This window comes from Ptychodera flava, chromosome 18, assembly GCF_041260155.1.
Source record: "Ptychodera flava strain L36383 chromosome 18, AS_Pfla_20210202, whole genome shotgun sequence".
In the NCBI taxonomy this organism is placed as follows: Eukaryota; Metazoa; Hemichordata; class Enteropneusta; family Ptychoderidae; genus Ptychodera; species Ptychodera flava.
Window position 1 is genome coordinate 29,539,669 of NC_091945.1, and position 113,930 is coordinate 29,653,598.

General features: G+C 37.5%; 6 protein-coding genes and 1 long non-coding RNA gene across 10 annotated transcripts; 1 reads left to right on the top strand and 6 right to left on the bottom strand.

The window, feature by feature from the left end:
* Nucleotides 1-8,340: 8,340 nt before the first annotated feature.
* LOC139117330 (short transient receptor potential channel 2-like) lies at nucleotides 8,341-23,003 on the bottom strand. The gene is made up of 14 exons (XM_070680346.1): nucleotides 22,866-23,003; nucleotides 22,325-22,406; nucleotides 20,682-20,738; nucleotides 20,267-20,420; nucleotides 19,884-20,025; nucleotides 17,450-17,670; nucleotides 16,595-16,831; nucleotides 15,259-16,019; nucleotides 13,909-14,158; nucleotides 12,788-12,982; nucleotides 12,463-12,522; nucleotides 11,374-11,421; nucleotides 10,913-10,948; nucleotides 8,341-10,042 (listed from the first exon to the last, which is right to left on the bottom strand). Exons 3-14 carry the CDS (start codon nucleotides 20,690-20,692, stop codon nucleotides 9,959-9,961), a joined length of 2,199 nt encoding a protein of 732 aa, XP_070536447.1. The 5' UTR covers nucleotides 20,693-20,738; nucleotides 22,325-22,406; nucleotides 22,866-23,003; the 3' UTR covers nucleotides 8,341-9,958.
* A 6,905-nt stretch (nucleotides 23,004-29,908) lies between these two features.
* On the bottom strand, nucleotides 29,909-36,269 carry LOC139117331 (uncharacterized). Of its 2 annotated transcripts, none has more exons than XR_011548498.1 (3): nucleotides 36,176-36,269; nucleotides 34,497-34,606; nucleotides 29,909-31,102 (listed from the first exon to the last, which is right to left on the bottom strand). It is a non-coding gene; the product is annotated as an uncharacterized lncRNA (long non-coding RNA). The 2 variants fall into 2 exon arrangements; XR_011548499.1 differs by having other exon boundaries at nucleotides 34,497-34,602; nucleotides 36,176-36,265.
* Nucleotides 36,270-41,067: 4,798 nt separating this feature from the next.
* On the bottom strand, nucleotides 41,068-46,615 carry LOC139117332 (carbohydrate sulfotransferase 11-like). Of its 3 annotated transcripts, none has more exons than XM_070680347.1 (5): nucleotides 46,399-46,615; nucleotides 44,868-45,088; nucleotides 44,298-44,415; nucleotides 43,686-43,858; nucleotides 41,068-42,313 (listed from the first exon to the last, which is right to left on the bottom strand). In XM_070680347.1, exons 2-5 carry the CDS (start codon nucleotides 44,937-44,939, stop codon nucleotides 41,498-41,500), a joined length of 1,179 nt encoding a protein of 392 aa, XP_070536448.1. In that variant the 5' UTR covers nucleotides 44,940-45,088; nucleotides 46,399-46,615; the 3' UTR covers nucleotides 41,068-41,497. The 3 variants fall into 3 exon arrangements, with proteins under 3 accessions (XP_070536448.1, XP_070536450.1, XP_070536449.1); XM_070680349.1 differs by lacking the exon at nucleotides 44,868-45,088 and adding an exon at nucleotides 46,238-46,300 and having other exon boundaries at nucleotides 46,399-46,614; XM_070680348.1 differs by lacking the exon at nucleotides 44,868-45,088 and having other exon boundaries at nucleotides 46,399-46,613.
* Nucleotides 46,616-50,478: 3,863 nt separating this feature from the next.
* On the top strand, nucleotides 50,479-63,853 carry LOC139117333 (protein SSUH2 homolog). The gene is made up of 10 exons (XM_070680350.1): nucleotides 50,479-50,671; nucleotides 51,338-51,647; nucleotides 52,975-53,110; nucleotides 53,647-53,832; nucleotides 54,452-54,514; nucleotides 54,713-54,831; nucleotides 60,254-60,346; nucleotides 60,795-60,897; nucleotides 61,424-61,528; nucleotides 62,454-63,853. Exons 1-10 carry the CDS (start codon nucleotides 50,506-50,508, stop codon nucleotides 62,598-62,600), a joined length of 1,428 nt encoding a protein of 475 aa, XP_070536451.1. The 5' UTR covers nucleotides 50,479-50,505; the 3' UTR covers nucleotides 62,601-63,853.
* A 2,333-nt stretch (nucleotides 63,854-66,186) lies between these two features.
* Nucleotides 66,187-72,950, bottom strand: LOC139117335 (calmodulin-like). The gene is made up of 5 exons (XM_070680351.1): nucleotides 72,756-72,950; nucleotides 70,748-70,784; nucleotides 68,861-69,004; nucleotides 67,244-67,483; nucleotides 66,187-66,513 (listed from the first exon to the last, which is right to left on the bottom strand). Exons 1-5 carry the CDS (start codon nucleotides 72,756-72,758, stop codon nucleotides 66,479-66,481), a joined length of 459 nt encoding a protein of 152 aa, XP_070536452.1. The 5' UTR covers nucleotides 72,759-72,950; the 3' UTR covers nucleotides 66,187-66,478.
* Nucleotides 72,951-78,533: 5,583 nt separating this feature from the next.
* Nucleotides 78,534-89,484, bottom strand: LOC139117336 (protein SSUH2 homolog). The gene is made up of 11 exons (XM_070680352.1): nucleotides 89,407-89,484; nucleotides 87,961-88,341; nucleotides 87,130-87,370; nucleotides 86,423-86,552; nucleotides 85,984-86,169; nucleotides 85,177-85,239; nucleotides 83,712-83,830; nucleotides 83,378-83,470; nucleotides 82,879-82,981; nucleotides 79,321-79,425; nucleotides 78,534-78,765 (listed from the first exon to the last, which is right to left on the bottom strand). Exons 1-11 carry the CDS (start codon nucleotides 89,429-89,431, stop codon nucleotides 78,619-78,621), a joined length of 1,593 nt encoding a protein of 530 aa, XP_070536453.1. The 5' UTR covers nucleotides 89,432-89,484; the 3' UTR covers nucleotides 78,534-78,618.
* A 2,029-nt stretch (nucleotides 89,485-91,513) lies between these two features.
* Nucleotides 91,514-101,222, bottom strand: LOC139117337 (protein SSUH2 homolog). The gene is made up of 11 exons (XM_070680353.1): nucleotides 101,159-101,222; nucleotides 98,235-98,594; nucleotides 97,488-97,728; nucleotides 97,044-97,173; nucleotides 96,397-96,582; nucleotides 95,815-95,877; nucleotides 95,153-95,271; nucleotides 94,436-94,528; nucleotides 93,983-94,085; nucleotides 93,327-93,431; nucleotides 91,514-92,874 (listed from the first exon to the last, which is right to left on the bottom strand). The coding sequence occupies exons 1-11, from the start codon at nucleotides 101,181-101,183 to the stop codon at nucleotides 92,728-92,730; spliced, it is 1,572 nt and encodes a 523-aa protein (XP_070536454.1). The 5' UTR covers nucleotides 101,184-101,222; the 3' UTR covers nucleotides 91,514-92,727.
* Nucleotides 101,223-113,930: the final 12,708 nt, after the last annotated feature.

Genomic DNA, 113,930 nt, shown 5'->3' on the forward strand with positions numbered 1-113,930 from the left:
GTTTATACAAGTGTGTTCTTGTTCTACTAACTATGGCATGTTGAGCTGTCTAGCATTCAACTTGCCAACAGAATATTTGTATCTGTACTGTGCATTGTATATTTAAGCAGTAAATCACACCCTGCGACGGTAGGCCTATACCACGAGATTTTGACCAGTTCACGACATATATGCACGAGTGATAGTGAGTGCATATATGAAGTGAACTGGTCAAAACCGAGTGGTATACCGTCGCTGGGTGTGATTTATTGCTATTATATCATAACAGTACATTTAAATTCTGGCGTGGAACGTCAAAAATGGATTTTTGCTCAGGCTGAGAGCTCGCGCGTATGCCTGCCGTGGTATATCGCCAATATACCATGGTTATTTTCGCGTCTCGACCAATCATATCGCTGTATTTGCGCCATCAATATACTGGTATGATATAATTATATATACAGGCTTTGTCGACAAACTGAATATTGTATATTTCAGCATACTATAGGGAGACAGCAAGAAACTGTACTTGATATATTGCATAGAAATATTAAACAAATTACCAATAGTTGTAACTCCTGCCCTGTTACTAGGCCCACTGGTTTGGTTTTTTACGAAAAATCATACATATTAAGATTTTTTCGAGATAAAAGGCATGAAATGTGACACAATGGTTCTAGATTTTGCTTAATTATTACTACCATTAGAACAATTTGATGACATTAAAATGTTATTCACTTTTCATTGCATTACCTGTCAACCTTGGAATTTGAAAAAGTAGTGGTAAAAGGGAACTAAACAATTTTCATGTCCCCAATAGGCATTCAAAGCTTTCAAGTCTCCCCCCCACTACCCAAACATTTTTGAATCCCTCCTGAATTCCTCTGTCACCCTCACCGTTTTTGCGCAAGCAGCCTTATCATTTTTCAGTGTCAAGGGTCCAATAAAAGTCAACAAAAAAAACTCAATTGTAACTGATAATATCAGCTAGCATGTCTACACGTTTGCTGCAAAAACAATCCGCAGGAAACAGAAGTCAGTTGACGCCGCACAAATATCTGGTTACAATTTTAATTCTTTGAAACAAAAACGGGGAATAAAGGTTTATAATTATGAAAAACGACAAGCAAAATGAATATTGAACTTGGACCTGAATCCTGAAATTGCAGTAGTTACTGTGAAAAAGGAATCACATGAAAAACTACGAACAGTAAACATTGCATTTCTATTTTTACTGAAAACACTGATCGACTTGAGTGACCGGGATGTCGATCTTGTTGTGTCTAATTTGGTTTATATTATAAGTAAGTTTGCATCTCATAATTTATGACTATGAATACTTTTGATAAAAATTAAATATTTCTGTCATTATTGTATACTTAAACGAGTACCCTACTGCACCCGAATCTTCAATGATGATCACTTTCCATGCCAAATTCGTGCAATTGTATTACAGACCTTGTTATTAATAAATTTATGATTCTGAATATTATTGATAAATAATTGATATTACTCAGCTGTCATTAATGTTTACTTACAAAAGTACCCTACAGCACTCGAATCCTTAATGATCATAAGGATTTATGCCAAATGCACGCTGTTGTAGCACAAATCCTCAGAAATATGGTCAATATAGTTACACTGCAGCAACATTGCTCAGTAACTTAATGCGCGGTCACAGTACTGCCGATAGGCGGACTCTCTGAACAGTAAACACAGGTGCAGTGGAAATGATTAGTCTAAAATACGATGTTCTTTTCGTAACTATTAAAAATAATAAATCGTTATTATGAAACATTGATATCAACAAAGGCGAATTAGTACTTCATCCAGGTTGAGCTTCCTTTCTGCGGAACAACCCTCGTTAAAATCGCTGTATGTGTATGAGTTGTGTATGACATATGCGGCCAGCCGGCAGACCGGGGCATCAAATATACTAGGGGTATAAAAAAGGGAAGGTGGCCAGCTTACACAGCCAGTTCTCTCTACGTGGCTTTGAAAACTTTCTTTTTTACTCGCTCCTACCATTTAAGGGGGCGCTGCACCCATCACAGCATACCTTGCTCAAAAATCACTTTTTTGCAAATATTCATTCAATTTCAATTAATTTATTAACACAAGATTAAAATATTGGTTCGGTTAACCTTTCAGCCTGTCAAGCAGTCGTAAGTTGCATGATAAAGAAGGGTTAATTTATGCAAATGTATGCAAATCACCCGATTTCCTTGCTTCTTTCTTCTCCCAATTTCAAGATTTTCAAAGCATTTAACTCTTCTCTGGTCGGGTCAAATTGTCTGAAATTTTCACATGTTCTTTAAAGACTATATAACAAAACGACTATTTTGTAAAAGACACTTTTTAATTTAAATTCTTATAAAGTAATCATAAATTTATTAATAACAAAATCTGTACTACAACTAGGTAAATTTGGCATGGAAAGTGATCATCATTCGAGAGTCGAGTGCAGAAGGGTAATTCTGTAAGTGTACAATAATGACAGAAGTATTTAATTTTTGTTAACAGTATTCATAAATCATAAATTTATTAATTTCCTTACACTCTTGCTATGTCTGACAGCCCCTTATGTCCGTTTGCTACAGTAATAACAACGGACTGAACAACGTTGAGAATCGTGAAGTTGAACACAAAATCGAAAATCACAAGGAAAACATATGTCATTGCGTATATTATCTGTGGGGCTTACTTTGAAAAGGATGTCTACCTCTATGACAATCGCTCACACAACCCGTTCGACAATATATTGTCCCACGCTACTCGTACTGTGCTATGATGGACGGAAATTTCATCAGCGGCCTTAGTAATGGTTCCGTGTGGACAAATACTCCTTTCTTTATCCGATCGTTTCAAGTTTTTGTATTCGATAGTCGTTGCTTAGATTAGGTCAACAGTGAAACCAACGACCCTTTCGCGAACGTTTCATTTTTTAGCAACTGACAGATCAACACGGACGGCGGCACTGTTAAAGTCCCTCAGTTTTTGTTTTGCAAATTAAATTTAAACATTGTTTCCAACCAGATTTGCGTGTAGCGTGTAGCTTCAACTAACTTGTTTCCTGTTAAAGTCCCTCAGTTTTTTTGTTTTGCAAATAAATTTAAACATTGTATCCAACCAGATTTGCGTGTAGCGTGTAGCTTCAACTAACTTGTTTCAGTTACAAAAGAGTTCTTGTGTTGACTTTTATTGGACCCCTTGACAGCGAAAACTGATAAGTGGGGGCAATCTGAATTACGTTCTTATCAATCGACTGGCGGTCCAATGCCAATAATGGATATGAAATGTAAAATCTATCAATTCATCCACCAATCAAAAAATCCATCTACCCATCCATCCATCCATCCTCCCATACGTTCATGCATACAGACATAGGAACATGGACACATATTTACATATTATAATAGAATACTTAAATTACAAACACACACACACACACACACACATATATATATATATATATATATATATATATATATATATATATATATATATATATATATATATATATATATATATATATATGTATACATACATACACAGCTTACAAGTAAAATGTGTTTTTCGTGTTGCCATTCTTAGGCATTTTCAGAGCGACTGTTTAGCATGTTTGGCTTCTCTGCATTATGAATAGCTGCAGGAAAAATTATAACACGACACATGTTCAAATTGTATCTTTATTCTCCAGTACACGCTGACAGCAAAATAAACACAACTGGTCCCCACAGGCGTGAAAAAGAGACCTAAAAAGGCTATTTTCAAACATCTTTTAAACCAGGGGTATAGTCATTTAAAAAGTGTCCGGTCACGTGACAACATGTTTAATGTTGTCGGCGGCTTTGAAATAATGGTGGTTGGTTAGAGTGCAATGGGCGCCCGGGGTGAGCAACGAATCTCTAAAATAGGAAAATGTTCCATTCCTAACAGCACAGGGTCCTAACCAGGCGTTACAATTTTTATGATTGGGTAAATAGGCGTTTACTATACGCGCATTAGGTTTCTCAGCGAACGTGATCAGACACAATGGATACGAGTATGGCCTTCATGATTTTACGAGATCCATTATATTACTGCACTATGACAGGGTTGCACTCTTACCGAGCTATTTGCAATGGCACTGAAAATAGCCTCAAAGGACCGACATAAAATATAAGACAATCAAACATTTCAAGGCACGAACGTCTCTTTACAGGATTTCTCATGAGTGCGTCACATTGCCAATCAACAAATTTATCTACGTTCACTCAATCTTTTCACTTCCTTGATAAACGAAAAGGAAGCAGGTTTTTAATTATATATTTACACAAATGATTAACTCAGGTAAAGCTATTAGAAAATTAGATTTTCATTCCGAACGTAATCACATATAGGAGACCAGCTTTGCATTCATAATTTTACGACAATACTTTTATTACAGCACGGTGATAGTGTTGCACTTTTCCTAAAAGGAATGGCGCTAAAAATAATTTTAACGGCTCCGACGTGATTTGCAAGACAATCGCCCCACAGTATCTAATTTCTCATTATTTCTAATGGGAGTGTTCCATTGCCAATTGTGTAGATATCTACTCAGTCTCCGTATTTTCACAAGAAAAGTGTCGATTGTTGTTACCCTGATGACGTATTATGGTCGGTTTTATCACAGACCGTTTTATCTAACATGGTGCAATAGAATAGGTGCTATACGTGACGAGCAACTTCTCTACAGTCATAAGCATTTTAAGAATGGAGCAATATGGTTTCGTCTGTGTCTGGTTCATCCCACTCAAACGGAGGTTGCAGTAAATCCCTTCTTTTAGAACCTTTCAAATTTATTTTACTGGAAAAAGATCCAAGTACACTATATAACGATGTATGTAAGTGGAGGCCCAAGAGTGGCACTTAATCATGATAGGGCAAATTCCACAAAAATGGGTACGGGGGTAAATAATTTTAAATTCAAATAGACCCATGTTTAACATACCATTTGCCAACACACCATGGAGCAAAAACACCAACGAAATACAATAGTAGCGTTCTAAGCGCGAAAAATAACTTGCTACTCATATGTATTTTACCGTGGTATCACAAAAGCTGTCAAAACTGTCACAGTGATCAAACGGCCTTTATGTTGTACACATGCAAGAGTTGCGACTAGAAGTGCCAATGTTAAATATAAATAGCAATATATGAATAAATCGAGGAACATGAAGAGTAACGTAAGGCGACTGTCAGTATTTTTATGTCGATGTTGAGCACATTAAAAAATCTGCTGACACTAATTCTACACTCTTATTGGAGAGGAAGTGTTCTTTCTTAAAGGTTCCGAGACAAGAAATGGACCTTTTAAAACTAACAACTATCTAGTGTTTAATAAGCTCAGAATCCCCGTAAATTATATATTTTCGAAAAGCCTAGATATAGGGAAACATTTTGGTTACAATAGTGTCACCATTAACTATCGCGTAACAGGTAATTTACATAACCTTTAAAAAATCGGTTTCCCTATATTTTGTTTCAATGCTTTGAGATATGTGGCTGAAATTTTTGTGAGTGCAAATTGTTCTAAAGGTCTTCCAAAGGGTAATTCAAATTTTTTTAAACCTTCTTTGACAATTTTGATGCCAGAATAACTTCCAGAGCGGTGAAAAACGATGGTGACACTGTGGATACCAAAATGTTCCCTATATGTAGGCTTTCAGAAAATGTAAACATATTATACGGGGTTCTGAGCTTATTAACCATTAGAGAATTGTTAGACTAAAAAGGTCAATTTCTCGTCTTGGTACTTTAATTAACACAATTGGAACTTATTTGGGATAATTAGATCTTCATATTTTTCAAATTCCTCAAAGGTGTTAGGTATCCTATAGCAGAATATTGCAATAATACAAATTACCCATAAACACAAGTGTGAGCTTACATTTGCTGATTAAACCGACACTACTTCACTATCCAATTATCCCACATTGCTCCCAATCGACGTGTTCATTGTATTTTCCTTTATTGTTACTTGACATTTATAATATACGGTAGATTTTCGATTGCATTTCAACTCACAACGTACCGCACCTAGTCACCTAGCGAAGGCATCGAAGTCAAAACCGCTAGGCATAACCCCATCCTTAAAAAGAGTGGTTCAATAACCGAGCTAAGTTGATACAATTTTTCTGACTGCGAACCCTCCACATGCTGTAGAGTTCATGAAGCGCTCACACTCATACACTCACTATCACACATCGCAAAAAAACTTTATCAGAGCAATAAATACATCGCTTTACACGGCGAAAGAGCTTTGGGGACAATTCTGTCCACTAGCAGAGCTATCAACCAAGGGTAGAAAATACAGTAGATTTCCAATCGGATTTGAAGTCACAACGTACGGCACCAAGTCACATTTACATTAACAAAGTGCATGTGTAATTCAAATCGATTAAACTCATGAACTCATTCCAGTACTTAAGGTGAGGGTCATTTTCCATCACTGTAGAGGAAGAAACCTTAATATATGAACTGTGTGTAGTTTAAATGTTATGTTCAAAAGATAAGACAAAAATGCAATTGTAAGGCGAAAGATACCCTTTTTATTTGATTTCACTGATCCTTCCACGAAACCCGAGTTTTCCGTCGCACAGAGTTGCTCGAGCAGAAGTACGTCAAAGTCAAAAGTAAAATTTCATAAAATCAGTTTTAAGGTTGCACTTAATCAACAAACTTTTATCCAAAGCAATATTTTTTATCAAAGATGACATGAAAACTCCATCATACTATATATTTTCAAAATACAGAGAATATAAAGTTTAGTATTGCAGCACTGGTTTACTCCAAATAAGGGGTAGAAAACTTTATGAAATTTAATATTTCACATGAAACAAGAGTATATGTAAACAAAAAACGACAAATTTGTTTTGCATATGTATTATCATCCTTAAATAGTTGGTTTTGAAAGATTTACAATTAAAAAGTGATTCAAATCATGATAAGCAATTTGAAATTACTGTATTTCCAAATGTAAAAGCTTTATTGGCAAAAGATGTCGTTTATTATATAGCACTTAAAAGCATAGTGTATATTTTTCACAAAATGTGATGAAACCAGTGTAAAGTTAAATGTTTTAAATTGTTAAAAATGAAAAAAAAGAGGCCGCAACATCAGTGAATAACAGACGTACGCCAAATAAATGAAGGTGGAGTGTCTCTCTAAAGGGCAGATAATGTTAGGCCGAAAAACTCACTCGTAAGTCTCTATCACACCCGGCATGGAGGAAACATGCCACACAATATTTAGACGATTGTAACCACTGTGTACGCTATTGTGTAGAAAATTATGCATATATATATATATATATATATATATATATATATATATATATATATATATATATATATATATATATATATATATATATATATATATATATATATATATATATATATATATATATATATATATATGCAGTCGGGTATAAGCATTTGAATACTTATCTCTACATTGGAGACAAAATTATACCAAAAGCACTCAGAATTTGCCAAGTGGATATAATTGCATAATCTGCAAGTACTGCTTTGTGCTCTACAAGCCTAGATTGAGTCTGCGCTCTAGCTTTCTAAAGTACGATAGATATTCACGAATATTAGAAAGTACATGAATTATCTAACTCAAGTGACGCGAAGGAAAGTTTAATCTTGCATGAATTGGTCAGTCTTACGTACCGAAGTTTTCGTTTTGACTTAACAGCTATAAGTGGATTCGTTTCCTTCATTGAGTAAGGAGAGGCTCCAGTTCCAGTGGTTTTCAGAGACCGGCTCGTCAAACGAAGAGTAGAAGCAATCTGTGACAGATCGTGGCGAATCTGTTGACTAATATGAGATCCCAATGAAGAGTTTTGAAAGTAGGTTACTTGCTGACTTCCATGCTATGCTGAAATGTGTTAAATCTGAAAATACTCCTTTTATATATTGTGTTTTTACTATTGATGTACGATTTATTAAAATTAGTCCATCTGGATAGCAGCCAAACAATGCTTTCCATTTAATGATAACCCAGACGTAATCCGTGATATTATTCAGCCTTTTTATTAGTCCGACCTAAATTGAAAATAGAAAATACTGCAACATACCGGTATTTTCTATTTCAAGTCTGCACATGCACAGTGGTATCTAATGCTGCGAAAGCCCGCACAGTAATATTTACCTTGGAACGACAATGTATCAACCGTCATCATTTCATGGATGGACCAAAATTTAGCTGCAAATTTGCTTTGACAGAGAGACCACAGGCGGTATTTCCACATTTGAATACTGAAATGCAACTGTTTCAAACCAAATAAATCCCCGAAAGAACTGTATGCAGCACATCGACACAATATATCGAACCATGCCAAATTTGTAGCATAAATTTAATTGCATTTCGATTATCAACACAGGGTATTGCAAACAATGTCTATAGATCTTGATCAATTAATGTCAATTATTTAACGTTCTTGTACAAGATTTTTCTATGTCGTGTGTGTATAGTAGTTCAAAGAAAACAGTCCATATATGTTACAGTGGTTTGCTTTGAACCATTGGCAGTGGCAATACACGAACTAAACACACTGTCTAAATTGAGGAGCTGCCAACACTGTCAGTTGTAATTACCATCGGTGTAGTAATATCAGTCAATAACCAAGAAATCAGCCCTGCGGAAATTGAAGCATTGTTTTGAAGGAGGTCTTGAGTAGTCAAAACAAAACCACACATCCTGCCTCAGAATGTATCATTTGCAAGGGTTGTTCGTGTGAACCCGGTGGTGTTGTTCTGACTACGCCTTACCTCCTTTAATACAATGTTTCAGCTTTAGACAGTGTGTCTAGTTATCTGTAACTGTCCTGCCAACTCGCCTTCATTAATTTGTTCTACTAATCTCAAAAGCGGAGGCTTATCACCCTGATCAAACCACTCGTTAGCTGCTGCTAACATTGGCAGGGTAAGGTTGAAAATGGAAATAACTTTAATAATTTAATGGAAAGATTAAGGCAAGACGCAAATGAAATCAGAACAAAATGAAAATCATAACGACAATGAATTTTTTCTTGCAAGTGGACCGAAAATCGAAAAATTAAAATTAAAATCAATTGAAAAGTAGATCAACTTAACTCCGAAACTCAAAAGTCAGAGGCAGTAAAATTTAAAGTTATAATTACAAAAAGCATATTTTTATAAAAGATACATTCAACACAGAAATGAAAATTTCAGTCAAAATCGCAATTGGTATAAACGTTTATATCATTTTGAAACTAATAAAGCTACAACGGAAATCCACTTTAAAAAGTGTTAATTCTAGGATGTTGAATAACAATTACGAATAATTTTACGAGCTTACTTGGTTGCTGGAGCTTGGAGGCTACTTCTATAGAGAACACAGAACCAGCGTGAAGCTCGAATGGGTCTAACTACATAGCAAGAGTTACAGTCTAATTGGAAGGTGCACAGTGAATTTTTGAAATTTGCACCTATACTTTGTTTAAATGCTATTTGGACTCGGAATAATCACAAATTTCGATTTTAATAAAAAAAACATTATTATTTCTATATATGCAAACTTTACTACACGGTAGTTCATGTTGTGTGTGTGTGTGTCTGTCTGTCTGTGTCTGTGTCTGTGTCTGTGTGTCTGTTTGTTTGTCTGTCTGTCTGTTTGTGCCTGTTTGTCTTTCGGTCTGTGTTTATGAGTGTGTCTAGGTTTGTGTCTGTGTCTGTTTCTGTGTGTGTTTTAGAGAAACTACGTATTTCACTATTATCGATTCCTACTGTCAAACGTTATATTGGTACACTGCGAAGTTAAATATCTGCTATGTTGGACAAAACACTTTGTGGTTTCTGTCAACTACGAACAACAACCATGAGTATAAAACTATATAATCTAATTTTATCCTTTGAATCATTGAAATGTGTGAAATTTCTGAGCTAAATAAAGCACGGGAAGATTATGCTCCTCCTCGAGCAACTTATTCTTGCTGCAAACCGCTCGTCTCTTCCCGGGGTGGCTCGGCATATTTCTCAAGGTATCTGACGAGAAGCAGTTCCAGCAACTGAAAAATATCAGAACAAAATGTTATTGTTATTAAAGTCAGAAAGATAGCTGAAAGAAGTACTTTGGTTTTCGAAATTGCCCTTGGAAGGTTTTGAATTTTCAGTTTTCTCAGGTACAATCAGTTTGTATGTGTTTCCTCTTTCTTAACAGAGAAAACATATGTTACGGCAATATTTAGTATTTGTTTCTCATAATGTCGCAGGCTTCGCAATACGTTATACTTTTATTATTGTGAAAAGAGTCCTTGGATCACAAACATGATAAATAACGAGACTACGTGTCAAGCATTGGTAAGCAAGGGTAAGGGTACGGTACCAGATAAACATCAAAATTGGTATTCAAGGGGCAGAGCCATCTATAGAGATCCCCTGAGACAGCATCACTATATTCACTACAAAAATATTCCATGCCTAGTTATCCAAGTGAGATAGGACAATGTGCTCCATATTACATGTATCCTGTGACATGAGCATCACAGGCAACATTTCTGAAGCAGCTTTCTTTTATTTTCTGGCTTTTAATGCTAGTGAACCGTATCATAGTCAAGTGATCGTCATGTAGAGTTAACACTTTATATTATTGGCCGAGTTTCGAATGACTCTATTGCAGGACAGGGTTAAAGAAGTACTAATGGACGAGAGAACATAAAATACTTTGAACGTGGAAATTATGATTTATTATCCCATCAATAGGAAGTTTACGGAAAACCTTTTAAAAATCATGGAAAAATAATCAACATTGCTTTTACTACATCACCGTGAGCGGTTTTCCAAGTACTGCCAAAGCTATGGCAGTCTTTGCTAAAAATCTAAAGTAACCCGTCATTGAGGTAGAGATTCAGATTGAAAGACATATCTTTTTCACTCACCTCAGGGAAGGGGAATGGGCAGAGTATTCCTTCCTCCTAGGTGAGAAAGAGGCCAACAATAAGAAAACAGGTCAATACAAGTGTGAAACAATTTTATCAGTTGAGTCGTTCTTCTAATGGTAGTTATATCAATTTATTCTTTACCCGGATTCTCTGCCATATATTATTACCAGATTCCGGTAAACTGAATAAGATCGCTTACAGCTAAGAGAATACAGTTATAACAGCAAAACATCTATATACTGAGACGGTATATACCTTGAAAAAAGTAGAACTGCTTGCAACCATACACTCCATCTGACACAGATATCTACTATCCACCTGCATTAGTTAGTTTTTTTTATATTATAGCACAATCTGTAAAACCACGTGGCATCAACATATATTGAGGATTTAATTCGGGGACTAGAGTTTGGAGCACGCCCATACAAATGAATATTCAAACAAAATAGTATACAAACCTGTAAGCCAGACAATTCCTCCGATCCATGTATCATTACTTCTGCTGCCTACACAGAGGACGAAACTTCATGATTATTTCATGGCAAAATCGCCTTGTACAGGCAAAATCAATCACGAAAATTGTGGCGTTTGAATGTGTTCTCTATGTGATCAAAGATGAATGCGCTCGTACCCTAGAAAGTAGCATCTGTGGAGCATGTTGATAGACAGCATGATTCGGTGATCAAATGGGTCGTTGTAACCTATGTCCTTAAACTTGTTAGTGCAGTCCCTCATAAACAACGCGACTCACTGATGAAGATGCTAATTTATTTGAATGCCGACTGATAAAAAGGAACTGGAGAAAATACTAAAATTTAGAGGGCAAGAAGCTTACACCAGTGTCATAGGTAAATTTAAGGAACGTGTAATTTAAACCAAGTCTACAATAGTTGCCAATGACCAGGCATACGATTAAAGATTGTAGCGTTGATCACTTGTTTCTGGTTTATGAACGACATGGGGCAGCAACTACGGTTTAACTTGGATGCGACTGTTTTTATTGCACACCAGATATTAAGTGCAACATTTGGTTCACGAAACGGATACACATAGTCTCGTCAATAATGATGAACAACTCATGGATAATAAAAGATAGCATTTGTCACATCATCACGTACTTCTAAAATTGTGCATGTACATCGGCAAAAGATATAACAATCACCCTCATTTACGCAACACTGTCACCAGTACATCTGGTTCATTCTGGTCTCAACAGTACGGATTTGGTCGACAACTGTATGACCCTTATATTTGTCCAAATACATATTGTAGGATTCTTTATTTCAAAAACTTCTAATGGAGCGCAAGGCAGTAACAAAACCTGTTGATGGTAACGCACATGTTGAATGGATGACTGTCCTTCAGATATCGTGCCGGCCTATTAGCAATTTTATCTTTCTGTGTTATGAGAAACGACGCCCTGAGCATCGGTTTTAAAGACTTTGAGAAATTATCCGTCTTCTACATCACACTACCTTAAACCCTAATAATAAAAATCATATACAAAGTAAAAAAAAAGATGTTTTCATGAGTAAAATGACACATACTTCATTTTCATTCCCTGCATCAGCCACAGTTTCAGATGTTTTAACATCCCTCATTTCTGTCTGTTTGAACACAAAATCACATAACATATTAAAATATATATCAAGAACCAAATGATTAAGTGTCCTGATAATGTCCATCAATTACATCGTAAACTTATGTTGTTAAAGGATCATGATTTTTTATTGAAAGTGGCAAATCACGATGTGCATTACTTCAAAGGTTCTGCAAAAGGAATCAAAACGACCATGGACGGAATTCCCATGGACAAAACATACTGGCATTCAAAGTAGCAAATCTGTACGTGAAGATTTATTAATGGCATACCTCGTGTGTTTCGTTTTTCTTGCAGCCATCTACGCAACACTTTATCAAGACAAACACGAAGGGAATGCAGCAGCAACAACAGCCATACAACAAAAATATTATGAACGACAAAATATTGGCATTTGATCCTCGGTCCCCGATGTACTCCATCCGTATTCTAGATCTTTGAAATTTCCACTCCAAGTCTATCTCACCCTGTCAATAAATAGTGACATTAACTGTGATAGCGCTATGCTGATGAACATTGTTCGTCCATTTATCACTCTTGCAATATTCGCAAGTTGTGCATTCACGTCTGGCAGTTTCTTTCTCTGTTCATTTTTAGTTTTCTAAATGGTTTTTGTCTTGTGTTTTCGTCGATATGTCTATCGATGCGATGTTTCGAGTTATGGTTCTACTGTGACGAAATTGAGACAAAATTTGACATTTACGGATACTGATTCTTACTGGATCGCCATAGTGTTCAAAACAGATTAAGATATGCTTGTCCATTTGGAATATCTTTTCGCTCTGTGTATATTAAAGGGAATTACACTTAGTCTCAAAATATCATTTAACGACTGCATGGTTACATAACTATTAACAATTTATATGCTACAATGGAGAAGCAAATATAGGAAAACAAGTTAAATGTACAATAATTCGGAAGGGAGACATATTTATGGTACCAAAGACGACAAATGGAAGATCAAGCAAATCAGTGTATTGATTGAATAGGGACATCTGGGGAGTAAGGGGGCCGTGTGAACCATGTATTGACCGGTTTCCATAATTATCGGTCCGATGAAGCCCTTCGCCGTCAAGCTAGCCGCTTAACGCTAAATGTAAAATATCCATGTGTACACTGCTATTTTGACTTCCATTAAAATATGTTTGATGCTGCTGGTCTATAAGTGTAAAATTGTTTGAGAATGCCCTGCATGCAAGTAATTGTCGTTAAGCGTTAACTATGAAGAGGCATGTCATAAAAATATTATTGCCTAAATACACGGGGTTATGTGCCCTCGCAGCAGGAGAACATTCGTCATCCTGGAATCGGGTAAATTGTCACATGCTCTTAGGCATATAAACATATGTATTCGGGCAATAATTTATAATGATATGTAAGGCTATCTACTCACGTATAGCTGCGAGTATCGGTCAGACATCATGGCGATACAAAGGTTCAGCAACATAATCAGTACAATTATACCGAACAGAATGTAAAGTATGTAACCAACAGCTATGAAATAAGACGCCAATGTCCTTGGTGAACTCAAGGCGGCTGTTCCATTGGACATCATTGACACGGTTCGTTCCTCGATCGTCAGTGATTCCGTCGCGTCTCCTCCGAATATGGTGAAAACCAGCGACGACAGAGACGATGGAAAGCTTTAAAAAATAGGAATTAAACATTGAGTGGGGTAACATCCGAATCCGGATAAAATACAGAATTAACTAATGTTTTCAACCCATCAATGCATCTACCTGTAGGCCTATTCCTTGCATTATCTGCAGATTCTTAAAGGGCCATTATTTGTAACTTTTGACCATTTTTACCTCGGAAAATTCCATGTTGGAGGCTCATATTTTTTGTAAAATGTTGTTCTACGAAGAAACAAACATGATTAGTGATGTTATAGCAACATAAAACTACTAATTTTTGTTCAAATGTGTTGCCCTACCGAGCTAGTTTGTTGACGTCTGGCATGCTCAGCGTGCTGGGGAGAATGCAGATATGGTGACGCCGCGATCACGCGAGATGTACAAGTTCACGTTTATTTCGGGATCAAAACAACATTGCGTCGTGGATTGCCAGACATCTGGCTACGCAACGTACTCTGACAATGGACTACAACGTAAGTTACCGGGCATAAGTAATGAATATTTATTTTGAAATTGCTGTAAATGGCTCGCGCAGGTGCAGAAGAATGCCTACGTTGCAATCTGCGTGTCAACAGAGTTTGTATTTCTGAGCGGACAAAAATTGAAATTTTCGTTGTAAATCACATGTAATTTAGTTTTAGGGCACGTAATGTTTCCGAATAATAGGTGATTCTCTGTTATTTGACAGGCTATTCGACATGAGCCAGTGATCATTTCAATGAAAACTAACGGAAAAATCGCCAGAAGATACAGCTAATGGAATTTTAATTATCCTGAGTGGGACAAGGTTTTTAAGAAGGATGAAAAATATCCATCTCAATGTTCAGACGTTTTTCCATAAATCATGACATCTCGCGTTCGTTTCATAATGTAGCACCATGTAGAAATGCGTTCAGTGCGCAGTGATAATATGTTTGGCCGTGCTGTGGTTTGTTTTACAACTGTCAATCATGAGTGCGTTTCTTGAAAGTAAAGGTGCGCCATTATTACAGCGACTGTAGTTGAATGTAGGGCATAAGCGTCGAGAGTTTGACAAATCTTGCAGCTAATCTCACTGCTGGAAGATATTTTGTTAGATAACAAGGATTGCACGTACCCTTACGTACCTAGCAAATTTAGACTGATTTTCTCCGACATCGACGTAGAAGTAGTACATAGCCAAGGCGTATGATACGACAACATAGGCAAACACTACGAGAAAGCGGAAAATGTCTTGCCACATCTCAGTAAAGATCAACAATATTGGACCAACGAAGTATGAAAGGTAAAAGGGTTCCATGAAGCGCAACAGGGCACAGACAAAAGTCAGGGACGTGAATTTACTCAGATAGATATGAATGTAGGGGTCTTCATATATGTCGCCAACAACGTCGGGGTTACCAATGATCACACCAAGGAAAAAGGATACTAAAATAGTCAAGTCAAGGATATTCCAGTGATTTTTTAAATAACGAGATGGACCCTGGAACATAAATTGTCCAAAATCTGCAATGCATAGGGTTGCAAACCATATCATGCACAAGACGAGTAAAGGCATGTAGTTCATGTCTGACTCAATGATGGCCTTGGACCCTTCGACTTTGTAGGAAACAAAGACTTGGTACCAGAAGATAAAGAATAGAAAAAACGCGTAGTGGAAATAATGACTTAAGAATGCCGATTTTGGACTGTAGAAGAGACGATGTAGTCGTGTGGTTCTGCAGGAACAAATGTGAACAGGCAGAAACTGGTGAAAAATGCCGTAAACGAAGAAAGCGAAGATGGCGTACAGCACTCGCCATAAAATGCCTTTGTTTCTTGACCACTTAGGTTGACCCCGTAACCATTCTTCTTTCAGGAAACGTTGAACTTGATCCTGAGAAATGAACTGAAAAAGAAAGAAAATGTACATGCAATTAGAAAGCTCCATCTTGCTGGAAGCATGACGTTGATTATCTTCGCTAGATTTAGCGATTTTTGTGACTCAACATCTGACTAAATTCATCTTAATATTATTGCAATAAACGCAACGGTCATTCCTTGCGCAGTTGTACATGGTGCTTTACAACTTGTGATTCTGTACTTGCATTAGCTCGGCTAAATCAACAAGTGTTAGGCTGTGGGTCTGTGTAATGTGGTAAATGGACACTGGCACGTTTGCAGACGCCTTACGCTTGGTAGTGTAATTACAATTTTAGTTCCTTATGCTCTCCTGAGATGTTTTGAATATACTTCATTTTTGGTGGATCTTGATTTGTTCCTGAACTGATGAAACCTTGCAATATAACCACGTTACACATGTCAGTTCTTCCTTCACAGTAGATCAGGCAGTTTAACAGACTGAGAGACACATGCTCACTTGAGAATGTGCTGCAGCATAAAAAGGGTTCGGAGAAACAAAGCGGAAAATTGTCCGTGCTCTGCAGAGATCACATCTTGAAGATTTCAACAAAGATAGCATACCCTCTTTTGCTTTGTATCAATTGCCTTCTCCATGGTAATTAAGTGTTGAGGATCCCTATCACAAGTGCACGACATAACCCTCCTACATGTTTCGAAATTGATGCAGTTGCAACATTTGTCGTGACAACCACCTTCGAGGAACCATCGTACTTCATCGGGTGTACGGCAGCTATTTAATATTTCAACCGGAAAATCCTCCAATCGCTGTATGTAACCATTAAACGTTTCGTACAGGTCCTGTGGCGGATTCAAAATGTAACGAATTATTTAAATCGGATTCATTCTTGTAACCTATGGTACAAATTTGCCAGCAGCACGATATTATAAGGAAATTCACTCATCAAAGGTTTCAAAAAATTGATTATCATTTCCAAGTACAGCAGGGATTCAGACGTTGCAAGGAAGGATAATCTTTGAAATTAATGATGAAAAATATAAAATTTATCAGTTAATGGAAAAATGTTTTAATGAGTCAATGAATGAGTGAATATATATATATATATATATATATATATATATATATATATATATATATATATATATATATATATATATATATATATGTGTGTGTGTGTGTGTGTGTGTGTGTGTGTGTGTGTGTGTAGGTGTGTGTAGGTGTGTGTGTGTGTGTGTGTGTGTGTTATTCATTTATTTATTAATCCGGTGACTAGCAATTTAACTATTCATTTATTTATTTATTAATCAGGTTACTATAACAATTTAACTATTTTGTAAATTTCCATTTCCTAAACAAATAACTACCTAATTAATTCATTACCTGTTGGATTAGTTATTAATTATTAATTTTACTAAATCATTAATAAGTTGCCCTTTGCAAGACACAAGATAACTTACCTTCAACACGGTCAACTTTTCTTGACGAACGAATTCTTTCATGCTCTTTACCAATTCGAAAGCTTCATGAACACAGTCCTTCACATCCCCAGATCTACAGCATCTACTTGACAAATCTTCATTTTCCCTAAGTTGTAAGTAGTGCATGATAAGATACGCCGGGCTTGATATTGCACCATATGCATATATCTTCTCTTTGATGGCGATATTTTTGCCCGAACCTAAAAGAGAAGACAATGAGCCATGCTGTGACGCTGAACTTTCAAGTGAAGACGAAGGAACGTGTGTGCATACTAAATTTTCACCATGATAAATAAGAAGATGGTCACTTGAATTCTCCGTAAACCAGATATGAACTGAAGGTGATCACGTGTTTCATTATATTGCAGTTGTGTGTAAATTTGAACTTTTGCCACACGTTTTCAACGTCATTGAAAGTGTTATGATCAACATAATGAACAATATTCACTACAGATTAATTCTAAAGGTCATTAAGTATTCAAATATGTAATTAGCTGAAATAAAAATAATTAATTTCTTTGACTGCTGTCAGTGTGTCACCACTTTATATAGCAAGTGTAATTCTCTTTTGTCAAGTCCTTCAAGCTATATATGCATAACTGTGAAAGCTCATTAGATATGCAAATTATAAATAAGCTGACATGAAAATGCGAAATGACGTTCAATATTGTTATAACCTGGTATAATCAAGTCAATTAGGACTTTGCTGGAGTAAAAATGTTAATTATATTATATCATGCTACCATACGCCATTCTGATTGGACGAGAGCTCATTCAAGCGATGCTAAAATACTGTTTTAGCACTGATAGCGGTGGTAAAACGGGCCCCTAAACCAGCATTTTCAAAAATTGCCCAGTCGGTGTATTTGAACGTACCGATCTAAACCATAGATTCTTGAGATAAACCCAAACAGTCCGCTTTATATCAAGGACCGAAGACCGAATTTTCATAGACAGATAAAGTGTGGGTCTGTAATTCACCTCTTGGTGAAAATAAGTTGAGATTGATGATGAAAGACATCTCTGAAGCAGCACATTTGGGTGTGATGAACGTACACAAATTATTGCATTAGGGCGACAGCGCATGTACCGTGCATTTTACGTGAGTCGAGACGTGATATATCCTACCTCTCTTTAAAATGAAGCTGGTATTGTTCATTCACTAATAAATTGACACTTCCCCACAGTAACGGTATGTCAGATATTCTTTACCAAAGTTTGGGCTGTATCAGACCTGGGTGTCCTAACGATGTAGACCAAGAAGTTCAAAATAACAATGGGATGACTCCTAGCGACTGCGACGAAATTTGACATCAAATGCAACGAGCAGTGTTAGCGTCCAGCTCTCGCTGCATCTGGGAACATGTCCAACACAATCTGCACAACTGTTATGATTACAGTTGCAGTCATCGCACGTCAGGATTATTTCAAAACTGCTTGTTTTCTGGTACAATTAACGCCCAAATTATCTATCAAAAATAGATCCCGTAACTTCACTGTTCCACTTCTGAATGCCCGACAGTCGATACGCGTATGCGGTACAGAAATGAGACAAATCTATTTTTAGTGTTCCAAAAAAGCCAGGCCTATTGTTCTTATGTAAATTTACGAAAAAATTGTTACCTTTTCTTTTGAACTCTTGACCCGTTTTCTGTGTCTGCAGCAGTATTTTGACAAGTATAGTGTTCGTGTTCATGCGAATAAAATGCAATGTTGATGAACGTAATGCGTATTTATCTTTGGATACTGTGTGCGTACGTAATGCGAACTTATAAAAATGCTCGGTCTCGGGCGCAGAATTTCCGACGTTCAATCTAAGTGGTGAAAATACCCAAGTAGGACAACAAAGACACGCAAGTTGATATAATATAATAGCAATAACCCCTTCTGCAGTTGCCATTTGCAAACTAAATCTATGTACCAGATTTGATTCTTATCTGATGAGACGTTTTTGCGATATCGAGCCTACAGGCAGGCAGACAGACAGACAGATAGACACACAGACACACAGACATCGCTGCCAAAATAGCTCAACTGGGTGAACACATGAGCTAATAAGCTTAAAAAGCAAGCAGAATGTAAAAGAGTAAAAACATTTTACGGGTTTAATGGTATGCATATGACATGTACACTCGGTGTGTAGGGACTGAATGATCAGTTGCCGTGCATTCGTGGATGATAGGCTACCTATAGATAATGTAAAAATCCGCGCAATATGTGACAAAAGGTTTCTGTTCAACCTCAAAGAGGGCGCCGTCATCGAATATTGCGTCGTACCACAAACAGCACCAGCAACCCATCACAGCAGAAGGCGACTCATATGGTGAGCAGAAGTAATACGTTTTATCGTAATTATTAGTTCTTGTATTCTCAGTCTCTGCTTTTGGGCACAAGAAATAAAGGAACAACTTACCTAGAACTCTTTCTACAGCTAGTTCTTTTGCACCCTTTAGAAAGAGTAGTTTAACCATGTAAAAATCATTTCGCTCGGCGGCAATCTGCAGTGCTGTCGTCTGCACACCTCGTCGTCTCCCTTCGTAATTGACATCGACTGACTGAAATAGGAGAACAGCTTTACATCACATATTTTGGCAGCTTCATCTTGTTCAAAACTAATTTTCTGGTGTAATATTACTATTTTGAACGTCCAATTTAAAGCCCTTATATCAGCAGGAGAGGGGCAAAACATTACATCACAAAAGTTCAGTTTGCGCGTGCGCATTCAAAACTTTTAAAGTACTTAAACATAACATTGCATTCTCTTCAAGGTTGATATTGTCATTGAACTATCTATACCTTTGATTCTAGCAACCTTTTGACTTCTGCATAGTTGCCGCATTCCACAGCAGTGAGGAAATTTTCCGCCACTATGTTAACATCTGTCTGGGCTCTATTTTGCTCTCCCAAGTAGTGTCGGACACTCTCGCTCAGGTTCACCAAAGAAGAGACCCTGAAATCAAAATATCGGAGAACTTAATGTACACGCAAGATGTACTTACCTTTCACTTTCGCTATTTTTGTTTGGAAAGGTGAAATACGCATGCAAAACATGTAATTTAGGTCGTATACCTCGATCATAATCATCGTGAACAAAATCATATTTATGCAAATGACTCTAAGATAATGTCGCTACCAAACATTGAAAACTTCTAGATAGCTTGCCTTTACAGTGCTTTAATATATGTTGAGGTACAAATTGAAATAGACTTACGTCAATGACATGTTCTTTTTCCGGGTCACATAAAATCTAAAAGATCAACCTCCGCTACTGAAAGAAAAACAATAGACATAAACGATATAGTGTTGAGTCGTCTGGAGACTTATATCGTATCACTTCAAAGTAACTTCAACGAGCATTTTCAGATCAAGCAGTAAATGAAGGCAATGTGACGGTGTCAGGAAGAATTCTTGTATACTCCCAGTCCCTTGTAAAGTGACAAACACAGCCGTACGTATAAACATTTGTGAGGATATATATATATATATATATATATATATATATATATATATATATATATATATATATATATATATATATATATATATATATATATATATATATATATATATATATATATATATATATATATATATATATATATATATATATATATATATATATAATCAAAAGTTGGCGTATATTCATAGGTTTACTTTTCATTAGGTACGAAATACTTGTACGTCACGCATGCGACAACACTAACCGACAGAAAGATTCGCAACTTAGACTCGGGTCAGCCGCCCGAGGTATTGGCAAGAAAATCAGACAACGTTTAACGCCGGATATTAAAGAGGAAATTGCCCCCAATTGAGATCTTGTGCAACGATTTAAATACACTATTCAATACGCAGCGGGTGATATTAAATAGGCTTATAGGCTGATTAGAAAATTATGTCGAATACTGAATTTCCATTCATTGTTAATTCCCGGAAACCACACTAGTTATTACGACGGAGAGTTCGGACTTTCACTTTCAGACAGTGAAGATCACTTGTTTACTGTTAACATCCATAGCGTGTAATATCCAGGGCTCTCTTCACGCCCTTTCTCTTTTCAGATTTAACAGATATGGTATATGTATCGGCAAGATACATATCACATCGTTTGCTCCCGGTGTATGAGGTGAACATCCATGTCATGAAAACTTGTTTGAAAAATTAAACTGTACTAAAAGTATTGCAGGGAAAACACAAACACTAAGTAAAAGTTGTCTTTGTCTTTTCAAGGAGTGTATAAGAACTGAAAATTTGCAAACCGAAAACTGTGACTATTGCAACCAACACCACAACACACGATGTCTTACATGGTCAAGGTCAAGGACGCAATGTTAAGAAGTTGACAAAATGTGATACGGGTATAATATAAAACTTGCTACGGTCTTTTGCGCTCTCCCTAAATAGAGGAATTTACATTCGCCTAAATTATGTAAAATAAGAACTGTACCTTACAAATTCATGCACATTGGTTATGGGCAAAGAGTCTAATTTGTACATGGGTTACGTAAATCAATTGTACATAAGAAACGTGACAATACACCAGTCAAGCATTGGTGCACGCGTAAACATAAACATGCTCACACATACATACATACATACATACATACATACATACATACATACATACATACATACATACATACATACATTCGTAAATAGGGAGATTATACTAGTACATACAATTGTTACTGCATACTCGTAAAATTGAAAATGTGCTATAAAAACGTCACTAATTATTTCATCACATTCTGCGCCCCGCACGCTGCCCATAATGCTTCAAGGCTAATATGCATCTTCTCGTTTATAATTTGAAATCCTTTATTTGTATCATGCCTAGGCATGCGCTATATCACTTACTTCTCTCCTATATCTCGTCTTCCTTCAGGAGTTTGCTGACCTAATAAATTGAATGTATCCTGTACGCAAGTAAATTCAAAATCTGACGAAAAGAAAAAAAGACGATGGTCAGCTGGATCTTCGGTTTCAACATGGAGATATGGTTTCACTAAATAAGGAGCTCGAGAGGATTGCAACGCTGTTTTTCGACGAAGACTAAAGCTATTCAATCCGATATTTTTATTTCCAGATACCGATGAGCCGTGACGCTGTAATTTCTATATTCAAAAAACGACAACACGTGGACAATGGTGAGTATTATTACCGCTTCTCTCAAAAGACTCGCGTTTGACCTTTCACGGACGCTCGTCGTATTTACAGGACATTTGGCGATTTGGTACTAAGGTTCAGCACATCTACAGTAACTTGATTTGCATTGATCAGCTAAGATAGCACAAATGAAGTAAAAGCTGCGTTACATATTCCCATTACTGAAAATGGTCGTTGGGCGTTCTCCGTGAGGTGCATTGATGGCCTTACTGCTTTAAAACTGACAACAAACCTGAGATTTCGACCTGATTCGGCTATACCGGGATAGCTGTCTCTTGTTTCTCAGTGCCTTTGCTTGATCAGTGACAGTTGAGTTGCTCCGTCCACTGTGTGTGTATGGCTCTGTGATGGGAACGTTTTACGTCATCGTTTAAGTGAAACTAAAAATGTACGTGGAATCCAATGAAGTACTCAACAACGCCACAATAAGCCTGACCCGAATACACTGCAGTGACTATTTGCATATGAATACCATGGACATACCATTTAGGTTCAATCGATTGCGGAAGTTCACCGGTGAGATCCACCTCCGAAACTTCAAACTCAATACAATCCACTCTTGTGGAAATAATATGATATCACTCATTAAGGTTGACGCCAGTCATGCGGATTAAGTCAGGGAAACGCGGGTTTGTCAATCTACAATAGCATATTTGAAAGTAAAATTAAGGGGAAAGGTCAGTCTGGGTCATCCCATCCAGTTAGATAGCATGTAGTATCTTTACTGTAATTATATCATACCAGTATATTGTTTGCGCAAATACAGCGATCTGATTGGTCGAGACGCGAAAAGAACCATGGTATATTGGCAATATATTACGGCTGGCACGCGCGCGTGCTCTCAGCTTGAACAAAATTCGGATTTTGACGTTCCACGCCAGAATTTCAATATACTGTTATGATATAATAGCAATAAATCACACCCAACGACTGTATACCACGAGAATTTGACCAGTTCACTTCATCTATGCACTCGCTATGTCGTGAACTGGTCAAAATCTCGTGGTATACCGTAGCTTGGTGTGCTTTATTGCTTAAACATGGCCTAGCCGCATTAGAAGTGAACACGGCTGGTTGTATGAAGATCTTTTGTAGTAAGGCTCATTATCAGTGCATGAAAATTTTAGATCAGACATAACCGACCGATACTTCATCGTTTTATGAGGTTGGAGAGGCACCATCCCAATATAGCAAAGTCACATTGGGTCATCTTTAAGTGTGGCAATCACCGGTATTGGACATACAGGTAAACGTTGAGTCGTAACAGGTTGGTTTCCACCATTTATCTTTTCAAATTCAGGATTCCGTTTACTTAAGTTTACTTTCAGAGGGTCAAAGAGACAATACACCTGTATCTTTCCTTCCTGTATCTTTCTTTCACTTAGAAATAAAATCGTCGATTTTCACTGAAACCAGCGTAAACTATAATATTTCCAAATGATTACATGCAAATGGTAAACCAGCTGACGTCGACCATTGGTTTAGATTTCTACACGTCAAAATCTGTCTCTGAAAGTGTGTTTTCGTGACAAGTTGTGCAAGCAGTTTCTCGACAAAATCGCTGGGATCGACATTCTGCACAAATGGCGCCAAATAAGCCTATCACCAATAATCCATTAAATTATACAGGAGGTAATATTGATTGCATAACTTTCCCGCATTGTTTGTCTCATTGCCTGAAATACCGTCAAGGACAGCGTGCTCACATTTGGTTTGAATTGGTCCATTCAAGAAATATTTAAACCTGAAAAACAAGAATGACAAAAGTAAATAAGGTCTGCAACTTAGGTACTGGAGGTCATCTTTAGGAACATACATATCAACTTCTATAGCAATAGGACAAGCAGATCCTATATACATAAGCAAATGTCAACAAAAATATTAAACGGATGAAAAACAAGACCCTGTTCCAAAATAGAGTTTATTTCTAAAACTTCGACGTTTCGATTCCACACAGGGAATCTTCATCAGGAATCTAAGAAACAACAAAATTTCAGTAAATATGGGACTCGTAAAAAAGAAAATGAGCAGCACTGGCGTAAAACCATTTAAAAACTATTCAAAATGAGTTGTTGGTTTATATAAGGAAATATAGCTAAAAATCAATCTGTACAGACGAGAAGAAAAAAGTTTTGAACTTACAAACAGAAGACGAGTGAACACTCAGTCTAAAAGTAGCGATGTTGACCGGCCGGATCGTACAAAGCCAATGACGCGAAATACAATGAAAGGGAGGGCTCCCTAGAACAAACAACTTACAGACATGAGGAAAGGACTCCCTAGCTGTAGGTGAAGCGGATGTGAAAACCTATAGGAACTGTACTATTTTTACCAGTCCTTTTTATTAATGCCGTTGGGTGACAGAGTACCAAGCTTATGAATGAAATGAAGTTCAAGCTGTTTTCTTATTTTATCTGCTTTTGAATACACTTTGCAAAGACTAGAGAAACGAAAATTATTGATGTTGTGCCCGGGTTCATGAAAGTGGTGGGCTACTAGAGTATGTTTATGAGTTCTGATACTGTATAAATGTTCATTAATTCTAGTACGGAGTTCACGTTTCGTTTCGCCTATGTATAATTTGTTACACTTATCACAGATAATGACGTAGATGATATTGCGTGTATTACATGTTACATGTCCGACAAGAGGTTGAGATTTTCCAGTGAGTTGGTTGGTTATGGAATTTTGTTTTGTTTTCAGCATGTGGGGACATGTTCTATACACTTGTTGCAGGGTGTACAATCACCTGGTTCTGTGTCGTTTTGTGTAGATATTTTAGCTGGGCTTTTACCAGCATTTTCTTTATGTTTGGTGGTTGTCGGAATGCTACAACAGGTGGTTTGTCAAATGTAACTTTTGCCTCTAGATGTGATTAAAGGATAGGCCAATGTTTGTTGATTAAGGAGGAGATACTAGGTAGTGACGGGTGGTACGTCAGCACAAATGGAATCCTCGCAGAGTGTGTCTATTTTTTGTGTACGTAATGAGTTTTTCCCGGGAATGATTTCTTGCATTGTTGATTGCAGTGACGATTGATGCTTGCTTGCAGTATCTATCTGTAAGATGTCTATGTAGGTTCTCAACGTCTTTATTGTATAGATCAGTGGATGAGCATATACGTCTATAGCGAAGGGCTTGACCTTGGGGAATTGATTTAAATATGTGACGAGGGTGACACGATGACGGCAAGAGGTAAGAGTGTTTGTCCGTTGGCTTGCTGTAAACCGTAGTGTGTATTTTATTTTCCCTCATCATCACCTTACTGTTCAAGAAGGAGATTTCGGTGTCGCTGTATTCAGTGGTGAATTTGAGTGATGGATCATGGATTGAATTACAATATTCGTGAAATTGAAGGAGTTCTTGTAGAGTTTTTAACCATATGAAACGTATATCGTCGATGAATCGTCTCCATTGCATGAGTTTAGTGGGATAATTAGCGAGTATTTGTTTTTCAAGTTTACCCATCGTTATGTTCGCATAGGATGGAGCGACTTTACTTCCCATTGCTGTGCCTTGTACTTGTAAAAATATTTGCCATCAAACTGAAAGTAATTTCTGGTGAGGATAAATTCTAACATTTCTGTGATAAGTTGTTGGTTGGACGGTGATACATTGTTGTCAGCAAGTGCTTCGCGTACGGCTTGAATTCCATAATCATGGGGAATGTTGATGTACAAGGATATTACATCCATTGTGACAAGGATGGAATTATCTGGCGCAATGATGTCCTGGCTGTCTTTTAGATGGTGGGTAGTGTCTTTCGAGTATGACGGCAAAGATTGGACAATAGGTTGAAGAACGTGGTCCACATATACTACTAGTGGTGATGCCAGGGTTTGGCATTGCGGAATTATCGGAAGGTCTGTACGGATTGATTTTTAGCTATATTTCCTTTTATAAACCAACAACTCAGTTTTTCGAATAGTTTTAAATGGTTTTACGCCAGTGCTGCTCATTTTCTTTTTTACTAGTCCCATATTTACTGTAATTTTGTTGTTTTTAGATTCCTGATGAAGATTCCCTGTGTGGAAACGAAACGTCGAAGTTTTAGAAATAAACTCTATTTTGGAACAGAGTCTTGTTTTTTCATCCGCTCAATACTACTCTTAAGACCAAGTTTCATTGCCACCTAGTACCTGTTACTGTAGTTGGACTGACACCAGTTCTAAAGACAAACTCAAAAAATTAGCCATTGAAGGCTTCACAAAAAGAAAAGGTTTGAAGAGTGGGGAAAAAATAAAGAGTGGAAAAAAATGTACCAGGTATCTGGTAAAAGTAATGCTACCTCATCGATCTTCTAGACCCTAACCCCTTCTGAAATGTTCCACCCCTTTGTTGCTCGTATTTACATAAGTCCAGATGGCAGGAAATGTATTTACAACTTTGGGATTTTTTAATTAATGCTATGAGTGCTATCATTCGAATGTAAACAGCACTTAAATTAGTTACAGATAGTGCCTTCCTTGGTGGGGGTGATTACGACATCTGGAATTATCCTGGATCCAAATTTCTCACCAGTTCTTGTGTGTCTTACATCGAAATGTTGCAAAAATTGATCCGCAATGAAAAAAATACTTCAGCTTTGTTTTCTGGATCACATTTTGCTACAAATCGATACCAAATATGACAAAATTATGTTCACAGCCTTCGAAACTGTCTCACAACATATCCTGGGTTGGTGTAGGTTATTTAAGGTCACAAACTGAGAAAATTACCTAAAATATAAAAATTTGGGGGTTTCCCAACACTTTGAGCAAACAATTTATCTAATTACATCCATCAGGAATTTTGTACCAAATTACAAAGCTATCAGGCAAGTAATTTTGAGAACAAGTTTCCTTGACCAAAAATGACAAAAGTGTCTTAAAAATACAAATTTGTATATTTCAGGACAACTTCCACATATCTAACTATTGTCTTCCCTGGACATCTGTACACAAAATATAAAAGATGTCTGTCCAGGGGCTTTAAAAGAAAAATAATTTTTACGATTTATTGACCAAAATGACAAAAATTGCCCCAAAACAGTCATTTTTCCAATTTTGTCGCAATTTCAACAAATTAGAAGGGTAACCCCCTTGCAAACATCCAACCCAAATTTAAGGGAAACTGGGCTGGCGGTTTCAGAGAAGAAGAATTATTTAACATCAGGAAAATAACCAAAAACTTCAGCAAAACTACAAAATTCAAGATATCTTCACAATATACATAACACTGTATAAGGTCTAGGCTAAGGTACTTGCATACTAATTTTCAAAGCAATCAAACTAGCGGTTCTTGAGTTATTGATTTTTGACCATTTTTACATTTTTTTAAGCTCATTTGCATAATTTGGGCACTGCAAACTTCATTGGAACAAAATCTCGTCTACAGCCCAGGATGCATCCACAGACCAAATACCGCGCTAAAAAAAGCAGCGGTTTGTGAGTTTTTGAAGTTGACGGACATACTAAACAAACATACATACATACATACATACATACATACATACATACATACATACATACATACATACATACATACATACATACATACATACATACATACATACATACATACATACATACATACATACATACATACATACATACATACATACATACATACATACATACATACATACATACATACATACATACATACATACATACAATACATACATACATACATACATACATACATACATACATACATACATACATACATACATACATACATACATACATACATACATACATACATACATACATACATACATACATACATACATACATACATACATACATACATACATACATACATACATACATACATACATACATACATACATACATACATACATACATACATACACACATACATACATACATACATACATACAGACACATACACACATACACACACACATACATACATACATACATACATACATACATACATACATACATACATACATACATACATACATACATACATACATACATACATACATACATACATACATACATACATACATACATACATACATACATACATACATACATACATACATACATACGCCACCGACTTCAGCTTATATGATAACCTCACATTGGTATAACCAAATGTGAGCTAATAAAACCACCTCAAATTATTTTTACTTACTGTCTGTAGGTGACCCAGGCTGGTTTAATAATGCCATGTCGTGGCATATTTATCGTCTTTGTGATGAAATGAAAACTCGCATACAATACTGCCTTTACGCTAGCCTTGTCCTCTTCTCATACGCCATCATGTTATTGCAATATATATATATATATATATATATATATATATATATATATATATATATATATTATATATATATATATATATATATATATATATTGCCATCATGTTATTGCAATATATATATATATATATATATATATATACATACATATACATACATATACATATATATATATATATATATATATATATATATATATATAAATATATATCACGTTACTTCAAGTACAAAGAAATAATATATGTTAATCACGTTTCATACATACTGCAATCTTCAGACAGAAGTGAGCTCCCATAAAAATGAAACAAAACTGAATGTGTTGTAAAAATATCCTCAGCCCTTCACAAAAGTTCTGATGCTCGTCAAAAAGAGGGTCAAGCTGGAATCGCCCCTTTTTTCAGCATTAATGTTGCGCTTGTATTCCCTCTGTCAGTTTATTTTTATTTTATTTTATTTTCATTCAGTCCATCATCAAACAGCAGAACGCCCAATTACAGACTGAGCTACCAATAACCCACCAAGGGATAATTTGACTCATTTCAAGGAAATGTGGAAGTTTTATGACGATGGCACTGCTTATTTGCATATTTATAAACCTCCTTATTAGGGAGCTTAATCTTCAAGTCGCTACATAAAGTGATGAAGCAGTGATATCGCAGCAGCGAAATAAATTTATCATTTCAATTTCAGCTTATTACTTATTTTGCATACTTGAAAACATTTTTCGATTGATACTACACATAATGAATTGCTCGTGATGTACATTATAGCAATTTTATGTCATGTCAATAACCCAGAGGAAAATGTCAATTTCAAGACAATTGCATCATATACAAAAGCACGGAGGCATTTTCAGTTCCTGTCTGGTTAATTTCTATCTTCCAACGATCGATCCGATAACAATAGTTCCCTGTTGACGAGACATAGATTCGAATATTTCTTCCGCATATGCACTGACAACACATGCATTTAGCGCTGAAAAAAGCACAACAACACTGCGCTTTCATTTGATCAGTACATTTGTATTACCAAGTATGAGAGTTAAAATCAAATAAAGTTACAAAATGCTGGTATTTTTGCCAAGGGCAAGAAAATGTGCATTCACAAATTTCAAAGATTATCAAAAAATAATAAGAGAAATGTTTAAAAATTTCTTGGTTTAACATTGTCTGGCAGGCACTATTCACTGGATGTGTTCAAGTTCGATGTTGATAACAATAACGCTTGTTGACAAGTAAGATGAGTTTGAATTTATGTCAAAGTGACACACAAATCATGATGTGTTCGTCTATAGATCATCAAAAACTCGCAAACATTCAAATACCTTATTTATTAATTATGCTTGATTGGATGTAAGATCATAGAAATTATGATTGAAAATAATGATCACATTTTAGATTTATTAACATTGAACCTTACAATGCTGTGATATATGTCTTCTTTACCTCTTCTAATGATGAAGTAAATTATGTATGGTTTATCTTTGTCTTCCCATGAAATTATGTCCAAGATTTGACCGGCTCTGCTTTCACCAATATGCAACAAAGACAATGATTTAATAGGGTATAAGGCAATGTCTTGGGTGAAAAGTGAATACGCATGGTCCCTAGCACCGAATGCCGCACAGTCCATACAGTATTTGATGTAATTTGATTGGTTGACATGATAATTGGAATCCATGTCGCTTGCACGCACTGAGACGGAATAGCGATATGAATGTGGAGGCGGCTTATCCAATATTGGCCTCATGAAACTGTATGTACCACGGTGTCCCTTTACGAAGGGTAAGCTTTGTTTTACACGGGCAGCATCAAATTCAACAGGCCTCCTGGTAGCTTTACCAATTAGCACCATCACAGTTAAACCACTGCACACCAGTTCACCGGTATTGGCGATTTGAAGTTCATGTCGTACGCAGTACGAAGACCTCCCGATGTGTTGAATGGAGCAGATGCCTTTCAGTTGTGTGTCACGTGATACTTTCCCATAAAGGGCTGGATACACAGCTATTTCCTTTGTCTTGACAACGATCAAATAATTTGGGTGTACGATAATCTTATTCGGATCACAGCCACGCGAAGTCATATTTCTTGTGTCTGCTCTTGGGTATAGGAACTCACGGTGTAGTCCACATCGTATCCCTATCACTCTCAATACTTGAAATAGGTAGGATGCCTTCCAGATGCTTAACGTGCCTATTTAAATGAAGTATAATCGTGAGTGATTCGTCATTTTTATGTAGTTACGCCTCGAAAGTGAAAGACTTAAACTTTGCTCAAACTTTCCTTCAGCAAACTTTCAACCATTCTCTTTCAAACTAAAAAAAATCAGGGGATCAGTGTGCAAAGTTACCCAATATTTACCAATATATACCTATATTTACCTATATTTACCAATATTTGACTTTAAACATGGCCGCCAGCCCTGTGTTATCTCTATAGGGAGAATAAAACTTTACTTACTCCGTACATTTTGAAAATGAGCCCCACAAAAAAGACGCAAGAGTTTCACAGTTCGGAGCAATATATCTTTAAGTAATGTCATTTGACTGCTAGTCATATGTAATACCATCATAATGGATAACTGTCCGATGGAACAGTAGAAATAGTAATTCTAAAAAATAGTGACAATGTCACTGGTCGCTCCCATATAGTTATCAAAACAAGCTAAAATCAAGCTAAAGATTTTTTATCACAAATAGAAACAATTCCCCCAATAAAATAAATTATACAAATTTCACCAGAATTTGATCAAATCTTACTGACGTCACCCGTAAAAACCTCTACCTAAGTTTCAACTCAATCGGACGTGTGGTTTCAGAGTTAAAAAAAATTTTTGATCAAAAATGAAAAAAATAGCCAAAAAATGCAAATATGCAAATTTCACCACGATTTGCCCAGATTTGAGAAAGGTCACTCCTATGCACTTCCATACCAAGTTTCAAATCAATCAGACTTGTGGTTTCAGAGAAGAAGATTTTTTGACAAAAAATGGGAGAAAATTACAAAAAAATTCATGAAAAATAGCAAGTCCAAGATACTGACCCAAGATGTGCACAATCATTTCAGGTCAGCCCAAAGTACTTACATGCTAATTTTTCATCTAATCTGCTCAGTGGCTATTGAGATTTTCAATAAAATGTAAACTTGTAAACATATATACATATGGCTATGGAGCTAACAAACGACCCAATGGTCGACAGAGCTCTGCTGTGTTATGAAGAGAGCAACGTTTTGTGACATATGTATTGATGAAGAAGGTTGAGATCTTTGATAGCTCATTTCAGGATGGCCTGACCTAAAATGGCAAAATTAGCTGCAAAAATACAAAATTGATGATTTCATCATAATTATGTATAAAATGTATACCAAATATCAAAGCTATCACATGAGTAACTTTTGAGAAACAAATATTTTGACCAAAAACGGCAAAAACTGACCCAAAAATACAAAAATTGAAGATTTCATCAAATTTCACTATATCACACTAAGAGAACCCCCAGGAACCTGTATACCAAATATCAAAGGCATCAGACAAGTAGTTTTTGAGAAACACATTTTTTGACCAAAAATGGCAAAAATTGCACCAAAATACAAAATTGCAGATTTCATCATATATTCTGTATATCATATTTAGTTTATCTGTAGGAACCTGTATACCAAATATCAAAGCTGTCAGACGAGCGGTTTTGATGAAATAAATTTTTGACCAAAAATGACAAAAAAATTCCTTAAAAATACAGATTTGCTTATTTCATCACAATTTGAACAAATCCAAGTTGGGCTATCCCTAGGGACCTGTATACCAAATATCAAAGCTGTCAGACGAGCGGTTTTGATGAAATAAATTTTTGACCAAAAATGACAAAAAAATTCCTTAAAAATACAGATTGGCTTATTTCATTACAATTTGAATAAATCCAAGTTGGGCTATCCCTAGGGACCTGTATACCAAATATCAAAGCTGTCAGACGAGCGGTTTTGATGAAATAAATTTTTGACCAAAATGACAAAAAAATTCCTTAAAAATACAGATTTGCTTATTTCATCACAATTTGAACAAATCCAAGTTGGGCTATCCCTAGGGACCTGTATACCAAATATCAAAGCTGTCAGACGAGCGGTTTTGATGAAATAAATTTTTGACCAAAAATGACAAAAAAATTCCTTAAAAATACAGATTTGCTTATTTCATTACAATTTGAACAAATCCAAGTTGGGCTATCCCTAGGGACCTGTATACCAAATATCAAAGCTGTCAGACGAGCGGTTTTGATGAAATAAATTTTTGACCAAAAATGACAAAAAATTCCTTAAAAATACAGATTTGCTTATTTCATCACAATTTGAACAAATCCAAGTTGGGCTATCCCTAGGGACCTGTATATTAAATATCAAAGCTGTCAGACAAGCGGTTTTGATGAAATAAATTTTTGACCAAAAATGACAAAAAAATTCCTTAAAAATACAGATTTGCATATTTCATCACAATTTGAACAAAGCCAAGTTGGGTTATCCCTAGGGACCTGTATACCAAATATCAAAGCTGTCTGACCAGCGGTTATGAAGAAGGAGATTTTTTACCAAAAACGCCTTTTTTGGCACTAATTTGCATATTTTTGGCAATGACAACTTCATTTGAACAAAATCTCATCTACAGCCCATCATCCATGTACACACCAAATATCAAGATGAAATGTGCAGCGGTTTTGGAGTTTTTGATGTTGACGGACAGACATACAGACATACAGACATACAGACATACAGACATACAGACATACAGACATTTTCCTAGCCTATAAGAATAGCTTCCATTGCCATATATACATATGGCTATGGGAGCTAAAAACTCATCAAACGGTTAGATACTATTGCGAGTAAAACAGTGTTACACTGTTTTTTTATGTTCTGCAAATTAAGATACAAACTACATGTGCTAGGTTTTACGATAACCCAGGCAGAAATGGTTTCATTATTGTATCGGAAAGCGGGCAACACCAACATTTTTCTTTCCCTTTTGACGACAATTGTTTTCCCTTTTTTCCGTTTTTTCCATAGTCCAAGATGAAAATCTGTATTGAGAAATGAGATTCCATTCTAAATTCTAAGCATAATTTTCAATGCATGATGACGAGGCGACAGTAACATCATTGCCTCTATGTTGGACTAGAATAAATTTGGCTCACTTGAACGACGTAGCTCGAAGCCGCCTTGATGCTGTCTGAATAGTTTAGAATCGATATGAATTCTGAAACTGAGTGAATGCCACTTTTCTCGAAGCAAGCTTGCTGAAGCATAATTTTCAATATATATGACACATACAGGGACCGTGCCTTGGCAGAGTATTTAAACTGTCAATCACCGTACTGTGATGTACATGAGTGACACAATCTGATTATAATCCACTCGAGATGTGTCAGTCTTTTTAGCAATCGTGTAGTAGCTTATAACCAACAACATAGTTTAATCAGATTGCTTAATCAGATTGGTTAATCTGATTTTTTGACACGAAAATGATGGCATTTGATAGAATTGGTCTCAATTATGCAAATGCACACTGATAAAGATGATTTCAAATGAAGTCACGTACCTGTTCGGTCGAAGTAGTCGTAAGCTAATTCACGAAATATGACAGTAACATCTTTACCATCCTCTGATAATTTGAAATCCATGGTTTAAATCATACAGCCTCGTAACTGTCTGGAACATAATGTCAATTCGCATACAGTCAAATTTTAAAAAGTAATACATGACTCACGTGGCACCTTCCTATTTTACTTTCTTGGATGAATACAACATGCCATGTTATGCATCTAATGTCATTTTTTCACGTCATATCGTATCATGTAATATCATGTCATTTCATGTTTGTTATGATACGTTATGTCATTATGTTTCGTTCTGCTATGTTACATATTATGTTATGTTATGTGTTATGTTTGTGAGAAAAACAGATACCGAATACTTGGAAAAATCATTTAAATGCAAAGAAAGTATGAGGCAACTTTGCTTCCTGTTTCTAGCAATGTTGTTGGATCAAGGACCACTTCGTATTACTGTCGATCGAATATTTGATCTCAACACACTACAGTTTAGTCATTAAAGTTTCTATTGCAGCACTACAACCTTCGTCACCAGAAAGGTCACGACATTGAGATCGGGTTATTCTGCTGACGAAGGTTGTAGTGCTGCAACCGAAAATTTCAGTGACGAAACTACAGTGTGTTGAGATCAAAAAAAGTTTAATTGACAGTAATCAGCTACCAACACATATGAATTTCCATGCAAAAATGACTTCTTAAAACAAAAAAAAATATCATGATAATAATCACACCAAGCATAGTAATGATTAGGGCATCAACTCAGACGCGTAATGATTTACTATCTACAGTAATAATTCTTTTATAGCCCTGTTTATGTAGGTGTCAAGCAATTACTTCTGGTAGGCCTAAGTGTATATGTTGAATCTCAGGTTTGTTACTTCGCCGCCTGTCTTCTATAGGCGACGAAGCCAACACCTAAACATCCCAAATATACGTGGGCATACATTGCACCACTGAAGTGCCCTACTTCACAATCGCTTGTGGATTTATCAACCTGGCAGACTGTGCGATAACCAGTGAGCTAGTTCCCCTGATGGTATCTCTTCGGAGAAAACGGTTGCGATGCGAAGCAGCACATAAAAACAGACATACTGTGTATCCACATTTTTGACCTAACATCTCAGCATTTTCTGACCTCATTTTAGACCTTTATGACCTTTGTAAATGGTCAAAAGTCATAGTATCATTATGGGGAGGGACTAGCATTTATACGGCTGGGGCACAAGCAAAGCCCATTGTAAATCTGTTGTCCCTGGCAAAGCCATGATTTGCTGAAACCATTTCTGGAAAAACTAAAATTTCGTTAAAAGAATACACGTTTGATTTCAACTGAATTTGGGTGGATGAAATCATAGTAGGTACACCTTGGTTACACTAAAATTTACTCTCGAAAGGCGGCACGTGTACTCGTATTGGTAAGTGATGCAAGTAACTCCCCCAAGGGGGAGGGCGGGTCTAGATCGTAAGGGACGCAAGTACTATCTGGAATAATTGTCCTGCCATCCTGGCCCTAACCATAGGAAGAGGTCAACGCATTCTGTGGTAATGTCGTTTACGACGTTTGGCCAACATGTACTCGATTCAGTAATCTTTCAGTAAATCCATCAACTTCATAGCGTTAACATTGCATCGAAACAGAGCAAAGTATTTCCATGTTGGTACTTACAGCAATTTCTGAAGAATATGGTGACGGTTCTCTGCAACGGGTCCGACTGCATTTGGACTCTCCTGCTCTCGGAATTTAGAACGGAAGTCGACCTTTGCACCTTGCCCGTTTTAATTGCCCTCTGTGCTCCAGTTGAAGCACGTGACTCGGATACCCAGCCAAAACTTCGAGGTACAGCACTACGATTATGCCTATCAATTGCATTGTCAACTGTCATCATAGTGTATGTATAGTCAGTAGCATCACAGCTGACGCTTGACCTGCAGACGGAAACCATACTATATATAAACAGTTTTGGAAACAATAATATCAGGTCTCTCCAAACCCGCCGCCCCACTCTACATTGTGCTTGTTCCACCTTGTAAAGTGTGGAAAGAGTGCCTGTCTTTAGGGGTCGCACCTGTATGGGCAAGGAGAGACCGTTTACAGGAAGACTCTGTAGCTAGTCGTTGATTGATCATCATTTGATAATCGTCTATGCTTCCGGTGTTTCTTTCACTAACAAAAAGGGGCTTTGAATGTTTCATCAACTTAGGTATGTAGCATAATGAGGTCATAGTAAAGAGTCATAATTCGGTTGTACTGGCTTAGCAGGGCATACCTGGTCACCCATTCCTGTCAAAAGTTCGCCTGTGGTAGGATATTCTCGCTTGATTAATGGACTGTTTCAAGCCAGATAGTGATCATATTTCATCAACGTCAAATCGAATCGTGACATCAAAACTGCTGTGGATTGAACATTATGGCATTTGCATTCAAATACAGTAAACCTAAAATTAGCAAAAGCTACAAATTTAAAACTTTAATTTGAGCAGCAGGGATTGTGCACACGCCGTAAGCAAAATTGATCTTTAATAAATCGAAAATCGGTCTTTGAATATACAACACACCCCCTATCAATTCTTCCATATTGCAATTGTAATCAACTCCCTTTCTTTTTTTCATCATATAACGGACACATCTGTCTGAAACCATACATTTTTTCTGAATTATTCAGAAAATCTACTGTTTAATAAAAGAATGTTTACCAATCAAAACTAAGAAAGCAACTGGTTCACGTTTCACATTTCAAAGCACAGACTAACGGCCCGGCCGGATATTATCTCAGCATGGTCTCGAAGAGCATGTTATTGGTCAGCGATTCATGTCTGAGCAATCAGCAAGAGGCCAGGGTATTTCCTTCAACCACTGTTAGTCTCCATCTGTCAATTATCTCAAGGCGCAAAGATCATAAAACAGCCGATAATTACCTGTTCGAGGGAATTGAAGTCACTGAAACTCGTGTCTTTAATGAGGACGTGTGAAGTGGTCACTTTCTTTCCAATTCAGAGTAGTATTTTGAGAAACAATTGAAGAGTCTTCTCACTGTCCTCAGGAAGTTTTAAGGCCTCCACTAAGTGCCCCATCTTTTCCGTTCCCCAACCAATTTTTTGCCATGTTCCCCTCCCCCGTTTTTTGTTCTGCGTATTAAAGTGTGGCGAGGATACGATTAATGTCGTGGTCGCACTTCAACGGGCGTAGAAAGAATACGGATAGCATGGCTCTACAGTCAGTGCTGAGATAATCAACATGATTATCCTCCGGGTCTTGCCTACTAGCTGTAGTAAATAGGTGATTTCCAGTGTTTCGTCCATCGACATTATGACAGAGCAGATTCATATACATTTAATCTTCAATGCTACTAGCTCTGGAAATCATCTATGACCCCTTACTTTCAAAAATCGCCTGAGGATAGATATTCTTGGTCGATAAATCAATTACGGATTAACTGAAAAATATTTGACATTTGCATTCACGTGGAATGCGCGTCAACTTAATGAATGCAATTAATTAAAGACTGACTTTTCAAAATCAAGTATTGTACGTACACAACCAAGAAACATTGACTTGAGAGTTTAAAATTGTTATCGTATCCTTTTTATTCATTAGGAGGCAGAAGCCTTTCTCCGAAACATCTCGTTACTCTGAATATGTAAATCGACTGTTTCGTCAAGGAATATGATGGTAAGATATTAGTAAAATCACTTTGTAACCTAAGTTACTTTTCAGAGGAAAACACACTAATGGGTGCTTTTATGACGACTAGTTTGTAGAGTCTTCAACACAGACGTCTTGACTGTATGCATGTGATCTGAACATTCATTGTAGACAACTGCTTTGTGCTGGGACATTTATTCCAATTTAAAAACATCACATTAGGCCAAAAAAAAATGTTAGGTTTGTTTCTGGTCATTGACATATGGCAAAAATGATGCGGTGATGCGGGGTTTTTTTTAATTTTTTTTTTATTTTTGGTGGAATTTGATACATTTCCCCTTTTTTCCATAGGGGCAAATGAAAAACAGGAAAAAAGAGTTGACGCGCATTGAAGTGATGCGCGCGCTGACCAGAAACAAATCAATTTTTTTGGCCTTATAAATCTCTATTTAGATGGGGTTAACACTAAGTCTTGCGTATTTTAGCATTTTTATCATAAACCAAAATAATAGCCGATACATGGAGTACATTGAAAGGGATTGTACAAACCTTGAGCTACAATTATTGAGATTTTCCAATACATGTTTATGGCATTTATATTACCTTTTCATTTATAAATGACATTTTTATATTCTTTGGATTTTGTAAACATTACTGTAAATAAAGCGGTTCAAACTATCGCTCAGAATGTCTGTTTGAATTTCCCGACTTTTATCACAATCACTTTTTAAGGGAATTACTATATTGCATTGGCAAGTATTGGTTGCGTCGAGATTCCGAAGATATCCCACGTAGTTGCCTACTTCAACCGATCTGCATAACAACATTAACCCATTTCTTGCGATGGTTTGGTCAAAGCCCATCTCGCAGAATTTCCGACGTTCGATCTCTCAGACGTCCGTTTTCTGCATTTGGCGCTTTAAAGTGATGACAATACCCCAGTAGGACAACAAAGACACACAAGTTGATATAATATAATAGCAATAACCCCTTCGCAGTCGGGTATACACTCGATTTTGGTACAATGCGCTCCACATAGCACTCACCTATCGGCTCGTGCTATATGTTTCGCATCGTACCAAAATCTCGTGTATACCCTCCTGCGGCGGGGGTTATTGCTTAAATTTAATGCGAATTCCAAACAACATCTATGTACCAAATTTGAGGGTTCTCTGCAACGGGTCCGACTGCACGCTTGTTCATTCAGCTATCAAGCTCTCCGAATTTAGAACGAAAGTCGACCTTTGCACATTGCCCGCTCTGCCCTCTATAGTCAAGTAGAATCAAGTTCTCCGACGGGAAGCCCCTAGTCTCGGTTTACCCAGACTGCAGTGGGGCTCTACTTCCGCCCGCCCACACAGAAGTAGAGCCCCACTGCAGTCTGGGTAAACCGAGACTAGGAAGCCCCCTGATTAGTTCAACAGGCTATGCTTACATTTAGGACCCATTTGTGAGATTTTGGAAATCACTATTTTTCATCTGTTTCATCATTTCTTTCAATGCAATAATCGCAGCGAGGAGGAATATTTCTTGTTCGCTGCCTGCATTATATTGCGACTCGGCTGTCAATTGCATTGTTAACTGTCAACATAGTGTATGTTAAATTAAAATCGACGAAGTGGCGTAATAGCGAAATAAAGGACTGGTCAGAAATTACCTGGGAGGGCGAGTTTTCTTTTTTTTTCCAAAATGACTCTGCGCGTAAAATGGCAACCCTTAAAAGGGTTTACAAGAAGAAGGTGGCCCTCTTCTAGTTCCATCCGAAACAAATAATGATCCCCCGTCAACATCAATAACATTTTATTTGACAAGAAATCGAGATCAAAGGTAATCCTGTTCATGTGACATTTTGGCAGAAAACTTTGCCTGCACAATTATCACTGTCCACCAAAAATCAGACCTCTAGCTCTATAGGCTAGCCTATAATTATATATATATATATATATATATATATATATATATTATATATATATATATATATATATATATATATATATATATATATATATATATATATAATTAATGGAGTACAGGACGATATGAGGGTCAAAGGTAACCGGCAACCGCTAAATTTAGTCATGCATTTTCGTCCATACCTGTCATTGTTCAATAGACACCAGCCCTCTCGGACTATGTATAGGATAATATATAGCCATAGCTTTGGTGCAGAGGTTTAGGGCAGGTCAAAGGTCATAGAAAATTCTGAAAACACTTTTAAAATCATCTCAAAATTTACATGGCTTAAAACATCCCCCCTCTACTGTCTAAGTTGGGTCCGCAAGAGAAAGGGGGTATTATTGATATTGACTGTGACACGTAGGGGAGGGTCACTGTTTGTTGTGAATGAAAATTGGGGAGAGTCACTTTTTTTCTTACCAACTCTTTTGAAGGGTCACTATTTTACGTTCAGCGTCATTTTGAAAAATACCGACCCTTCCTCCCTAAATTTCTCCCCCTTCTCTTACCCACACATAGGCGCTGTAGGAACAGGAAAATGGGAGCGATTGGCGCGAGTAATACATCGAATCGGCTGTCTGTTTGCTGTTTTTCGGATTTATTTCATTCTATATATTTCTGTTTCTTTATTTCTTTAATAATTTATGAAGTTATTTTTCAGTTTCTTTATTTCTTCATTTCGCTATTTCAAGACTTTGTCGATTATACTGTGCTCCTCCTAGTATTTCCCACTTGTTAGTAAATTCACGAATTTGGTTCGAAAACAGTTAGTAAGCACAAATTATATAATCCTGACCCCCCCCCCCACACACACACACACACACAAAAACACACATCAACCCCGCAATTTTCAACAAGTCTTTTGATACACAATGGTAGGATTTTAAAGTGATAAAGATGATAAATGTATTCATGATAGAACACTTAGGAAAATCAGATAGACAAAAGGAAATGAAAAATTCCTTTATATTTTTCGTACATACAGTATGCTTTTTATTTACCCTGAAAACTCAAGCTTTGATACGCATATTCTAAAGATCCATTGCATCACAGTACATTGAGTGTCACGAATGCTAAAATTTACATTTCTTCCTTACGGATGGATATTCTCACCTCAATAAAGTGTGCCATTTCGGTAAACCGGCCGTTGAATGTTATTGATCAATTTTTATCACACAACATAACAACGTGACTTTCAATTAAAAGTAATACAAATTATAACACTCTCTTCGTTCTAGATGCGTTCACATGTATCCAAAACGTATAAAACTTGCTGCACTTCCTGCCACCCTTCAGTGTGGCCCAAGTATGTTGATCTTTGCATACCGTATGTACAGATACGCTAATCGAAATCTGCCATATCGAAAAGTTTGACAAGAACTAATTCTGCTAAGTTTTTATATCTTGCAATGTCAGATAGTCTGGAAAGTCATAACCAAAAAGTTGGAAATCCCACATGTAAATTTTATATAATCCTGAAATCTGTTCAGGATTTAGTTGATTGAAATAATGAGCAATTGTGCCCTTGCCAGAACTGTCCGTTGCTATTGGATCAGACTGGGGAAATGTGACATTTACTCCCATTTGCTTCAAAATAAAGTCGGAATCCTCTTTCTGAGTTTCTAGATGCCCGATGAAATCATACTTCACTTCACAGGGACAACAGGTGCGATACATGGGCTTAATATGTGGATCGAGTTTGTCTATTCCTTCGTCGTTTACGCTTACTTGTATAATATAATCTACAAAGTTAGAAAATGTCAGATTTGCTGGCCTCGTTCCCGTCTCACCCTCTATCATCTTTAAGTGCCGTTCAATGAAATCCATATCGGGGTCGTGGACTATTTTGTCGGCGAAGCACGACACAAGACGAGAGAACGGATGGCGAACAAACATGAATCGCGTTGTGTAGTCTTTCAGGATGGCATCCCTCTCTCCTGGCTTGTTGCACATATTCAAACGTTTGTAATAATTGCCGATGCGTTCCCGGAAGTTAGGGGTTACATCGACGACGAATCCCAGGAATGTTCTAAGCCAGTTTGAACTGCCGACTTTGAAAATTTCGCAAAATAGAGTTTTGTGCGCCTCATCAACCAATGTCCGTCCATAGGCGTTCATACGACATTCCTTGCCGGCTGTGTACTCTTTACATCCATCCAACACCAAATCCTTCCGCTTCCTGAAAATTTCCTCTCTGGACACGTTCTAGAAGGACGAGATTTGAAAATGTATCACTATATCAAAGCGATGAAATCTACTTTTGTGTTCATGATTTTAAGAACTTATTTCTTTACGGAATATGGACATCAAAATCACTGTTGTGTAACGAAGAGAATAATCCGTTTCAAGCTACGTATTAAAATACTTTTTTCACAACCATGCAGGTGAGAAATGGCGACTTTTCTGCTTGGTCGCTTCTGGGTTAAAGCGCCCTCTAGAGTGACCGTGAACAGTAAGAACTTGCGAAAGTTTAAATATCGCTATTTCTATACTTGATCACAATGAGATTGATCATTCATGTTGCAAATTTCGCCTGCGGGGACGGAAAAACATATTGACAGACTAAACACTAATGATCAATTTGGCTATCACACTATGGCAGGTTCGGCTGTCAATGTAGTGGCGGAAGCGAGCAACGGCAACTCGCTCGCTCGATGTTCCACCATGAAACCGAAAGGAGGCGCCAGAAGTCTTCCCCTTTAGCTCCATGATTGACCAGACTTTAACTGCTTTTGTAATTGGAACTTCATCGGAAAAGTGATCATGTTTCTCCTGAAGTAAAGATAACTCCTTCATCGAACTTTAATTGACCTAAAAATACACAACAGCCGTGACAGAGCAGCAAGATCAGTCCTACATTTTGAAAATAATCATACCAATGAAAGAAGTAATCTTTAACCACGGTGCCCATGTGAACTGACAGCAACGCATACATATACCTTGGGGCCCTCATCTTGGGTCCATGAGTGGTAGGTTGATCCCAGGGAATCCAGAAATATGGTTGTTGTTGTTGTTGTTGTTATTGTGTATGTTTATGTGAGTCGTGTTGTTGCTGTTGTTGACCAATGAAAATCAACAAACATAACTATTGTGCTTTTGTTGTTTCAAAAATAATGTAGATCTCATAAGAAACACTACAAGGACGCCATCATTATTTGACCCAATGCAATTCTCTTCAAATGTACACTCTCTACATATGTGTAAGTGAAGGTAGAGAGTGTACGTTGAAATAAAAAAATTCAATTAACAGTAATTTAGCAGATTTGCCTGAAAAGATATACGGCAGTGTTGGCAACAAGGCAATTTACTATGACATACATGTGTATGTCAATTTGTGGTTGTCATATGATCCAATAAGGCTGTCGGATAGCCATATTGTAATGAATTATATGTCGGAAATGATTCGATTCAAAATCGGTACAAGCACATTTTACATTAACAGTAAGATAAAATATGGTTTTACAGAAGGAGAAAAATACCGGAGAACACTTCAAAAATGTACACTGACGGAAGAAGAGCTGAAGAAATTACATGTTTCCGATAAACCATGATTAATATGCAAAAAGATTCCACTTACATATACATGACTATTTGGCTGTTTTGCTGGTCCCTTCTTTTCTTGGTCCGTGCCATCGCTATGGAAACGTGCGACAGGTTGCTCGTGTCTTGAATCAATTTGAACATCTAGGGTAGTGTCTAGTAACTGTTGTATGCTCTTGAAATCGCCAAGATTTTGTCTGATAGACACACCTGAAATTCATAACAGTGGTTGTTTGATGGTGATTCCTCACTTCATTGTTTCTCATGAATTATATTTATGATGACAATTTCAGTGTGGTTCCTAATAGCACTTATCCGTAGATAAAGTCACAAATGGCTTCCGTTGGCTTGAAGGTGTCTATGGAAAACGATCTGCTGCAAAATGTCTACTATTGAATAGTGGATCTTTTATCCTATTCATCTGTAACACGATACGTATCAATCAATCAATCGATCAATCAATCGACAAATCTTTGTTATCAGAATGTGGACAATTAGCGTTGTATACGTATTAAGCCAAACCAACGACTTCTGTAACTTTTGTTCTAACTTCAACACTCGCACCGTACACAAAGCTGGTCAGATGTCGCCGTCGATGAAGAAACGAGTAACTTTCGACTTATCGTTACATTCGATGCCGAAATCTTACCTCCTATGTGGCTGTTGATACGGACGAGGATCAAATAGAGAGCTTGAACTGACAAAACCAATATGATGAACATCGAACGTCTCCGGAATCTACGTGACATGATATCATATGATGGCAGCTATGTCAAAATGAAAGTATATGCTGTTAGATACGATGTTTGAACAGGGAAATTTGAGTATTGCTTTATTTTCATTGAGGTAAAACGCGTCTCGACTCGGACTCTGAAACTTTTACAATTTCTGATCTACCACATGTGGGGTTCATTTCAAAGCTCTTTGTGTAATAAATTTTTTAACTGTCTTAGTTTTTCGAAAATCGAAAATTTTATTTTTCTCAATGAGTTAACACGGGGTTGGCGGCCATTTTGAATTTCAGATATCGGTAAATCTTGGGTAATTTGTTTCTCTAGTACACAGTCCCTCCACCAAACTTGTGGAGGGACCGTGTCTAGTACCAAACTTTGCACAGTGATTCCTAATTTTATTCGTGATTTTGAAAGAGGAGAGTAGAAAGATTGCTTGAGGAAAGTTTGAGCAAAAGTTTGTCTTTCATTTTCAAGGTGCATACTACCTTTAGATCAGAAATGTACAACAGGTCGGTATGATCGTCTGCGCCACTTTGTCTGCTGATCAAAGTCATCATGGACAATAACAAAGGATCGCATGTGTAGCCTAAAAAGAATTAATCAAATCCATATTCCACCCCATTCTGCGGCTTTCTAATGCTTTTCTCGTGCCAAATAACCTCTTTCTGAAAGTGGCCGCCATTAAGAGGGTCGATCTAGTCCAAAACTGGTGATGTCATAGGGCAAAAAATGAGGAAACATACGATGAGAAACAAGATCAAATCTGTGATAGCATAATGGGCTGCATTGGACAAATTTGGCCTACGATTGCTATGTATACCTATGTTACTGCGGCTAATCAGTGTGACTAACGTAAATCTTCTTGGTAAAAGTTACCACAGCTGAGCTCGAACAATTGCTCAAATAATTAACCGATAGACACAGAAACTGTCATTTTATTTGTTTTGAAATTTATTCCAAGGTCCTCTAAAAGTTATTTACAAAAATAGTTTGTCACAAAGACACTATGCCAATGAACTCTATCTTGAATTAGACTTCACTGAGAAGGATAACAATTTTTCGCTTCAAATGCTTATAAAGTGTAAAAATCACGCATTTGGCATTTCAAGGTATAGTGGAACAACATACTACTTTTAGCATATCATTACACATGTAACTAATTTCATGAGGTTATCTGTGTCGAACTGCATGACTGATGCGAATGGATGGAATTGCTTTTCCTATTGTTATACAAATATAGGGCCCTCTGCTCATTCCATGACGCATGACAGCCCCGAGGCAATATAAACGTTTGTAGGGAAGTATATATGTTGATTTGCTTCCTTCGGTACATTCTTCCCGTCCATTTATATTTCAATATTTACTTTACTACTTGCACACCCCGTGCATTTCTCTTAATTGCCATACCAACTGGCAGCAGATATTTTCAGCCCATCGCTACCTTTGAGTACGGTCACGCCACGTGGGGTAGTGACCGAGCTTTGAGCGACACTGCCACTGTGCGTTTACTTACAATCAAAACTTTGGCAATCGAAACTTCAATTGTTTACCTTCGGAAACGTCAAGCAAATCGTGAATTTGAACTATCTTTGATAATTTCTGAAATTTCCCCAAGGTTAAACCATGGAGGTAGTAGTGCTACCTCCATGGTTAAACCTTGAACAAGTCCCATGACAGCCGTGTTTTGACTAGCCCTCAGCAACACCGCATTTTACCGGAAAGAAGGAAAGCAGGCGACGCCTGCCATCATGAGCGAAGCTCACGCCGAGAACTGCCGATGCGGATAAAAATGTTTTCTGAGTAAAACAAGTATGTCCCTGCGGTCGATCACTTTAGAAACCACCTCGCTTCGTACCTAATTTGATGAAGGAAGTCTGTGTCGATAGTGGCATATAACGGCCGATGGGCATGTGTATGCCTGCAGGAGATAACGAGATGAGTATAAGATTATTAATACAATGGGTGAATCGGCGATTGCGAGGGGAGGGAGTTTGTAAACTGGTAGTTGTTACATACCTAAAATCCAGCATATGTTGTTTCCGATCCCTTGGGGTACCTACTATGTGTTCGCAACGCACTTGACCATGAGGTACTGAGTGCAAGCATGTCCCTTTCCACTGGTTATTCAGCTCTGCTTGACGCTATATCATGAAAAACAAGACAAACAAAATGACAAAAACCAGATAATATACCACGGTCACTTCACGAATTGATCGTGCATTGTCGAAGTTACGTCACGTGACTCGGACACTTTATTAAAGAAATAACAAAAGGTATACATGTTTTTCAATGGTTGGCTCAAGTCAGAATTAGCATATGAATAGCTTGTCGATTATCTCCTGGTCGCGGAGGACATAGACATAGACAGTAGAGAAACGAGGAGGCTATTATAAGTTCAATGTTCGAAAGTTGCGTAACGTAGGGACCGTGGGTGCAGCCATAGAGCTAGAAATGGAGCTCCGTGGTGCACCATACTTCACTAAAGAAATTTCGAAATTCACGAGTTTTGAGGTAGTGAAAACAAGCCGTCGCTAATATAATTCATTCACTCATTCATAGACCCCATGAGAACAGTCATTTCTAAGGCAGATCTTAATGAACTGAAGTCGTGCATCCTGTGCAGTAATTGGTAATGACAACATATTAGCCGAATTGGCACTATGCCACATGCTGCATAACATTTCCATGCAATTTCGTCTTGTTAAAGAGGTCAAGGCATGGTTGTAAGACAGCGTCATAAACAGTCCAAAAGCATGCAATAATTCCAGTTCTACAGTCTTACTCCATGTGTCCCATATCATCTGATAAATATAGATGGTCATCAGCAGTCATTGTCATTGCTAGATTTCAAAGTTTGTAATTCTGTTACACAAGTCATTGTCATCTGCACGTAGTCATTCATTCATTCATTCATTCATTCATTCATTCATTCATTCATTCATTCATTCATTCATTCATTCATTCATTCATTCATTCATTCATTCATTCATTCATTGGTCAATAACAGGACAAGTTGATCTGTTGTGAAAATACTGAACACAATGCAGTTGGAATCTTTACATCCCTTTTCCCCCACAGTGACAGTGTAGTGATGCTAAAACTATGTGTTGTCAAGAATTAGATTGATCATTGCTTTCAGGTCTTTTTGTCGAACTGTTGTCAATGCTGCAGAGGTTGCCTCTTGGCTGTAGTCCCTGCAGATTTCTGCCATCATATTATAGCCAATCATGATGAACGGACAGTCGGGGTCATCTGGTGTACTTTCAGTCGCTCACCATTATCTTCTTGTGTCAAGTTCAATGTCACCTTTGTCCCAACCATTGTAAGGAGGAATGTCTGTTCCGTTCACTACTTTAATGTTCAATTTTGTAGCCACTTCCACTACTGTCGCAAGATGGCGGTGACGTTCATTATTCAAGATGGCTCTGTCAAATTTCTCACAATAAGGGAGATGTCATAACTCTCTCGAAAGAAATTGTACTTTGGAATACAGAAGCTGAAATGATGTACGACAGCAAACCATGTGCGTAGAGATGGAACTGAAGACTTTATTGTCCACCAGGTGGACCAGGACCCGGGCTTCACAGCACTAGGCCTTGGTCAACGGCCGCACCCTGGAGCACCAAATCATGAGCGTCTGAACATGGAAAAATCTTTGATCTCCAATCTATTTTGCATCCGAATAAAAACAATACTCTTTTATAAGATTACAGTTCTTGATAACACAAAACGTCTATCGTTTAAAATCCAAGCTGTCCGAAAATTTACAAATACACAATTATAGTGACGTCATGATACCTCACATCTAATGCCAGAACAATAAGTGGATCTGCCTGATATTAGTAAATATTGCCAGTATATGTCTCTGATGTGCATTTCGACATAGACAGTTTCTCTACTGTCTATGTTTTTAATAAAAAGGTAATTACTTCTCAATTCCTAAAAGTTAGAAGAAGGTTTCAATATTCATCGGAAACTTGCAATTGTTGGCGGGAAAATATGAAAAAGTGAAATACATCAAAATCTGCAAAAAGCAATGGCGGTAATTTTGTTGACCCACCTCTAGCATGAAGTCGAGAAATACGAGTTCTTTGTCCAAAATTATATGTTTCCCGGATCATGGTTTGACATGGGGTTTTTCTCGACAAAGAAGTGGCCGCACTCCTTGATAATATGACACCTCTATGCTCGACGAACTGTGCTCCGACTGAGCAAGAGCTCAAGATAATATAGCTTTTTGAGTTAGTTTCGATAAAAAACGTTACAAAACAAATGTTTTCGTCACTGTAAAAACTTCAACGTTCGATAAAGCACGTAGTTTTGAAATTTGGCCGCCTTACGCCTACTTTTCGTCGATTTTGTTTAAACAGACGAGAAACGATCATTCGTGCATTGAAAATCACTATCAATCAAATGGTTGTATAACCACAGCGTGAATCTCCAGATGTGTAATCCTAATCCGAATTGAGAGGGGAGGGATGTCCTCAGACGAAAAATGCATCTCAAGCACAATTACTTTCCAATAAGGGAGGGGGAAGTCGGAGGTGGAACTTAACCAACAAATGAAATGCAAAAACAACCCCCCCTCCCCCATCAAATCAAATTTCTAACATTTGACCCAAAAATTCATAAATTGTAAAATGTGACCCCCCCCCCCAACCTAAAAAAAAAATCAAATTTAATTCATTTTCTGTTAGCACGGTATGGCCCTGGGATGAAGAATTGGGCTTTTCAAAAGTGTTTGCAAGAATTCAAAAAAAAGTGACCCATCTCCAAATTTCATGCACATAAAAGAGCCATCCTCCACCAGATGTCAAAGTCCGTATCAATAATATCTTAATTGGCATACAATTTCTCATTTGACTATAGACCTTTCAAAGAATCCTTTTTGAACTTTACAAATAATCACTTGGGCGAAATTCAAATATCATATTTGTTTTTCATATCTGCTCCTTCAAACATAGTATTCTCATCACGTACATTTATATCAATTGTCAAACATTTATGAAAGCAAATTCTAAAATCAATTTTTTTGCCATAAATCCATACAAACCTTCGTAAAATTTGACCCCCTCCTAAAAACGGTTTCGTAAAAGCCCCCTCCCCATTTCACTACGATATTAGCCGATATCAGCAATCTACAATTTTACGTAGCCGTAGTTTAAATTTCAACTTTCAGATTTTAAAGCATATGTCAGATATTTAGTCGGTCTAAATATCATTCTGAACTTTCTAATTTAGCCAACATAAAGCTTGAATTTCGGTCGGATTCCAGCTTTCCCAGCTAAAATTTCCGCATGGAAATAGCCAATCTGCGTTACTGTAAGCGAAAGGGCAACGTTGGAGCTGCTTTTTTTTGATAATTTAGAATTTCTTGTAGATTATTTTCATTGTGTGAGACTCACGATATGTATGCTTTTTCTAAGGTTGCCTACATTTTGCTGCTTTTCTCAATATGAATACTAAATGCGCTAACACTGTTTCGAGTGGCTTGGCAAATTTAAATGTAACATTTGACAAATAACAGCGCTTGCACTGTCTTGCCAAATGGGTTCTGTCATAATATCTGTACAGTTGTATATCATAGGTTATACGCTATGTCAATGTCATATATACATACAGTATTTCATCCTTTACAAGTTATTGTAGGGGTGGTTATGTTTGCAACTTTGGAAATTAGTTTTTTACATTTGGTTCAATAGTCGCATTGTACATGGTGGACCACCGATGTTTTTCTCTGACCGACTCCCCCCTCGTAAAAATTGGGAACCCCACCCTTATGACCCATCATTTCATACAAAAATCACTGTGTATTGCAATCGCCCAGTTACGATGAGTTCCTTCTCCCCTACGCGTCCGCGACTAGGCAATGTCGCAATCTGATAAGGTGAACTTGGTTAATATTTAGCCTGTCACGTATGTCAACAAGTATAATACAGTTTGTCAAAGGTTAGAGATCAGGGGTTAAAATAAAATGAAAGTTGATAGAAAATCGATGTAAAATGAGACTTACTTATGAAAAAAAAAACAAATAAAAAGAAAATGAAATGGGTTACAGGAGATCACACATTTTGTCTTTTGTGTTATCATATAATTATCAATACATAAATATGGTAATGAGTTATGTTTGTTATCTGTGGTTGCTATAGTGCCCTAGAACAGGGTGGTGAACATAACTATACCCGATTCTTCTCAGCTCTCTGTAAGCTTAACTATATAAAGGTCGCAAAAAACACGGAGACAAGGAGTCATATTGAAGATATGAGCTACCCTCCACCGTCACGATTAGGTAAGGAAAGCTTTCTTGTTTAGTTTCCCTTATGGAACATATAGCGAACGTACCAGAACGTGGGTTACTGTCCCATAACTTTTAGGCGACGGAGAGGTACGCACGTGGCAGTCGACCAAATAAGTGCTCGGCTAAATGTTTGTAAGACACATAAATGCGGACAAGAAAGCAACACGAAAGTTTGAGACACTGTTTTCATTTCAAACTAATGGTATTGCATGTCACCGAGTAAACATTCTTCTGTACTCCAAAATGAGGAAGTACAATTGGAGTTGGACTGAAATTGACTTACTGCCATCGGCTGAGAACGATACTAGTTACTGCTTTGTGTATTTGTAAAATAAAACCAACACAGAATAGTAGAAATTTTAGGGCTGTTAAATTAACGCTTCTCCAACATGTATCTCAGTTGAATGTACACCAGTCATGTACTCCTATAATTAAACGACTATATTTATTTATGCACAGTTCCGGGTGGCTTTCATATTATGCACCATTTATTTCCGCGTAGTGAGGTTTACGAATCTCCGTATCTTGATAAGACGTTTTCAGTAGTTTTCACACAGTCGCCTAGAGAGGGCGATATTTTCGCAAAGCCTTGGCTTTGAAAGCACTGCCCCATTTCATTGTTTCTTTCAAATTGATGTCTATACCAACATTGTACAGCCCGGACTTCGAACACAATCACTGGTGACGAAAGTCCCAGCATGGAATGGGACGGTACATCTGACACCTGCTGCAACGATAACCTTGAAGTGCCGTCTCAGAAAGCACCGACGCTTGAGAGCGGTGATTCTGACCTTGACAATGACCAGGACGGAATGTTCCAGGAAGATGCGGAATCCATCTTGAGCGAGAGTGGAACGGAAACAATTAAAGGCTACGAGAATGTTATTTTGCGTGAGGGAGAAGCTATCACACCACCACGACAACAATCGCCTCCCGAAGAGAGAAAACCAGAAGAAACTTTCCGAATGTAAGATTTCATGACCATATTATTATGTCTGTATTTTTGCGTGCTAAACTTTTACCAGAGATCTAGATAATTCACCTTTTGAATTTTAAACGATTATTGAATAACAGACTTTGGGTTCACCATCGTATAACAATATCATCGTTAAACAATAGTAGATATCCTTCTATCTTAATCAGTGTTCTGTATCCAGTTTTCTTCAGAAAATGTTCAGCGATCTGAATTAGTTATGTGTATAATTAATGAGGTATAGGAGGTAGCTGGTCATGTGACATTTTATCAAAAAGCCTTGCTCCCATAGTTACCCATGTATACCAAAAATCAGGCATCTAGCTCCATGCATTGGGAACCGTATTATGAGATATGTGCATAATTAATGAGTTGCAGTATGTTGCCAGGGTCAAAGGTCAGAGGGATCCCCAAAATATTGGTGTACAATTTGGTCCCTACTGGTCAATGGTCATTAGAAACTAATCCTCCAGGACTCTTACGTAGGTCAGCATAGACCCTTGCCTTAGCTTAGTTGCAGAGGCATAGCACAGGTCAAAGGTCATTGGGAAATGTAAAAATAATAATTTACAAATCTGTTTCTAAACATTAGCATTGCCTGTGACCTTGACATTTGCATGAAAGAGCCTTGCCCTATGGTCTACAAATAGTGTTAAGAGAATTTTGATTAATTTCTATGCAAATGAGATTAATGTTAAACTCATTTAAAGATGGCCGCTGAGTCATTTTACCAGTCGGCATGGTAACATAATGAAAAATTCGGTCTTTTAGATTAACCTATGTGCCAAATTACAAGTCATTTTGTGCAACAGTTTTTGAATGTGAGCCCTCATACATGAAAGCAGATCAAAGGTCATTCAAGGTCATATTGTCAAAATGAAATTTAATAGTTTTGCAGGATTGAGTTCCAAATAACACTCGGTCATATATTTTGCATTTCGCTCATTTAGTTTTTGCTCAGTCATCACAGTCAAAATTCGATAATTAGACTAAAAGAATAAAAATATATTGCAGCACAGCCTAAGCAAATATACCGTTAAAACCTTGTTTTCTTTTTTCGTCAAACTTTTACGTTCAATGACTCGGCAAAAACTAAATGTGCGAAATCCAAAATACATGAGCGGGTTTGAAATATCATTTTAGAACAAAGTTTTCTAAACATCTTGCGAATCTATAAGTTGTTGTGTATTTTGTTTTCATTAATTCAAGATTGAATGAAATTTAATGAAATAAACTCATTCGTATATATTTTGTATATTATATAATATTTAGGTTTATTTACATATTAAAAGAAAAAGACTCTTACATCACTTTACCATAGACATCCTGACGGCAAGATATCGGAGGAAGAAGTCAGAGAAGCCATGTTAGAGTTTGTCAAAGCACACTGTTGCTATGGTTCCCGTCCGGCAAAACAAATGACCATCACGACCATTCTCAACGTGTGTGCTCTACATGTGAGTAATTAAGGGGGAAAATCATAGAGAAGTATAATTGATTTCTATACGTTGGACTGAGAGCATACTTCACAGTCATTCCAGTATTATCAACAAAAATCAATCTGTACATTATTCAGTTTACAACACTTGTTGTCCATGGAGCACTTTATAGTCTATTGTCATGGCAGTGTCATGATTGAAATTTCGTACTGTTGGTCATTGTAACCCTTATTCATTATATCATTTTCTTGTACATGCACTACACAAAAAATAAATGATTAAGACTAAAATTATTCACGCTTGTCCTCCTTTATCCTCAGATTTCTAAACAATCCGACTTCCGAAATCTCAAGCATTGTATCAAAATTGACCATATCAATTAGTTATTACTGGACAGTGCAATAATTTGCCTATACAGAGCTACTTAGAAGTAATGCAGCGTCAATAGTAGATTCATTCACAAACACCATCTTTTCGCATTGTCGCACTTTCATTCCCAATGTGCGTGATGCAGTTTCTAATTGAACACATTTCCGCATTCCAATTAATTCCAGTATCAACTGGAGACTTTCACCGAGACACGCTCTGTTAGCCAAGACCATGAGCCTCTCTACACAAATTCAGTGGACGGTCCGAGAAACGGCGTTGCACCAAGTCCATGGCAAATTGACGTAGAGCCAGACGAGTTATTTTCAAATCACACAAAATCCATCGAAGTTCCTCATACATCAACTGTACGTGTAAGTAAACATTAGGGATCATTCAAATACAAAGGATTATGGGAGTGAAAGTACACATCTCAATCATGATGGCGGACTCACAACGGTGAATGCGGATAATTGCCCGACAGTGAATTTTCGCCTAGATTTAGCATATACCAGTCAAATGCAGTTACCAGTGTAAAGATTTGAACTTTTGAAAGTATTTTCGACCTACCGGTGTAACTTTTTTAGTATGTATGTCTTTTTTTGTAAGTTTTGGACTCCCTGGCCTTCGATCGACTCTCCAAGCAACGCTCAAAATCAGGGCGAGAGAGGACTAAATCCGCAGCAAGCGAGGGGTAGTGAGAGAGTCTATACGTTTACGAATTTTTCAGCTGGCTGGTCAGCGTCTTGTCACTAGTCCATCAAGCTGAAGTCAAACGTACAGTGGCACAATTTTCGTTCCTTCCCCTTCGTTTCTTTTCGCTCTATCTCTAGTATCTCATTGTTTGCCAAAAGTCAAGTTCATTGTTTGTTTTTATCATATACAAGGAGAAAAAGATCTTCCTTTCGGCTGACTCAAACCGATATCAACTCATGTTACTTAGACATTTAAACTCATAACTTTGACAATAGTTTCATTTTCTTAAATACGCAGGGTTGTCATATATGCCAGTCAACAGGATCTGTCATGTGTGCTTACTGCAATGGAACTGGCCAGGTAAGTGTTTGGCTGAATTCAACCTTGCAAGCAACTGTGAATTCACAAAAAACCACTCCTTTGTTCCATTCGTCGCTAAGTTTATGACGCAGATGAAAAGACGTACATTACACGTACGGTTGAAAGGTGACCACTCATTCAGATGTACATTTCCGTGCATAGGATGATTCTATATAGCATGTCTATCAAATTCACTAGGTGTTATGTATCCTTTGTGGAGGCACTGGTATGTACACAGTTGGTTATACAGACACTGACGGGAGCTACAAGACTAGACTGCAGATGTGTTATAGCTGTGCAGCATCAGGACGGAAAATGTAAGTTTCAAAATTTTTTTCTTCAATTTTCGAAATCGTTCAACGACTACTGAGTAATACAGAAGTAATTAACATAATCACAGCAAGCCTATGGTCATATCTTGAAAGTATGTATGTATGTATGTATGTATGTATGTATGTATGTATGTATGTATGTGTGTGTGTATGTACGTACGTACGTACGTACGTACGTATGTATGTATGTATGTACACTGTAAAAATAGCGGACGCTAGACGCGTCTTTACGCGTTCAAAATGTACATGTCGGTGTTCAAATTTGAACGGTTAGTGTTCATATTGTTAACACTAGTGTTCATATTATTAACAATGATGTTCTAAACCTGAACACGTTGTGTTAACAACTATCTCCTTCAAGTGTTCAAAAACTCAGCATCACAGAAATTTTACAATACTGTGAAACAATTAACAATCTTTTGTGTTTTTTACTTTACAATGGCTATATTAACTTTACTACTGCCTCGCTGTCCGGATACGTAAACAGATTTCGGTGTAACGAATTTCACAATAAGTGAAAATATTTCCGGTCTACAATTGCTGAAAGCATGTTTTTTCTAAAAAAGAAGTATAAAAAATAATTTTACACGTTTATTACGGGTTGAAATTTTGAAATTTTGAAAACAAAATCAAAAAACCACCATTAACGTTTTAATTTTAACATCGGCGTGCAAGAGGCGTTCTACTTCTTAACACTTGGTGTTCAAGTTTGGTGCCTTTTCTTATCCCATGATGCATCAAAACGGAAGTTGCGACATTTTTCTTGTAAGCGCACGCTGAAGTCGTGATAGTGCGAAAGTAAGACCAGAAAGGGTAAGTTTTCTCTCCAAAATATTAAAAGGTATTGGATTTTGAAGCATCTGTATTATTATCCTTCGAAATTAATTGTATTGTACTTTGAAAAAGCTTAACTACGTGAAGAAACCTTTATTTCTTTCAGTGGCTGGTGGACCATACACTAGCTGTGAATACGCAGCAGTGTTTTGGGCCATGGGGTATCGATCGCACTTGGGTCAAGGGTCATCACTGGAGCGATGACCCTTGACCCGAGCGCGATCGATATGCCACATTACCGCTGCGTAATCACAGCTAACACATGTCTTTTAGTAACCACAATCGCATGTAAATTTAAAACTTTAGTTAAACATCGAAGAATATTGTTTTAGCATATGAGAGTTGGCTTTGCTTTTACTTTTCATCAGTTGATGACACGAAGAAGCCAATATTTTGTAACATTGACGAAAAGAGGCACTGTATACAAAAGTCACCCCTATTCCTTAACCTGATAAGGCCAAATTGTCTTTCATTTGAAGTCTCATGTCGCCATATTATCTATTGTTGCATTATTTTCAGGATGTGAAATGTTGGATGAACGTGAAATCGAAGAGTTATTACAGAAGCTATTGGTATAGAAATTGAAGAATATGAGTGTACAGATAGCTGTCTGGAAACAAGCTTGAGAACCTCAGTTCATCTCTGATGTAGATTTGAACTTTCGAGGGTTAGTAACTGAATTGATAAGTTTCTGTATTTTTGTTCTGAATTTATCTGAGCTATGTCCAGAACGCTATGATTAACTAAATGTTACTGGAGAATAAGCTTTCAAATACTTGTAGTCGCCCTTATCAGATGCAATGGTGGAATGAAGAATTAAAGCAGAAAGCCACAGAAAATTCACAGTGAAAAATGTACACTCTAAATTTCGGAATTTTCTGAAATTTCCTCTCTGAATTTTCTGTCGCTTTCTGCTTCAAATCTTCATTGCACCCTTGCATCTGATGAAGGAGACGTCACGTCTTTGAAGGCTTATGCCAGTAACATTTAGTTGATCATATCAAATCTTTGATTATTTTATATTTTAGATCAAGACGTCTTTTGTTCTCGGTTTGTTACTGATTTTAGCTTTGCTGTTAAGGACGTAGACCTTATATCATAGGTGAATGTGTGGCATCATCCTCAAATGTTTACATCCCAAGCGTTTTCTTCAAAACGGCCAGTACGATTCATTTAATATTTGGAGTACAGGTTTCCGGGGATTTTCCTAATCATATATCTACAAGTTATGATGAAATACACAAAATTGTATTTTTGAGACATTAAAGACATTTCAGACATTTTTAAGACATAAGGAATTATCAAAATGTGATATATTCAAGTAAGCCAAATTTTTAGCTTTTTCAAACAGATGTTTTCGTACGTTTTTGCAAGTATGAACATATAACGTAATCCACAATAAGTAAAACCTGTTTTGTCACTACTTTGTTCATATTGTTTGAAAACGATCTACAGTGTTTATGGGGATTTTCTTTTGTTTATGTTTTGATAGGAAGGTGTTTATTAGCGTTGGTGTTTTCCTCTGACAAACTTTACAAAGTGGCCATATGGCCACTTTGTAAAGTTTTTCAGAGGAAAACACCAACGGTGTTTATGTGCCCAATTGACACTAAATAATTGTATTTTACTAAAGGAATTTTTATGTATTTTAAATAAAATAATTTTACTGCATATAAGTGGTCTGTTTTGTTATTTCCAGGCTTGAACACCCCATGAACGCGCAAAATTAAAGGTGTTCAACAAGTGCATATCATGTGTTCTAACCTTTAACACACTTATCGTTGAACGGCGTACATGCGTTCAAAAAGTGTTACAGCCCTTTGAACGCGTAAATGCGTTCAATTTTTTGAACGCATTTCTTGTGCAACGTATGTTCAGATATGGAACACATGGTGTTCAATATAATGTCTGATGAACACGAAGTGTTCAAAATCTGCACACGTGTGTTAAAAAATTGAACATTGGTTGAACACGTAGTGTTAAATTTCTGAACGTCTGGACGCGTTAAAAAAGTGTTACAAGTATAGGATAAAGCCCGAGTACGAGGGCTCTTCTGGTATATAAGTCCAACCCAACGATAAAATGTCGAGGCCGCAGGCCGAGACATTTTATCGTAGGTTGGACTTTATATACCAGAAGAGCCCGAGTACGAGGGTTTTATCCGACTTAAAAACTATCGCCCCTAACTGATATATTTTCGTTTTCAATGTGTTTACGTCAACCGTCCCCTTTGTCAATGTAACATGTTTAGGATATGAATTAAAACTTTTATTTGTGAAATAGCCTTCCAATGTAATGGAACATCCTATAAATGCCCTAGGGCACATTATATAAATGCCCAAGGGCACAGCAGATTTTGTGTTGCAGCTGGTTTCCACTGTGTTACCAAATTTGAATAGTAAAACGTACCAGATGTCTACAGAATATGACATGTTCACTTTTGATTGGACAGTACTTTACTACGGCGCTGTCATTTGTTTCTGGAATTTGGTGACCAAGGCTTTATGAGTAAATAAAACACCCTGAATTGAGCACTCTGATTGGTCAATCAACATTAGATAGTTTTTAAAAAGGCGTTTAATTGGTGTTCTATCCTTTAACACTTAACTTTACAGTGTATGTATGTATGTATGTATGTATGTATGTATGTATGTATGTATGTATGTATGTATGTATGTATGTAGGAACGTAGGTAGGTAGGTAGGTAGGTAGGTAGGTAGGTAGGTATTTGTGTGTATGTGTGTATGCGTGTGTGTGTGTATATACAGTGTATATATGCATGTATGTGTTGATATATTTTAGTTTGCATGTGTGTATTGATATGTAAGGGACTGTACTGAATTTATTTCGAAGGGAGGCCAGAGGATTTTCTAATTTCCTTTTGACGTTGTTCCACGGCTCCTTTAGTAAATTTTGGAGAAAATATATGGTCTCCCTCACTTTTCAGGTCTTTTTCTATGGTCACCCAAATATATACAAGCATTATTACACACAAAGTTATGACAATGCAAGTTTATAGTGTCATTTAATCAATGATATAACAACACATTTAAGAGTTACGATTCAGTTGCCATAAAAAGCATGTTTTGCAGAGACTACAAGTGGCACACTTATGGGAAGGCTGGTAACGAACAAATCAGGTTGTAAATTTCTGAAGAAAATATAATTATTAAACATGAATACTTCTTTTGTAATGTCCACTATAAATGGTCAATTTTGTAGCCCTTTTCTTGATTATTTTGACGATTATTTTGTCCCAGATGTTAGTATATCAATGGTCTATATCAAATACTTTGGTTGTAAATGTTGCCAAGTTATTTTTAACATCACATACTAGTGGCAAGTACTCAGAGGAAGAAATAATATACTAATAAATATACAAAGCATGGTGTGTTCACTGACTAGACAAGTCGTCTCACTTTTTCAGAAGTACTCTTCCATAGGTGGAAATGAATTTAAAAAGTTGGCAAACGCTTGGTTATGGAAGGTACAAGATTTTAAGGTTGAGGGACTACCCAATACCAAGAATATTGTCATTTTCTAGAAATCACATATGTTCTAGCTTGTAAGATGGGTGTTGCAAATATACTTTTGAGATAATTTTAATAGATTCAATCATCTATTACCCCATGATTTTGAGCTCCGCACATGACTTTTAATTGCAAATTTGACCTGTTCAAAGAAAACAATAGCCACTCTTTAGTCCTTCAGTACCACATTTTTCTGGCCATTGTTTTCATCCTCATCCCTCCAGCTGCAACAAATGTGATCTCTAGCAAAATGACTATATTCTTGGGATTGTGTAGTCCCCTTTTAACTTTTGGTGTTTGTTCAATGTTTTATTTTCCGTGTATCAACGATTTTTCGTCTTCTATCCCAAACTAGAACACCCAGTGCAGTATTTAGCAACATACTTGTACATACATACGTAAATGACCATTGTTATTGTTGACAAACGAATTCTAGTCGGACTTGATTCGCGATCTCATTTCAACAATAACAACACTGACTCTTCACCGTATGGTCTGTGTTGACAGGCTAAATACTGGACATTTCATGACGCTTCAGGGAGGAGAACAAGATACTGCAGTAGATGCATAAAACAAACCACTGTAAATATTACGAAATTTTGCTACTAAAGGTGTTTAAATACATGTGTGGAGTTTATCTATACACTAGTGGAGTTTATCTGTCACCTAGGTAGCTACTATGTTCTCTTTTTTATAGATCAGGACTTCTGAGCAAATATTGAATTGATGTGGTTTTGTCCTTAGTCCCCCTAAAAACATGATATTTGTGTCTGGTCCCCCTATTTTTTCTTGGGGAAAATTGGTGGTCCCCTGAAATCCTCCTCGACCCCTGGAAGTAAATTCTGAACACTCCCTAAGTAATTAAAAATACAATCAGGTATACGTGTACGTTTGTGTGAATGCGTGTGAGTATTTATGTATATAGAGCTCTGAAAATCTAATCAAATTTTACTGCAGAGTATATTCCTGTCGCTGATTAGTTGATTATTTTGTGTAAGCAATAGCTGTTGATAATTTTTGTCATATTGTCCCATGTCCAACAGCTGTCTCTCCTGTGGCGGAAGTGGTAAGATAACGTGTGGTACATGCGAAGGGAGGCGTCGATTACGTTGGTATATAAGACTGACGGCACAATTGTAAGTCTTCGCATAGGCTTAAGTAACTTCCCAACTTCCCAAATTGTTGCAACAGGGGAAATAATGTTCTTGACGAGGACACAAAATACGATTCAAAGATGTTCATAGTTAGGATTTGTTTTTATTATCTATATCAATCAACCACTTATTATTTATCATTCCACCAAGTCACTTTTCGATGCAGAGAAAGCCTTTTGGATGATGGCAGTATCTTCAATAACCATTTTAAAATAGTTCAGCAGATTGTAGTTATCCATGTGAATAAATGCACATTCTAAGACAGTATATTGACCGTTCACCATACACAACATTCCGCAAAGCAAATCTTGAACAATAGTAATGGCTTATGTAATTGTAAAGTGGTATGGAAAAAAACTTATAATGCCACGACTTCAAGTCCTTGTTGATTAATCAAGATGGAGAAAGCTTACATTTTTTTATGTTACAGTGAAAATGAACTGTCTGACTACATCCTGCAGAAGACGGACTTACCCGACGAATGTATAAGGGACGTTGGGGGCGTCACAGTCTTTGAACAGACCTTGCCCTTTGTGAGTATGAGACACTGCACCGCTGTCTTTAAAACGAAGTTTGGCATTTCTTATCATGGTGCGGTATAAAATTGTAAACCGGCGTAGGTCCAACTTGTGTGTAGACTGAGACCAAAAGATCATGCATGGACAAAGACGCACGAAGTAAAACGACTAAACTATCGGCACTATTTCGTCTTTGTAACAGAAATGAAGCAAGGGAACCTGAATTCTGACATGTCATTAGTATCAAATGAAAGTCGGAACGCCAATTATTATTTTTTTTTTAAATCTCATAACTACGAGTATGGTAACAAGTTTGACATAATGTTGGTCTTTGTAATGCATTATGAGCGTAAAAAAATAGATGGACAAATATCGATGATTTTCTTGTTAACTTGTTCTTTTGCAAGACTGCAGTCACGTGTCTTTCAAACTCAGAATACATTGCGTTGTTGTCGTTGTGTGTGTAGGGTGGGGTGGGGGTTAAAATTGCCCTATAATTAAGATGACATTAAGTCATCATGTCACTTTATTGTTTTGCAAGGTGTGGCCTATTTCATGTCACCCTGAGACTGAGATTAATGAGAACTCACTTCGCATCTTCAACCATCACCAAAACTCCTGGCAGGATAGACGGAAGTTACAACAGGTAAAATATGGAGCTGTACAAGTTTTGCTTACTCCTTGTATTCGAGATCGCCTTGATTAAGGGAGCCTTAATTTGTACGGAGAGGGGGTCGGACGAATAAGCTCAGGCTGAATTTAAGCTGTCCTGCTAACTGTCACGATGGTGAAGCTTCAGGACATCAGATATTACATTTTACGACATTCTTATTGTTAAATTGTCGGACAGGATCTGCAATGACGTAGAGATGCAGGAGTTGCCTATAGTACTTTTACCGTTTCAATGATGCAGTGCGCGCTAGGGTATACAAAGCGTACGTTACTCGTTGTCCCCCTTTTAGCCATAGGGTAAACACAGGGTATGTTACTCATAGAACATCTATGGCAGGTTACATCCTGACCAATATGTTCGTTGCCGATGGATACAAAATACACGAGACAATTTTGGCATGGCACATTTGTGTCAGTTTTGTACAACAAACCGTCGCACAACACAAAATTAGTATGTATAAGTTGTTTTGAGTGTGTACACAATGTTTGATACAGCCACGGCGATGCATTGTGGGTAATCGGAAAGATCTATTCAGGAACTAAGCTTGAATTTGACAGATTTCGTCTAACTTTGACTTCGAGGTCTCGGAGTTGAGGGGTACGAAGGGAACTTACAAGTAATACATCAAATAACTGTAGTTAAGTTGATAAATAGTAGATTCACCATTGGTCTACAGTTCACCGATTCTTAGATCGTGGGCCATGAACTCAAATACGGGATAGGGGAGGAAGGAGGAACCCCTGAAAGTAAGCTAAAAGAAATACAACCCCGGGCTCTTCCGCCCTCTTGATGATTACTGAAAGTCCCTCCTACGTTGTTCTACAATATCTGTGCCAAGTGTCTCGTAGATCAATATTTGATAACATGGTGTCGTTTTCTTTTTCCTTGACTGTTGCAGAGACAACGTCTACGAGCTGTCCCTGTAAACGAAGCTAACTACACTTGGAAGGACGTGTCTACAAAATTCTGGGTATACGGCAACGAAAGAAAAGTCTACTCGCCGGACTATCCTCACCAATGCTGCTGTGGTTGTACTGTATTGTAACCAGGTTATGACACAGATGAAAGTGCTATCACGATGCAGCGGAGGGGGGCGTGGATACGCGCATGGCGTGGGAGGAGCAGAGCTCTACCTCAATTATCGTGCACACCTTTGCACTAGCTTGATCTGTAATTTTGTACAAGTTTGAATTCAACCCAAAGCTGGTTTTAATTACACGGAATACAGATTGCTAACAACTAAAGCAAATAATCATACTACTTTAACCCAGGCAAGTTTATTAAAATTGCAACTCTAAGGGAAACAGGTTTCCATTTCTTTAATTTTTTGAAGTAGGACTGTGTAAGTTTTTTTTTCAGTTATCAAAAATAGTTTTAATACATGCCTTGTAACATCTGAGAAAAAATTGTTTTACATTACAGAAGCCAATAAAATATTGCACATTCATAATACATTATCATTATCATGTGTCATGCCTGGGTCTCGGTGGATATAGGACTGTAAATTCCCCACTTCTTATTATGTGCAGACATTTTCTCTTTTCTAAAGGCAATGTGAAACTCAGTTTCTTGTACAGAGTTAACAAATCTTTTGTATGCTATAAAGCTTGGTAGTTTTTTTTTACTAAGACAGATATAAATGTACCTTTTACCAATAAGAAGTAGGAAATTTACAATAACAGAAAGTTTGGGATCACCTAGTATGATCTGCCATAGTGTTGGTCTTTTTCTCAATTTTAAGTTTTGTCCCCATATTATAAAAATTGACTCCCAAAATAATTGCACGTGTTGACAGTCATGTAAAATATTTCCTTGTTGTTTTTGCAGAAAGAACATAGAGCACTATCAACCGTTGGAAGATTCATTTTACTCAGTGTAGCATTTGTATATAGGATATTGTGTAATATTTTAAACTGAAACTCTCTCAATTTATAGTCTATAGTTATTTTTAATGGAAGTTGATAAATTTGGTTCCAGTTGTCCATATTGATTTTAAATTCATGTTCAAAGTACAGTTCTGATTTTGGTTGTATGTATTTGATGTGTGATTACTTTTGTATTACACAGTTCCACACTAATTGACCTGTTATTTTCCAATACAATGTTTACTTCATCGTCATCATCAGCTGTACTTTGCTGATTTACTTGTATGTTGGCTGGGATAACACTTTTTAGTCCAAACCATTTCAATATATATATGGATGATTGAGGGATACCTTTACTAAGTACAGAATCCAAGTCCAGCTTTTGACCATTTTCATTGTACAGTTGTTCTAAATATAGAATTCCTGCTTCCACAAATTCCTGGACTGTGTAGCTTTTAGTACCTGCGGGCGAAGTCCACGACAAAGGCTTGCTTTTTGTCATGTCAGTTACGTCCTTAAAGAGGCACTCCCACTTGGTAACATTTTTAAAACACATTTTCTTAATGCCAACGGTCGATATTTGACATGGCGACTGCGCGCGGATCGCGAGATATCGATAAAAACATGTCCTCAATAAAGTTAAAGTTTGAATTCCGGTGGCCCACCTGAATTCAGCTTCCGAACATAGAACGTTCGGCACTGGGGCCATTGTCAACTAAGCTATGGAGTACGAGTCTATGCTGACGCTGCTGTACGCCACAGCAGTACCACTCGCGTCGGTGAGCGGTCATGTCCCATGGGAGAAAGCCGAGTCCTACTGACTCGGCAAAAAAACGAAAAACAAAGTTTGCTGATTCCACCAGAATTCGCATAGGTGACTAGCACAGATAGGTGCGGTTGGTACATAGTATGCATAGTGGCCGCCGCGTGGTATGCGCGCATACCACACGCGGCGGCCGCTATGTATCGAACCACGCGTAACTGTGTGGCAGACGACAAAATGTAGTCATCAGAGGCAACTAATATTTTACACGTAAAAACTGATATCTATGTGGTTTGTTTAAAAATTTAATACAACTGATTGAGAATAATGAAAACGACAAAAACTAAGGAGAAGTCTTAAAAAAGAATTACCAGAGGTAAAGGCATTGATAATGATGTATATAAAGTCTTCGCAGTATGAGGTAAATTATTTGCGTCATTCGAACGTTTTTGGACTCCTTAGAATATCGTCAATCAGCACAACAACACACTTTCGGGGGATTTCGGGTCATAACCAGAAACGATCGTAAAACTTCGGGATGTGAAAAATACGCTCGGGAAATGACATGTTTTTATCGATATCTCGCGATCTGCGCGGAGTCGCCACGTCAAATATCGACCGTTTGCATTAAAAAAATGTGTTTTAAAAATGTTACCAAGTGGGAGTGCCTCTTTAATCTATGCGCAGAGTTTCCCCGATCACTTTCTTTTAAAGTTGGTATACGAGGACACGAGTCAATGTTAGACATACAGTCTTATGTAAGTTTGTTCCATGAAATTGCCCCCATGTGGCCAGTTGTTTTAATTTCCTATATCTTATTTGGAACAATTTATTTACAATTTAATCTCAACACCCGCTCATGTAGTTCGGGTTTCGCTCATTTAGTTTTTGCTGAGTCATCACAGTCAAAATTTGATTACTTAGAGGACGAAAATAAAAATACAGCAAATCTATGTCATATGTATGTATGTATGTATGTATGTATGTATGTATGTATGTATGTATGTATGTATGTATGTATGTATGTCTGTCTGTCTGTCTGTCTGTCTGTCTGTCTGTCTGTCTGTCTGTCTGTATGTATGTATGTATGTATGTATGTATGTATGTATGTATGTATGTATGTATGTATGTATGTATGTATGTATGTATGTATGTATGTATGTATGTATGTATGTATGTATGTATGTATGTATGTATGGCTTGAACTTGTCCATGAGTACCTATTATATATCCTTCCTACTACCTGTGCACTTTTTCGAAGAAAGTCAATCCATATTTAGTGTCCAGCCCAATCCCCTCCACTAATATATTACTTCCGATCACAAACGTGGGGGACGATTGCCCGGAAGCCATGTTTACCTTATGAGTTGTTTTTGAGAATCCGGGCGCTGACCTTCCGCGTTGATGATCGGAAGAAAAATCTACAGAAGGGTGATTAGGTGGTCAACTTACACATATGGATTGTTAGGCTATAGACACAGTACACAACTCTTTCATCCACTTAGCCGACCTGCGCGTAGGGCTTCGAATTCGGTATATCATACATTGTTGTCTTATAATATCGGTTTATTTCGGACGACACACTCGTCCATGTGTATTTCAGAATAGTGACATCGATTTGCTAGCATTAATTGATCATACAACTTACAGCTTACAGCTGCTTATGGAAATACATTCCATACATATTAGTATCCGGTAAATTAAGATCGGAATCTACATATGCATGCAAGATCCGATTCTCGCGCTAATGCTTTTACAAAAGAAAACTACATGTTCTGGAGGGTATATTGTTTGTTTTTCCATCACTGTTATTGTTTGGTTTTCCATCGCTGTTTCACGGTTTATCAATTTTTCCTGCATAGCATTTTGAAGTGGAATTAATTTAATTCCCTACTTTTATTTCAAATTTAGTGGTGAAGTGCGATTAAGTTCATATTATGAAACGTCACTGTTTTGAAGGAATACCAGAATCATATCTCTAGATTAAAGAAAACAGCAAAACATTTACTTTGTCAGTAACAGATTTATTCACATATTCAGAAGATGCAACATCTCAGTCAACTTTGAACATTCGAAATTTCGCAGTTCAATGACGTGACAAAACTCTCTCAATGTTTGAAAAAAATGCAATTGGCATGAGTGTATATTGGTGCCGTATAGAGATATATCAGTTGAAACAAAATAGTTGTACTTCCCGAACCAACATTAGCATAATTATTCATAAACCTCCCATGTATAAAAGTATCAAGTCTGTTCTCTTCATCGCCATAGGACACTGAGATGCTCATCACAATTCTACTTCCTTACGTTCGACATCATTTTGGCGAATTCTGGGGAGCAAAGAAGAAATATTGTACAGTGTTTACAGAATAGAAGTAAAAATGCCATGGGCGTGGCAGAAAACAATTTAGGCCTACCCAGGCTCGTGAAATTTGATTGGAATGAACCAGGACATGTTTAAAGTGGATGTAGAACAATATGTGTACGCAGCGGTTTGTTTTTCAACAAATCTATGAGCCTGAACATTTAAAGATATTTACATCAGGCTAGTACTCTATATAAAAGGGGCGTTGTTGGGAGAGTATTTACTGAGAAATTGTAATACTTCCTTCATTTCATTGTATATCTTACTTGGCATCATAGCAATCGCCCTCTGTTTATAAATATGTACAACTCACATGGACGGTAAAAACACCTCAAGAAAAGTACATTTTGTTTCAAGGGGACAGGTTTCTCTGAATGTTTGGCTTGTAACTTTTGACAAAGGGTCAACACAACTGCCACGCATGAGTTTCAAACAACACATCCTGCAAACTGCCCTCTTCTGTAAACAGTGTAAAAGTGTATACATGCGTACAGATTGAGTGCGCTTCATTAGAAATGTTCGTCTTTTAGTTCTGTCTTTCTGAAGCAAATTATGTCTGTTTCATGATTACCATCCGGTATAAACTTAAGACAACGAGTCTGCTAATCTCTTTGAAAACAACGAAAATGTCATTTTATATTTAATTCATTCCTTTGAAAAGTACTACCATTTTAGTAACATAGAGTAACCCATACCTTCGTATTGGATTTGTCCGTCTTTATCGATATCAGATCTTTTAATCATTTCGTCGATTTCTTCGTCCGTCATCTTCATACCGAGGTCAGCAATCACTTGACTCAACTCAGAGGCGCTGATGGAACCGGAGCCGTCTTTGTCGAATACATTGAAGACTTTGCGGTGCGCTTCGGCCTCACTGTCACACATAAACAGTGCCACTCTGGTGAGAAACTCTGGAAATTCGACGGTTCCACTGCCTGTGCCAATGAAACACAAGGATCATTCTTGTTCAACTCCTTAAAATCATGTTGAAATGCCAGATTTTTCGATATGACAAGATTCTTCAGTAGTCAATATTTAGTTTTCTATCGGGTTTGAACTCACAACATGCGGCATCCCGTCACCTAGTGGAGAGGCCACAGAGAGAACCGCTCGGCTAAATCCCCACTCTTATATTAAGTGATTTTTAGGAGTAGGAGTAGAAGGAGAAGATATATATATATATATATATATATATATATATATATATATATATATATATACACACATGTATGTCAGTATACAACGAGAATCTTTATAAGGCAATATTTCTTATCAAAGATGACATTAAAGCCCTCTGAAAGTAATTAAGTGTTCAAATACAAGAGAATCTTAAGTTAAGTATGACAGCAATAGTTGACATAAAGGACGAAAGGTACATAAATGGGATGGAAAACCTTAAAGGGACAAAGTCGGCCATTTTTTCATAAATTTTGTTTGATAAGAGATACTATATACATTGTTGAAAGATAGTGAATAAATGGTTGACCATGCATATATTCGACCCCGGTTTTACACAAATTAAATGAAACCATCGCGAAAATGAATTAACGTTCATGACCATTCATTCGTTTTCGCGATGGTTTCATGTATCGTGTCCAAAACTGGGGTCGAATATATGCATAGTCACCCATTTCTTCAGTATCTTTCAAAATGTCAAACAGTATAAATTGTATCTCACATTAAACAAAATTCATGAAAAATGGCCGACTTCGTCCCTTTGATTTTGGTATAAATGATCAAATTAAGTCAAAAGCTTCATACGATTCTATAAAATTTAATTGTAGTATATGTAGATTAAAGACGAGTTTGTTTCGCATTATCTATCTTATTCTTAAATGGCAGGGTTTGAAAGACTGACACCTATGATCAAATCGAAAGGTTAAATGACTCTTCAAAATTTAAGAACTTTTCCCTAACGAAATCGTTGTAGTGCTGTATAGTATTTAAAGAATATAATGCGTAAATATCACAAAGTTTGATTTTGCCTGAGTGAAATTCAATTTTATTGAATTGCTAGAAAATTGAGAAATCAGAGGCTAGGAAATCGGGATATTTGCGTAAATCTTTCTTCCTAAAATCACGACACCTTGTCATGCTGATGAAGCCAACGAACATTTTAATCTTGGGTCAATTGATTAAAATTGAATGAATCTTTGCAAAATCAGTGATTTTCAGCAAAATACGCCGTGTGCAGCTAATGGCAATTATCAATTACAGTCTGATCACTCTATGACAAATTGATGTGTATGTATGAAATACGTCGGCGAACATTTCCCAAGGTTATCACATAAGATTGGTTATCAGAATCTCACCATCAGCATCCATTTTCTGAAGCGTTTCCTTAATTTGTTCTTCTGTCCGAATTTGACCCAATGACTTCACGAAGGCTGCCATTTCGTCAAGCGTGATTTTACCGTCCCCATCCTTGTCGTAGCGGGAGAATGCTTCCTTGATACCTGAAACAAAATATGTTTTAACAAACGTCATGATGTCACTAACATAGTTACATAGACATCCTCTCTCTCTCTCTCTCTCTCTCTCTCTCTCTCTCTCTCTCTCTCTCTCTCTCTCTCTCTCTCTCTCTCTCTCTTCTCTCTCTCTCTCTCTCTCTCTCTTAATTGTACGTCTGTTAAGAAGAGGTTATTCCTTTCGAATTGAAATGGACTTTGAAGATTTATAACCTAATTAAAATTTTATGTTATTACATGTTATATCGTTTCCAGGTGACTGGATGAAGATAGAAATATTTGGTTCTCATCTCAGAGGTGAAAACTGTCACCCCGTTTTAACTTTCTCCCCACAAATATGGCGTTATTCATATTTAACTAGCCCTTATAATCATTATTCAGGATTTTACAATGGCTGCTAATTTGCCAAAGAGCCATAAAAATTAATAAATATATATTGGATTCGGAGCCTAGTGTTAATGAATTAGTGACGTTTCTTTTCTCGCTTCGTCTGCAGAGAACACGTAGCGAAACACAATCTAAGAAAGCTGTTACAGTAGTAGTCATAGAGATCGACCATTGTTAAGACCTCAAACATGTCCCGGCGTTTTCCGTTGAACTTGATTTCCACGCAGTCTTATTAATCGTTTATTGATATCTTGATGTGAAGTGGAAGAACTTTATAGCGTCCTCAGCACTGATGAGTACTTTTGACAAATGCATTCACTTTTATCAAGTTTTTAATTCCAATGCATTTTATCGTGAGAAACCAGTTACTTATGTCGAAAGAGTATGCGCTGTTGTATCTCGTTTGGCCAACTCAGATTAATTTGGTTTGCCTGTTTGGTTTTTTTCTGGATTTTTTTTGTTTTGTTTTGTTTTTTGTGTTTTTTTTTTTGTCATAAAGAGCATTTAAGTCAGTATCTCAGGAATTCAGCAGAAGGAAGTATGACTTCAAAATCATCCCTTGAAGGGAAGGTATATTTTTGAAAAACTGCAGGCCCACCTTTGTTAGAATCTGTACCATAATGTAATCTGGCATTCTTATATCGAACTTAAAGTATTAGATAGCAGAGATTTATATGACTTAAAAATGTCTAATAACAACAAATGTGTCCCTTAATTTAGGGTAGCACACTTTTAAACGTTATCCCCCTTCTTCATTCTTTTCCAAGCCTTAATCTTGTAGTTTTATATCGAACTTGAAGAATTAAATCTCCATAAGACTGTATCTTTTGGCTATTTTTCAGAACTTTTGTTTTGTGGTTTCCCTACACTTTCTGCATATGCTTCACCGGGACATATTTAAGGTCTCAATAGACCATCATCAGGAGAGGTGACAAAGTATGGGGGGAAAAGTTTGCAGCAATTATAATGCATGAATACTGCTATCTGGGTGTTACGTCGCGAAAAACATGTGTTGAATTCGGGGAGAATGAGTATGCAAACCATTCAACTTCCGCAAATATTTGTCGAGCCTTCGATTGAGGCAAAAGTTCTTGTTGGTATTTCCCGAATGAATACCCCATCCACTCCACACAGTCATTTCTGAGTGTTATAGGAAGGGGACTCGATCCCAGGGATCGGGTTCGTTCTAGTACTTACGAGGATTAAGGAGGTGTCATAGCGTTTTGTTTTCCATTTAAATTGTAATCTTGTAAGTAAATTTCCTGGCACACAATCTGACGCCTCGCCTTTAAGTGGCGATAATCATACGCGATATGATATTGACGTCAAATGGTATGTACTTACGTGCAACTTCTTCTTCGGACAGTTTATCAGCTTCAGCCTACAAAATAATAAGAAGCAAATATTGTCAACGATCATGAGATCTTTGTTGGGTGATAAAGGGGCAGTTTTTATTAGCTTTATCTCTATACAAATGGGTTGGCAGAGAACAGCTTTCAAAACAGAATCAGAGAGTAACATCAAGTTAATGTTTGTCAATGTCATCAAGTTGTAATACGAAAACACAAGCGATTTGGAACTGCCGCAGAGTACGAGCGGCACCATTTTACAAGTGGTATAGCCACAAACTGATGATGTCAAATCACCATACACAATACACAGTGCCGTAATTAAAAGGCATCTGTGTTTTGTGTACGGCGATTTGACGTCATCAGTTTGTGGCTATACCACTTGTAAAATGATGCCGTACGAGCTACCGAATGTGCAGAGTTACTACTCTTGCAATAACAATATCACTTTAGGTGACGACCGACTGAAACAGGGTGTGGCATTCTGAAAACAAAGGAAAGAAGGTATATTGTATATAGACATGCGCTCTGCAATATCCTGACATCACCAGCCAGACCATTATTCCTGGCTTGCCACACCCATATCATCCAAAATTTGTCAAAAGTCACAAAGCGGAAGGCTTTCGCATATCTAAATTTTGACCATCATCGGGATCTTTTAAAACAGGACAAGGCGACACGGACAACTGCTCTGCACCACCTCCTCCTCGTCTTAGACAATTTTGTTCCTGCTATCTCCGCACTATTTGCAGGTGTATGAGTGGCTTGGCCGTGGGGCCTAGCCATGGTTCCGTATCCAATAAGGGAGCCTTCAGTAATTACAGGGAGTGTGCCGGAGGAATTCAGTACTCACCTATACTGTAAAATGTGACCTCTATCCTCATGTCTAAGGTGTCCCTCCCCTGTCCGACATTTTAAAACTGCTCTATTTAATGTATTTTTGAACGACCTGTACATGGCTTTGACGAAGGTGTCATTATACAACTATGCTGATGATAACACGCTGTCAACTGTTGTAAGAGGTAATTGATAACCTAACACAATTCCACCAATGCCATCGGGTGGTTCCGTGTAAACTGAATGGAAGCTAACCCAATCAAATTTCAAGCTATTGTGTTCAACGATTTTATGACGTAACTGCGCTGAACTTTGAAGGTAAAACATCATAATACATGACCATGTGAAACTTCTGGGTGTCAATATCGATAGTAAACTAGATTTTCACTGCCACATCAGCATTTTATGCAAATAAGCTGGTACCCAGCTAAAGGTATTGCAGAGAATTCGTGGATTTCTTGATCAATCTTCTAGGTTAAAGATATTCAAATGCTTCATTCTATCACACTTCAATTATTGCTCGCTCGTGTGGAATTTTCGTGGAAGTGCCAATGTTGCAAAGATTGGGCGTATGCAATATAGGGCTTTGAAATTTGTCTACAACGATTTTACTTCAAGTTATAGTACCTAATTACAAAAGGCCGGTTTAGTGAAACTAGAATGTCAATGAAGAGCTCGATCATCACTGAAGTTTTTAAAATTATTAATAAATTGTCTCCTTGTTTTATGTGGGACTTGTTTAAACCCAAACATGTTAAGTATAATTTAAGAAACAAATAACAACTATGCATGAAAACTCAAGAACAACAAGATATGGACTACAGTCTTATCAAATCATGGTACAAGGCTTTTGAACTCACTACCCCAACAAATGAAAATTGTACTGATTTACTTGATTTCAAAACTCAATAAGAACATCTCTGATATATAGTCAAATGCTCTTAGGGGTCGAATGATATAATTCGCTGACACCTTACAATGCCGTGGACGAGAAAAACGTCCGTATGAAAGAATAAAAGAATACAGGCTGAATCTGTGGTTGAATTGCGTTTACTCTTGATGGTCCATCATTGTATGAGAGACGGTAAAAACTGTCCCCTGAATCAATTGAATACGACATTACTATATCATCTGCGGAAATGTTCAACGGATGGAAAGGTACCCACCATCGCTTCTTCCTCGTTTCAAAACTATTAATAATCAGGTCTGCGAAGGTGCCGGTGGCAGAATGGGAAAAGAGAAGCTGGGATCGACGAAAGTTTGTGAAGGGTTGTCTCTACAAGTTGACAAGCAATCAATTCGAAGGCCTATTTATGCGCTTTATGAACAATTACTTATTATTCACGCTCTGACCTTTTGTGAATTGCATTTGGCACAGTATGTAAATGAACCTTTATGCACCGATTGTGCATCTCCAATTAACGTTTTGTCAGTTCCATTCGAAAGTGTAAAAGTAACCTTTATGCATTCATTGACCTACCTCCAGACCGCATTTTGCATGTCCGTGCAAAATCTTTTTCTCACATTTACATGATAATATATTCCGGCACAAATGCTGTATTTTCAAAATCATTTGAATGTGAAAAGATATATGAATCGGTGCGTTAAAGCCCAAACAGCCACAAATTTCATTTCTTTTAATTTGTGTTCCGAGTTCAATTATTTCAGTTTAAAACATCACTTGGCGAGTGCATTATTACATTATATCCATGGAGGTACCTCCATGTTTATATCCATATCCCTCCACCCCACATGTGGAGGGACTCTGATTATATCCATGATGATACTATAATGAGTTTCCATAGCCATGTAAAAGTCCTCAGGAAAACTGGTGACGTCAGGGCCAAATGCGGGCCTCGCGTTGAAAGCTAACTTATGGTCCAAATTTGCATTTTTACTGAAATGATTTGCCTCTAATGTCTCATTGTTTGCGCCCGCGGCCCCTGGCAATCGACTGACATCGTACGTCAGGGTGTACACGCAGAGTGCTGTTCATGTCAGCTCAAAATGACCTCAGAGTTTTTAGAGTTATTTACATGACAATAGTTTTGCAAAACGATCTAGTTCAAAGTTGTGATTGACTAACATATCTCACATCATTCAGGGATTATTTGTCAAAAATATGTCGATTTACTGCCGAAAATACATTTAAAAGCAAGTGCTGAAGTGTGGGTTTTAACAATGTGCTCTAAACACGATTGGAACTATTTTTGGATAATTGGATTTTCATATTTTTCAAATTTCTCAAAAGTGTTAGGTGCCGTATAGCTGAATGTTGTAATATTACAAATTATTCATAAAACAAGTGTGTAATGTAAAAAGAAAAGCAGATGAAATTACATTTGTAGATTAAATCGACATTACTTCATCATCCAATTATCCCAAATTAGTTCCAATCGTGTTTCTAAAAAGTTCTAAAAGTTTCTAAAAAGTTCTTCAAAGATGTAAGCTGTGTGCACAATGTATATTCGCAACTGCGAGATTCCTAAACGAACGACATTGAAGCCTTTATGTGCAGCATGCTTTGAAAAATAGTCGAAGTTAAGTGTACAGAGAAAAAATGTTGATACAAATTAAAAATGAATTACTTTGGAATTTATCCAAATTCATCAACAAAAAACTTTCATAGTACCCGTTCTAAAATTGACGTGCCAGTGGTTACCGAGAAAGCCTGGATGACAAGAATTTGAAGAAATTTTCACCGTGACAACTTTTGGGTCCCGGATCTTATTCTTTCCACTATATGTAGCCTCGATTTGGGCATATCATTTTTCAATTTCATCATGATATTACGTATTTTGTGCAAGAAGGGTGAATATCTTACAATTCACAGCTGAAAAGATTTCATATCAAAGAGATTCACTGTGTACGATTCGACCCCAGTCCCTCTTTTCTGTGATTCAACCCAATGAATGGGTCTCGCTTGTACGTCCATGCACAGACAAGATTTTCTTGTCTGTGCATAGACAGTAGAGGGGCGGGGAAGACCCCTCTACTGTCTATGGGCTGTGGTCCATGATATAAAGCATACCGTACGGTGCGGCACGTGTGGAGACGTGTTTTGTACATCCATGTTGTGACACAACTGAGCGACAAGCAAGACAGTGTTGAAACTTGACAACGTTGGCACTGTATTGTTTCAAATAATGAGATAAATGTTTTCTTCACTCCAAACTCAATCGCTTGCCTACTCACTAGACATAGTACGACAATGCTGCATGAAAATAACGTTTTCAAAAACAGCTCTCCCATTCGCGACCCCGATCGATCACGCAGCACCACTCCAAATGTAACTCGGTTGATCTACGACATTGTTCAGCGATGGACAGTTACCCATAGGCTTTAAGCAACCTTGAAATACTGCGGCCAAATTTAATAAGGGGCCGAGACGGCCAATTTTACTGGCCGCCAACCTGAGCTTCAAAATAGCCTGCCGAGACGACAGCGTCAGCAGCATTGTCAGTAAACGTGGGTTGCCTTCTTATAGTTGCGCAAAATATGGTGACTGTCCCGTAAAAGCATGAAATATTATGTCTCTTCAAAAATGTTTGCGTGATAAATTGCAACCCTCCCTCCGAAAACACCAGCTCTTCCCCCTGTAATTTCTGCCCCTAACTTACATAACAATTAACCAATTGTTACGTAAATTAGCTGGTACTGTTTCAGAAATTCCTAGGGAAAGTATCGCAGTGGTTGGGGAGGGTCAAATCGTTGACGGAGGGTCACACTTTAGACATGAGGATAGGGGAGGATCACATATTACAGTACAGCTGCGCACTGAAGTACCCCCGCCAGATACTGACACCATAAAGAATACAAGATGACATACAATACTTTGACTTCTACCATAGAGATACCAAAACCTTCATGTTTCTACCGACGTTAGAAGAGATACAAAAGTAAAAATTATCAACAGCCCGTGCTACAACATTCTTTTGTTTCAATCCCACACCATGCATAAATTAAAATGATAACAACATTTTAATATTAAGTAACAATACAATGTGGGACCGGTGGTAGTACGCAGAATACCTCCATGAGGGATAGTTTTTGGGGGAATTTTTAAAATTTGTAAATGAGTTAGGACATACCACTGGTATTTCTTGGCGCCAGTATTGTTATAGTCAAAACCTAGGGGACTTGCAGCTTGATTTATCGAGTTCAAGGACGCTAATGTGTCGAGAGCATGATATGTTAATTTTGTCACCAATTTGGAAGATCATGACACACCCTCGAAACCAAAGATTTGATGTTGATTATTTAGACACTCAGAATATACTAAGTAGTTTTCCTGTAATTCTCTCTTATTTTGACTTACCTGGATAAAAGCATATCAAAACTAGTAAGGTAAAATTGTATGAAAAGATAATGCACTCTGATTATGAGATAGGCAAATGACAATTGACTACACAGGAACATTTCAACTAAGAACACTAAGTTGTATTACAATCAGTGTTGCAGCCAGGAATCTAGGGGACACTGTGTCCCACTACCGTTTACTTTTAGGGACATTTTGCACATTTTGGGACAACATGCGTCAGTTGTCAATAAAATTTTGTATCATTTTATAAAAGCAAATTGATTTCACAAAACAAAATTTTAGCTATGGGACACGTCGCCCATATGCTTGAATTTCAGGCAATTGTAGCAATATATCGTATCTGCCTCCATTCAGAGCTAGGTCTACAAGCAAGTTATTATACTCAGGCGCATCGTTTTAATTACTTTTTATCACTGCTCCGAAAGTACGTAAATATAAGCTTCAAAATAATCCTGCAAAATAAAGGTCATCGTCAGCAAGAGATATGACTTGCAGACTACACTCATTGAATACAGTTTTACTCATGAGTGCGGGTGACCCGCAGGACGCTAGAATGCGGGACAACGGGTTCAGTTTTGGGGACAGTGTCGCAAGGGCACGTCCTGGCTGCAACATATGGCTACAATCTGACTTAAGTTTCTGTGCACTATATACATATATATATATATATATATATATATATATATATATATATATATATATATATATATATTATATAATATATATATATATATATATTATATATATATATATATATATAGTCTACGTAACTGTGAATTCAGCGATTGGCTGCTGCAACTACATTGTTCTCTGCTAGTCGATAGGTCAGGCATTGAACTGGCCCGGTTTTAGACCCTCGGCCGTGCGACATGACTGTAAAGCCTGGGCCATCGTGAAATGATCGATGTGTCGTTGAGAACTCAGGCCATTTTCCGAGCATTTCTACTCAACAAAGGGCCAAATATTAATAATCATAAAGTTATTTTTTACACTCTTGCTATGTGTCGCAGGACCAAGGGTCTAAAACTAGGTCAGTTCGATGCCTGACCTATCGACTTGCCACAGTGTAGTAGAAATTTTGGAAATCAACAAGCAGTAAAGAAGAAATTGTGAGTTATTTGAAGGCCTGTACAGAAAGAATGCGTTAACATTGAACGGTCTTGTGGTGAAAACGAGCTCACAATGCTTGTGAAATCAACAATGAAATATGATATCTTATCTTCTCATAAGATACAGAATTTCCATCAACATTTTCGTCATGCAAAATGTGATCACATTACGGCCGCTAAATGAGAATTTAGACTGTTTTCATACACAGTACATATTGCTTTCATAGATACATTCATAGATACGTGAATACATGCTTACATACATATATTGACTACATCTGGAGAACCTATACAAAGATGATTCAAAAGTTTGCTTTGAATCCAGCATTTGTACATTTGTAGTGGCTACTACTTCTGAGTCTAGATTATCTTGAACCAGATGGTGAAAATGCCATCAAAGTATCTGATGATTCTCCCCGATTTGATTTCAGTTGGGATAGCTTTAGTAATAATCTTATAGCTTGTCAAATACCTCCAACCGTCCTGATATGACAGATGGCGAGATGATCTTGTTTGGTTCTGTAATATTCCAAAAGTTATTTTTATGTGACAGTGCTAATCATAACGTGGCGATGAAATCTTTACGTTTATTTGGCCGTTTCACAGAAAAAGTACGTAAATAAAGGTAGAAACCCCGTACTACAGAACAAATAGCAATTATATACAATCTGCTTTATTCGGTATAAATATATACGAGAAACGGTATATGATATATTGCAACAGGTACTATTATAAGACAGTTCAATTTCAAAATACACATGTTAACTTTACAGTAAAAGTGAACTTTCGAGTCATTTTTCCAATTCACGGTCCCTTGCTGTCACATGTGAGAAATTCAACCATTCCTCTGAGTGCACCAAACGTGAATGAGTTCGGTTAGAGGTTAAAGGTTAACACTTCTTCATGTGCCTTGACTTCTTTGCAGAATAGGCATTAAATCACATTCCTCTGGCGAGCTAACGAAAATTTGTACAAATGCTAATTCAAAATAGTAGTAGGAACACAAGCTTAATGTACAGATTCTCAAGATAAAAAATGCTCAAATGATTCCATCTGAATATTCTGTCTAGATCCTGTAAATGGAAAACACTTGTAAAATCTTAATTCTATCAAAATACTGCCACAGAATCCACTGTCCGGTGTACAGCTGTGCCACTGTACACAAAATATTTTCACGAGATTTCCAACAGATGTTTGTTCAAAAGTGGAGACACCATCTCTTAAGGCCAAGTAGAAACGTCTTCGGTAAACCGACCGACCCTAGAAAAATCCGTCGACCCTAGAAAAATCCGTCGACCCTAGACAATTTTTCGCGTTTGCAAAATTTCTCAAAATTTTACGGTTTTTTTATGGATCTCAGTCAACAAAAATAAAAACAAAGATTTCCTCCGACCTATCTACCCAAATTTTCAGAGCATATTACTGAAAACACACACACATATTTTATTTGGCTATACAAAAGTCCAAGCTTTTTCGATGGTGAGAATTATGTTCTCAAGCCGCAATATAATTAAATTACATAGTTGTTGATTCATTTTTTAATTAGTTCTTATCTTTTTTCGTGAAATTAAATCGAACTCTACGTTGTGATGCATTGTTTTAGAGTATGTTGCAACCCCAGCAGCATTGGTGAGGATAATCCGGGGCGTAGACACTTCTTTCGTTGCCGTAAACCCAAAATCTAGTGGACACGTCCTTCCAATTGTAATGGGCTTCGCTCACGGGTACAGCTCGCAAACGTTGTCTCTGAAAGGGGTCAGGAAAAACATATTTAAGGAGATCCGCAACACAAGGGAAACCGATTAACAATTATGGACACCCTAAATTACTAAGAATATAACAAAAAATTTATTAATGCAACTTCCACAATGACCCTAATTACTAGACGATATTTTTCTTTCGCGTTTCGATGTAGAGTTTTCGTTTGATTCCCTTTCTCTAACTGATCGCATATCTCGTAATTATGAAACATTTTTGCGGTAAAAATAAATGCTTCCATGGTAACCCTGATGAGTGATTGAATTACTCCATTAGATTAATCCTCCCTAAATTTGTATGTAGTTTTGTATGTATTCTGACCAAAACAATGTTTAGTTTCCGTACCTTTTAAGTTTTCCAAAAATTTTTGAACTGTGTTTGACAAGAGCATTGAAAACGTTTTGATTCTTTACTGTACACAGACAAGCATTCATTTGTTTTTTCCTCCGATTTCAGGACAACCTACTGAATGCATACCAATGACATATGCAATAAAGCGCCACCAACTGCATTACGTAAACATGGCGACCACTTCGTTTTTACCTGATGTAATTTTCGTCGATCCTGCCAAGAGCTCCTGTGATGGTTCACTATGCGGAGTGAATTATCATTGATCTCGGCCACGGGGTAACATGAAATAGGCCATACCTGCAAGAAATATGAAGTTGATTTACATAAGCATTAAATCTGCTAATGTCACTTAGCAGAACCTTTTGTAAACAAAACTACCAGAAGGCATTTTCTTGAGGACAGAGAAAGCCAGTTCTGGCACACCATCACAACTACAGAATAATAAATACTTTTAAAGGGGATGGTCGTCTTAACTGCGCGTGTGCGACGTTCTTGTTTATATATGAACAATGTATTTCATGCTTCAACTTGATATCTATATGCATCACTTCAACATAGCTGCAACTTTTAAAGTTTACGATATTCATTGTTAACAAGCATGTTTCAACTTTCATCAGTCGCTAACGTACCCTAGATACAGTATTTACATCGATCGTAGGGGTCCCTGGCAACCTTTGAGCAGATTTCGAATTCCGACGACCACCCTCTTTTAAATACAGGACCAAAGAAAACCATAGTTTTTCAAAGAGCCTGCGGAAGGCGATGTAAGTTTCGTGCGATGCATTGTTAAAAACATTAAATTTCATAGATGACTTCATCACAGTGAATAACCAGACATTGCAAACTGGGATAGACACAAAAACAAGAAAATGAAAATCATTTCAAACAAATGAATTTCACATGTACATGAAAAAATAGCGCCAATGGCACTTGATCACAACTGGCACATTGTGAAACTACTCTATCTCTGGGTACACCTGTATATGAAATACTGAATGGGTAGGTGCTGCGGGTTTGGAGTTTGTCAGTAAATGCACACAGAAAACAAAGTCCCGAAGTAGCGAATTCCAGCCATTTTCAAACCACACTGTTTGTCAGTGGGGTAAGCAATATTCGCAAAAATCACATTTCCAGGCTAATAGACTATGTTTTACAAAATCACACGTCCTTATTACAAAATAAAACGATCTTTGTCTTTAAATCAATGCGCCAGTAAACAGGTCCAGCAGCTAGTTATGTCATCAAGTCTGTAATGTTAAGGGTCATAACAAATGTGAGAAATCTAAAACATAAATATGTTGTTTTTTATCATTTTATTACCCAAAGCGCATGAAAATCTCTGATACTTTGAATCAGCCATCCTGCATATTTGTAACATTCATCAAAACCTCATTTCTGTTCCACAACTCATTAAATAGTCCACAATGCAGGATTGGTGTACATTCCAAAACTACATATATGAAAGACCCCTAAAATCAATTAGTTAAAGGGGGGGTTAGAAATTTCCCAAAACTATCTAACCGCTGCTCCGTTTGGCTCCATTTTTCGAATCGGAACCTTGGAATTAGTCTGAATATCTCTACCAAATATCAATGCAGTCTGTTCAGCGGTTTTTGACTTTTTGTCGTTTACGGAAAATGGACACTGTCCACCACCGGTTGAAGCTAACCCTATATCACAACTTCCAGATGTGATAATGACCTATGGTCATTATGTTAAAAAATACCGCCAATGGTGCTTGGACATAATGACCGCCCAGTATTATCAGAATTTATCAACAACCCCACTCACTGTGAATTAGACAGACCGCGAAGTCAATGTGCAACATATAGCTGAAAGACTATTTTTCACATTGCGATTTTAAGCCCATTTTTATGAGAAAAGAGACATGTATATGTATATGGAGAAAAAGCAGAAGACATATTTGTAAATTGTTTGTTAAGTGACAATCATATATGCATCTCTTGAAATTTTGTGGTTATAAGGTATGTGTAAGAATAATGAGGTATGAATAAGTTAGTAAAGCTAAGTTGACAGTAATTAAGATTACAAAATTATACACTAAGCTGGGGAAATCTGATTGAAATAAATGTTGAAAAGTAGCAAAGTCATGGTCATCTTTTGTCTAATACCTTGTGTAAGTTCATGAACTTTACATAAATCTTGCTATAGATTTGTTGCTAATGGGCAATAACTGTGTTTCAGATCACTTGAGAGCAATCTATCCATGACAGGTTTACTAGTAAATTGTAATATACTTCTATTTAAAGGAGAGAAACTTCTCAAATAATTTTTTCCCTGTAACTTGCTGTGAGAACACATGGACAGATGCTCAGGACTCTATGCTGGTGCTACACCTTGATAACTAACCTACAACTTGTAACGTCATTGTCTAACCTGTTCACCCCAATTTCCTGTAGACAGGTCCACACTCTCCATTGATAACAATGGGTTTGGGCCATACCATTGTAGTGAAAGACTGTAACATGTGAGGTTGTGGATACTTAATCTCTGGAATGTCAAAGTCTGTATATTGACTCAAGGATGTTTACTTAACAAATGCCTAGGGTCATCTCAAAAGTGAGAATCTAAACTATGAAATATGTTTTTTTTAATGCTTTTGATGCCCAAAAGACCATAGAAATCTCTTATACTTCGAATCAGCCATCCTGCATATTTCTAACATTCATCAAAACCTCATTTCTGTTCAACAACTCATAAAACAGTCCACAATGCAGGATTGGTGTACATTCCAAAACTACATATATGAAAGACCCCTAAAATCAATTAGATAAAAAGGGGGGTTAGAAATTTCCCAAAACTATCTAACCGGCACTCCGTTTGGCTCCATTTTTCCGAATTGGAACCTTGGAACCAGTCTATGTATCGGTATCAATATCAATGCAGTCTGTTCAGCAGTTTTTGACTTTTTGTCGTTTACGGAAATGGACGACATCAAACACCGGTTGAAACCACCTCTATATCACAACTTCCAGTTGTGATAAAAAGCAGACTCGATTACTGATTTGACACTAATCGAAAATGCATTGTGCGAGTATTTGAGGCTGTTTCTAAATTTAGCGGGAAAATAAAATTGAAATGAAACATGATGGTAGCAAACGCTATTATGTGGGGCACTCATTTCTTCAATTCTGTCAAGTTTGAGGGTAATCAGCAGAAACCATTATTTTATAGTTACTATGATTAGGAACTATTATACCATAATGATGTAATTTCATGAACCTGGCACGATGGCACACTGAAGACTTGGCTCGATGGCACACTGTAGCGGTAATTCCTTTCGCAAAAACTTACTGTAGATTGTGCCCTACAAAAACTTCCAGCTCTTTATTAGCCGATGAAAGGCTGTGACTATTCACCGATAAACAAAATTGTTTTGGTAAAAACTTGAAAGTTGAGTTTCGTGAAAATCGAAATAAAAAGACTCTTGAAGTATGGAGGCCATGTTGAATTTGAAACAAATATACTTGGGTACTGTATTTTTTCCAATCTAAAAAGTCAAGATGATGATTTGTTCACCTTCACGATTACAGAAGAGAATAGCTTAATATAAAGCTATCGTGAGCGATATGTGAACAAGTTCGTTTCACCGTCGTTTGGAGGGACTGGTGCAAATCACTTAAAGGGTAACGCGCAAGAAGAACGGAAATTTGTGACTTGTAAAAACATTCATATCAACTTAGTAAACAAACAAACAAATTATCGATTATAGACAGCTCTCATACTCACAAATGGAAGTGTCTGTTCAAAGAGAATGACGCCCCCAACGTCTCTGATCAGTTCGTCCGGTAAGTCCGATTTCTCCAGAATGTAGTCAGACAAATTATTGTCACTGTGAGAAAACATAAGATAATCAATTATGATCACAATTTCGAGGTGACAAAGGAAAATTTGTAGAAACACAAAAAAGCATTTAATGTTCTGAAGAAAACAGGAGGAAACTATATTTCATTCCTCGTTCAAAGTTCGCGCTAGACACTCACCTAGTACATACAAAAACAAAGTAGATAGGCACATTTCCACAACCATTCAGAGATACATACGGATGCACAAACGCACACGAACACGATGAATTATGAGTTGACATGATTCAAGTGAACTGTATAAAATTTGAACAAACCAAACCACTGGGACAAAGTGCAATCTGCATTAAAACGATATTGAACAACAAGGAAAGCTCGATATCAGAATATTAAGATAGATCTGAATTAATTTTGGGTTGACTTACAATTGAACCTTCAGTCTGATAAACCATCGTAATTGACAGTATCCGTCGCATGTAGGACACGTGACTCTACCGTCGCCGCCACAACGCCAACAGCTGTAACACAATAAAATATACATGAACCATTAGAAAAGACTATTTTCTTCACGAATTGGAAGCTTCAGAGGTAACACTTCTCCTGAAAGGGCAATGCGCATTAAACACGATATGTAAGTCACCGTTGAAACGCGTGAGAAATAATGCCTGTCTCGTGAAAATAGATGCAGAACTGTACCGTGACTGTTAGTGACTGATCGTCACTCTCTATAGTGACGACAAAAATTATCATGCCACTTACATTTTCCTGCCACTGCCGCCACACGAATAACACGATTCTCTGCGGCTTCTGTAGTGTCCATTATGGTCCGTATAGCCTGTAGTTCGCCAGCCATCGCCGCCACAACTTGAACAACGAACCTAGCGAAAGTGTAGAAACACAGATTATAACTCTGGTGTACTAAGGTAAAGAAAAATAAAAAGTTTGTTTCTCAATTCAGATCCACCGCGTCAACCTTTTTCTGCTCATGAGGAAAAAATACAAAAAATAAACGCAAAAAAAGCGATGATAGTGCACAAGACAGTGCTGTATAAAACAGAACCGTAAACAAAATAATTGACACTAACATTCCATTCAGAACTGTACACGTATGTCACTGTTATGTCACGCTGTCAAAATTGTCTATTGCTGCGAAGTCAAATCGCAGAACTGTTGCTATACAAAAATAATAAATGCACAGTAGTTTTGCCACGGGGTACTGCAGGCATAATATTCGTCTGGGATTTATGATCAGTGAATGCCATGTATTAAACTTTTTTTACATTATATAATCCCCACCTGTATCATGCCTGTGTCTATTACTTTACCCTCGCTATCGCTGTATAGTATTTCAAAGAAAACAGTCCCTATCTGTTAATTGCCTAATTCCCTACATTAATTACTTTGGTTATCGATAGAGTAAATTAATAAAGGGGGTTAGGGAGGGACATTAACAAATATAGACTGTTTTCTTTGGAATACTATACAGATATAGCCAGTGTAAAGTAATAGGCACAGACCATGGAGGTAAAAACAGGCACGATTAAGGCATCTACAGAAAACTGTCGAGAATACATGACATTTATTGATCACAACTTCTGGACTAATAATAATGCCTGCAGTACCCTGTGGTTTCACAGCTGTGAATTGCCAATGTGGTACACTCAAAGTGTCTGTGGTTTCAAGTGTGACTTACGTGTTATGCGATTCGCAATTATAAAGAACAGCACATCATTGTGGCTTCTCAGTCGAGCAAATATGTCAGCGAAACGTGTCGTGTATATTAATATAAGGTTTTGTTACTTCGCCTCCTACAGCACACCTAATTTTCTAATATAGACATTTGCCGTTCCGTACTTTATTAATGGCTTGTTTCGTGAAAATCTTTCATGTAAATTGTCAAAACTTGAAAAATAAGCGATGTATGACTTGTACTATCGCCTTTTGGCTATTGAGTCTAACTTATCGTAAAAATATCAAAACAGTTATGAGAAACGTTACGTCTTTCTTTCAACAGAAAACACGGGCAAGAGCACTGTTTTGAAAAGGCACTATTTTTCTCACATGTGAGTGATTTTGTCTTATTTTCCGCCAAAGGGGAGCCCACTGTGCCGTACATGTTGACTCCAAGAATGTTTGGTCTCAGTTTGCAAAGCTATTCATCATGGTATGCAGTGATATACGTTAGACCGTTGTAAAATATATGATCTGTAGTATAGGGACCTACCCGACCACGTCCATAACATCGACCACACTGTACGAACCCAAGAGAACCGCAGCGATGGCATCCCTAAAATTGTACGAAAGAGAACAAATCTATTGAGAAATGGATCTCAATTTATTAGGTGTAATATTGATACATACAAATGCACAGATATGCCTAGACATGGACACATAAATTCATACACATATAGATTCACACATACATGCATACATACGTACGTAAGTACGTACATACGTGTGTGCGTGCGTGCGTGCATGCATGCATGCATGCATGCATCGGTCCATCCATCCATCCATCCATCCATCCATCCATCCATCCATCCATCCATCCATCCATCCATCCATCCATCCATCCATACATACATACATACATACATACATACATACATACATACATACATACATACATACATACATACATACATACATACATACATAAAAATATATGAAGTTTGCACTTTCATTAAAGTGCGCCTCTAGGGTTACATTGAGCCAATCAAGAATTACTACACATATAAAACGAATATAAAATTTGGAAAAATAAGCTGGGAGAAATTTGTAGCTTGGCAATGCATAGTTCATAGGCCACAGCAAAGTACAGTTGAGGATTTTTCATTTTGAGATCTGACGAAGTTCAAATTGCGCCTTTCGTAATGAAACGAAGTACGCTAGTGAAAAAATGAGAATGGCTTCATTTTGGGTAAAACATTTTGTCGTTTACATTAAACTATTTTTGGTTGTTGTGTGATGTTGAAACCACAGGACAATAGCACGACTGAAGCAGCAAGTTTTTCCCACACTTAATACTCACATGAACAGTCGATGTATGGGGCACCTCAGTGTATTTGATGTGATCTGAAAACAGACCACTTGGCTGAATATCGATTTGCCAGGGACCAGGTGCGACACCGTTCATTGGACCGTCCACCATTCCGCCTCGATAAGGTTCGTAGACACGACTCGTTGAGCGCGCTTCGGTGAACGTTTCCAACTCGTACTGAAATCAATTTTCAAAAACCCAATCAGTCAAGAATTCTTCTACCTTGCAGTTTTAATGTTAATTTTTACCCTTTTCTATAACATGCTCAGACGAAATACTGTTGGCAATAAATAGATACATTGTTCATAAACAAGAGATCGCGATGACTGCCTTCTTTTGAAATCTGGAAAAGGTTTCAAAGTTCCATAAATAGCGCCCTCGCACGGTAACGCTTTCATTCTTTTCGTTGGTCTCAGTCGAAACTACTTACGTGTAAAGCACTCCCGGGCAATATATTTGTAATGGTCATTTGTTTTGCTGGCCGGGAACCATAGCAACAGTGAGCGTCTACAAAGGTGAGCATGGCCTCCCTTGCTTCTTCTTCGGATATCTTACCACCTCTACAAAAGCAAAAAGAAGTGGAACATCAAAAGTGTCCATGTATCTTTAACTTTTTCAGTCAGATGAAAATGTGTCGTCACCTCTGGTACAATGGGGCTATCAGGTAATTTGTATCCAACTTACAACCTGAAGATGTCCTCATGACAAATATGTCTGTAAGCAGTGGTGATTTTAATATAAAATACTTTGAGTATTGAACTGTGCCAAAAGACACTGCAGCCCTCCTTTTGCCTAGCTTTTCTCGAGTAATCTTCAAAGAATTGAATATTTTATTTCATTGTTTCATATTTTCTGTAATCCAGTCTACCATATTCAACGACGGGAAGCTCATATGCTATCGCCGGACTACCCCACTGTAAAATTGAAGATGGGTGACGGTGAATATGAGTGTCTGTTCGACACGATGCCTTTTCTCCTTTTTTTCCTTTTTGTCTTTACCAATATCATTGAGAGTTTAGAGAGTTTACTTTATGTGATATTCCTAAATTTTTATTGCTTTGCTTGCCAGCAGTTATTAACATAATAAAAAATAACATCGAAAATTTGCCGAAAAAGCCAAACGACAGGAATACATACTCTGCAAAGGTTTCCTCTGGTTTCTGATCTTCCGAGGGAGGATGGTAGACTGGCGGTGGTATGATACCCCCTTCGTCGACTCCAACGTTCTCGTACCCCTGGACGCTGGCCATTTGACTCATATCAGCTTTGGGTTGTTCCACCTGCATCTCTTCGCCGTCACTGTCTGGATCGGTATCGGGGACATTGTCCCATTTATACGTAGGGCCCCCTTCACCCGCGCTCTTGTTCGGAGTCCAGGCTGCATATCGAAGGAATTGTTACACGGTCGTGAAAACTTTTATTTCAGATAAATGTGAAAATGTTTTATAAAAGAATATTAAACATGTTATTGTCCTTGATGGTATACGACTTACAGCTTCATCAACCTGTCAAATAATGTTTTGATCTATTATTCATTAATGATTTCCGTCCGTTATTGTTCCGTCACTCTGTAAAATGCAAGTTAACTCTAAACTTTATGTAGTTATATTGATACGGAGCTGGATTCATTTGACAAAAAAAGATTGCATATTGGACAAGTTGTGTTTATAAAGTTTACGCTTTGTATTTTTAAACACATATTAGGTGAAAACGAAACATAATCTACCTTTTTTTACAAAAAATTAATTGACCCTTCTGACGACTGATATAGGGCAATGAAACATATTATAAGGATTACAATCTTTTCATCATCATCACTATGATTACACAATCTTCAGATGTAGTTTTGAAGATTCTATCATTTCTAAGCTTATATTTAAATGATGGGTGATTTAAGCAAGATTTATTGTATGATATTTTGTAACAACGGTGGTTAAATAGATTATAATCTCCAAAGATTATACCTACCCGGAGCAGTCTGTTGTGGTGTCTTTTCAGGCTGACCCGGTAGCTGCTGGGTTGGAGGTTGGAGGCCCTGTTGTTGGGGTGGTGGGTAACCCGTCTGTTGTTGCGGTGGTGGGTAACCCGTCTGTTGTTGGGGTGGAGGGTAACCACCTTGCTGAGGGGAAGGCCCGAAGCCACTTTGTTGTTGAGGCGGAGGGTAGCCTCCCTGTTGTGGAGGGGGGTAGCCATTTTGTGGGGGAGGGTAGCCTCCCTGCTGTTGCGGTGGTGGGTAGCCCGTCTGTTGTTGCGGGGGAGGGTAGCCCCCTTGCTGAGGAGGTGGGGCATAGCCACCTTGCTGAGATGGAGGATACCCTCCCTGTTGTGGAGGAGGGTGTCCAACCTCACCTGGTGTGGGGAGAGAGGAAGACAGAAAGTAATTTGTAAGAAATGTTGAAATGTTTTGAAAGTTATCAAAATTGCATTTTATTTTCTGTTTTTGTATTACTGTTTAGGTAGCTCGTATCACGTGTACCTAATTTGTGTCCCATGACTGTCTTAACTGACAAGATACTGGCAGCCACATGCATGTGGTAGCAAATGACGTCATTCTTGTCTCATTAATATGCAAAAATAAATATTTATCCTCAATTTTAGACTACATTTTTGAAATAACACTTGCAAGAATGACGACAATACAAGTTAGTAAGCGACTGCTAGTGTTACCATGAATACTAAAACACCTAATCACGGCTCAGACTACAAGTTGCGACACCGACAACATTTGTTCGTATTTCGAGCAGCAGTGTGCGATATCGCGCGCGTGCAGCTATAGTTAAAAACCTTTAACTGCGAACAGCGGTATTGTAAGCTATGGTAAAAAAAAAACTACAACTGTTTTGTACGCTATTGTTCTGGTATATGTTCCAGAAATATTTGTTCTCCTCTGATCCAGTTTTTCTACTGTCTATGTCTGATCCAAGTAATTAGTCACGCTTGTGACGTAGGGATTTATCGAACGGCCTGAGGTTACGTAATGCTAGTGACTTGACGACAAAAGGTATTTTCCCGACAGCACTACCAATTGACATTCACTCATAGTCATTCACCGAATGTTTAACAAAAATGTCTCCGAGGCTAAATCCATCCGTGTTTGCGGCGTCCTGTACTTAGCAACGAATCCACAGACTTGGTACGTTGTAGGATGACATTGGCGATACACCATTTTTTAGGATGTGCTAGTGGCCAGCATGTTTTGATTATGTGCGGTGAAGACTACCCACTACACAGTACATTCGTAACTAATGACATTTAGATTTAGAAACGTAAATCAACCGAATTTCGAACATCTCTAGATTCTGCCCGTGTGGGCGTCCTCAGAAAAGAAACTCAACGTAACTCCATTATCTGTGAAATGTAGTTTTCAGCCAACCACTACTAAAGGGAGTGAAAGTGTTTTAATTAATACCCTACCTGTCAGAGGTGGTGGGTAGCTCATACCTCTTCTGCTACAGCTGAGTTTTGAGACTCGGATTACAGACCAGGTAGAGAGTAGAGTGCCGTGTGCAAATTATACGAACCCCCTCCCACTTACCATTTTCAGGGCGGTTCAGTATGAACGTGACAGGTAACACGATATTAAGCTGACAGTTAGAAATTTCCGTCCCGTCTGAAAATATTTGCTTTATTCACGATTTCGCTAAAAGTATCGCAAATATTTCCACTATATCATTACCTCATCATCATCACCATCAACAACACACAACAACAACAGTAATAATAACAATAATAGTAATAATCGACGTCGCCATCGTCATATTAATTGTTGTCGTTGTTTGTTGTTGTTGCTGCTGCTACTGATTGTAATACGGCCATCCGATTCTCCTTCTGTCATTATCTTTCCTTAAAATGTTGCATGAAACGATCAATAATGAACTATACAGTTGTGATACCATAAGCTGTTATAAGTGTGCCTCTGTAATCCTAAGTTTACTAGTACACGGAGTGGAATGGAAGTTTGACGGTTGTTGACGAAAGCATTTTACTAGTTTTTGTTATCTAAGTAAGAGTATGACTTGGCCCATGGTACTGATGATTGATGTCACAAAAAGCCGAGTATGTTAATATTTTTTATCAAATTTTGAACAGACTAAACCTTTATATCATTTTCTGCATTGTTTGAATCATGATTTTCTGGTGACCAATTAAATTTGCAAGGAATTTACTTTCGCCTGCTATATGTATTTTAGAGAATCGGTATCTTTAAGTTTGGTTGAGAAAAAATAGCGTATTTCTTCGCTTTAGTATAGTCTACATGACCACTCGTATAGGACCAGGTGTCCAACGCTACAACAGACGGTCTGATTCGACAGAGCTTTATGTCAAATCAGGCAAACACTTAGCCTAGTCCCTCGACGAAGTATTTTTGCCTTCGGAGATATTTGGTCTTTGCCCGCAGGCAAAAATAATTCATCGAGGGACTAGGCTAGCAAACACTCTGATATTGTCTGAATATGATAGCGTATTATATTTTTCAATACGGAGCTATGAAACAGTTTGAATTACATTTGTTTATTGGATTTACGTCTATAGTATCATTGTTGCGTTTTTGACGTCACTTTCCATATTTAAATTATATCTCAGATGCAACCACCTACAAATCTGACGTCACAACACCACACCGCCTGTATCTCAACATGTCGTTTCACCCAATAACTAGCCGTACAGCGAGCAGAAGGAATATCACACAGCGAATAGTTTTTAGTAGCAGAAACATTAAGACTTGACTTATTATAAGAGAATAAAAAGAATCATCTGAACTGAATTATTTTACGTTTTGAAATCTTTTGGCGCTCCTTGTGATCTCCATTTGATCTGCAAATACTTATCAGATTTTGTCCTTCATTGCAAATATTCCCTGACAGGTTCATGCCAGCCATATCTCGCCGTGCCAACAATGTAAAGCGGTTAATCGTTCTCTGACAAATGTTTCGCTCGGTAACACATGCACTTCAGAAATAAACTTATCTCGATTACAGTATCACATCTTATATATGCATACCAATAGTAATTGTTTCAAGGCATTAATTTTGCAAGTTATAACAAGTACGAGTGGTATCGAGGATGTATACGCCTCCAGACTGAAGTTTAAAACTTTTGCCCATTATTTGCCAAAGGATACCTCAACCTACTCATAAAAACACACAAGAACATCAAACTTACCCAAATTTACCGTTATTTCAACCCAATGCCATTGGGTTAAAATAACGGTAAATTTGGGGCCGCATTCTGTTCACGCTCACTACACATAAAATTCGATTTTTCATTTTTCAAAACATGTAAACTGAAAGACTGTTGGAAATGTTGTCTGAAAGTTCAAAAATTAGTGTACACAGGCGACAGACAAGCAAATCGAAGAGCTCAAACTATAAGAGGGTCAATATCTTTCATTGAGGCTCAGTCTGCCGTTGGCTCATACAACGTGACACGTGTCCGACATTAAATTCAACGGTGACTCTACGAGGCAGATCGCCATACTCATTTCAGGGCTTGCCACTGAATAATGCTGACCATCTAAAATGTGTCAGTGAAATCTTAAAGTTTATTTCAAACTTAGTAATTTCATAGAAAAGTGTACGTAAATATCGATAGAAATCGTGGAGCACAAATGTCAATATAAAATCTTCTTTAAATTGTTAGAAATATATACAAGAAAATGCATAAAAAATTACAGAAAGCATAATTGAATATAAAAGGACAAGATTATTTTAAATTTTTTGTAAATAAACGTTTTGTCCTCCTCGACATTGAAGGTTTAGAACTATCAAAAAACTTTACTGTATTCTCTTTCATAATGAAGAAATTGAAAATTGATGTTGTCGAGCGTGTATTTGGACAACTTGAAGGTAGCGAAATACGTCGGTTTCAAAATTCCCGCAATTCTGATCTTTTGTAATATTTGTAACATTGTGGAAAAAATTAAATCTCCGATTGAAAAAGGGCACATCATGTCTTCTATACATCCATATACTAATAGTTTCATTATTTTACTTCAAATGAGAAATCGGAATTTCGTTCGAACATCGGTCTATTACCAACATTTCGACGTCCCCATAGAATGTGGTGGACAATAAAGAACGCATTACACATATTAAAAATAACGAGCAACATTGATATGTCTTCTTTTACAAAACAACGAAGGTGACATCAATATAATCACAAGATGTTTCTTTTTACACCTGCCATCTTAATTATTTCGGCTACCAATTCAAAGACCCTTTAGTTCTCACTAGAGAAATTTTTAGCAAGTCTCTTGAATCTGTTGAGTGGATAAAATACGGATAAATGGATAAAACTTAAAAAAGAGTGCGGACAGAGGTGAAAGGCAACACTGCTTGGTGTGTCCAGACTTCTTTGCAAAGTAAATGCAGCCCTCCGGTGATATAGCCATTCAAGTTTATTTTACAAAAGTCATGTCTCTTCAAAATAATCAAAAGATCACGGGCATAATTCGAAGGGATCTCCAAATAATGAAATGATGTATGTTCAAGAGATTCCATCTAAATGGTTTGTAAATAAAGAACAATTTTAAAATCTTACATCATTTTCAAACGTAAACAAGGCAACTTCCCTTACATATATATGATATACGTTAACAAGAAATTTTCGAGATCCCCGCCACCTATTTATGGTTTTGTTAAAATTATTCAAGTTCACAGTCAAATGAGTATGTCTTTCATGCTTTGACCTTATGAGTTCTATAACATTGTCAAACTTATTTTTTAATGCACTGTTTTAGAGTATGTTGCAACCCCAGCAGCATTGGTGAGGATAATCCGGGGCGTAGACACTTCTTTCGTTGCCGTAAACCCAAAACCTGGTTGACACGTCCTTCCAATTGTAATGGGCTTCGCTCACGGGTACAGCTCGCAGACGTTGTCTCTGGAACAAATGTGGACATATGTTATAGCTTGTATCTCAGGTACCATCCTTTTTGCTAGTTGAGGGGCCAGTTGCTAGTTGTAGCACTGGTAAAACTGTCTATGGTCAATTTTTTTAAATTAGCCGGCGTGAGCTTGCATCCGATCAGAACGACACATTGGTGTGACTGACACGCTAACATAATATAACACACCATTTGCTATATGTTCTTCGCACAATACAAGCAAATTTTGTAATGAATAATTACGGTCGTCTTCTACATGTACTGTCAAGGACATGAGAAAGACACTATTAGTTTCACTTAATTTCATTGGAAAATTTCAATATGACGTTTTTCATGTCAGGCATCCCAATAAGGAATATACAGTGATAGAGTTGCAGTCACCGGCCATGCTATATAAATCTCTCGTCCGAAGCACCAACATCAATAGAGAAATCTAATTGTGTTTTACCTGTTGTAATTTCCGTCTATCCTGCCAGGAGTTTCTATGGTGGGTAACAATGCGGAGTGAGTTTGCATTGATGTCAGCCACAGGGTAACACGAAATAGGCCACACCTGTAAGAGGTATTGAAATCGGTCATGAATCTTATTGGTAATGAATAAGTCACAAGGGTGTAAAGCAATATGCCATCAGTATACTTTTTAAAATTAAAATATACAGACGTTGGCGACGCCAAGGGGCATGCATCTGCCGGGTACTAAATAAACAAACACTGGAACAAGGATGAAGCACAACCAGGCCAGCTACAGCATCAATAATGCTCTTAAAACTCAGTTATTCAAGACCTGAGAAATGTAGAATCGTGTCTTTTTCTGATAGGTACTTCCGTGATAATCAGGTTATTTTTTTTTACTTCGACTACAGAAATTTTATTTTCCACAGAATCTACATAGAATTTATGAGTCAAAATGTTGAAGTACTCGCGGTTATACGTTTGTGATTAGCTGCCACCAAGGTCTAAAACATACCTTGTTTCTTTTTTCTCGAGAATAATACTGCATTCTTTACAGCATTGTTTGCTATAGATCACTTACAAACAAATAAAAACTTTATCGATTGATAGATCAGACAGAATACCGAATGAGAAAATTAGAATACTACTTACATAAGGTAAAGTCTGCTCAAAGAGTATTACGCCCCCAACGTCCCTGATTAGCTCGTCTGGTAAGTCTGATTTCTCCAAAATGTAGTCAGACAAATTATTAACACTGTAACGAAAAATGATTGTATTGATGTGTTTTGTCAGCATGAGAAAAGATAAAGAGCAACATATTGTGATAATGACAACACCGTATCGCGACCAGGGATTTGGCAGAGGTTTCATAAAAAAATGTGTGTACACACATTCATAGACACATAGGATTACATGAACTCATAATTTTTATGTACACGTTATGGAGTTCAGATGATCGTAACATTCAAATGATCACAGTGAGAGCTCAAACTGTCACAATACCAGGGAACCCACATAAATGTGCAGAAAATCAAATGAATTGGGATCAAGGATACTTCCATACTTTATGACAGAGCTATGAGAGGAAATTATTCGTAGACTTACAATTGAACCTTCAGTCTAATGAACCAACGTAGAAAACAATATCCTCTACATGTAGGACACGTGACTCGCCCGTCGCCGCCACAACGCATACACCTGTAAAATCATAACAAGATGTAAATGTAAGTATACGCTGAAATTGTGACGTCATCGATACTTTAAACTTTTGAAGTTCATTTCACCAAGAAAAAATGTGTGACAGACAAGGTCTGATTGTAAACGCTGAGTTGTACTGTCCTGATCTGGAAAATATCGTGACCAAGTCTTTGACAAAGAAATTTCGTAATAGTTAATGTTGAAGTTTTTTACACATGTACTTTTCGACACGAGAGAGTTGTAAAAACCCTTATGACTTTTCAAACTGAAATGTTTTATCGTCTAACCGGGTGAACTGTTGAGCAGAGAATATTACAATCATGCCATATAACAATTTGGTATATTGGCGAGCGACCAATGCACTCGTTGGGCAACAAACTCAGCTAGATCTCTGAAACCGACAAGATAAGGGATAAATTAAGCGTTTTAGATCAAATTAATTTCAGACACATCAGTTTAGCTAAAGAGGCATTTTTTACCGATTGGTAATTCATTCAAACAACAACGGAATGCGAAATATACTAGGCCAACTTTGTCCCATGATTGAAGTTAACAGTAAACGCGCGGCGGAAGAGCGAACGTGAACGAGCCTGAAAATATCGTGAAGCTGAAATCCGAACCCACCTCTTTCTACCTCTACCACCACATGAAGTACATGAAACACGTACACTCTTATAGCGCCCGTTACCGTCCCGAACACGTTTTGTCCTTCGGCCAGAGCCACGACACCATGAACACCGAACCTGTGGAGAAGAAATGACAGGTTACGCTGTGGTAATTAACAACGGTAAGACAGCGGTTAGGATTAGCACTGATGACAGAGGGGAGAGTTTATTTGCTCGGTCAATATTTTGGGGTTTCTTTTGTCTTTGATCGGTTTTTAGCTTGGTTTTTGCCTCAAGTTTTGTCGAGGCAATTTAGGACTTGCTTGTTACTCTAAATTCGGGCGTGAAAGGGTTTTGCACTTCTAAACTCAAAAATGTTGAGATAATAAACAATATAGGGAATCATCAATTTCATCCATTTGTGGCCTTGGAATTTCAACTGCCGGCTATTATTTAAGATTTAAAGTTTTGAACGAGAGTGAAAAAGTGAATTTAGACATTGACTTGCAAACTTATGAAAACGACATGTACAAGTCGCTCAGGTCAAGTCGCCGAATAGTAGGCCCTTGTATTAATCCCTATCTTATGAAATCGTTATTTTCGATAACCTTTTGGCACCAGAAGGCAGCAAATATTTTGGAAAGAAATCAGTTTAGCATCAATCACTATATAAATTCTTACCCGTCCTCGTCCATAGCAGCGACCGCAGCGGATAAATCCACGTGAGTAGCATCGGTGACAACCCTTGATTTAAAATATAGAAGAAGATTTTCTTTGTAAATTGATTTCTTCTGAAGATTTTGAAGATGTAAGGGGCAGTATCTGTGCAGACAGAGAGACAGAGACAGACAGAAATATCAGTACACTTATAGAGAGTTTTGAAGAGAAAGAGAATGACGAACAAGTGTACAGAAAACTAGATGAATGTATGGATATAATATAGTTTTAATAGGTAGACAGATTTGTCACGCCACAGTAGTGGAGAGGTTGTGGTCACGCGAGGCAGACAGACAGAATGACAGACAGACAGAGACGGACAGACAGACAGGTAGGGAGATAGATAGGTAAATACTACGGAGGGAATGTTGGTCGCTAGGTAATATTAAATGTAAATACTGTATACTTGCATTTTGTCTAATCCGTATATTGGACTGAAATTTGAAACGTGCTGCATACTTAATTTGCCTGGATTAAAATGAACGTTGAAGTCGGTCAAACAACTCAACTTCAAAGAACCTATCATGAATTGAAGAGATTACTCACGTGAACTGTCGATGTATGAGGCACCTCGGTAAATTTGGTGTGGTTTGAAAACAAGCCGTCGGGCTGAACATCGATTTGCCAAGGACCAGGAGCGATACCATTCATTGGACCGTCCACCGGTCCGCCGTAGTGAGGTTCATGGACGCGACTTGTTGAGCGTGCTTCGGTGAAAGTTTCTAACTCGTACTGTAATTAAATAAAAATTACCATTGTCAATGAGTATGATCGGATGTCCTTTAAACGAAAACCAGCCAAGAAGTAAATATTTTTCACAGATACCCTCAGAGCTTAACGCGTCTGTCTGCTGGAGTGGACCAAAAGCTTCGAAAGCAGCTCTTACCTATGTAAATCGACGATTGAATGTCAAAAATACTATAGCCCCCTGCACTGCTAACACAAAGAAACGACACAATTATTTCACCAGGCCTATTGACATTTGCAAATCGCCGTCGAGCCTATGAGCTGGTAGAGTGGAAGATCCCCGTCGCTCGAGGGCGCTCTAGAGAGGATCTTTCAGTTTTATGAACTGGTTGATTGGCATTTTTTTTTTGTTCAGAAATATGTAACTAACTTTCTCTATAATGGCATTATCGTAGGTAACATTATTGCGTTCGTAGTTACAATGGCATTGAAACGATTGAACTTACGTGAAGAGCACTCCCTGGCAGGATATTTGTGATGGTCATTTGTTTGGCTGGTCGGGAACCATAGCAACAGTGTGCGTCAACAAATTGTAGCATGGCCTCCCTTGCCTCTTCCTCCGATATTTTTCCACCTCTGAACAAATATGGGAGAGTGTATTGAAATTTATTAACCAAATATCATGACAAAATTTGAAAAGAAAAATCACAAAAATCTTACATCGTATTCTCCAAGGGTTGTTTCCCTGTCGCAATCTTGAAGAGATCATGTTAGATACAACAGTTTAACACAAGAATTGCATCTCACATGTATTTATTCACAAATTTAAAGTAAACTGTGAGTGGGTGGATTAGAGATTCCTTTTACGAAATTAATACCCGGTCCGTTTTGAATCGTACAAAACTCTTAAATACTGTTGAAAAATGACTTTATAGTCAAAAGCTACGTACTCTCCGAACGTTTCTTCTGGCCTCTGGTCTTCGGCAGGCGGATGATATACTGGCGGCGGTATAGCATCCCCGTCATCAACTCCCACGGCCTCGTATCCCTGCACGCTCTCCATTTTACTGATATCGGCTTTTGGTCCATCGTCGGGCTGTTCCTCGGCGTCACTGTCCGGATCTGTGTCGGGTGTGTTGTCCCACTTGTACGACGGACCATTATCACCAACATTCTGGTTAGGAGTCCAAGCTATATGACACAGAATGGGTAAAATAGATGGGCATATTAACTATGTAAGATGTATCGGATAATAAGAATCATCCGGATAATGTATTTGATGAAGGTGATAAACAGGAACAGAGAACTCTGAGGCAGACCGGATTTGACCCTGGTATAAATGACATCTCAAGCGATGAGTTGAACGAACAACGTACGCATGCATATGATTATGACCATGGACATGCTGGAAATGCATGGCTACATCGATGATGATAATGTTGATGGTGGTGGTGGTGGTGATGGTGAGGAGGAGGAGGAGGAGGAGGAGGAGGAGGAGGGAAAAGAGGAGGAGGAAAAGGATGACGACGAACGATGATGATGATGATGATGATGATGATGGTCGGCGTGAATTATCGGAGAAATATGAAGAAGATGCACAGCAGAGGACAGATTAGAGTCAAACAAATTTGCTTCCCTATCCACCAAAATATGGAAGCTGATTGAAAGATGAAACTTCAAACAGTTGTAAGACCTACCCGGTGCAGATTGTTCTGGCTGTCCAGGCTGACCTGGTAATTGCTGAGGAACAGTTTGTTGAGGGGGAGGATATCCTTGCTGTTGTGGCGGGGCACCTTGCTGTGCTGGAGGAGGGTAGCCATTTTGTTGTTGTGGTGGAGGGTAACCACCTGGTTGTTGTGGCGGAGGGTAACCACCTGGTTGTTGTGGCGGAGGGTAACCACCTGGTTGTTGGGGCGGAGGGTAACCACCTGGTTGTTGTGGTGGAGGGTAACCACCTGGTTGTTGTGGCGGAGGGTAGCCAGCCTGTTGTTGGGGTGGCGGATAACCTCCCTGCTGTGGAGGAGGGGCGTAGCCTCCCTGTTGCGGTGGAGAGTAACCTATAGAAAACACAAAGACGAAACATCAGAAGATTTTTTTCGATTTGCATTCCCGAATAATTCACGTATAAGATTTTGTACCTTTAAGTTTGAAACTGATGAAGATGATGGAGAAGTTCACGTCAATGTATGTTTGTGTTTGCGACCCGATGCGTATGAAGTATCTGATGCTTGACTATGTATACGATAGCAAGAAGTAAACTTTTGCAGATTCTCTGGCAGTATTCTGTTACGGCTGTAGGATCAACAAACTAAATCCACGATTAGACCCAGGGAAGCTGCTGAAATTCACTCCTTTCCTTGGAGATAACAAACTAAGGTAGCCGACAGGGGTTGCTAAAGTCGAGGTTCTTTCCTGCCAGCATGCAAAAACCAAATCAATGTAGACACCTGAGATATGCCGCACGAACGAACATTTTCGAACCGCTTGAGCAAACGGACGATTTATCGCTCATTTCAATTGGGTCAAGTTGGAAGTGTGCGTATACATCATACTCGGCGATTGACCAGTGTTTAAATTGCTTAAATGTACGTGTATGTGCGTATGTATGTGTGTGTGTATGTATGTATGTATGTATGTATGTATGTATGTATGTATGTATGTACGTATACGTATGTATATATCTATCTATCTATCTATCTATCTATCTATCTATCTATCTATCTATCTCTCTCTCTCTCTCTCTCTCTCTCTCTCTCTCTATATATATATATATATATATATATATATATATATATATATATATATATATATATATATATATATATATATATATATATCACACCAGGTCATTTTCAGCATGAGGAGAGATAATTACTGAAGACAACACAAAGGTTTGATCAAAACGGGGAAGTCGTGACGGTATAGCAATGGCGGTAACCATGAACAAAATTGTTTGACTAATGCACATAAAACCTATTTTACGACATTATTAATTTATGCACTTTAACCTTTAACCAGGAGCTTTCGAGTTTCTCTTCTGTTACATGATTATCACAGACACATCTCTAAGAATTTTCGAAATTGTCCTTTATTAATTCGACCTGTAAAATTATTTGTGTAGGAGTTTCTTTTCTATTGATTAATTCGACAATTTGAAATATTAATGATTTTTATGGTCGAGTCATAGTACGGTTTGCCACCGAAGAGAACAATTTGGTAATGGGCTGCCACAAAAACATGGTTTGCATATCAAGCATGAGCCTACCGCGTTGCTCGTCGAATATAGAAAACCAATTAGTTTAAGTGATTTTTCTCCTATGGAACTCTTGGTGTCAAATTACAGTGATATCCCGAAAGACGTCGCCATTCAGTTCAATAGTGAGACTTGATATCACCATCCTGAAAGACGTTGCTAATCCCCAGTGCATCAGTATAACTTAAATATCCTCGTCGCCTACCGAGCTCGAGGACCAACTTTCTGGCGGTAACGCGGTGCAAATTTAAGTCTTTGAATTAGGCCCGGGTAATAAAATTCTTTGTTGTACACCCTGCCCCGCTGAGACGTAGGTTTTTTGAGGTTTCATATGAAAAATACACAGACTACTAACTGAGACTATACGTTGATACCGCGTAGCTTTCAATCACAGGCACTCCTTAGCTGGGTAGTCTGCTAAATGGATCAATTTTCGGCTTGATCTATCGATCCCGTAGTCGATGTGCACACCACTGCAACCTAAATACTCACAACTGTGAGTATTTAGGTTGCAGTGGCAGGCATATCGACTACGGGATCGATAGATCAAGCCGAAAATTGATCTATTTAGCAGACTACCCAGCTAAGGAGTGCCTGTGCTTTCTGTACCTACAATTAACAAATTGTGTAAACTATGAAACACCTGTACTTGCAGAATGACACATTGCACCTGCTCTGATCCTTGAGCAAGCACTCATATTAATTGAAAACAACATGACTTATGTATATAATATTTTGAGTGGACGCAAAAAGAAGAATTTTTATTACGCTGTCCTATAGACATTGGTGAGGAATTATACGTCATATTAAATCGCACTTAAAACGATGAGCAGACTCGTCGGTGACAGGGGAACGATATGCAATTACAACATCTGTTGCTTAGTGACTGACGTTGCTGATTGCTTGAAGAAATTTGATACGGATAATGGTATTAAATGCTTAATAACTGCGTCATTTCATTCAGGAGAAATGAGTAAGGCATTCAACATTACATAAACTGTACTGTTGAACTGTCTACAGGTGCTCTGATGGCTCAGTGCACACCATAAACGAAGGGATTTAAACCGGTCCCGTTGGAGGGAAACGGGTTACACCTGGTAGGTACAATCAACAGTCCGAGCGCTTACTAGGGTTGTTGTCCCGCACACGACGAAAAGTGCTAATAAAGAACAGTCATGTCGGAGGTCAACACAGCGTTAAGGTCACCTTGGAAAGACATGGTGTGACCAGACCTGAGCAGACACGTCATCACATCACTACATACAGGCTTAAAATAAAAAGCTAGATACACTGTGACATTGTACATGGGTTTTGCTATGTTTACGGTAGTTATGAATCGATGTTAGACAGAGAAACCGATTTACTTACCTGTTGCAGGTGGCGGGTAGCTCATGACTGCGCGAGAGTTGTCAGGTCACGTGTTTCTATTGTGGATCGAAATAGCCAATCAGTGATAATAGATATCGATTTCCACTCTCACAGGCAGCCTCGTTTGTTATGGTTACGAGGCCACAATATTTGTTCTTCGCCTCTTTATAGCCCTGGCGTGGTCTCTTACGTAACTGCCTGAAGAATCTTAACTGTCTCACATCACATAAAATCACCAGCAGTAAAGTTTTATATTTGGTGATTTGCAAAGACACCTTTCCGTGAATAAATTTTGCCGTGATGTCGACATGGTCAAGTCAGCCACGAAATAATTTGCAAGACTGCGGATACGGTAACCCATGTTGGTCTTCATAACAATACATTTCATTATTATTGTTTTTAATATTTACATTGTCATTGCCAAGGTCGTTGTCGATTTCTTGTGAATTCATAGTGTGGTTATTACTGCCGTCACCACTGTCGCCATATTGTCACCATTGCCGTCATCATAGAGACATAATCCTAACGAGACATTCAATGGACGAATTCAATATACCCAAAATTCTCGAGGCAAGAAGGAAAAAAGCACCTTCTTTTCCAAACCGTTCCAACTTCGCTAGCTAAAGGGTGTCTATTTGGGGAGGAACACTCTCTCCCTGGTTGGTTATAGGGATGCTATATCACGCCGACCTGATTAAGAGCGGACGATGAAATCCTCCGTCATGATAAATTCGTATATCACAAATATCGATCATACTTTCATTTGATCTTGACTCCTATAAAGTTTAAACTCAGCTCTATTATTATATTCAACATAGAGGAAGACTGCAGTCGTGTCTATTGTAAGTTATTGTTCACCGATACTATGGCTTGGTAATGTCATTGAGAGTAGAAATTTTATGAACAATGACCAGGTCAGGTTTAGAAATCGGTCAGCGACTCAGTAGATTTTGTTTTTTTTATGGGACTGAGAGTTTTGATTGTTTTGTTGTTCTGTTTTTCTCTTTGGTTACGATGATGATAATGACGACTATGATGATAATTAGAGTTTATCTTTTTATTTAGTTACATATGTATATGTCTATCATTTGTTTTGTGCTGCGTTTCTATTCTTCTCAAATGTCAAATTAGCCGACACAGTGACAAATGTATTAGTAACAGAGAACAGCATTGTCGGACTCTCAAGGAACAGAATGTGCTCAAATATTGAATATCCCCGAGCTCTTTAAGTGTTTGCAACGACATGTACGAATGGTATGTTTGCAAGAAATCAGGCCCCAGGTTATTTCATAGCTGCATAGCAAACACATTTGTTGTGACTGTCTTATCAAGACAGCTTGTGTGCAGAACAAACAAACAGAAATGAATGCCGCAACGTATGGACAACTGCCCCAGTTTTGTAACCTCGAAACCTGTTACTATTGCATTGTATCGCGTTTGTTTGAGCAATGCTACTGTATATGTGTAAGAGAGCGCGGCTTCAATGCCTGAAAGTTTGCTTTCTTTGCCAAAACAATTGTGATAGGAGTCAGGAATTTCAGGATGACCTGATCAAGTATGAAATCTTCGGAGGTAATTGTAGTTAGAAATTTCAGCCTTTCACTTTTCACAATAAAATTATCCGCATATCATCAAGCGAAAATAAGGTGGGCTTTTTGGGGAAATTAGGCATGCTGTATGTGAAATATCGTACACAGACAATGCGATCACGGTCCTTCAGGACGGCGATACATCCCAGCGCTGCACTAAACCTCACGTTCTACATTGTACTACACACTAGATACTGCTTTACAATGAATATCAAAAGGCTAAATAACAAAAGTGGATTTACATTCTCTGTATACAGGTCAGCAGTCGGGGTATATTTGGGGGTATATTTTAAACATTCAGTCTTTCTGTGTTTTAATGATATTGTTGTCATGTTAGTTGTAAGATAGGAACCTAAAAGTGTCAATTCTAAATTTTGAATGCAGTGTTTTGAATGAGCTGTGAATGTACTCCACTCTTTTTATGCATAAAGCAGATGTCCAGAACTGTTGTAAGAAAACTGTGATTGTGAAATATTAGTGCATGTTGCTTTCTAATACTGAATTCTCATAGAGGAAACAGAAAAGAATCAGGAACTTGTCATGCTTTTCATATGAACTGCAGATTTCATAATGATTAGTACACTTTGCAAAACAGACTTTCAATTTACAGACATCAAGATATTTCTGACATATATCACTGATATATTAATTTACTGCGCCCGAAGGGCGCGTCGAAAAATATTAAATATCCAGATCTCTGATATATATACAGATATATCTGATATATGAAAGTCATGCATCTGAAGGGCATGCTGAAAAATATTGTTTGAAATTTGAAAGAAATGCGCCCGAAGGGCGCGCCGAAAAATTTTAAACATAATTTTTAAATTTTTTTACAATTTTAAACACACAGATATATCTCAGATATATCTCAGATATATGCATGTCTGATATATTATAGTTTTGCACTGGGACGGGGCTCTGAAAAATAATGTCTTATTATTTAAAGTTACGCGCCCGAAGGGCGCGCCGAAAAATGCAACTGAATAATGAAATTTGTGGCTGGCGCAATGCATTTTATGCAAGTATGAGCTGTGTCAAAATTCAAAAACACTCTGACCCCCCATATTTGGCATTTTAAAAACATGGTGACACCCCATCATCAAAGTCAAAAACAGGGTATGAAACTGAATGATGAAAGTCATGGCTAGCACGATGCATTTGATGTATTTTAGGCAAATATGAGCGCCCGCGTCGAAATTTAAAAACACACTGACCCCCCCCCCCCCCTATTGGGCATTTCAAAATAGGTGACCCCATCACCAAAGTAAAAAAGAGGGTGACCCCATGAATCAACCGGCCTCCTAGGTCGAAGAAACTGACCAGTCCCTCCTTCCCACTAATTTTTAAAAGCATCTTGTGCAAATTATCATAACCAAGCCCTCCCCCAGTATATTTGGTCACACTGAGATAAATGTTACACCTGAATTCCAATTCGATACAGTTATTTCAACCATAGTGATGAAAAGATACTGGGCCACGCCCCAAATGAAATGGCAAAGTTGGACATTTGGTATAATACTGGAAATTGAAAACACGGAAATGTGCATCGTGGGAAATAGAGTTTGTCAGAGGGAAATTTGAATGGTCGCAAAGTGCCATCCTCAGTATACACACCTATACTTATACAGTATTCATACCTGTTTCCTATATTTCAATCTCAGCCCAAAGATTTTAAATTTAGAAATAGGCATAAAAGTTAATAATCAAGATGATAAAACCATTTGAAAATTGAAAATTAGTTTCATTGTGATTTTCTTTTTTGAAAATGCAAATCGGTTCATTAGTTGGAGAAAATGTGCCACGGATTATAATACTTGTCGATGACAGTTTTAGCACAGCAATCACGTAAAGCTTTAATGGGTATTTGTAAGGTTAGCAGAAAAATTGGTATGCTTCCTTATAACACATTCTTTAAATTATTCGACACTATGATTTTACCTATTTTGACATATGGGTCAGAGGTTTGGGGTTTTGAAAGACATGACAGTCTAGAGGGAATTCACTATTATGCCTGTCATTATTATTTAGGAGTTGCTGGAAATGCACCAAATGTCGTAGTTTTAGGGGAAGACATCAATCTTTTCATATACGGCAAAACGTTGCATTAAATATTGGACAAAACTTCTGAAAATGCCTTCAAGTAGATACCCAAAGAAATGCTACAACATGCTTTATACCATCGAACAATCAGGTGTTAGATCCAAACCAACATGGGTACAGCATATTAAAAAATTGTTGCAGTTATGTAATTTACATGATGTATGGGAAAAACAAGAAATAGATGATGTAAATTCTTTTATGCAAACTTTTGTTCAGAGATTTAAAAATTACCTGTATGATAAGTGGTATAGTGAAGTCTGTTCACTCGAAAAGTTGACATGGTACAGACAATTGAAATCATCCATTGAGCCGGAAAAGTATCTTTTTTCTGTGAAAATCCTCGCACATGCGCGAATGCTTGCAAGGTTTCGCACTTCTTCCCATTATTTACGGATTGAGGTGGATCGTAAATTCGGAATAGACCGAGATTTAAGATTCTGCTTACTATGTGATAGAACAGAAATTGAGGACGAATACCACTTCCTTTTAATTTGTCCTTTTTTTGAAAATCAGAGAAGGAAATACATTCCTGTAAGATATTTTAATCCACCTTCTGAAAGGAAATTTATTCAACTGATGACGACTGATGATATAGCTACTTTGCAATGTTTATCTGCATATGTTTTTCATTCAATGCGACTGAGAAAGGAGTTGAATGATATGTAAAAATGTTATAGTGTGTGATATTCTACTTTCCTGCCACTTATTTCATTTGAATACTATGTAAAGTATGATGGGCCGAAGGCCTTATATTACTGAATAAAGACCTTAGACATAGATGACAGTTTTGTTTTAAAATCTTCTGAAAGTGTCATTTGACTTGTCAGTGCAATCTGTCCATGTCACAACCATACCAGTGAAACAATATTATTTATTGGTCAACACACAAGAGATGATATGCATGTATCTACAGAGTGTGTTCACTTATCTAAATGCAGTGAACAATTCAAAAGCCAAATATAACGGAAAATTAGTTTCAAGAGGCTTTTGGAAAGACAAGAAGGGTGCACGGAAATGAAAAAGTTACATCCCAAAAGGTTCTTGCTGATACTGTGATAGATTTTTTTTCTTCCACATTCGCTTGCCGGTTTTTTTTTCATAAGTCATCTAAGGCAGAATTTTTTTTCCCTTGTATCTGCTGGGAATTTTGTTTTCGAAAATCTTTCAGACACCCCCCAGGATATCAAATGGTCCACCCCTTAATGCATTACCAGCAGGAGATCTTTGTACTCTAGTGACGAAGTCGTAGTTAGGCGATTGTTTTGCAGTCTCCATAGTAGCAATGGTATGGGAAACACTCGTGAGAAACCATGCATGACGAAATCTATGAAATCTACAATAGAGAAAAGTTAATTTCCGCATTGTGGCATGAATGAAAGAAAGAAAAATACTAATGGTCCTATTGCGTGACAGAAATTGTTGACAATACCAGCGCCCAGTCTCAATCAACTGATTAACGAAAGAACCTCATCTTATCAACATGTGTTTGTACATGTTTCATTATGAACACAACACTTCTGCCTTTAGTCTTTCATGATATTCAACTCATTCGATGTTGCTTGAATCACATTAAAATTTGTGTTTTGTCATTTTTGGGGATGAATGAATTTTTTTCTACTTAAAATACTCAAAGAATAATTATTAATTACAAACGAGATTATTCCAGACTTGTTGGATGAGACGGGCTGTGTCATTCACTTATCTAGCCTGTCGATGTCAAGGGATCAGTTGTACTCGGTATACGTATCGATAGGAACAGTAAGTGATATCTGAATCTCCAATATCAGTTCGTCGTTATCCAGTTTCTTCAGTAGTGATGGAAGCACACGTATCATATCATATGTCAGTTTGCCTTTAGTCCGGAACTTCTTTATGTGGATTAGGTTTTTGGATACACAAGAAAGCACATATCAAAAGGGACATGAATTGTCGATTTTCGGCCACAAATTTTGTCATTGAATGTTTAGGGTTCTGAGAAGTCATTTGCATACACCTTGACGAGGAAATACGCTGAAGAGTTGGTGAAAAATAAATTTTCAATAATGATTGCAGACAGACGAGATTAAAAGAAAACGAGATCGTTTATTTCTAGTATATACGAGAACATATAAGCAAGGAAGTCAATTAGCTGATTTCAAGGGATATCAAATTTCAAAAAAGTCGTTATTACGTTTACATACATTTTAATGATATTAAAATTTTGAGGAGAAAGTGTATCATGTCACTCCCAATGAGATATAAACAATTTCACTTTAAGCGTGCTCAATTCAAGTTTCACATTCAACCACATACAGTTAACAAACATCCTACGGTAATTTTTTTTTCCTCTAAATTTTCAGTAAACAACTGTCACGATGTTTACAGCGAGACCGTATAGGTATCATGACAACAAGTAAACATATAAAAAAAATGTCAAGCATTACTTCATACATTAACACGTATGATAAATAGCATGCAAAACAAACTGCTTTTGTCGACGTCACAAAAATCGACATGGCCGTGAAACGTTCTTCGCATTGTTTGATAATTTTTCCACCCCGGCCTCAAATGGTCTAGTCCTTACACTTTTGTGTGTCACGTCAAACTTAGCATCACACTGTCTCGATTGTTCCTGTGTAGGATTTTCTGTCAAATAAAAAAGTATATCTTTACAAATATATAACTTTCTATTTCTCATTTTGTCATGAGCCATGTATCAGGAAGTTGAGAGTTATAGTGATCAGAGCAGGTAAAATCGATATTTTATTATTATTATTTGAAACACTTGATTATTCAACCAAAAGGTTGCTTAAAAACAAATGCCACTGCAACATGACAAACCATTTCTAAACATTTTCTTCCCCAAACGACAAATAAAATATAAAAAGGCAAACGCCTTGCTTACTTCATTCGTCATGACCTATGTGTAAATCTATACTTACCATTCCCTCGGAGCTACAAATATCAAATATTAAACACCTTAGATTTGTAATAAATTGGGAAAATTCGATCAAGGTCGTCCCTTTGAACTTTGAAAACGAAATACCTGGCGTATGAGCAAGTTTTATTCCTTGTTCTTTGTTTTTGAAATGGAGATTCTAGTTGACAGACAACACACAGATGTCAAAATCTATTTCATAACTTCGTTTCAACAATAGTTTGTTGTTCATACCGGATACAAGTGAACATGTTAAACAACTACTGAATATTTCTGTCTCATGACGTGTCAGAAGAAAACACACTCAGACAATTCGAGTGTCCCTGATCCAAACTCTGTATTTATAGGTAAGTAAATAACTTACACATATATCAACTATACTTTTTAATCGTTAACAACATTAATCGTAAAAAGTATGCAAATCAAGAAACTTTACAAATACCTTATAACTCCAAGAGAAAGTATTTGCGACAGCCTGGGAATGAAAGAAGAGGATGTAGATGACAACGATTTGCGATGACAATGACAACACGACGACGACGACGACGACGACGATGATGATGATGATGGTATTTTACAAGACCAAAATGATATCTACAGTAACTTAGTCTAGGATAAACACATAAGACAGACTCAAACAGCAACAAGTGATACCAAATTGCAGATACTGCAGAGACAAAATCTCGGAAAAAGTCTATAGGGCACTGAAATCACATTTTTCGTCAAGGTAGCCTGATCTACGTGTAAGTTATTCATTTGAACAAAATTATACACAGTGGTCGACTTCTCTGCTGTCTTTCGGGTAATCACAACCTTTAGAACTAGTTGACAGGACGAAGTTGAACCATTAATTCATCCCGGTGACTGCAGGCCCGGGATGGGAAGGGACAAGGGCGTGAGGCGGGTCGGCTCATATGTCCTGGAAATTGGACTAATAGGGAAAGGGCTTCACTTCTAAGGAAAGTGCAACGGAGAGGATTACATTATTACGTTCTGTGTGCCCCAAATACCACGGGCTATACACTTTCCTAATAACGATATGCTGCCTATTGAGGGAGTCGTCATTATTTACAGCCTGGGGGTCGGAGGAATTACGACTTCCGAAACTTAAAGTAACTCCCTAGCCAACCATGATGAATTTGAGTACCGCCTTCTCTAAATAACACAGAACTTTGACTGACCCCCTTCCAAAACTTGGCATGGAAAAGTTAAATATCAATACACAAAAGACATTTCAAATCCCTTTTTACCCTGCTAGATTATCATCAGTTGCCTCATGACGGTCGAGAAAGGTGAAACCACCAAAATGAAATTCAATAAAAGCTCACCCTACAACCAGTATCCAGCCATATAGTATTGCTTAATTTGGATGGGTATGGTTGAATGTTAAAATGGTTATTGAACTTAAGTCAATTGATATATACATTTCTGTCATAATAAAGGACGAATTCACGATAGTTCAGTTTTGTCCTAGATCCTGTGCACCAATATAGGTATCTGCTGAGAGCATTCCTCTATGACCCAGCTCTCCACCTCTGGTCAACACTGAAACGACTGTATGACATCATCAACACCACTGTCCTCATCTTAACCGTGACGTCACTGGTGCCATGGATACATGAACGACAATATCATTCTCATCATCACTGTCTTCTGTTTCATAATAGAAGTATTGCTGGTAGTGGCACTTACTTGCAGTTTTTGCCTGGTTTCAAGTAGTTAATATTAATTGTTCTGTTAACGTATTTATTTGCTTAATATTTAACATCTATAAGAGTAAATACTCTTTATCAAATGATCATTTATATGTATAGAATGTATTTCATGCATTTTATTTGTTTACGTTATCAAAATCTTGTTTCTGCAATATTTTTTTTATCAAGAGATAGCCAAAACTTGTGCCAAAAAATAGGACAGAGAAAATAAGACAAAGAAAACAAAAAAATAATATAGGGATTAAATTTACATTTGGTTGAAAGATACTTGGCATCTCTATTGCTCAGTTATTTTGGACTATGACAATTGTTTTCCTGTAATAAAAGATGGGTTTGTTATCGAGGCAGTCCACTGTTTTGTATACTTTATAGAATTAGCTTTCTTTACACGTTCTCCCTAATAACCAATACCCTATAGAATAGAGAGTAGATGTTTCTCATGCTTGACCGGGCAAGTTTATCACTTTTTGTCGGGAAATATGCCTACTGTAAAAGATAAAAAGATACTCATTTCGTAATGATAGTCAATATGCAATATACATATATATCAAATTGCACCATGTTCTCATAAAATTGTACAATTTTTAAATCTATAGTGTTTTTCCATCTTTTCTATTATTTTTGAATAATTTCAAAACTGCACTAAATGCTTCAGTACAATCCCAAAACACGAGTAGTCCACTCCTGTCACGGGCCACATTTTGAGCCACCCCCCCCCCAAAAAAAAACCCCAAAAACAAACAAAACTCCCACCGTTAAAGATTTCAATTTTTTTAGTGATCCTCTTATTCCTCCGAACTCCCAGGCAGTAAATAATGACGACTCCCGAAGATTGACTCTGCTGCCGCATCGGGCGGCCTTGCTTCGCTTCTTTGCTGTGTGTTCATTGATACCCTATATGTATAGCCATAGACCCTCGATCGGATCCAGCTTCATTCCGTCCCCGACCAATTAACACCTCTTAATTATTCCAAGTAGGATCGCACGCTGCTAATCCCATAGACCCTTTGTAGAATGTAGTTGCCTGTCCCGTTTTTCTCTTCGAGGGTCTATGGTATAGCGCACCCAGCGGCAAGCCAGCTCAGGTAAACAGAGCGAAATAACACTGGAGTAAACTCTAACAAACGAACGATCGCGTATTTCAAAATGGTGGACAGCGACCGACAACAAACTTCAGCTGGCAACCAACAAACTAGGCAATTTATTTGGCAACTCGCCGCGTGACATACTAATACTACTATTCATTGATATTTGTGTACAGTTTCTGTGTTCGTGACCTGTTTTCATTTACATACGTTATCGTGGAAACAAGTTCAACAGGCCGTGGCGTAAATTGTCGCCATCGCAGACATCTGTACACATGCTGTGACACGGACCGAATTGTACAACACTTGTAAGATATGTAAAGATAACTTATTAACGTAGGGTGAAATGGCCCAGGAGAGAATTGATGTTGTATCGCCCAACACGCTGACCATACTCGGCGGCGATGTGAACGATCGAATCGTTGACAGGTGAGTTGGCATTCGACGATATCGCGACAATCCCTTTCATTTCAGTCCCAAGATAGACCCTCGAGAAATTTCTCGAGAGTCGAGGGTCTATGATCTCAGTATTTTGTTACTTAGCCACTGGAGTAGTGAGACTGCATCTTTTTGTATTATTAGTGTGTTTTGTTTTGTTTTGTTTTATTTTTTGTTTGTTTTTTTTACTTATCAAAAATTTAATTTAATTATACGTTTCCGCCATTTGATTTACAACAGATGAAGAGCAATATCAGAATATATGCTATATTTACTGAAAATCCCGTTCACCTCTGAAACTATTTACTGTCCCGGTAAACTGCTAAGTATCTACATGACTTTTGCCTTAAATAGTGGGCTAACCCTCGTTTCACTTTACATTTCAACATTCAGACCACCCCGTTCCCTAAGCACAACACTGTCATCTAGTAGACCAGGTACTGGTAGAAAATCAACTGCAAAGGTGAGCGTTTTAAGTGTTTCACGTCATTTCCTTTTGTAGTGGAACCCAACTTTTCTGTAGAACATGTTTCACCACAATTCTGTGAGGTATGAGATGAAATGGTTCCCATGTTGTTCTTGCGAAATCAGACATTGCAAATGTACAAATGTACTTACAAATTACATAGTAGTGTATTTGAATTTTGTCGGAGTATGTGTATAATTAGAATTACAGTAGGTGGTGTGTAGCAATGGATTTTACTACTTTATAACAGGGATGAAAATCAGTCATGAAATTAATACTCAGCTGTGGATCACTTGTCCTTCCTGAAATGTCAAGAGTCGTAGAGATCTCTGCACTGTTACAGAACGTAGTAAAAGAAACCCACAACTTAAGGGAAGAGATTTTGCTCAAATATGAGTATTGTTGTTTTATCTTTACAGCAGCCATTATCAAGAGAAGCTACAAGCCTCGAAGTTCTTCCTCCAGAAAGTAAGTTTCATCGTTCTATGCATTTTGCCATCATTGATGTGAATAAATTAATTCAAGATAAACATAGTTTTGCAAAAATATTTTTGTTAATTTCAAATACAGCAACATAAGACAGTCAACCAACTCTTTTTTTTTCTTTATCTAAATTGTTTTCATGTGTTAAAGTTTCAAGAGTTAAGTCTGAGATTACATGATAGTCTTTGTGACTTCTAGTTGACCAATGGTCTGTAGACATCAAGGGATGATAATTAGTATTTGGACCTTTTTAGAGGGACTCAGAAAAATAATTGTGGCATATGCAATATTTCCTTCAGATTATGCAAATCACCTCTATTTAAATGTAATGTCCCTTAAAGGGCCAGTTATGCTAACTTTTGATAATTTTTCCACATTTTTGTTTTGAATGGCAGCAAGATTCCTTGTTCTTTTCCCAAAGGCATGCTGATCTACATAATGTTCACCTTGTCTGCTCAGCATGTAAGAGTGTAAACTGCGTGACTTTTGGTCCGGGCTAGAATTCAAATGTTAGCAATAACAATGCATTTCACAATTGTAGACACTAAGTTGACAAGCTAAACATTGGGTGTTTCAACATTCTTTGGGGAGTAGAATAAGAAGTTGCAATTAATATGGAAAACAAAAATAATGAAAATATTAGAAAACGTTAGCATTACTGGCCCTTTAAATTTAAAACAAGCACTCACCCTGTTCCACTACAATGACACACACACACATGATGCAAGAACACATACCGGTAGTTGATTTTACCCAGTATCTGCCAAGCCTCATTAAAATGACAAAACTAGCCTCCAATCTGCAAAAAAAAGACTATCAACTGGAGTTTGCCTCAACACTACAAAACTGTTTTAAGTTATACGGACTTAAATGAAGTGTGAATGATCTGTGGGGACTTCTTATATATGAAACATTTATTTCATGAAAATGAGCAAGAAACTGGAGATTATCTTCAATTTAATATTTGATCCGTGCTATAAGCTTAACTTGTCAATACCTTGAAAAAACTTAATTGCATGACTTAAATTCGCATGATATATTGTTCCCCTCAATCAGAACCAAGTCCCTCCCTCCCCAAAATTCTAAGGGGACATTCCACTTTGTAAAGGAAACCTGGAGAAAACACTGGATATGTTGTGGTGGGTCTTTTTTAAGGCTCTATGGTTCATTGAACTATTGGCACAACAATAGCCACTGCAAAAGAGCCCAGTGAAAGATCAACATTATAGTTCCAATACTGCAAAAATTGATGACATTCAGTACACACAAGGTGTCATAAGGTAGAACAGCCGAAGTATAAAATCCTGTGATTTTGCACATAGATGATAACTTAGCTAGCACATGTGATAACTAGATTTCACTGTGAAAAGAAGGTCACATCATGATGACACAACTATCAGAAAGTGAAAAACAAATTGTTCGTTTTTTTCTGAAATATACAAACAGAAGAAGAGAGCAAGGGAAAAGCGTCAAAGCGACAGCAGTTTTCCAGCAGCCGTTCCTCCAGCCTTGATTCAGGAAGCAAAGTCAAATCCAGTGGTTCAAGGTCTGCATCTCGACAGAGTGCACTTCAGAATGGCAAGGCACCATCAGTTGATGCTGGGGCAATAGAACGGTGCAATAGTACTGGTAGCGTGGAGGATACATCCAGACCTCCAACCAGGCAGATAATACTGCCCACTGTCAAGCGAAACTTTGAGCAGTAAGTTCTGATTGTAAATTATATCATGTTGGTAACAAAAAAGCATTTTGTGCAAGAATGACCACAGCAGCATGGTACTTCAGCTATCATGGATCTCCATAAAGCCAGCAAATTTATCATAACATGTCAGAATGACAACTATGTTCCTCCGTCTTACTTTCTGCATCACAACCATAAAAATTCATCCGATTTCAGTGGATGTTTTTTTTCACTCAGTTTCCAGTGGTAGTGAATACAATGATACGAATTCTGTCAACACAAATAATGAGGAGGC

Coding starts and splice junctions, on each gene's coding strand:
- LOC139117330 (XM_070680346.1), bottom strand. Junction 12,983..13,908: donor ACCGATACTCGCAGCTATAC/GTGAGTAGATAG, acceptor ATTTATTGACAG/GGTGAGATAGACTTGGAGTG. Junction 12,523..12,787: donor AGAAAAACGAAACACACGAG/GTATGCCATTAA, acceptor GTGTTCAAACAG/ACAGAAATGAGGGATGTTAA.
- LOC139117332 (XM_070680347.1), bottom strand. CDS start 44,939: ATGATGACTTTGATCAGCAGACAAAGTGGCGCAGACGATCATACCGAC. Junction 43,859..44,297: donor TATCAACAGCCACATAGGAG/GTAAGATTTCGG, acceptor TATGAATTTCAG/GTGTGTCTATCAGACAAAAT. Junction 42,314..43,685: donor AGCCAAATAGTCATGTATAT/GTAAGTGGAATC, acceptor TCGTCCTTCTAG/AACGTGTCCAGAGAGGAAAT.
- LOC139117333 (XM_070680350.1), top strand. CDS start 50,506: ATGTTTGTTATCTGTGGTTGCTATAGTGCCCTAGAACAGGGTGGTGAA. Junction 54,515..54,712: donor ACTGCAATGGAACTGGCCAG/GTAAGTGTTTGG, acceptor CAAATTCACTAG/GTGTTATGTATCCTTTGTGG. Junction 60,898..61,423: donor TTGAACAGACCTTGCCCTTT/GTGAGTATGAGA, acceptor TTGTTTTGCAAG/GTGTGGCCTATTTCATGTCA.
- LOC139117335 (XM_070680351.1), bottom strand. Junction 67,484..68,860: donor TCAGAAAATGGATGCTGATG/GTGAGATTCTGA, acceptor TCATTGGCACAG/GCAGTGGAACCGTCGAATTT. Junction 66,514..67,243: donor CGGACAAATCCAATACGAAG/GTATGGGTTACT, acceptor TTTGCTCCCCAG/AATTCGCCAAAATGATGTCG.
- LOC139117336 (XM_070680352.1), bottom strand. CDS start 89,431: ATGAGCTACCCACCACCTCTGACAG. Junction 86,170..86,422: donor TGCCCGGGAGTGCTTTACAC/GTAAGTAGTTTC, acceptor AATTGATTTCAG/TACGAGTTGGAAACGTTCAC. Junction 85,240..85,983: donor CCCATACATCGACTGTTCAT/GTGAGTATTAAG, acceptor GTACAATTTTAG/GGATGCCATCGCTGCGGTTC.
- LOC139117337 (XM_070680353.1), bottom strand. CDS start 101,183: ATGAGCTACCCGCCACCTGCAACAG. Junction 95,878..96,396: donor CTCATACATCGACAGTTCAC/GTGAGTAATCTC, acceptor TTTTAAATCAAG/GGTTGTCACCGATGCTACTC. Junction 93,432..93,982: donor TTGAGCAGACTTTACCTTAT/GTAAGTAGTATT, acceptor TACCTCTTACAG/GTGTGGCCTATTTCGTGTTA.